Source organism: Lepus europaeus, chromosome 7 (assembly GCF_033115175.1).
Source record: "Lepus europaeus isolate LE1 chromosome 7, mLepTim1.pri, whole genome shotgun sequence".
NCBI lineage: Eukaryota > Metazoa > Chordata > Mammalia > Lagomorpha > Leporidae > Lepus > Lepus europaeus.
Genome location: NC_084833.1, coordinates 1,494,959 through 1,614,050, shown reverse-complemented (window position 1 = coordinate 1,614,050; position 119,092 = coordinate 1,494,959). Strand labels below are relative to the sequence as shown.

Sequence of the window (119,092 nt, the reverse complement as noted above, 5' to 3'; positions counted from 1 at the left end):
GGGTGGGATGGGGCCATCAGTGAGCGGGTGGGATGACGGAGTGATGATGGGTGAGCTGGGGCTGGACAGAGTGGCCAGGCGATCCCAGCGGTTGGATGGTTTGGCCCCCAGTCCAGCCTGAGCTTGTTTTTGGTGTTGGGTTCCTGACTGTCAGGGAGAGTTGAGCAACGCCTGTTGATTTGCCCTGGGGTGGGGGTGCAGCTGGAGTGGGAGTTTCTCCTGGAACAAAGATGCTTGTGCCCCGCTCCTGGCCTGGGGGAGCCTGTGATCCCAGATGTGGCCGGAACCCCGGCCAGGCTCCTGGCCTCACTGGCCTCCCGCCCCGGCCCAGCTCTGGGCTGGTTGTTCTGAAGAGCCTTGCTGCCCGCCCAGAAGGGGGCCCTGGCTGTCTTGGCTCCGGGCCCCTCTGTCCACCCCAGAGACTCCCATCTCCAGGTCCATGGTGGGTGCCTGGGAGAGGGAGTCAGGTGCCCAGGGCAGCTGCTGGCCACAGGAGAAGCTGTGTGCACACTCCACGGAAGGCCTTGCTTGCCCGCCCTCCACCCACGGGTGGTAGTGGTGGTGGTCAGTGCCTGCGGGCTCTCTGGGAAGGCCAGCCACACGGGTGCCATACCCCTTCTGGGTATGGAAGTGTCTGCAGGGCCCCCTCCCTCTAGGGTGGTGACTCACAAAGAACTACAGGGAGTGGGGGTGGGGTCCTGATTCCTCCTGTCTGGACAGTGGGGGGGCACTGCCCAGGGGGACCACGGTGCGGGAGCTCTGTGAGCTGGGCTGGGGGCAGGGTGGAGCAGCAGGCCTGGGCCTGGCCCCACTCAGAGGCAAATCCTAAGACCTCCACGTTCAGGCACGGGGACCGCCAGTGCCGACCCCCATTCCTGAGGGGCCCGGGACGGACCCCTGCCCAGGTCAGCAGGAAGCACAGCTCTGGAGACAAGGAGACCACGCCCAGCAGCAGGTGCTCAGGGAGGCACCGCCCTTCGCCCCCCACCCCCACCCCCGGGCTGTGGGCAGGAAGCCAGGCAGTCTGCCCGCTGGGGCCACAGGTGGTGGGGTAGCGTGGGGGACGCCCAGTGCGAGCAGCTCCCTCTGGCCCGGCCGGATCCCAGGGTGCAGCGGTGGGGCTGGGGCTGGGCCCCTGGGGGCGGAGACAGATCCCCAGCCTCTGCAGCAAAGATGTGAAAATCACCTCTCCACTGTGGGCAGCACTGGCGCCTTCGGGAAGCAAGCCCCAGGGGACTGTCCACGCGTGTGCTTGGGCTCGTGTGGACGTGGGCTTGGACACCACGGTGTGATCCACGGTGGCTGACCCAGGGCCTCCGCTCTGACTTCCCGGTCACTCCTGCTGCTGGCTGGAGGGAGGCCGTGGTCCCCTTTGTGGGGGCAGGGCAGCCTGCGGAACATTCTAGGCCGTGGGGCAGTGGGGCTGTAGTTTCTGTGGCCTGGGGGGCAGACGGGAACTCAGGAGCAGGCCAGCGTGGGCAGCCCCCCAGGCGACGCGGCCACGTGCGCACGCTCAGCAGACAAGGAGCCTGGCTCGCCAGGGAAGGGCGCTGGGTCTGTGTGTGGCCACGAGGACCAGGGCTTGTGGGAGGGCTGGGCCCCCAGCTCCACCTCGCTGTGAGGCTCGGCCCCGCCCATTCATCCCCTCCAAGTCCGGGGGGGCGGCCTCGCGTCCTGGGTGCCTCCCCTGGGGCCCCTTCTCAGGAAGACTCCGTGCCAGACAGGAGGCAGCGTGTGCGCCCCAGAGCAGGCCGGAGCCCCCTGGGCTGGAGCCGCCCCTGCAGGACGCTGTCCCACGGGAGGTTTGTGTGCCTCTCCTGTGGACTCACAGTGAGCAGGACACGGGAGACCCCCAGGCTGGGGGAGGCACTGGCGATGCCGGTGAGGACTGGCGAGTGGGGGGCAGCGGCTGTGAGAGCAGGGCGCGGGCATGGCCTGGGTGCAGGGGGGAGAGCCGCCTGGGACTCCCATTTCCCATGTGGGCGCTGGTTCGAGCCCCGGCTGCTCCACTTCTGATCCAGCTCCCTGCTGAGGAGCCCGGGAGGCAGCAGGTCGCGGCTCAAGTGGTTGGGGCCCGGCACTCACGTAGGAGACCCGGATGGAGCTCCTGGCTCCCAGCCTCGGGCCACACTGTTGCAGGTATTTGGGGATGAACCGGTGGATGGAAGATCCTCTCTGTCTCTCTGTCTCTGTTGCTCTTTCAAGCAGGTACAATAAACAAATAAGTATTACAGAAAAAGCAAACAGGACTTCGGGGCAGGCACCGCTCTGACCCCGGGGATGACAGGTGGGTGCGGTGATGGTGGTGAGTGCGTGGTGGCTGCAGGGCCCGGGCGGTGGAAAGGCCCCAGCTCTGGCAGTGCCTGGCCCTGGTGACCACTGGCCCACATCCTGCTGACCTCCGAGCGCATGAGGGGCCCTTGCTCAGGCCGCCGGAAGCCTGGCTGTGGGCAACTTCCTTCTCTGCAGGGCTGGCCGCTGTCCCCGCGTGGGGGTCACATGAGGCTGGCCTGGGCTGCCGTGGCTACTCAGCGTCCCTTCCTCCGAGGCCGTGGCGTCCGCCTGGCGGGTGCCTGCAGAGCCGCTGTGGAGACCAGAGTGAGGTGGGGGCGGGGTCCTGGCGGAGCAGGTGCGGAGTCACCCGCAGGGGTGGGCACAGCCTCCCCGGGGACGCTCCACTTTGGACATTAGTCTGGGCGTCCTCTGGAGGCCCAGGGGCCGGGCGTGGACGCTGAGTCAGGCGGGGTGGGGCTGCCGCTTGGTGCAGCCCCAGACTGCACCCCCATGGCTTCATGGGCAGGGGCCTGGTGGAGGTACTCCCGTCTCTCCACTGCAGCTCTGGTGCCCGGCAGGTGGGACTGCCAACCTCCGCCGAGAGCCGCCAGAGCCAACGGCAAAACCCCTCTGCCTCCCGCGGTGGCTTCTCGCAGGGAGCCTTAGTGACAGAAACGACAGACATCAGGGCCATGCAGACTCACACCCATCCACAGACCACGCCCACCCCACTCACACCCCATCCAGACCACGCCCACCCACTCACACCCCAAGACCACACCCACCACTCACACCTATCCATGCAGACCACGCCCACCACTCACACCCCAGCCATAGACCACACCCACTGCCACTCACACCCCATCCAGACCACGCCCACCCCACTCACACCATACCTACAGACCACACCCACCACTCACACCTATCCATGCAGACCACGCCCACCCCACTCACACCCCATCCAGACCACGCCCACCCCACTCACACTCCAAGACCACACCCACCACTCACACCTATCCATGCAGACCACGCCCACCACTCACACCCCAGCCATAGACCACACCCACTGCCACTCACACCCCATCCAGACCACGCCTACCCCACTCACACCATACCTACAGACCACGCCCACCACACTCACACCCCATTCAGACCACGCCTACCCACTCACACCCCATTCAGACCACGCCCACCCACTCACACTCCAAGACCACGCCCACCACTCACACCCCAGCCATAGACCACACCCACTGCCACTCACACCCCATCCAGACCACGCCCACCCCACTCACACCATACCTACAGACCACGCCCACCCCACTCACACCCCATCCAGACCACGCCCACCCACTCACACCATACCTACAGACCACGCCCACCACACTCACACCCCAAGACCACACCCACCACTCACACCTATCCATGCAGACCACGCCCACCACTCACACCCCAGCCATAGACCACACCCACTGCCACTCACACCCCATCCAGACCACGCCTACCCCACTCACACCATACCTACAGACCACACCCACCACTCACACCCCATACAGACCACGCCTACCCACTCACACTCCAAGACCATGCCCACCACTCACACCGCAGCCATAGACCACACCCACTGCCACTCACACCCCATCCAGACCACGCCCACCCCACTCACACTCCAGATAGACCACGCCCACCCCACTCACATCTATCCACAGGCCATGCCCACCCCATTGACACCTATCCACAGGCCACGCCCACCCCACTCACACCCATCCAGGGAGAACTGGGCAGCCCCCGCACCTCCCAGGAACAGCCACTAGCTCCCCACCATGCAGCTGCTTCACCCCCCCACCCGTCTCACTGCTGGCCCCGGGGGGGTGGGACCCTGTCCCCGCCCTGGGTGAGGAAATGCCGCCCACCAGGTCCCCTGACCGCTGCTTTGCAGAAGTCAGCAGCCCCGCGGATGGCGGTCAGGGCCCAGATGAGACGCGTTCCCCTTGCCGCGACCTGGGGAGTCCCTGACACGCGGGCGGCCTGTGAGCCACCTCCCCAGCCCCCCCAGCTTCCAGGGCCCAAGCTGGGGAGTCACGGCGAGAGCGGGTGCTGCCCCGTGGGCAGGGGCCTCTGCGCCCACGCGCTCAGCCTGTGGCACGGGACAGCCACGTGTCCCCGTCACCCCCTCCTCCTGCCTCGGGACCCTCAGCTGTGTCTGGTCTCTGCCCACGGCTCCCACACACCCTTCCCGGACCCTCCCGACCACCAAGACTTCCGTTCTTGGCCTGGGCCAAAAATGCCCCAGGAGGTCCATGCCCCCCCACCCCGAACCTGCAGGGCAGAGGTGAGATGGGAAGCTGGGAGGGAGATTGTTCTGGAAGTCCCGGGGGGGTGGTGAGGGAGGTGTCAGGGTGAGACAGAGGGGAAGCCACGCGGCTGGTGGCGAGGGGGAGGATGGTGGCCTATGGGCCCTGGGGGCCACCAGAAAGATGGACCCGAGCCCCACGGAGAGCTCGTCCTGTCCACTCCTGCAATGTAGCCGCTGTGGGGGCCTCTGACCCCCCGAGGCGTGAGGTGTTGACTCAGCTCCTGGGGACAAGTGTCGCAGCCTGTGTCACAGCCCCGGTCACCCAGGACTTTCCCTGTGGTCGGACTGAATCTGCCAGCCAGCAGTCGGTCACCTGCCCTGTCCCTCCCGTGTCCCTCGTCCGTGGTAACAAGAACCAGGAGGTGCCATGGTGGCTGCAGGCTACAAGGGACATCATGTGGAGAGAGGCAGCGCCGTCAGCCCACTTCACAGACGAGAAGACTGAGGCAAGGACAGAGCCCGGGCCACGAGGTGGCCAAGTCAGGATTCACCCTGGGAGTCTGAGCGATGTCTCCCCCACCCCCAGCCAGGCATTCCCGAGGGCGTGGCCTCCACCCAGGACCCCTCACCCCCTGGGTGTCTCCCAGGCTCCTCTGCTGCTCCTTGCTGGGTTGCTCAGACGTGGAGGTCCTTGGGGGCCCAGGCATCCCCAGGGCTCAGCCCTTCCTGCCAGCCAGGACAGAGGGCGGCAGCCCCTGGCCCAAGCCCCCCGGCCTGCTGTTGGGAGGGACCCAGGTGCCGCCCTGGCTCCACTGCCGGCTGCGTGAGGGACGAGGGGTGACCGGCTCCCTTCCTGGCTGCCCTGCCTGCACCCTGTGCCCCACACCAGTCACAGCAGTCAGGGCTGGGGCTCCGGGGGTCCCCAGGATGACCGGCAGCCACCCCCTCGAGCCGCCTGAGAGCTTCCAGCCCGAGGCTGAATGCCACGGCCAAGGGTGGCTGGAGTGTGTCAGGCCGGGGGCAGCCCTCACGGGCCCCACGTCCCCGGAGGACACGCTTGTCCACTCTCACGCCGGCCCCTCCCTGGCTACCACCCGCTGCGTGTCAGTCGTGCGGAGCTGGCCGCGGCCTGAGTGACAGGTTGACAGCCAGGTCTGCTCGGGAGAGCGGGGTAGGCAGAGCTCAGAGCCCGCGGCCGTGGACTCTCCCGGCTCCCGAGGCCTCCCTCCTGGGCTGGTGGCCGGCGTCTGCTCCCCGTGTGCTCCCGAGGTGTCCCTCTGTGTGGTCTCTGTCCTCAGCTCCTGTTGTGACAAGGACACAGCCCGCCCGAGTGGCCTCGTTTCCACAAACCACCTCCCTGTGGGCTTAGGGCCTCCAGGTCCGAGCCTGGGGGCACAGCTCAGCCCCAGGCTCTGCCTGGCCGTCTCCCCTGCCCTGGACCCGGCCCCTCGGCCACGCTGTCCGTGGGCACAGCAACCCGGCCTCTGTGGAACACGGAGATTACGTCTCAAGCCCCATGTCCACGGGGCACCACGGGGCACGATGCTGCCGCGCGGTGCCAAGTCCCCTCCCCCATCCTGCAGACCCCCGAGGTCCCAGCATCCTCAGTGGTGGGACCAGCGTCCTCTGGGGCAGCCCTCACCCTGCCCTGCAGGTGCAAGTCCTCTGCCCGCCCGCCTCTACGGGCCCCATCCCCCGAGCCCCTGGTGCTGCAGGTTCTGCCTCTCAAGCTGCCCCCAGCCAGGGGCCCCCATGCCTGAGGCCCCATGTAGAGGCGGATGCACGCCCGGGGTCTCTGTTGAAGCCCCGACACCATTGTTGCATTGCCTGCTCATGCGCTTCGCACGGTGGTAGAGTTTTCTGTTTTTTTTTTTTTCCTAATGTTTTCTTTGGCATGTAATTGATGGACAAGGAGTCGCACCGTGTGAGGGGCAGTTGGGCGAGTTTGAGACACACAAGGCAGTGAGCAGTGCACACGTGTGTCTGACATGACACCTGTTCTCTCACAGGTCCGAGGCCAGGGTTCCCACTCTGGTCTCACTGGACCCAAGTGGCTCTGCTCCCACCCTACCCCCGGGGGCTCTGACCCCTGCCTTCCACCTCCTGCTGGCCCTCTGGTAAGCCCGGATAATCTGGCCGTGTGATGGTCAGCTGGTCAGAAACCACACTCTGTCTTCAGCCCCAAGGCCGCCTGCCCGCGTGATCTCTCACAGCCACGGGGGCCCGGGATCCGGGGCCCCAGCTCTGCCCGCCGCAGCCGGCCCTGGAGGAACCGACCGTCCATTAGCTGTGGGTGGGACTTGGCTTTGGGGTGGACGTATGCCCGGGTTACCAGGGAACAGCAAGGCCGCCTGTGAACACATGGGCGGGCGCTAAAGAGGTGGGAGGCGCTGGCCCCTGGTTTCCTCTGGGACCGGAGGTGAGGGCTGGAGTTCGTCTCCCTGCCTGCCTGGGATCCCAGCATCCCTGGTTTGAGACGAGGCTCTCCACAGGATCGCCGTGGAAAAGCCATGGACGGGGTGGGTGCTGTGGCCCCGCGGGTTCGGCTGCTGCCTGGGACGGCACAGCCCGTGCCAGAGTGCGGGTTCAAGTCCCGGCTCTGCTCTCCATCCAGCTTCCTGCAAATGTGCCCTGGGAGGCAGCAGGTGACGGCTCAAGTACCCGGGTCGCTGTCACCCACGTGGGAGACCCGGACGAAGCTCCGGCTCCTGGCTTCAGCCTGGTCAGGCCTGGCTGGCACAGGCATTAGCGAGGCACCCAGCAGGACGGAGGATCTCTCTCATGTTCTCACTCTGCCTTTCAAATAAAAGAATAATAAATGAGCCACCCCCGGGCTGGGCCTGCAGGTCCACCCATGGCCCCGCGTGCCTCTGGCCCCTCGCTGGCTGTCCGCGTCCCCTCGGCTTGTCCCAAGCCCGCCTCTCAACGTCTCCCAGCTTCGGTTCTGCGAGGGAACCCATGTCTTCCTCACGAACGGGCAGGTCCCCTTCCTCCTCCTCCTCCTCCCCCCCTTCCTTCCTCCACACAGAACACGCGGTCGGTCAGCACACGCCGAGCGGGCCCCCTGCTGGGGCTGAGCCTGGGGCTCCCCCGCCTGCCGTGGACGGGAGCTGCCGCGTGGGCAGGGTGTTGTTGCTGGCTGCGCCGGGACTGTGTCTGATTTTCCTGCTCGCCGTCGGCCGGGGACCCCAGCTCCAGAGGGGTCCTGGCCGGAGACCCCCGCACCTCAGCAGCGAGACCGGCACCCCCACCCTCTGCAGGGAGCTCTGTGTTGGGGGCTCCTGGGAGCCTGGCAGGCCCAGGCCCCCCCCACCCCCATCGCCCTGATTTAACTCAGCTCCTGAGCAACCTTAATTGCACCTGCGTAATCCCCCTCCCACCTCGTGCAAGGGCGTGCCCAAACATCCCTGGGAAGCGGAATTCCAGGATCTGCCATGGTGCAGAAGTGTTGAGATCCCTGGAGTAAGGCTGAGGGCAAAGGTCAGGCTGCAGGGAGGGGGAGGGGTTATGGCCCTGTCGGCCTCAGCCCAGTCCCGCGTGGTGTTTCCTGGCTCTCAGCTCCAGATGCAGGGGTCGGAGTCCGGGCGAGAGACCCCCGACGTGTCCCCGTCCAGGCCTGTGGCGCGGCTGTTGGGGGCGCTGAGGTCTGGGGCCGCCGTGCCGTGGCGTGCCGAGCTATCTGTGCCAAACTGCACGGCGCGTGCCTGGTGCTGCTCTCTGCCCTGCCTGCAGTGAGCGACGCCAGCCCCGCTCTGTGGACTGGCGCTACGGCGATCGTCTCTGTTGACTGGGTCTCCTTCCACACATTCCCTATTTCATGAAAGGAGTTGGCAGGCCTCTCCTTGTCCGGGGGTCCGCTGCCCGACCATCCCCGCTCTGACCGACAGCCGGCCTCGTGAGCCAGCGGGGACACGGCATCGGAGCAGCCACGCTGAAGTCCACAAGGGCTCCCTCCCAGTGCCGTCCTCCTGTGCGTCCTGGACCCGCCTCTGCTGGACCCCTGCTCCAAGGCCCGGTGCTCCGCCCGGCCCTTCCCCCACAGCAGAGCCTCCCGCTGCTTCCGTGGTCGGGCGGCCCCATCTTTCCGTCGCTCTCCATTGCGGGGAGATGCCCGTCTCTCTGGGGATCGTGAACAAAGCTGCCGCCATCATCCGTGCGGGTTTTCGTGTGAATGGGTAACTCATTCAGCAGAATTGCTACGGCCGTGGTTGGAGAACGTTAAGGGTTTTTTTTTTTTTTTTTTTTAGGGATTTATTTATTTGTTCGAAAGGCAGAGTTACAGAGAGGAGGAGGAGGAGGAGGAGGAGAGAGAGAGAGAGAGAGAGAGCGGTGTCTTCCATCCACTGGTTCACTCCCCAGATGGCTGCGACGGCTGGAGCTGGATTGATCGGAAGCCAGGAACCAGGAGCTTCCTCCGGGTCTCCCATGCAGGTGCAGGGGCTCAAGCACTTGGGCCATCTTCCACTGCTTTCCCAGGCCATAGTAGGGAGCTGGATCGGAAGTGGGGCAGCTGGGACTTGAACCAGCGCCTGTGTGGGATGCTGGCACGGTGGACAGAGGCTTAGCCCTCTACACCCCGGTGCCAGCCGGAACATCAGGATACATAAGACACAGCTGCACCGCTGCCGAGCTGTCTGTGCCGGAGCAGCGGGCGCCAGCTTCGGTGCCGTCACCGCTCTGGACGCGGCCCCATCTGATGGGCGGGGGGCGTCCGTCATTGTCGTAACCTGCAATTTCCGGATGACGCACGGGGAGCCGCTCCTCGCACAGCCGCCGGACACCCGCCGGCCCCTCCTGCTGAGCTGTCTGTTCAGAGCTTCCGCTGTCTTTGAGCCGTTCGCCACTGAAGTGTTGGGTTTAAGGGGTACTGCGGGAGTACTTTGGATGCTAGTGACTTCGGACACGTGTCACCCAAGTTCTCTCCTGGGGCCGGGGCTGTCGCTCAACATTCCTGCAGCCCACGTGATGCTGCCGGGGCCCGGGGCCCAGGACCCAGGCCCGCTCCCCACCCAGCATCCCAGCGGTGTGCCTGGGAGGTGGCAGCTGGCGCCTCGCAACCTGGGTTCCCACCACCCCTGGGGGACACCTGGGTGGAGCTCCTGGCTTTCGGCTCTGGCCTGGCCCCACTCCAGCTTCGCTGGCATCTGGGGAGTGAAGCAGCAAGTGGAAGATCTCTCTCCATCTCTCCTCTCTCTCTGCCTCTCAAGTGAATAATGTAAAACTAAATTGCGTCTGAAATGTAGTGTCTTCAAAAAAGAACTTCGTGGGAAATGCGTGAGAACGGGATGCACAGGGCCCAGAAATGAACAAGGCGTTTTCCGTGAACTTTCTCTCGCCGCCCCCCCAGCCCTGGAAGGTGGGATAATGTCACCGCCTCGGGGCCCAGCGGGGCGATTAAGATGGGCTGGGGCGCGCGTGACTCGGGAGGGCGTGGGCTGCGATCCTGACTGCGATTCCGTCATTGTTGTCTCTGCTCCTCGGGCAGGACCGTCCTCTCCAGGACGAAACCAAACCCGGAAACCAAGGCTCAGCAAGACGGCGGACGCGGGGCCGGGACCCCAGGCAAAGGCCAAGGACGAAGACAGGGCCGGGGCCGCCTGGGGAGAGGCTCCTTCCCTCGCAGGTGACAGCTTCGCACGTGCCAGCCACGCCGGGCACAAGTCCAGAGGGCCTCGGGTGCGCCCGGCTGTGGGCGGTGGCTCCTGCACTAGGGCCCCGGGGCATAGAGTGGCCACCGCCCTGCAGGGCTCCTGAGGCCAGCGAGAGCCGGGCGTGCAGCCTGCAGGCCGGTGCCCCCCGCTATGGTGAAAGGCGGAGCACGGATGACCCTCAGTGTGCGCCAGAGACCAGCGATGGAGGGAGCAGCGGCTGCCACGCAACTCAGCCAGATGGATACGCGCCACGCTCGGTCTGCTCACGGAAAACCGTTCACAGACCAAAGGGGAAACAGGCGGTCATCTCCTGGGGGCAGCCATGGGCGGGCACCACCGTTCAACACCCGGGCCGCGTCTCGGGCCTGGGCTCCCTAAATTGCAAGCATCTGTATCCCGTGAACCCCCTGCAGGAATATATATCATTTACTTATTTGATGGAGTGACAGAGATGGAGACAGCGAGAAGGAGAGAGAAGGAGAGGATCTCCCATTCCCTGGTTCACTCCCCAGATGGCCACAATAGCTGAAACCAGGAACCAGGAGCTCCGTCCAGGTCTCCCATGTGGGTGGCAGGGGCCCAAGTACCTGGCCTGCCACCCGCCACCCGCCAGGCCACGGGCAGGGAGCTGGACGGGAGGTGGCCGCAGGTTGTGGGCGGCCGGTGTCCCACTTGCCCACTTCACCTGGACAAAGCACTTTTTTAAAGGACTTGAAGGATGTGAGAGAGGATTGAAGCCACAAAACGCTGGAGACAGAGACAGCTGGTTTGCAGGGCCCGGGCCCGAGGAGGCGGTGTGGCTTCTGGGAGAAAGCAGATGGAGCTTGGGGTGGGGGAGCAAATCCACATGGGGGCAGCCACAGAGAGGGGCCCCCGATCTGCAGCCCAGCCCCTGGAGCCGGGAGGAAGCAGCCCCGGGGCTCACACAGGGCCCTCGCCCAGGGAGCACGGAGGAGGAGACGGGCAGGCCACCTCGGGGTCCCAGCAGCCCCAGGGCCATCGCTGGGCACCGGGGCTCTGAGCGCTGTGCCTGGAAGGCGCCCGGGGTGATCCAGGCCCACGGAGAAGACAGCATGCATTTCACACAACCTCCCTGGAAGTTGGGCGGGATTTCTCAACTCGCTTCACCAGCCCGGCGTGACCGCCACCATGGCCGAGCCAGACCGGGGCCCCCAGTTATGTCGCTAAGCTTCCGAGAGGTTCCAGTCCTCCAGGCTCTGCTGCCTGGCCCTGTGGGGACAAGAAAGCCATTTATGGGGCTGGCGCTGTGACACAGCGGGTAAAGCTGCCGCCTACAGTGCCGGCATCCTGTAGGGGCACTGGCGTGTCCCAACAGCTCTGCTTCCGAGCCAGCTGCCGGGAGGCACGGAGGCCGGGGTGCAGCAGGGTGCTCCGGGGACAGAGGCGAAGTCTCCCTCCAGGGCTCAGATGACCAGGTCAGCCGACGGGCATGCCCTGAGAAATGCCGGGGGGCTCTCAGCTGAACACAGCCCCACTGCGCCCCCAGGTCCCCCTGGGCTGGACGCAGCCCCACTGCGCCCCCAGGCTCCCCTGGGCTGGACGCAGCCCCACTGTGCTCCCAGGCCCCCCTGAGCTGTTGCACGGCAGCCGGGGGCCCTGGAGTCGCAGGCAGCTCATGGGGACCCAGGCCTCGGTCTCCGGCATCTCAGCCTGCACCTGCGCAGTGTGTGCGTGGAGAACGTGTGGACCCAGGAAGCCGGGCAAGGTGAGAGGAAGAGAGAAACCTGGGTGAGCGGAAGGCTGGGCCAGCACCGGAGCCTCCGTGTGGGTGAGATGCCAGTCATTGCACACCCACCCACGTGTTCAGCACAGCGCCAGCTAAGCCACTCTTGTACAGAAAGAGAGAGAGAGAGAGAGAGAGAGAGAGAGAGAGAGGTCTTCCATCTGCTGGTTCACTCCCCAAATGGCTGCAAAGGCCAGAGCTGTGCCAACCCGAAGCCAGGAGCCAGGAGCTTCTTCCAGGTCTCCCACGCGGGTGCAGGAGCCCAAGCCCTGGGCCATCCTGCACTGCTTTCCCAGGCCACAGCAGAGAGCTGGATCAGAAGAGGAGCAGCCGAGACTAGAACCGGCGCCCATGTGGGATGCCGGCACTGCAAGCCAGGGCGTTAACCCGCTGTGCCACAGCGCCGGCCCTGCCAGGATCAGTTTTGAGAGCAACTTCGGGAGGCAGCCGGCCTGGTTCCCCAACCAGACGCCCACACAGTGCAGCTGAGGCGTCAGAGACCCACGGGTCCACGGGGCTGCGGATCAGGACGGAAGCTTCCAGGAATGGCTGCAGATCAGTGGAGAAAGGGCGGTCCGTGCAGAGGGCACGAGTGACGGCGCCACCGCGACCGGAACCCTCTGTTCTTCAGGCTGCTAGGAGTGAAAGCGCAGGTGAGCAGCTGCCCCGGGCGCAGCACTGCGGCCACGGCTCACCGGAGACACTGAGCAAGCGACGCGCCCGGCCACGCAGCAGGCGAGAGGTGCAAACACGCTTTGCCAAACCCACGCCACGCACGCCCAGTGCCATCGGCGCCGGGAGTCAGCCCACAGCCGTGGCGAGTGCCTGCCACGTGCCCGCGAGAGGGGCTCAAACAAAATCGAGAAGGCGGGCAGGACGCCGCCTGCAACAGCCCCACCTCCGCTCCAGGGGGCACCCCACACCCCCGGGCCCTGCCACCCGCGTGGGGACCCAGACCAAGTTCCAGGCTCCTCGTGGCTTCCGCCTGGCCCAGCCGTGACAGTTGCAGGCGTCCGGGCAGTGACCAGCAAATGGAAGATGTGTCTCCCCACCCACCTCTCTTCACTCTGCTTTTCAAATAAATAAAACCTCAAAAAATACAATGACTTATTGGAAAGAAAGACAGGCAGCATCGTGTGCTCGCCGGAGGCTGCTGCCGAGGCCGAGTGTCGAGCAGTTTGGTGGGTGCCTCCCGGTGAACCGGCGCCCAGATGGGATGCCGTTACTACAGAAGAAAAGCATTTAAAATATCGACACATTCTTTACTACGTTCATTTTTTCTTTTGAAATTTTATTTAAAAGGCAGAGAGAGAGGGGCCAGCACTGTGGTGTAGTGGATAAAGCCGCCACCTGCAGTGCCGGCATCCCAGATGGGCGCCGGTTCGTGTCCCAGCTGCTCCACTTCCAGTCCAGCTCTCTGCTGTGACCTGGGAAAGCAGTGGAAAGTGACCCCAGGCCTTGGGCCCCTGCACCCACATGGGAGACCCAGAGGAAGCTCCTGGCTCCTGGCTTTGGATTGGCGCAGCTCCAGCCATTGCAGCCAATTGGGGAGTGAACCAGCGGATGGAAGACCTCTCTCTTTCTCTCTCTCTCTCTCTTTCTCTGCCTCTCCTCTCTCTGTGAAACTCTTAAATAAATAAATAAACCTTTAAAAAAAAGGCGGGGAGGAGAGAGAGAATCTCCCCTATGCACTACTTCAGTTCCCAGATGCCCCCAATGGCCAGGGCTAGGCCAGGCCGAGGCTGGGAGCCTGGAACTCCGTCTGGTCTCCCAGGTGAGTGGCAGGGACCTGAGGCCTGGAGCCATCCCAGCTGCCCCCCCGGGGTGCGCGCCGGCAGAAAGCTGGCCGGGAAGCAGGGCTGGGACACATGCCAGGCCCCGTGATTGGCCGAGCAGCATCTTCAGCCCTGAGCTCGGCGGCCCCCCAAGTCTGTGCTTCCGACTCCCCACCTCCTGGGCAGCCTGGCCCCAGAGCCCCGGCTCGGAGGCAGCGGGCGGATTTCCCCCTTCATCCCGACAAACTCAGCGTTCCATTGCGGTGAGCTAATGTCCACCCTGAAGGTCAGTGCGCCCCGGCCCCGGCCCCGGCCCTCCCGCCTTCTTCCCCCCCGGACTGCCTAGGACTGCCTTTCTTCCTGAAGGTGACCTGGGCTTCCGCAGCTCGCCGTGGGGGAGGCTGAATTTCACGGGCCCCCGGGCGCCAGCTCCCCAGCTCCTGTGTCTGTGGGGGGCCCTGTTCCCGGGGGAGGCAGCGAGACTCTGGCTGAAGGTCCGCCGCCAGCTCCCTATGCCTGCGGGGGCTGCGGGAGGCGTCCGTGGGTGTCGGGGTCACTGCTTCCTGGCGCTCCCTCCTGGTGGGGGGCAGAGCTGTGGCCACTGCCGGGAACCTGGCAGCCAGGGCCGCGGGGGACACGTGGGCGGCGACACCGCTTCCCGGAGCTGCTGCAGGCTCTTGGCGGCTGCGGGAAGGCCCTGGCCCGGCAGGCACAGGGGCGCACATTGTTCCCGGTTTCCCGATGATTCCAGGAGCGAGAGGGACGGCGGCCTCCTTGCCACGGCCAGCTGCGGCAGGGCGTTCGAAGGTCGGCCTGTCTGGGGTGGAAAGTTCTAGAAGACGGGTCACACAGCGGGAGGCCGTGCACAAGCAGCCTCTTCCACCGAGCACTGTGGAAACAACGAATTAATCAGACACACGGAGCCACACAGACAGACAGACAGACACGCGGCACCCATCTGCTGTCCTCCACAGCCCGGGCCCTGGCTTCAGCCGGAGCCAGGAACGCGACCAGGACTCCCACGTGGGCATGAAGGTCCAAGCCACGTGAGCCACCACTGCCACCCCCCAGGACCCCGTGAGCAGGAAGCTGGAGCCGACGTGGAACCCAGGCGCTCCCGTGTGTGGGCGAGCGTCCTCCCCAGCGTCTTCCCCGCCAGGCCCAACGCCCCCCTTTGTCTGATCCCTGGAGCAGCGGCCCCCTGCTGCCCACTGTCGCCCGGGCGGCTGCGTCGCTCCACAGTCCTGGGCAGTGCCCAGGGCGCCCTGTCCCCACCCCTGCCCGGCACGTGCTGCCGTCCTCCTCGGGGCCCCGGCCCCCCGGTGGAGGCAGCGACTCTCGCCGTGGCCGTGGCCCCGACGGCTCTCGAGGCTGCGCTCTCACCGCTCGCTGTCCCTGGAGTCGCCGGGACGGCTGTGACATCTCCCCGTTTCCCTATCCCGCCGGGTTCTGTTTTCTTAGTGATCGGCGGGAGTCGGCCCTTCACTGTGCACCCCGCCCCTTTGCTCCTTCTTTTTTCTAGAAAAAGGGGTACTTGTTTGAAAGTCAGAGTTCGACAGAGAGTGGGGGAGAGGGAGTGACAGAGAGAGAGAGAGAGAGAGAGAGGTCTTCCATCCTCTTTTCTGCTCCCTAAATGGCCACAATAGCAGGGGCTGGGCCAGGCCAAAACCACGACTCAGGAGCTCCATCCGGGTCTCCCACGCGGGTGCAGGAGCCCAAGCACTTGGACCACCTTCCACTGCTTTCCCAGGCCAGAGCAGAGAGCTGGATGGGAAGAGGATCAGCTGGGACGCGAACCCGCGCCCATCTGGGATGCCGGCACTGCAGGGGGCGGCTTAGCTTGCTGCCCCAGCCCCAGCCCCCGTGTCTTCTGCACGTGTTCCAACCTGCGCCCAGGACTCCTGGCATGCGTGGGAGCAAACGCAGCCTCCTGAGCGTGGACTGTGGCTCTCAGAGCGCAGCTGCCCCTCCCCACTGCCCCCTGCTTCCCAGGGACCAGATCTGTGCAGGCCCCTGCGCCACTGCTGTCCTGCACACGGCCTCTCCTGCCCTCCCGCCGCCCCCTGCCCAGTGACCAGCCCCTTCCAGTCACTGAGCTGGGCCAGTGGAGCGGAAGAGGAAATCAGGGTTCACCCCAAGTTTGACAGAGGCTCCCCCAACCCTGGGAACAAAGCCCCAACGTCCCTTGATCCTTTCGTCCGTGACACAGCGGCTGGCAGGACTTGTGACCGGCTCCACCGCTCTGCAGCTGGAGGCCGTGGGGTCAAAGGCGTGTGCAGGGCCCAGGGGTCTTCCTGGGAGGCAGCAGCTGCCGGGCCCTTTGCCGGGGCTGCAGCGTGGAGTCTCCCTCCCTCTCTCTGTCTCTCTCTCTCTGTCTCTCTGTCTCTCTGTCTCTCTCTGTCTCTCTGTCTCTGTCTCTCTGTCTCTGTCTGTCTCTGTCTCTCTCTGTCTCTCTGTCTCTGTCTCTCTATCTCTCTCTGTCTCTCTCTCTCTCTGTCTTTCTGTCTCTCTCTGTCTCTGTCTCTCTGTCTCTCTCTCGGGCAGAGCCAGGGACCTGAGCAGGTGCTGGTTTTCGCCGCCCCCCCCCCCGCCCAGAGGATGCCTGCGTGCTGGAACGGGGCCTGGAAGCCTTGTGAGGGCCGGCACCGGTGGGCGGTTGTGACAACAGTGGCTCACATAGCTGACGCCTGTGGTCTCGGGCCCCGGGCGCTGCTGGCCCAGCCCCAGGTATGCAGGGGCCGGCTCCTCCCCAGGGCCGGTACACAGCGTCTCCTCCCACGCACCTGGGCCCTGGGCTCCTCTCATTTCCGTTTCCCGTTTCTGTCTACCGGTCAGTGCACGTCTCCGTGACATGCTGCCCGCCCTCTGGGAGCAGGTGTGTGGCGTGGCCGCTGAGGGCCGTCCCTGCAGGGAGCGAACCTTCCTCTTCGGGGAGCCCCAGAGCCCTCACTCCCATGTGGGACGTGAGAAGCCACGGCCACTCTCCGGGCCACAGAGCGCGGAGTGAATGCTGCCTGTGGCCGCGGCTGAGGCACCGTGAAGCCACTGCACCTCCCCGACCCCGGAAGCTGGGCAGGGCCGGGCCTGTGTGGTCTCGGCCGGGAGACCCCAGCTGCCCCTCTGACCGCACATGGTCGGTCCTGTCACGCAGCTCTGCGTGGGTCTGCCCGGGGGAGGGGCTCCCGGGCCCCAACGTCTCTGCTGCAGCCTCAAGAGTCAGGCACCCAGGCCCCTCAGCAGCGCCCCCCGCCCATCACCCCAAGAACAGGAGCCGTGGTGTGCACTGATGGGGGGGTTTCCACGTTTGCACCACCTGACGGCTGCCCCACGGCGTCTGAGCCGGAAGGCTGGTGCTGTGTCCGTCACCTTGATTGACAGATGCTCCGGCCCCACGAGGAGGACTCTGGGATTCCCGCGGGCGCTGGCGTTGGCGTCTTCTCCGAGCCCCGGCTGGCTGTGGGCAGGGTTAGCCAGCCGCCTCCCCGTCCCGGGCTCGGCACCTCTGAGCTGCACGATAAGAGGCAGCCCGTTGTTATCTGCATTTCAGTACAATCGAGAAAACCAGCACCCCTGGAGCAAGCAAATATTTCCTAATCTTGTCCCCCAGAGACCCAGAGGCCCCCAGGCAGCAGCCAGGAGATCCCGGCACCCAGCGTGTGATCCCCGAACTCCCGCCCATGTCCCTGCCGGAGGAGCCGGGGTCCCGGGGCGCAGGGCATCTCAGGGACCAGCCCGGACCCCAGCCCCCTCCCAGAACAAGGAGGCTGCCTTCCCAAACCACACTGTGGCCACTTGGAGGTGCCCAAAGACGTGGCCGCCGGCAGGCGTGACAATCACAACTTGAAGTCTCCCCAGACTGACAGCCTGTGCCAGCCCCTCCCCATGTGAGGCCAAACCTGAGACCCAGGGTCTTGGCAGACCGGATGAAGACCCTCGAGCTGGCTGGGGGCGATTTTCCCGGGGACCTGACTGGACAGCCGGCTCTCTGTACCCCGGGTCTGTGTTCTCCACTGCAAAGCCAGGCACGGACAGCAGTGTCCACCGCTGATTCAGTGCCCAGGCACCTGCAGCAGGTGGAGCCGGGCCAGGAGCCCTCGCCCGCTGCCTCCCCGGTGTGCATCAGCGGGAGGCAGAGCTGGGAGGGACCCCAGGCACTCTGACAAGGGGCGTGGGCATCCCAGCCAAGGACCAAGGCCCCGCCCCAAGCAGCAAGTGACCGAAAGATGTCCAGACCCTCTGAACTCTGACCTCTCGCTGTGGGCTCGGGAGGAGCAAAGCAAAGTCTGCCCTGGGTTCCATGGCCCTGCGGGAGGGAATCCAGACACAGCCCCGACCGAGCTTGGGGCCAAGAGCACAGCCTGGGGACGCGGTGACCTCGGCCGGGCGGAGGGGGCAGCCGAGTGACACCAGGGCTCCCGGCCCCAGTGCAGCAAGGCCACAGGCAGGCTGACTTCGACCTTGGCGGTGACAGTGATTGGGGGGGGGGGACGCTAAGTACACGTCAGAGAGTTTACTCTGTGATCGCAAAACAGCTCACGTGTTGGAAAGCCACCACGTGTCCGTCTTCCCACACCGAGTGTGCACCGTGAGAAAGTGCATCTTTGCTAAAGAATTCTACAGGGTAGTGCCGGGCGGGGCCGGAGCCTGGCCCACATGGGCACACTGCTGCCCGCAACTCCAGCATCCCACATGGGCGCCCGTCCAAGTCCCGGCTGCCCCACTTCCAATCCAGCTCCCAGCTATGGCCTGGGAAAGCAGCAGAGGATGGCCCAAGTGCCTGGGCCCCTGCACCCGCGTGGGAGACCCAGAAGAAGCTCCTGGCTCCTGGCTTCGGGTCGGCCCAGCTCTGGCTGCTGCAGCCATCTGGGGAATGAACCAGGGGATGGAAGATCTCTCTCTCTCTCTCCACCTCTATCTGTAACTCTGCTTTCAAATAAATAAATAAATCTTTTTTTTTTTTTTACAGGCAGAGTTAGTGAGAGAGAGAGACAGAGAGAAAAGTCTTCCTTCTGTTGGTTCACCCCCCAAGTGGCCGCCATAGCCGGCGCTGCCCGATCCGAAGCCAGGAGCCAGGTGCCTCCCCCCGGTTTCCCATGCAGGTGCAGGGCCCAAACACTTGGGCCATCCTCCACTGCCCTCCCGGGCCACAGCAGAGAGCTGGACTGAAAGAGGAACAACCGGGACAGAACCCGGGGTGCCGGCACCGTAGGCAGAGGGAGTGGGTAATGGGCAGTGGGCAGAGGGAGTGGGCAGTGGGCAGAGGGCAGTGGGCAGTGGGCAGTGGGCAGAGGGCCGTGGGCAGAGAGAGTGGGCAGAGGGCAGTGGGCAGAGGACAGTGGGCAGAGGGAGTGGGCAGTGGGCAGTTGGCAGAGGGAGTGGGCAGTGGGCAGTGGGAAGAGGGCAGAGGGAGTGGGCAGTGCGCAGAGGGAGTGGGCAGTGGGCAGAGGGAGTGGGCAGTGGGCAGTGGGCAGAGGGAGTGGGCAGTGGGCAGAGGGAGTGGGCAGTGGGCAGTGCGCAGAGGGAGTGGGCAGTGGGCAGAGGGCAGAGGGAGTGGGCAGTGGGCAGAGGGAGTGGGCAGTGGGCAGTGGGCAGAGGGAGTGGGCAGTGGGCAGAGGGAGTGGGCAGTGGGCAGTGGGCAGAGGGAGTGGGCAGTGGGCAGTGGGCAGTTGGCAGAGGCAGTGGGCAGAGGGCAGAGGGAGTGGGCAGTGGGCAGTGCGCAGAGGGAGTGGGCAGTGGGCAGTTGGCAGAGGGAGTGGGCAGAGGGCAGTGGGCAGTGCGCAGAGGGAGTGGGCAGTGGGCAGAGGGAGTGGGCAGTGGGCAGTGGGCAGTTGGCAGAGGCAGTGGGCAGTGGGCAGAGGGAGTGGGCAGTGGGCAGTGCGCAGAGGGAGTGGGCAGTGGGCAGTGGGCAGTGGGCAGTTGGCAGAGGCAGTGGGCAGAGGGCAGAGGGAGTGGGCAGTGGGCAGTGCGCAGAGGGAGTGGGCAGAGGGAGTGGGCAGTGGGCAGTGGGAAGAGGGCAGAGGGCAGTGGGCAGAGGGAGTGGGCAGTGGGAAGAGGGCAGAGGGCAGTGGGCAGAGGGAGTGGGCAGGGCTGCAGACTCGCTGGGCTGTCACTGCTCTGAGCTGCTGCTGGCGTCGGGTGGGCAGAGGCCAGGAGCTGGTCTGCGTCCTCCAGCCTGGGACTGAGTTATCTAGGGTGGCAGACAGAGCCTCCGTGACCTCAGTAACCTCTACCCCTGCGAGGGGCGGGACTTGCTTCTGACGGGCAGATGACGGCAAAGTGCTGGCTGTCGCAGCTGGGATCACATTCTTGTGCCTGAGACCCCAGCCACATTCACCCCGGCGGCCTGGACGAAGGAAGGGGGCCGGCACGGCGGTGCAGCGGGTTAAGTCACCGCCTGAGACGCCGGCATCCCACATGGGCGCCGGTTCCAGTCCCGGCTGCTCCTCTGCCCAGCCAGCTCCCTGCTGTGGCCTGGGAAAGCATCGGAGGACGGCCCAACTCCTTGGGCCCCTGCACCCACGTGGGAGACCCGGAAGAAGCTCCTGGCTCCTGGCTTCAGCCTGGCCCAGCCCCAGCCATTGTGGCCATCTGGGGCGTGACCGTTGGATGGAAGACCTCTCTCTCTCTCTCTCTCTCTCTCTCCCCCTGCTTCTGCCTCTGCCTCTCCTCTGTAACTCTGCCTTTCAAATAAATACAAGAAAGGAGGTGACCACGTGACTGCCTGTGGTGGGTCCACCTCCCCCGGGACAGTAGGGGGCCTGTTGGGGGACCCCAGCCCCACAGCCACAGGCACTGAATGCTGCCAACAACTAAGCAGGCCCGGAGGCCGGCCCCTCCCCAGCCTGATCCCACGAGGGGGACGCCCAGTGTGTGGCTGTGACTGTGGCACAGACCAGGGACCCACAGCCACCAATGCGTCAGCCCCAGGTGCCAACAGGGCCCAGGGTGGGGACCGGGCCGGGGCCCTGGCTCTCGGGGCAGTGGGCCGCTGGGTGGGTTCCACCATGTGGGTTGGCTCCCAGCTCTGCAGGGCATGGGAGGCTGGGGGGTGTCTGCTCTGGGTCCCCCAGGCTGCTGTGGGACCGGCACCTCACCCCGGTCGTGGGCGGAACCCAGGTCCTTGTGGCTGCCGGGGGCTCCTCTCAGGTGCTTCCGGCGCCCCCTGGACAGCTGGCCCGGTGCCGAACTCCCCTGGGGCTCGGCCATGACTTCACCCAGTCGGCTCTGCTCCCCTCTGCCTGCCGTGCCCTCGACAAAAGGCCTGGGAGAAGTGGCTGTGACGGAGGGGGGTGTGTCCAGCTCACACTTTGTGGGGCGCCAGGGCAGGGTCTGGCATCTGTGAGGAGAGGGTGGGGTCACGTGGTGAGCGGGGAGGCAGAGCCTCCCGCCTCCTGGACGCCTTAACCGGTGAAGCCTCCACCCCCGGGACTCAGGTCCAGGGGCCGACTGGCCAGCAGCAGGCTTTGGTTCTAGGACGTAACACACGCATGGGTGACGCCGCCAATCAAACTGCAGGTACACCGGCGGCTGCTGAGCTGCCGGAAGCGTCACCAGCAGCTGCTAAGACCGGAGCTCCTGGGGCCGGCGCCGTGGCTCACTTGGTTAATCCTCTGCCTGCAGCGCCGGCACCCCCTATGGGCACCGGGTTCTAGTCCCAGTTGCTCCTCTTCCAGTCCAGCTCTCTGCTGTGGCCCGGGAGGGCAGTGGAGGATGGCTCAGGTGCTTGGGCCCTGCACCCACATGGGAGACCAGGAGGAAGCACTGGTCCTGGCTTTGGATCGGCGCAGTGCTGGCTGTAGCAGCCATTTGGGGGGTGAACCAACAGAGGGAAGACCTTTCTCTCTCTCTCTCACTGTCTAACTCTATCTGTAACAAAACAAAACAAAACAAAAAAACGGAGCTCCTGGGGATCCGGGCCATGGAAGGTTCTAGTCGGCCACACTGAAACCCGCTGGCTGGGCCGCCATACCGCAGGGCGAGAGACAGAGTGGACGCCTCCTTTCCCGCTCACGCCGAGACCCGGCCGTGAACCCACCAGGTCTGAGGTCTCAGGAGAGATCTGGCGCCCGGAGGAGCACCTGGCACCTGGCAGGGGCGCCATCCGGGAGCTGCAGGCGTCGGCCACACCTCGCTTCTTCACAATAAAAAACCGGCAAGAATTCAGACAGAGGCTGGGAGAACGCCCGTCCCCTGGTTCACCCAGCAAACGCCCACCAAGCTGGGGGCGACCCAGGACCTCGGCTGAATCTCCCACGCCGGGGTAGGAGCTCCGCGTCTCCAGCGTCACCACCTCCTCCGGGTCTGCCCCAGCCCACGTGGGAAGCCGGCTCCCGGCTGGCATCTTGCCGAACGCCCATCCTCCATCCCGGGACCACCTGTGGGTCAAGAGGGGCTCAGGGCCCCGGCAAGGCAGCGAGTGTGGACTGGAGCTGGCGCCACCGTCTGCGAGAGCCCCTAGGGGGACGCCCGGGCACCCCTGAGCCTTGGGCAGAGCTAATGCTGCGCTCAAGAAGTGTGTGCTAGTGGGTGCCGCGAGGCTCTTTAGAGTCCCCGTCTGTTGCAGCCCCGAGGACAGAGGCGCCGGCAGAGGACGAGGTGGGCGGGTGACCTGTGGGAGGACGGGGCTCCTGGGGGGGCGGGGGGGGCTGGGGTCCAGGTGGGGTCGCCGTGTGCTCTGCGCTTCCCTGTGTGTGAAATTCTGCCCGCGGGGGCACGACCATTCTCTTCCAGTGACGGCCAGGCCAGCTTGCCCAAGGCAGAGGGGACTCACACGGAGACCCCGCAGTTCCCCCCGGACCCCCGCAGATGTCTCGGGTGGATCACAGTAGCCTTGGGACCCCGCCCCTCACTGCTCAGATCCCGGGCTTTCCCCCACCTGCGGGCCTGGCTGGCCGAGCACCTGACTCTCCAAGGCTCCGAACCCAGCCAGGGGCCTCGCTCCTGCCCCCTCTGACCTTGGCACGGCCGATACCCGGAAAACATTTCCTGAGCCTTCAGCAGCAGGTGGACCCCGTGCACTGGCGCTAGCAGCAGCGCCAGGGACGCCCCTCCCAGTGCAGGGGCCGTCACCGGCCTCCCCAGCCGCCCCAGCCACCTCTGTGCTCCTGGAGCCAGGAACCCTTTGCGCCCGCATCTGCTGATGCGCTGGGGGTGGGGCTTTGCTTTCGCGTAGGCCGGGCTGGACCTCAGGGGCTCTCGGCACCTCCCACCGAACCCCCTTTTGTGCAGGGCTGGGGCCCAGGGTGGGCACAGCCGCTGGGAGCCCGCGTGCACTGTCCTGCACTGACCCCTGCAGGGACACGCACTCGACTCCTTCCTGGTCCCCTGGAGCAGCCCGGGGCAGGCCAGCGAGGCTCTCAGGGCTTGGCGGGGGGCTGGCCCGGGGTCAGGGGTGGGGGCGTCTGCATCCCACACCCTGTCCACCCCATTCTGCCAGCATGGAGAGCTTGGCTGTCTGGAGGTTCTTGGCACCGCAGCTCCCTGCCCGGCTGCCCCGCGGGTGTCCAGGGTGTGCCCCAGGGTGTGTCCAGGGTGTGTCCCCGGGGTCCAGGGCCCCTGCAGCTGATGAGGTGGGAGTGTCTTTACCCAGCAAGGTCACAGGCGGAGCAGTGAACGCAGTGGCTTCGGGGGCCCTGTTCCGAGGGCAGAGGCTCTGGGGAGACTGCCTGGTCACGGTCACATGTAGCCCCTGGCCAGCAAAGCCTGTGTGCAGGCTCCCGTGCCCCACTCCTGTGGCCTCGGGCAAATCCTCTGGGCCTATGGTCTCCAGCAACGTCCCCGGACGGTGGCAACGTGGACCCGGACACTGGAGGGAGGGAGGGAGGGAGGGAGGGAGGGAGGGAGGGAGGGAGGGAGGGAGGGAAGGTGGAGGAGCGGATGGGTGGACAGGAGGGTGGGTGGAGGAGTGGGTGGAGGTTGGGTAGAGAGAACTGATGGGTGGGCTCAGAGACCGAGAGGTGACACAGGACACACGCACAGCAGCGGGGACAAGCTCAGAACCTGCCTTCACTCCCCAGCCTCTGCTCTCGGCACTGCCCACCCGGAAATCCATGGTTCTCCTGGCCGCCCTCGGAGGCGGGCACTGTGACCGCCCGCAGTGGTGGAGGGGAGCTGAGGTGCAGAGGGGTCCCCGCCCTGCTCAGAGCCCAGCGGACAGCCCGAGACGCCTCTCCGGGACCCACAGGCCCCTCGAGGCCGGACAGATGTCCAGCTGGGAGAGGCGGCGGTGAGCGACCCAGAAACCCAGGCGCTGTCACAGCGTGTGGAGGCGGGCGGGGGCCCGACAGGCCTACGCAGCTCGCCCTGGCCCCCACACGGTCTCCGACTGGGCAGCTCCGGGGTGGTGCTCGGCGGGACACAACGAGGCCGGCGGGGGTAGCTTGGAGCAACCAGGGCAGGGCTGGCCCCTGGCCGCCAGCGGCAGCCATGCAGGCCGGCAGAGCTGACGGATGTCTCCATGCGGTCACTCCAGGCCTGAGGCAGCAGCAGAGCTCCCCCTGCTGCCACCCACGGGCCTGGGACCCCTCGAGGGCGCCCAGGGCAGGCAGGGGACCATGGCTGGCCTGCATTCTCCCCCTGCCCCGTGCCCTCGCTCGCCTGGGCAGGGCTGGCGCCCTGAGACGGAGGACAGGAACAGGAACAGGGAGTGGAGCCCTTGGCCAGGTCACCCAGGAATGCAAGCAAGGGGCTGCCGGGAGGGGCAGTGTTCCCTCGGGTCAGGGGGGCTCCAGGCCCTTGGGGGGGGCACCCACGCACCAGATGCTCCCAGCCCTGCGCCCGCCTTCCAGGAGCTGCCCTGCCGAGGTGGCGGGGGCCAAGGTGCCTCCGACGCGGGGCGGACAGGCAGTGAGCTGGGTGGGGCTGGGCAGGGGTGCCGGGAAGGGCGGCGGCCAGGCCTCCTCACCCAGCTGGACAAGGCTGGGTTTGGTTCTGGACCAGGCCCTGGCCACTGTGGAACCCCATGTGCTCTGCCTGGAACACAAGGCCGCGGCCAGTGGTCAGGAGCCGGGCTGGAGGCGGCGAGACCCTGGGCTCCAGCCGAGCACGGCCCAAAAGCACCAGGCAGCCGAGCCAGCGCCCGCGGGGGCCCCGGCCTGCCCGAGTCGGCTCACGGGGCTAAGGCACAGCCACTGCGTCTCTGCACACCACTCGGAGCTGGTGGTCTCTGGGGAGCCGGGACCCCTTTCTCCCAGGGCAGGTTCGTGAGGCCGGGGCTGCTGCCAGGGCAGGGGGGATGGGTGGGGGGACTCCACGAGGACACTGGGGCCTCTGCTTTCTGAGAGAGGGAGCGCATGAGTGTGCATGTGTGTGTGTGTGCGTGTGCGTGTGCGTGTGCGTGTGCACGTCCCCGTGTGAGTGTTGCAGGTGAACGTGCCACACCGGTGAGGAGAGGCGCCTGTACCTGCCGCGAGGAGGAGGCCGGGGCACAGCAGGGACTGGGGTGCTGGCACCCTGGGCAGCTGCAGGCTGCCTCCTTCCCCTCTGCCTGCCCCCCCCCGTTCCTCCTGCTGCACCTGCTCCCCACCCCGACTCCACCCCACACCCTGACTCTGCTTTCCCAGCGCTGATACTGGGGCTGACGGGGGCCGGGCTCCCGCTGCCTCCCCCAGCTGCTGGGGTGGCTCTGCGGTGCCTTTGATGCCCTCTGGTCAGGAATGCGGCCGGGGGCACCCTGGCTGGGGCCTGGGGGACGGCCCGAGTCCTCTGCCGTGCCCAGGTCTCCTGGATCCGGCCAGCCTGGCTGGGTGGGAGAGGGTCTCGGGGAGGAGGGCTCCGGGCTCTGACTCCCGGGGCGGGGGCTGGCTCACAAGCAGAGGCTCCTCATGGGGGGCCAGGGGTCCCAGACGGACAGACAGGGTCGGGCCACAGGATGCCTGCTGTACGGAAGGGGGCGCCCGAATGACTGCTGGGGCCGCCGGGGCTGAGCAGGCACAGGCAGAGCCGGGCTGGGCCGGCGGGCAGGAGCAGGGGTCGGGCGGGAGCCAGAGGTCAGGCCGCCTCCAGGCGCGGCCAGCGGTCGGCAGGGGGAGCTTGGAACCCGGCTGATTGCTCCCTGCTTGGCCACCTCTGCCTGGCAGGGCCTGCCCCCACTGACCTCGGGCTGTGCGTGCCCCCAGGGCCAGCTGCTGCCCTGGGGTGAGCCCAGGGAGACTGAGAGGGGGCCAGGGAAGGGGGACACATGCAGGGCTGGCCCCGGAGCAGCTGGGACACAGCTTGGGGTCACTGCCCTGTCCCCTGCAGACCCCTGCCCTGGGGCCCGGACAATTCACCAGCCCCCCCAGGCCTGAGCGGGGGACAGCGGGCCTGTGGGGGCCCGAGCCCAGCGGCTGCAGCCCTGGGCAGATGTGAGTCACCGCCGCCTCCACTGGGGTCCCCACGTGGCGAGGCTGTGCCCCTGGGGCTTTGGCTGGACCGGCCCTTCCAGCCGGGCGTGAGGGCCTGGGCCGCCCACGGGGCCTGCCCATGTCTGAAAGGGCACCTTGTCCGTCTTCCCAGAAGCCCTGGGAGCTGTCTCTGGGCGGCCCCTGACCTGGGGGGGCTTGGGGGTGGGGGGCAGCGGCCCCATGGAGCAGCCAGGCCAGGGAGAGGGAGAGACGGAGACCACCAGAGGGCTCGGAGCAGCCCCTCACCCAGGGTGCCTCACCCAGAGGATGGGGCCGGGGGGGCTGCCCTGACAACCACAGAGCTGGGCTGGCCCCTAACGCACAGCCAGGGAGGGGGCTGTGTGACATCAGGCGGCCCCCGTGGGGGGTGGGGGGCCACACGCGCGTTCCCCTCCATGATCCAGCTCCGCGGGGGGCCTCACCGGATGCTTCCCCCAAGGGAGGGCTCAGCGCCGAGACTCCTGGCCAGGGGTCTGCGGCATCAGAGGTGGCACCCCACAGCCCGCCCCCGCCCAAACTGAGGCCCGGCAGCCAGTGGGTGGGCAGCCGGGGCGGCCCAGGCAGGACGCGGCAGCCGGGGCGGAGGGGTCTGGAACATTCCGCCCACCCTGCGCACTCAGCCACTGCTGCTGGCAGCCCGTCCGGGACGTGCCGCCCACCCCGCCGTGCCCCTGGCGGGCGGACACTGTGTGCTTTGGACAGGCTTCGATCACAGGGTCCCCCTCCCCGCCACGTCTCCCGCCCGCCCCCCACCCGGTTCCCGCGCTGCCTAGCGCCAGGGCCCGGGGTTTGCGTTGGCTCCCTGCCAAACCCCGGAATGTGCTGCTGGCTGCCCGGCAGCCGTTCCGGGAACGGGGCCACAGCGCACAGCCTGTCTCTGAGACATGGGCGGACGGGGTGCAGACGGCCCTGTGCCGCGAGACAAGAATGAATGGGCTCACACACGCGGGCCCAGACACCCCTGAATGGGCTCGGGGCGGCCAAAGACGCACACGGCTCGAGCCTGCCCGCCCGCGGCCCCGACCAGGTGGGCCTGCATGAGGCCCGGGAGGCCCGTGGCAGGGGCACACGTGTCCACGGAACCCCGGCAGCGGGGAGCAGAGCACCCTAATACTCAGGCTCGCCGGGGGAGCCTGCCCCAGGCACCCAGCTGTCCCGTGCTTCTGGACCTGCACAGAGACGGTGGGTCAGGGAGTGCCACGCACCCAGGGTTGTGGGTCAGTGGGTCCCCACGCCCCTCAAGTGCTGCTGAGACTGTGGCGGCTTGGGGCCTCCAGGGAAGGGGCACCGAAGGCCCCATGGTCAGTGACAGGCAGCAGTCGCCCCGGCGCCGTGCGTGGACAGGGCACAGAGAGCCGGCGTGCGGGCGGGAAAGGGCGCCAGTGGCTGTGGCTCCACCGTGCAGCTGCAGTGGAATTTGGAGCTGGAGCCCAGCGGTCAGGGGCTCCCGGGAGAGATGAGCTGAGAGGAGAAGGCTGCCAAGGGCCCCTGTGTGCGAGAGACGAGCTGTCCAGACCCTCAGAGGACAAGGAAGAGAGGCAAGGGACTTGCACTGTGACGCCAGACCCAGATGCTCGGGGGATGGGGGAGCAGCCTGGGACTCTAGAGAATGGGGCGGTGGCCTGTGGGGCTGGCAGCTGAGGTCCTGGTACCTGGGTGTTCTGGAGGGAGGACCCGGACTGCCCAGGTCCCCGGCACATGGGAGCAGGGGCACCCGCACGGGGGGCTCGCTTCAGCAGGCGCCAGGGACCAGGTCCTCGCGGGGCCTTCAGGGAAACGAGAGATCCTCTGTCTGCCTGCAGGAACAGATGCACCTTGGCACACGTGTGCAGAGTCATGTGCTTCCCAGGGCCCAGGACACACGTGTGCAGAGTCCCCACGCTCCCCAGGGCCCAGGACACACGTGTGCAGAGTCCCCATGCTCCCCAGGGCCCAGGACACACGTGTGCAGAGTCCCCACGCTCCCCAGGACCAGGACACACGTGTGCAGAGTCCCCACGCTCCCCAGGCCCCAGGACACACGTGTGCAGAGTCCCCACGCTCCCCAGGCCCCAGGACACACGTGTGCAGAGTCCCCACGCTTCCCAGGGCCCAGGACACACGTGTGCAGAGTCCCCACGCTCCCCAGGCCCCAGGGACCACGTGTGCAGAGTCCCCACGCTCCCCAGGCCCCAGGACACACGTGTGCAGAGTCCCCACGCTCCCCAGGGCCCAGGACACACGTGTGCAGAGTCATGTGCTCCCCAGGGCCCAGGACACATGTGTGCAGGGTCACGTGCTCCCCAGGACCCAGGACACACGTGTGCAGGGTCACATGCTCCCCAGGCCCCACGACACACATGTGCAGAGTCACGTGCTCCCCAGGGCCCAGGACACACGTGTGCAGAGTCCCCACGCTCCCCAGGGCCCAGGACACACGTGTGCAGAGTCATGTGCTCCCCAGGGCCCAGGACACACGTGTGCAGGGTCACGTGCTCCCCAGGCCCCACGACACATGTGTGCAGAGTCCCCACGCTCCCCAGGGCCCAGGACACACGTGTGCAGAGTCCCCACACTCCCCAGGGCCCAGGACACACGTGTGCAGAGTCATGTGCTCCCCAGGCCCCAGGACACATGTGTGCAGGGTCACGTGCTCCCCAGGACCCAGGACACACGTGTGCAGGGTCACATGCTCCCCAGGCCCCACGACACACGTGTGCAGAGTCCCCACGCTCCCCAGGGCCCAGGACACACGTGTGCAGAGTCATGTGCTCCCCAGGCCCCAGGACACACGTGTGCAGAGTCATGTGCTCCCCAGGGCCCAGGACATGCGTGTGCAGAGTCCCCATGCTCCCTAGGGCCCAGGACACACGTGTGAAGAGTCATGTGCTCCCCAGGGCCCAGGACACACGTGTGCAGAGTCCCCACGTTCCCCAGGGCCCAGGACACACGTGTGCAGAGTCCCCACGCTCCCCAGGCCCCACGACACACATGTGCAGAGTCCCCATGCTCCCCAGGGCCCAGGACACACGTGTGCAGAGTCATGTGCTCTCCAGGCCCCAGGACACACGTGTGCAGAGTCATGTGCTCCCCAGGGCCCAGGACACGCGTGTGCAGAGTCCCCACACTCCCCAGGGCCCAGGACACATGTGTGCAGCATCTCCACACTCCCTGGGGGGCCCAGGGCACACGTGAGCTGCCTGTGTTAGGAGCACTGCTGTGGGGGCAGCTGGAGCCAGGAGCAGGACACGGAGCAGAACCACACGGGACAGGGGTTGTGGGCCTGCGGGGTTCCGATGGCTGGGTTACAAGGTGGCTGTTCACATGCACAGTTGAGCCCAGCAGCCGCGACACAGACAGCAAGGATGACCAGAAGCCATGGGACTCTCCAAGGAGTGGGTACAGACCCCAGAAATCAGCCAATGGGCAGAGAGACTCAGATCCCAGAAAACCACATGTGGGGCCCTGAGGCTCCAACTAATGGGGTGCAGGGGGTTCACACCCTGGGTGATGGCTACACCCTGAGTGACAGCACAGCTCACACCCTGAGTGACAGCACAGCTCACACCCTGAGTGATGGCTACACCCTGAGTGACAGCACAGCTCACACCCTGAGAGATAGCACAGCTCACACCTTAGAGACAGCACAGCTCACACCCTGACAGCTCACACCCTGAGTGACAGCACAGCTCACACCCTGAGTGATGGCTACACCCTGAGTGACAGCACAGCTCACACCCTGAGTGACGGCACAGCTCACACCCTGAGAGACAGCACAGCTCACACCCTGAGTGATGGCTACACCCTGAGTGACAGCACAGCTCACACCCTGAGTGACAGCACAGCTCACACCCTGAGTGACAGCACAGCTCACACCCTGAGTGATGGCTACACCCTGAGTGACAGCACAGCTCACACCCTGAGTGACAGCTCACACCCCGAGTGACAGCACAGCTCACACCCTGAGAGACAGCACAGCTCACACCCTGAGTGATGGCTACACTCTGAGTGATGGCTACACTCTGAGTGATGGCTACACCCTGAATGACAGCACAGCTCACACCCTGAGTGATAGCACAGCTCATACCTTAGAGATAGCACAGCTCACACCCTGAGTGACAGCACAGCTCACACCCTGAGAGACAGCACAGCTCACACCTTAGAGACAGCACAGCTCACACCCTGAGTGACAGCACAGCTCACACCTTAGAGACAGCACAGCTCACACCCTGAGTGACAGCACAGCTCACACCTTAGAGACAGCACAGCTCACACCCTGAGTGACAACACAGCTCACACCCTGAGTGACAGCACAGCTCACACCCTGAGAGACAGCTCACACCCTGAGAGACAGCACAGCTCACACCCCGAGTGACAGCTCACACCCTGAGAGACAGCACAGCTCACACCCTGAGAGACAGAACAGCTCACACCCCGAGTGGCAGCTCACACACTGAGAGACAGCACAGCTCACACCCTGAGAGACAGCACAGCTCACACCCTGAGTGATGGCTACACCTTGAGTGACAGCTCACACCCCGAGTGACAGCACAGCTCACACCCTGAGTAATGGCTACACCCTGAGTGACAGCTCACACCCCGAGTGACAGCACAGCTCACACCCTGGCAGCTCACACCCTGAGTGACAGCACAGCTCACACCCCGAGTGACAGCTCACACCCTGAGAGACAGCACAGCTCACACCCTGAGAGACAGCACAGCTCACACCCCGAGTGACAGCTCACACCCTGAGAGACAGCACAGCTCACACCCTGAGAGACAGCACAGCTCACACCCGAATGACAGCTCACACCCTGAGTGACAGCACAGCTCACACCCTGAGTGACAGCACAGCTCACACCCTGAGTGATGGCACAGCTCACACCCTGAGAGACAGCACAGCTCACACCCCGAGTGACAGCTCATACCCTGAGTGACAGCACAGCTCACACCCTGAGTGACAGCTCACACCCTGAGTGACAGCACAGCTCACACCCTGAGAGACAGCACAGCTCACACCCCGAGTGACAGCTCACACCCTGAGAGACAGCACAGCTCACACCCTGAGAGACAGCACAGCTCACACCCGAATGACAGCTCACACCCTGAGTGACAGCACAGCTCACACCCCGAGTGACAGCACAGCTCACACCCTGAGTGACAGCACAGCTCACACCCTGAGTGATGGCACAGCTCACACCCTGAGAGACAGCACAGCTCACACCCCGAGTGACAGCTCATACCCTGAGTGACAGCACAGCTCACACCCCGAGTGACAGCTCACACCCTGAGAGACAGCACAGCTCACACCCTGAGAGACAGCACAGCTCACACCCCGAGTGACAGCTCACACCCTGAGAGACAGCACAGCTCACACCCTGAGAGACAGCACAGCTCACACCCGAGTGACAGCTCACACCCTGAGTGACAGCACAGCTCACACCCCGAGTGACAGCACAGCTCACACCCTGAGTGACAGCTCACACCCTGAGAGACAGCACAGCTCACACCCCGAGTGGCAGCTCACACCCTGAGTGACAGCTCACACCCTGAGTGACAGCACAGCTCACACCCTGAGTGACAGCACAGCTCACACCCCGAGTGACAGCACAGCTCACACCCTGAGTGACAGCTCACACCCTGAGAGACAGCACAGCTCACACCCCGAGTGGCAGCTCACACCCTGAGTGACAGCTCACACCCTGAGTGACAGCACAGCTCACACCCTGAGTGACAGCACAGCTCACACCCTGAGTGATAGTACAGCTCACACCCTGAGTGACAGCACAGCTCATACCCTGAGAGACAGCACAGCTCACACCCGAGTGACAGCACAGCTCACACCCTGAGTGGCAGTTCACACCCTGAGAGACAGCACAGCTCACACCCCGAGTGACAGCTCACACCCTGAGAGACAGCACAGCTCACACCCTGAGAGACAGCACAGCTCACACCCTGAGAGACAGCACAGCTCACACCCCGAGTGGCAGTTCACACCCTGAGAGACAGCACAGCTCACACCCCGAGTGACAGCTCACACCCTGAGAGACAGCACAGCTCACACCCTGAGAGACAGCACAGCTCACACCCTGAGTGACAGCACAGCTCACACCCTGAGAGACAGCACAGCTCACACCCTGAGTGACAGCACAGCTCACACCCTGAGTGACAGCTCACACCCGAGTGACAGCTCACACCCTGAGAGACTGTGTGCAGGGTTGTGAGTGGCAGTGTTCGGGGGCGGGCCCCCTCCCGATGTGCAGGGACCCCTTTGGGTGACTGGGTGGAGGCGGCTGTGACAGGTCAGGTCCAGAGCTGGACACCTGGCCGTGCCATGGTACGACCGGCACAGAGAGCGCACACAGGGACGGATGGGACACTCACAGCCGTGAGGCGGCCAGGCACAGCACAACCACAGGAACCAGGCGCGGCTGCAGGCCGAGGGCCCAGCACAGGCCAAGCTGCCGCACGTCCAGCGGGCGCTCAGCGGCCCTGGCTTGGGGAGCGGCTGTCCAGGAGCTGCCCAGGTGCACCAAGCGCTAGAGGACACCCCCTGCCCCTGGCTCACGGACGTGAGGAGACCCTGCCCAGGCCCCCACCAACTGGGTGCGTTCCCCAGGTATTCTCAGGAGATGGAGAAAGTCCCGGGTGTTCTTCCGGGTGGACACAGCCGCTGGGGCCAGGCAGGGGGTGGCCTGAGCTGGGACGAGGAGGGTGAGGCCCTGGCTGCTGGCCCCTGTCCCTTGGGAGCTGGCGTCAGTGGGGCTCCCAGGGAAGCCACGTGCTCTGAGCCGGGCCTGCCGGGAACACACACAGGGCTGTGTCCCCAGATTTCCAGGGACAGCACGCACACTCCCGGGAGCGGGGCTCACAAGCCCGGAGACCCAGGCCGGCAGGCACGGCTGGGGCCCGCACAGGACTGCTGCCAGCACGTGCCCGCCCTCAGCCCTCTCCCCCTCCAGCCGTGGGGGTCTCCCGGGCGGGGTCAGGACGGGGTCGGCGTGGGCAGTGTGCGCACATGCTGACCCAGCACGCCTGGCTTTTCTGCGCCAGCCCCTCTCGCCGGCCCCCGCCCTGCTGGCCCCGTGTTCCAACCTCAGGCATCCCCCAGGCGACCTCAGGGGAAGCGAGGGGCCAGGAGCCCCGCCAGGGTCTCCGCGAGGCGGTCGGCAGCCAAGCCGCCGGCTCGGGGCCGCGGGGCTGGCCTGGGGCTGCAGTTCTGTTGGTTTTCTCCTTCCTGCCTGGACCCCCCGAGGCGGTGGTGCCACAGAGGCGCCCTCTTCCCCCGGAGGAACAAAGCCCCCACACAGCCTCCGGCAGCTGTGTGCAGAGGCACGCGGCCTCCTGCCCCGCATGGCCGGGAGCAGCAGCCCCTGCTGTGGGCGCCTGGAGCCACTGGGGAGCAGCAGGGGTCCCCACGAGCGTACCTGCGGGGGGCCCCCAAAGTATCCGCAGAATCTGGGTGGCCTCCCCTGGAGGTGGTGAGACAGGTTCTGCCGTTAAGTATTAACCAGCCGGCTGCCAGCAGCAGATAAGCGGGCACCCTGGCCTGGGGGAGGGACCCGCAGTGACCGGCTGGGCAAGAGAGAGGGGCTCGGCTTGGGGGCAGGCCCTGTGGGCCCCCGCGCGGCACAGGCTGCAGCAGGAGCTCCGGGCTCCCTCGCTCATGGGCCGCACGGCTGGGGCTGGGGCGCTGCTCACGGGAAACCAGGAGCCCCAGGGGCTGGGCCAGCCCAGGTGGCCACACGGCCACAGGCAGAGTGGTCCCCAGGAGCCGTGGTGGCCCCTGGAGGAGTATGCCCTGCACCGCCCACGGCAGTCCCGCGGCCACCCTGCCTGCTGCCCACTGTCCCTGGCCCGGTTCCTCGGGTAGCAGCCGCAGGGCGTCTGCCCAGAAAGAGATCCCCCCGCCGCCCCTCCTGCGGGCCAGCCAGACGGACTGTCACCCCCTCGCACACAGCCTGGTGACACTCGGAGGGAGCCCCGGCCCTCGGGAGGGACCTCCTCCCCGGGGACTTGCCCGGCTTCCGGCCATGAGGTGGGGCTGCCCGCAGCCCGGCCTCCCACACCCCCTGCCAGTCACCAGAGTCAGTGCTGTCCCACAGGTGGACTGGCCACAGGGGACCCAGGGCCCGAGAGGACAGCCTGGGGCTGACCGCAGGAGGAGTGGGCATCAGGTGAGGCCTGGGTGGTCACCCCTTTCCAGGGGAGTGGCCCTGGACACCTGTGGGCCAACAAGTCCAGGTAGAAGCGGCAGCTCTGGGGCCCAACCACCCCCTGCCTGGGGGGACCGGGAGGGCTCCCTGGAGGTGATGGGGCTCACACAGGTGTTGAAGGGCAAGCAGAACGGGGTGGGGAGGGACGGGGTGGGCGGGGCTGCCCCCTTCCAGGCTTCTTTTCCTGAGCAAACTGCACTGACTCCCATGGAGGGCTTCGCCCAGCAAGACCGGCTGCCCCCAGCTGCCCCCAGCTGCCCCAGCCAGAGTCCCTGGGATGGGGCAGGGGAGCCAGAAAGCCTCTCGGCACCCGCGTGTGGCCTCTTCGGGGTCTGTTCCACTGGGCTCCCGGGCGTGGGCCCTGCAGGCTGGACACTGCCCCATGGTGGGAGTAGTGGGGCAGACAGCGCCACCTGGTGGCTGCGTGCGGGCCTGAACCTTCACCACCGCAGGGACCTGGTGGTCCTGAGGGACCTGCCCCCCGGGGCTGGCCTTCGCCATTCCTGGGTCATCCAAGGGGGCACCTGTACGAGGCTGGCTCAGGAAGCTGGCCGGGCCTGCGTTGCCGGTTCTCAGACCCCCAGAGCCGAGGTATGTGCACAGGCGTGCCAGGCCGAGCCCGTGCTGACCAACGCCGAGGCTCAGCACAGCAGCGAATCCCCACAGATGCGCGGGCCCAGCCCTGTGTGACCCTCACCGCTCTGCTGCCATGACGGGGCCCTGGCAGCCACGGGAGAGGGGGCTGTGGCGGGCATTAACCCAGACCCTGAGCACAGGGGCAGGCCTGGAAGCTGGCCCCAGCCTGCGCGTCCCTTCCCTGGCCCCACATGCTCCTCGTTCAGGGAGCCCACCAGGCCTGGGCCTCCTCGCCGGCCGCACAGGGGCGCGGGAGCCGGGACCCCTGGGGTGTGGTCTGCAAGTGTTTGGGGCTCTGGGCTCAGCCCCCTCCCCTGGACACTGAGGCCCTGGAAGGCTGGGAGCCGAGCCCGAGGAGGGGAGTGGGTGTCTCTGCCATTGCTTGGGGCCCCTCTCTGCCCCAGCCATTGTGTGTGGGGGGGTCTGGTCCCTCCTGGTGGGGTGGCCTGCCCTGGGCCCCTGAGGCGTCACAGACTCCTGGGGCCAGGCACAGAGGCCACTGGCTGCTGCAGGAGGTGGGCTGAGCGCTGCCCCAGGCCAGGGGTCACCGCGGCCCCCAGCCCCCTGCGAGGAGCTGAGGCCTCTCTGCGGGCCAGGGTCGGCGGGACGGGGCGGGGCAGCCCTGCCAGATTCACTCCCACCCCAGGCCCTGGACAGGTGGGGTGCTGGGAGGGGCCCAGGCGGGCGTGGAGGCGCAGGCGGGCCTGGGCAGCCTGAGTCAGATGCTTAGGAATGTCCCGGCCGCTCCCTGGCCTGCCTGCCCCCACCTTGCCCTGGTCCCCAGGCGCTGCTGGCCCAGCCCCCTGCCGGGAAAACACGCTCAGCCCTCAGCGGGGGGAGCCTGCTCAAACCAGCTCCCACTCCCCTCTGCAGTGGTCGGCTCCCCTCCCCCACGACCCCACCAGCCCCCGACCTCACATCCCAGGTCGTCTGTGCCTGCCCCTACGGGGGCCTAGGGCCCCTGCTAAGCTGAGACATCCCCCTCCCCCAACCCCAGGCAGGGAGGGAGAGGACTTCCTGGAAGGGGTTGGGGGTCACTCTGTGGGGGATTCCGGGGACCGGCTGCATGGCCTGGGCCTGCGTGGCTGGGGCTGGGGCTGGGGGTGCTGGCCAGGGCCGGCCCGTGCCTCCAGGCTGGCACACTCTGGCCAAGGCCAAGCCCCTCCCTCCCCTCGTCCCTGGCCACACAGGCTGCCCGGCAAATGGGGCAGCGGGTCACTCCTCTCTGTGACCTGGCCCCCCTGGCCATTTCCTCCAAGACAGCTGGGTGGGAGGATGGGGCAGCCCACGGAGCCCCCCGGTGCCCCGGCCACAGCTGGCACCACCACGGCGCTGCCGGGGCTCATTCCAGACCTCGTGTCCAGGATCCACTGTGAGTGGCAGGACCCCCAGGGGGAGTGTGGCCGGGCCGGGCCGGGCGGGGCCGGGGGTGGCCGTGGCTGCCCGCAGACGCACCTCGGCCCTCGGTGCTCCCAGGGCCCCGCTGGGCACTCGTGGTCCTCGCTCTCGCTGCGGGAGCCCTCGTCCTCTCCTGCGTCCTCTGTGCCGTGTGCTGCTGCCGCCGCCGCCAGCGCCGCAGGAAGAAGCCGGGCGACAAGGAGGCCGTGGGCCTGGGCAGTGCCCGCAGCAGCACCACCACCCACCCGGTGAGCGGCGGCCCCGGCCTGCTCCATCCAGAGAGGGTGACCGCCAGGGCTGGCCTCGTGGGCGTGGGGCAGCTCGGGCACAGGCCAAGGGCGAGCCCACCCCCCAGGGTGGTCCGAGCGGGGGTGGGGGCGTCAGCCGGTGCCCGGGGTGGGTCTGGCCGGCCTCGCATGGCTGAGCCCTCTGGTGGCCTGGGTGGGAGGCGAGAGCCTGGACCCACAGGGCGGAACCCCTGCCCACCGCAGGTGCAGCCAGAAGTGGACGACCTGGAGTCAGGCCTGCAGCCATGGGGACGCCTGCAGCTCTCCCTGGAGTACGACCCTGCAGCCCAGGAGGTGGGCGCCCGGTGGCGGGGGGCGGGGCCAGCCCCAGGAAGCCCCTCCGCTGAGCCCACCCTGCCGGCTCCCAGCTCAAGGTGGGGCTGAGGCAGGCGGCCGCCCTGAAGGCCGCGGGCACGGTGGACTGCTACGCCCGCACCAGCGTCTCCACGCAGCCCAGACACAGGCACGAGACGAGGGTGCACCACGACACGCCGTGCCCCGTGTTTGATGAAACCTGTCACTTCCACGTGAGTCTGCACCCAGCTGGCCGGGGCCGGGCGGGCAGGCCAGGCCAGCAGCGCCCCGCTCATGGCCCTGCCACCGCCCAGGTCCCCCGGGCCGAGCTGCCCCGCGCCTCCGTGCGGGTGCAGCTTTTCAACTTCCGGCGCTTCTCGGAGCACGAGCCGCTGGGCGAGCTCCTCCTGCCGCTGGGCAATGAGGACCTGCAGCACGTCTTGGAGCGCTGGCACCAGCTGGGCCCGCCGGGCAGCGCCGAGGTGAGGCCCTGACCCACCGGCGCCTGGAGCGGGGCGGGGGAGGCGGGCGGCGGCTCAGCCCGACTGAAGCCCCTCTCTCTCGCCGCCCCAGCCTGAGCAGGTCGGGGAGCTGTGCTGCTCCCTCCGCTACGTGCCCGGCTCGGGCCAGCTGACCGTGGTGGTGCTGGAGGCCCGAGGCCTGAGCCCCGCGCTGGCAGGTGACAGCCAGGCTGCCCCGCCCCCGCCACAGCGGAAGGAGGGCTGGGGTCCCTGCGCGCGGCCCTCAGCCACAGGGCGCCCTCTCGCCCACACAGAGAGCTTCGTGAAGGTCCAGCTCATCCTGAACCGGAAGAAGTGGAAGAGGAGGAAGACCTCGGCCCGGAGCGGCACGGCCGCACCCTATTTCAATGAGGCCTTCTCCTTCCCTGTGCCGCTCAGCCAGGTCCAGGTGGGCCGCACGGGCAGGGGCAGGGCGGGCTGCAGCCTCGCACGGCCCGGCTGACCAGGCTTGCTCGCTGTCTCCTCTGTCTGTCTCTCTCTCGCTCCTCCACGGACCCGCTGCCCTGCTCCGCCCAGAGCGTAGACCTGGTGCTGGCCGTCTGGGCCCGGGGCCCGCAGGCCCGGATGGAGCCGGTGGGCAAGGTGCTGCTGAGTGCCCGGGCCTCCGGCCAGCCGCTGCAGCACTGGGCCGACATGCTGGCCCACGCCCGGCGGCCCGTGGCCCAGTGGCACCGGCTGCAGCCCGCCCGGGAGGTGGACCAGGCCCTGGGCCTACAGCCTCGCCTGCGCCTGCCCGTGCCCCGCTTCTGAGCGCTGTGGGCACTCGGCCGCTCCGCCCTGGGTGGGGACCCCCCACTAAATAAATGCCTTCTCTCCCCTTTGTGTCCTGCTTCTGTCCTGTGGGGACACGGTGGGGGGGGACACACAGCTCTGCCCTCCTCAAGGCTGGGGGAGGGGGCTGCAAGTCCCCCCGGGAGGGGGTAGGGAGGGGAGGGGGCCTGGGTGGCGGCCACGGAGGGAGGGGCGTCCCCTCTGCCTCCTGCGTGTGAGCAGCAGGGGGCAGCAGACATCTTTGCAACGTGCAGGGGCCTTTGGGGGCCCAGCCCCAGCCCGGATGTGCTCCTAATCCCCCAGCATCTGGAAAAGTTCAGCGCCCCCAAACCCGCCCCCTTCAGTGTGCCGCTGAGCCTGCCCCGGGGGCCAAGCGTGGGGCCCCAGCAGGGCGGGGCCTGCCCGGGCAGCCAGGCAGCCTGGAGCCCCTCGGGTCACACAGAGGTTCCCGGGCGGGGTGCCGTTCTGCCCCGTGAAGGGGCCCGCGGGCTGGGCGGGCGCAGGCTGGGAGCCCCCCCCACCACCACCACGCGCGCATCTCCAGGGCGCCCGCTCCGGTCCCGCTCCCCGGCGGCGGGGACACAGGCTCATGCGGCTCCCTGCCTGGGGCTGCTTGGAGGCCCGGGCCTTAGCCTGCAGGAGGGGCGCATGTGGCCAATGTGGGTCCTGCTCCAGGACACAGCAGGGGCCAGTGGGAGGTGGGCCTGGCTGGGGGAGGCTGGGGGGCCGGCAGGAGCACAGTTTCACACCACCTGGCCAAGGCTTCGCGGGGAGCCCCGAGGCCCGCAGGCAGAGCCGGCCGCCGCGGTCCCCGGCCACCGCGGTCCCGGGCCGCTGTCCTCTCGGGCTCCTTGCAAGGATCAGGAAGGCATCTCGACCCTGTCACCGAGCCCTAAATAGAACAACCCGAGTGGCCTCCCCCCCCCCCCCCCCACGCATACCCAAGACTTCTTGGACGGGCTAGCAGCACGCGGCCGGCGGCGGCCTGGGCTGGGCCGTGGGGAGGTCTCTGGGCTCCGTGTGCCCCCATTGGTCTAGGGAAGACGCAGTCTCCTTTCCGAGCAGGGGCCCAGCCCGGGGGAGGGCATTTATAGCCTCCCGGGGGCCCACCAGCCCAACTTGCCACAGCCAGCACGACCTCGCTCCCAGCCCTGGTCCCCGACGTTAGGTGAGGCTGGGCCCGGCTTCGAGGCCCGCGGACAGGGCACTGCCCCGTGAGCGGCCCGCAGGGCTTCCCCGGGGCAGGGGGCCTGGGGCTGGGGGCTGCCGAAGAGCCAGGAGAGCAGAGCAGGGGCAGCTGCCGGGGGAGATGGCGAGGACCAGGCCAAGGGCCTGCACCGACGGCAGGGGACCAGGCCTGCACGCTCAGGACCCCCGGGAGGGCAGTGGATGGGTCCCACGACCCCAGGGCCTGCGCCCGGGGCCACACCGGGGAGGGTCCTCCCGCATGCCAAAGGAGCAGAGTTAAAAATAACCAGAAGTCCGGGCAGCCACCTGCGCTGGCCCGTCCCCCCCGGGGGACAGCTGCAGTGCCTCAGGCCCTGCCCAGGGCATTCTGGGAGCGAGTCCTCGCCCCGGGGTGGGCGGGAGTCCTGAGACATCACCCCTTGGGAGTGGGACTATGAGACCTGCGCCCCCCGGCCCTGCCAGGCCGGCGTTGGGTGGGGCCAGGCCCTGACCCCTCTTTCTGTCCCCACAGGCTCTGAGCTCCAAACCTCAGCATGGGAGAGTAAGTGGTGCCCAGCCCGGGGTCCCCGCTGCCCTGCCTTCCCCTCGCCCTGCGGGGGTCCCGGCCCCCCCAGCAGCTCCCCTGCCCTCCTCAGCCACCGCCCCCTCCCCACCTGCCCCGCCGCACCTGTCACTGCTCCCCCAGCCGCAATCTAACCTCTCTCTCTTCTCCCCTCTTCCTCCTGCACAGTGAAGAGGTGAGTACCTTAGGGACCAGAAGTGTGGAGGCAAGGGCCCGCGCCCCTGTCACCCTCGGGGCTGCTCAGGGGTCAGAGCTGCAGGGCCCTGGAGGCCCAGAGGAGACGCCCAGCACACACACACCCCGCCCCAGCCCCCCCAGCCCCCCCAGCCCCCAGATGCTGATGAAAGAGAGGAAGTGGCTGCTGGGGGCCTCGTGGGGCGGGGGAAGTGCAGACGCGGCCTCCCCGCCGGGAATCACTTCTTCTTTCTGACCTCTGCACCCGGCCTCCCCCTCCCCCAGCCCGGCCCATCCAGCCCAGTGGCACCCACCATGCAGCCCCGTGCCCCTGGAGCAGGGTCCTGGGCAGGAAGGGCGTGGGGTCCCCCAGGCCCGGCTCTGACCTCCGTTCTCCCCTGCAGAAACGCAACAGGGCCATCACGGCCCGGCGGCAGCACCTGAAGGTAGGAGGGGGTCCGGGAGGGGGTGGGGCGGCCCGCGGGGGGGTCTCCGCCAGGACAGAGCTCACCCCCCCCGCCCCCCGCAGAGTGTGATGCTGCAGATCGCGGCCACCGAGCTGGAGAAGGAGGAGGGCCGCCGCGAGGCCGAGAAGCAGAACTACCTGGCCGAGCACTGCCCGCCCCTGAGCCTCCCCGGCTCCATGGCCGAGGTGCAGGTAGGGACCCCAGCGCGGTGGCCTGATGGGCGGGGCTCCCGCTGAGGCCGCCGCCCACCCACGCCCGCCGCCCGCCCCCAGGAGCTTTGCAAGCAGCTGCACGCCAAGATCGACGCAGCCGAGGAGGAGAAGTACGACATGGAGATCAAGGTGCAGAAGAGCAGCAAGGAGGTGAGGACCCGGGCAGGGGGCGGGAGGGGCGTGGGGCGGGGCCGCAGCCGCCCACCTGCGCCCACCTGCGCCCGTCTGCGCCCGCCGGCAGCTGGAGGACATGAACCAGAAGCTGTTCGACCTGCGGGGCAAGTTCAAGAGGCCCCCACTGCGGCGCGTGCGCATGTCGGCCGACGCCATGCTCAAGGCCCTGCTGGGCTCCAAGCACAAGGTGTGCATGGACCTGCGGGCCAACCTGAAGCAGGTGAAGAAGGAGGACACAGAGAAGGTGAGCGCCGCGGGGGCGGGGCGGGGCGGGGCGGGGTGGGCGCTGGCCCGAGCCCTCTCCCACTGCACCTGTCTGCCTGCCCACCCGCCCCCAGGAGCGGGACCTGCGCGACGTGGGCGACTGGAGGAAGAACATCGAGGAGAAGTCCGGCATGGAGGGCCGCAAGAAGATGTTCGAGTCCGAGTCCTAGGCCGCCCGCGCCGGGGCTGGGGAGGGGGCTCCGGGGGTCCCCCCACCTCGTCTCAGTGCTCAATAAAGGAGTCCTGCCCCCATGTCTGCTCTGGTCAGCGTCTGCCCCAGCCCCCTTGCTCGTCTGCAGCCCCCCTCCCCACCTCGCAGGACCCTGCAGAGTGGGGGCTGCTTCCGGGGGTGGGGCGTGGTCCCAGGCTCCCCGTGGACGCCCCCAGCAACACTGCAGGGCCGGGGAGAGGGCACAGGTGTCTGAGCAGGGGTCCCCACGTGAACCCCTCCGGCCCTTCAGGGGTCATCCGAAGGCCCTGCGCTGGGCCGCAGAGACCGCGCCCCTGTGGGAGTCCAGGTGGTGCCCTGGGCAGCTCCGGCCGCCTTGCTCTGGGGGCCCCGTGTTCCTGAGTAGGGGGCCGAGGGGCTGCCCGGTGCCTGCAGCCAGGACTCTCGTCTGGGGCCCTCCCCACCACGCACCAGGGACGTGGAGACCTGGGCCGTCTCAGGGCGTGGCCTCGGAGTGGGGCCGGGGTGGGGGGTTCTCGACCTCTGACCTCAGGTGCTCCCACGCCTGAGACTGGCGGCCACGCCGGGGTGGCTGCACGGCTGGGCGCACTCCTGTCTCATCGCACTCGGCCAGGGCCCCAGGCCCCTGCTGCCGCCCAGCACGTGGTCCCCACAGGGACTGCCTCAGCCCCTCTGTGCGATCACGCAGCTGGTCCCAGCACGGTGGCCGCGCCCAGGGAGGGAAGGCTGTCCGTCGAGTGCCCTGCCTTGCCCACTGGAGCCCCAGGACTGGCCTGGTCAGCCTTGGGCCCCTCCAGGACCTGATACCAGGGCCCCCCAGCCGCCCCCCCCAGAGCAGGGGTCTGCTCTGCCCCTGCTGGCAGCAGAGCCCCCACAGGCCTGGGAGCCCCTGCCCTGAGCCTCCGGGGAGCCCCTCGCTCAGCTGTGATGAGCCAGGGTGGGGGTCCGAGCAGGGTGGGGGTCCGTGCGGGAGCCCCTGCCCTGAGCCTCTGGGGAGCCCCTCGCTCAGCTGTGATGAGCCAGGGTGGGGGTCCGAGCAGGGTGGGGGTCCGTGCGGGAGCCCCTGCCCTGAGCCTCCGGGGAGCCCCTCGCTCAGCTGTGATGAGCCAGGGTGGGGGTCCGTGCGGGAGCCCCTAGGCTGATGTCAGTTTTGGGGAATGAGGGAATGAATGAGGTCCTAGAGGCCCATGCCCATCAAAGCCCGGCCGCCCTGGCTGGTTCACTCCCTGCCTGCCCCTGCCACCACCCCCCCCAGCTGTCGGGAGGACCCAGTCAGCCTGGCTGGTGGCTGCCCTCACTGGCCTGCATTCTAGAAAGATCTCTGGATAACAAGCCGTGAGGGGCACGGCTGGAGGGGGCAGTGAGGCAGGCGCACCGTGGTCCCCTGGCGGGAGAGGCAGGGGTGGAGGCTGGCGGAAGAGCCCAGAGAAGCTGGAGTTTTGAGGGGAGGAGGGCCTTTGCTTTGGGGCTGCTGGGTCTGGGGCCCTGGAAGTCCTGGGGGACACACAGGGAGCTGCGGACAGCTGATTGGGACGTCGTGGGCAGTGAGGCCTGGGTGCACCTGTGGGTGGGACAGAGGGGCTGTGGGTGAGGCCAGGGGCTGGGGAGGAGGCCGCAGCCACAAGGGGCCCCAGGTGACCCTCACTGTGCCCGGGGGGCGGGGGAGGGAGCCCGCAGGACCTTACTCTGGAAATCGAGGCTGCTGGACGCCGGCGAGGGGCGCAGGGGAGCTGGGCAGCAGGTGTGACCTGCGCAGTGTTTCGGGCTATGTGTTCTGGGTGCCTGAGCCCCTTTGACACCCTGGGGGTGGGGACACCTGGGTGCAGGGCTGGGCCTCTGCCACCATCCCCGGCCAGGGCGCCCTGGGCTCCTTGGAGGCGCCAACGCTGCCCAGGCTGGGCGGGAAGTGCACAGGCTGGCCGGAGCGCCCCGTTCCGCCAGAAAGCTGGCAGTGGTCAGAGCAGGGATGAGATAAAGCTAAAGGAGGTCATGGGGACAGAGGCCAGGGGTGTGTCGGGGTGGCGCCTGCAGTATCGGGGTGGTGCCTGCAGGGTCAGGATGTCACCTGAGGTGTCGGGGTGGCGCCTGCAGGGTCGGGGTGGCGCCTGCAGGGTCGGGTGGCACCTGCAGTGTTGGGGTGGCACCTGAGGTGTCGGGTGGCACCTGCAGTGTTGGGTGTCACCTGCAATGTTGGGGTGGTGATGAGGTGTTGGGGTGGTGCCTGCAGTGTCGGGGTGTCACCTGCAGTGTCGGGTGTCACCTGCAGGGTTGGGGTGGTGATGAGGTGTTGGGGTGGCACCTGAGGTGTTGGGGTGTCACCTGTAATGTCGGGTGGCACCTGCAGTGTTGGGGAGAAGAGCTGTGAAGTCCTGGGGAGTGGAGGGAGGAGATGGCAGAGGGAGAGGCCTGGACAGAGAGACGGAGAGAGACACAGAGGCTGAGAGAGGCAGGCGGAGAGCGAGGGACAAAGCAAGCGGTGACCAGTCGGGGGCGGGGACCCCAGCTCCTGGGCTCTTGAAGCTCTTCAGTAACCTGGAGTCCCCCCCGTCCCTGTCACCCCCACCTGCACCTCACCTTCCCTCTCATGGCCAACGACCCTGCCCTGACTCCAAGCCTTGGGCCTGGGGACCGCCTGGCCCATGAAGACAGTGTCCTCCTCCAAGACCCCCACCCCGCCCCACCCTTGCAAAGTCCACCTCGAGGTCCCTCCTACCAACCACCCCTGCCTCCCCTCTCCAGAGCCCATTCCTCCATCCACTCGGGATCCCCTGGCCCCCAGCTGCCCCCAGCAGCACCACCCCCAGGACCATGGCAGGCTGGGCCAGGTGCCCAGGGGGTGCCCGGCCCAGCCCCACCATCTGGGCCTCACCTCCAGCCCCACAAGGCCCCAGAGCCTCACACCCCGTCCCCGTCGCTCAGCCTTGGGGACTCGTGTCCGTCCATCATAGCTCCACGTGCGGGGTCCCTGCCTCCTTGGCTAAGCCTGTTCCCACCTCCGGGTCCCTCTTCCACTGCCTAGATGCCATCACTGTCCTTACTGGCCTGACCACTGTCTAGCTCTCTCTTCCATTCCCCCCACAGCGCCCATCACGTCCCTGGCTGTCACTGTAGCAGGACCCTCCCCAAGGGACCCATGCACCCAAGCCCTGGAGGCCCTGGAGACGCACGGGGCACGCACGACTCTTGGCCTGAGGCCCGGCTGCCCCGGACACCCACCTGGACGACCTGCAGACAGAGCAGGTGCAAAGTGACCCTGATTCCAAACAGAACCACGGTGAGGGACATGACTCAGCCCCAACAGGAGGAACCAGGCTCTGCCCCAGGCCTGGGGGGTGGGAAAGTTGGAGGGGAGACGCCCCTTCCCCAGGCTGGGTCCACCTAGACCCCGTGCCCGCCATGCCCACACCAGGCGGGGCCACAGGGGTGGGTCAGGGCAGGCACAGGCCTCAGTCCGTGACGGGAAGTCTGGAGAATGGAGGTTTGCACGGCCCCTGGCTCTGAGGCCCGCCTCTGCTCAGCCTCTGGGGAGGGCCTGGGGCTGGGGTCGTCCCCCGGGGGGCCAGAGAAGCAGCGGCACGGCAGGCACCTGCTGCTTCCCAGGGCGATTGGCAGTGGAGGAGCCAGGACTTGAACCAGGGGCGTCCTGTCTCTGGGCAGCATGGTAGGGGTGCCAGGCATGGAGAGGGCGAGTCGGAGCCCCGCAGGCCAGGACGGTGCGGGGACGGGCGGTGGCTACAACTTGGCCTCCTGCCTCCAAGGCCTCGGGGCTCCTGAGCCCAGCTCCCAGCCGGTGCACACCCGGGGGCAGGGGTGAGGGCTCGGTGCTGGGCCCCTGCTGCCCGCACGGGAGACCTGGCTGCAGCTCCCGGCTCCTGGTTCTGCCCCACCCGGGACCAGCCGTTGCAGGCATCTGGGGAGAGAAACAGCAGATTGAGCTCCCTCTCTCTCTCTCTCTCTCTCCCTCTCCCCCCATCCCTCCCCCCAGGGCTCTGTGAAGCCGTCTGCACCAGGGGTCGGAGTGAGGACTGGTGAGGTGGGGAAGCCCTGGGTTCACGGTGAGGTTTCGTTTCCAGTCCAGCCCCCCAGGAGGAGCCTCCGCCAGGCCACTTGGAGAGCTTGAGCATGTGTGTGCGTGTGTCTGTATGTGTGTACATGTGTGTGTGTGTGTCTGTGTGCGTATGTCTGTATGTGTGTACATGCGTGTGTCTGTGTGCGTGTACATGTGTGTGTCTGTGTGCGTGTGTGTGTCTGTGTGCGTGTGTCTGTATGTGTGTACATGAGTGTGTATGTGTGTACATGCGTGTGTCTGTGTGCGTGTACATGCGTGTGTCTCTGTGTGTCTGTATGTGTGTACATGTGTGTGTCTGTGTACATGTGTGTGTCTCTGTGTGTACATGCGTGTGTCTGTGTGTACCTGCGTGTGTCTGTGTACATGCGTGTGTCTGTGTGTGTACATGCGTGTGTCTGTGTGCGTGTGTCTGTGTTCTGGTTGTCCGATGATCCTCTATTGAAACATCAGATTTTGTACTTGTTAGAAAATCTGTTCAGAGGGGCCGGCACCGTGGCTCACTTGGTTAATCCTCCGCCTGCAGCACCAGCATCCCATATGGGTGCCGGGTTCTAGTCCTGGCTGCTCCTCTTCCAGGCCAGCTCTCTGCTGTGGCCCGGGAAGGCAGTGGAGGATGGCCCAAGTGCTTGGGCCCTGCACCCGCATGGGAGACCAGGAGGAAGCACTCGGCTCCTGGCTTCAAATAGGTGCAGCGCCGGCTGTAGCGGCCATTTGGGGGGTGAACCAACGGAAGGAAGACCTTTCTCTCTCTCTCTCTCTCTCTCACTGTCTAAGTCTATCTGTCAAAAAAAAAAAAAAGTGTTCAGACACTGCTTCTCTGTTAAATGCCGGAGAGACAGACAGTTCTCCCATGATGCCCTGCAGCCCGAGCGCAGACACAGAGCCAGTCAGGGCGCCACCTCCCAGCGCTGCTGCATCTGGGGTCCGAGCTCCTCTCCTGGGGATTTCAGCGGCCACTGGACACTGCTGTCCTGCAGAGCTGCCCGGTCGCCTCCGCGGGCCCCTCTGTTGCTGGGCTGGGCCAAGGCCCCGTATTTGCATTTCTCTCAGGCCCCTGTAGGCAGCAGGGGGCAGACGGCAGGGACCCCGGCCCCCCACTGCCTCTTGTGCGGAGGGCCCTCCAGTTCCTGGCCAGGAGCTGGGACCTGACCTCACTGCAGGCCAGAGGCGGGGCCCTGAGCAGCCCTCGTCCCCCCAGGGAGGGGAAGGCACAGCCCCAGCACCACCACAGATCACATCTGTACCCCGGCTTTGCTGTCTGTCCCCTCCCATAGCCGCTCAGCACTGCTCACGGACCCGGGTCCCTGTGTGGCCGTCCCAGCAGCCTGGATAGTCCCTCTGTCCCTGCCTCGGAGCCTGGTGGCCCTACCAGCCCAGGGGGCCGAGGGTGAGAGGAAGCGGGTGCAGGGGGAGGGACAGAGAGGAGGTTGACACCCAACAGCTGGGAAGAGCAAGAACGTGGGACTGTGGGGTGCGGGAGGCCTGGGCTGCACTGTGCAGCACCTGCAGCCCACATGGGCACCGGTTCAAGTCCCGGCTGCTCCACTTCCCATCCAGCTCTCTGCTGTGGCCTAGGAAAGCAGTCCTTGGGCCCCTGCACCCGCATGGGAGACCCAGAGGAAGCTCCTGGCTCCTGGCTTCAGCCTGGCCCAGCCCTGACCGGTGCAGCCATCTGGGGAGTGAACCAGCGGATGGAAGACCTTTCTCTCCCTCTCTCTCTGACCTCTTGGTGTGCCTTTCAAACACATCAGTCCATGAATCCCATTATAGAAGACAGTACGTGGGCGGCCCCAGTGAGGCCCAGGCGGGTGCTGGAGGCGGTGGCTGGGAAGTGGGGAGCTCCAGCGAGGAGGCTGAAGCCTGGTGGGGACCCAGCCGGTGGTGCCGGGCAGAATGAGCCGCTGGCCAGCGGGCAGGGCCCCAGGGGGCTCGCGGGGTGCCGGGCCGGGCTGTGGGACGCGGCCCCTCCCATCACCTCTGGCCCTTGCCACTTGCTTCACACTTCCTGGCCCGTGGTTGGGTTTCTCGGGTTGTTTTTTTTTTTCCTTTCCTCTTCTTGCAGCAACAGAATACAACACAACACCCCCAGCCCAGGCCCTAAGAGCTTCCAAACCTCAACCTGCAGCCGGAAGGCGGAAGTGAAACCCAGCTCAGGGGGCCCGGGGCCTCCACCCCAGGAAGCACCTAGAGCCGCCGCTCACAGGCACGCACACCCAGCAGGACCCCGGCCATGGCGCAGGCTCCCAGCGCCCCGGGCTCCGAGGAGCGAGAGGACCTGCTGGAGGAGGAGACGGCTGGGTGAGGGTGCACGGCCGCGGGCGGCGTGCAGGGGAGGGAGCGCGGGGCGTGGGCAGGGTCTTCCCGGGACCCCCTGGTCACCGTGGGAATGGGTGTCTCTTTCGTCTGCCTCTGCTGCCTGGTCCTGCTGGGGGAGCCTGGGCTCCCCCCGTAAGCTTGTGGGTTCCAGGACAAGACAGGGGCACGGACAATGCGGCCTAGGGTGTGGGCCGTGGGCAGGCAGAGGGTGGGGCCAGAGCGCTGGGCCAGAACCCTGGGCACCCACCCTGAGGGGCTGCCCTGCCTCGAGCCACCCCCCCCCCCAGGCCCCCAGCTGCTGCCCTGCCAGTGCCTGTGGCCGCCCAGGTGCTCGGTTGGCTGCTGGCTGGGTGGGGTCGCCCAGGGCTGTAGGTCCCCTCGGGCAGCTGTGCTCCCTGGAGACACCAGCTCCTCACTCAGGCCTGGTGCCCAGAGTCCCTGAGGGGACGGCCATCGGAGCCCAGGCCTCTGACGGAGCTGGGCCCAGCTCAGAGGGAGAGACGCCCATGCGCTACACCTGGAGGCCGGCTCGAGGCCGCCAGGTGGCCGTCTCCGTGGGTGCTGGCCCCACCCCAACACTGCTGGTCAGGGGCCTGTGACAGCCGAGAGGGCAGAGCGTGTGGGGCCAGGGAGGCCAGGGTCAGCTGCGCCCAGCATCCGTGCCGAGCCCCTGACCCGGGGCGCCGGGTGCCGGGAGTGGAGGCAGAGGTACAGCAGTGGTGGGAGCAGCGGGGGCCAAGGGCTGCGTCGGGGCTGCGGAGGCCACGCTGCCTGCCCTTGGGGGGCTCCACGGGGCATGCCCCCCCCCAGGATGGACGGCCTTACTGTGCGAGTGACCGGAGGACGCCCTGGCCGGGCGGGGCGCCAGCAAGGACATGCTCTGGGGCGGAGGGGCGACAGCTGTGTCCCTCACGTCAGCACTGTGCCCGGCGCTGCTCTCTGCTCCTTGCGGCCACCTCATGCCCATAGAAGGGCACAGCAGGAGCGTCCTGGCTGGGCGCCCCTGCCTTGCTCCTCGGCCCCTTCCTTGGCCACCCCCTCCCAGCTGTCGCCCTGGCAGGCACGGCTGGTCCCGGGGTGTCGCCGAGCGGATTGGGTACCTCAGGCTGCACCTGTGCCGGGGCCATTGGAGAGGCCGCAGAGCCGGGGGCGGGGGGGGCGCTGAACACAAGCACAGGGTGGACCAGACGCCCACCTTTCAAACGAAACCGAGACCAGGCTGGGGTGCGGTTTTGCGTCACATGGCGAGGAGGGAACCGGGGACTTTCCTGTCCAGAGAAGTCCCAGTGCCCAGGCACAGGAGATGCAGCCGGGGAGCCCCCACCTGGGAGTCCCCAGGAGGGCCAGGGCTGGGCAGGGTCAGCCTGTGGATGCCATCTCCCCCTCCTGCCCCCCACCGCCTGCGGGAGGCCGGGAAGTCCTGACCACCAGGGTTTTAGGGCACACCCTGCACACGGGGACCAAGGCAGAACTAGACCCCGAAACCAGGGAGCAGACCCCGCCCCTCAGACACTCAGGCCAGGCCTCCGGGGAGGGGCCCTGGCTGCCCTCCCTGCTGGGGCCGCTGAGCGGCCGCCACACCACCACTCTGGGGCGCTCGCTCCCTGCCTGGGTGGCCATCGGCTGGGTCATCGGCATGTCCTTGTCCCTCAGGGCTTGGCAGTGCCCGGAGCCGCTGAGATTGCCCCGCTCCCTGGCCACACGGAAGGGGCCCCTCCCTTCTGTGCTCCTCCTGCCCCTGCATCCCCTGCCCGGCAGGGGTCCTCGTGCTCACTGGGGCGGACCCGGCCCCCGCCTTGCTGAGACCCCAGCCCGTCTCGGTTCTGCGAGGTGGAGCCCTGGTAGACTCCAAGCTTTGCTGCCCACTCCAAATGCCTGTCCAGCCCCCAAGGATGGCCCCCGCCACTGCGATTGGCCCTGTCCTTTCTCGTGGCTTCCCGCCGGCTGGGCAGACCAGCCTGGGCAGGGTCCCCTCCCGGCCACGGCCCCCAGCCCTGGGAGTCACGCGCTCTGCAGGAGGAAGGAGCCGAGGCAGCCGCCGGCCCCAGGACAGAACATCCCAGCTCCCTGAAGCCCGACCCATGGTGCCCCCTGCAGGAAGGGAGCGCTCCGACCCCGGGCAAGTCAGGTGCAGGCCCTGACCCCGGCCCAGGTTCCGGCTACTGAGGGCGGGAGAACTGGGGGCTGAGGCCTGGGCCCTCTCCCCAACCCTACCTGGGAGCTCGTTCGGACCCCAGAGCCCCATGGGCCTCCTCCCCTCATCTCCCCAGGTCCGGGATGGGCGCCCAGAAATTTCCCAGGGGCCCGGGGAGGCTGAGCACGCCCAACAGTGGGCAGCTCCCTGCTGCCCCCCACCCGGACCCCCCTGGGGGAGTGGACGCCCCACCTCGCTCGGGGCCACCACAGGCCTGCACTCCTGTCAAGCTGGATGCCTTCTCCTCCCTAGGCCCTCGCACACATCCTGGGCCACACCAGGGCACTGCTGATGGCCAGGGACCGGGGCGGCGGTGCGGCCTCAGAGTCCCCAGCCCAGCTCGGGGTGGGCGTGGGGTCACAGCCGCAGCGCCCCAGGCACGTCGAGCACCCATTACTGCCCACTGGACGGGGACCTTCTGGGACGAGGGGCCCCACCCCCCAGAGGCCTCAGTTTCCCCAGTGCTCCCTCCCCTGCCACCCGTGGGGTCGGGCTGGGGTGCACACAGGGCGTCCACGGCCAGGCAGCAGTAGAAATGGGGACTTTGCTGGCTGGCGGGACTGCTTCTCCCAAAGCTTTGTAGAACAAAACCTCAGCTTCTCGCCAGCCCTGCCCCACCCCCAGCCCTTGGGCTTCGGGGACCCCTCTTCTCAGGGGCTCCCGTGGGACCACCTAGCGACCAGCAACGCAGCTCCTAGGTGCCCCGAAACAGAAGCGGGCCTCTGTGACGACGCTGGCTGAGCCCTGGGGCGGGGCAGGAGGGTGCCTCTGCAGCCCCCCCAACACGCTCAGGACCCTGAGGGGGGGATTAGGGGGTCGAGGGAATCAACCTCCCAGCCCCGCCCAGCCCAGCGCAGCCCTGCTGGTGCCAGACACAGGCAGATAAGGGGGTGTGGGGGAGCCGAGGGAAGTTGGAGGGGGAGCACCCTGGGCCCTTTCTTGGGGCCTGGCCAGCCCTGTGCCGACGCCGTCCCCTGCCTCCAAGTTTGGAAATGGTGAGTCAGTGGGGGAGGGTGACTTGGACCTGCTGGGTGCCAGGGAAGGGCTGCCCGGGAAGCAGGCGTGGCCTCTGCCCCCTTGGAGCCATCACCTCCCCCAGACGGATAGAGAGGCCTTGGGGAGCTGTGTGTGGGGTGCACACAGGGTCCGCCCTCACACCTGCACAGCTTAACACACACACACCCCCACCTGGTTTCCTTGGCTACTGGGTGCGGAGGGAGGTGCCCTGTGTGGCTCTGTGTGCTGTGCGCACACACAGCCAGGAAGGGCACCTGTGTGTCAAGCCCTGCCTGCTGGGGGCACAATGGGTGCTGCACCCAACCCCCCCCCCCAGAGCCGCAGCTTGCCCAGCTGCTACCCGCACAGGCAGATGGGGACCCCACCCCTTCCCCTGATGGGGAAGAGCACCCCATACCAAACGTGTCTACGCCCCTCTTTCTTGGGTTCGACCTATTCTTTCAATGGTGTGGATTCAGAGGTGAGCCAAGGCTGCCTCCCAAGAACCACACGACAGAAGCAATGGACGTGAGATGGACAAGGGTAGCCTTTCTATTCCAGAAGGGTCTGGAAAAAAGAATTTTTTTTTGACAGGCAGAGTGGACAATGAGAGAGAGACAGAGAGAAAGGTCTTCCTTTGCCGTTGGTTCACCCCCCAATGGCTGCTGCGGCCGGCGCGCTGCGGCCTGCGCACTGCGCTGATCCGAAGCTAGGAGCCAGGTGCTTCTCCTGGTCTCCCATGGGGTGCAGGGCCCAAGCACTTGGGCCATCCTCCACTGCACTCCCGGGCCATAGCAGAGTGCTGGCCTGGAAGAGGGGCAACCGGGACAGAATCTGGCGCCCCGACCGGGACTAGAACCCGGGGTGCCAGCGCCGCAGGCGGAGGATTAGCTTTTCTCCTAACCCCAGCCCCTGCCAAAGTCCAGACTTCACCTCTACCCAGGACCCCGATCCACTCTTCCTTTGTCAAAGGTGCTCGCTTGGGCGGAGGGACACAGGGGACAGAGGAGTGCTCTCAGCATGTGGAGGTTGCCTTCTCTGTAAACGAGACATGACTCTCCATCAGGAACCAGCAAGGCTGCCCGCCTTGCTCTCTGCTGCCCCACACACTCACTCTCACTGCTCACTGTGCCTCTCCCTGGAAAACTGCTAATGTGCGCACATGCGTGGTGGGGTGTGTGTGTCCAGGGCTCATGAATGTGTGGACAGGGACACCTTTCCAGTCCCTGCTCCCTTTCCACTGCGACACCCAGCTCCTGGGCCATGAGGATCGGCTGTCTCCTTAGGCCGTGAGTTTATGAACCACATCTCAGGCATAGAGCAGACATAAAAGGAAAATAAAAGAAGAATTAATGACGGAGGAAAGTATGAGTCAATGGGACAGTAGATAAAAAAGCAGGAAGCAGGAGCAACTGGAAGGATGCATGGATGGATGGAAGGAAGAGAAAGGGAGGGAGGGAGGGAGGGAGGATGGGGGAGTGGATGGATGGATGCATGGATGGATGGAAGGAAGAGAAAGGGAGGGAGGGAGGGAGGAAGGATGGGGGAGTGGATGGATGGATGCATGGATGGATGGAAGGAAGAGAAAGGGAGGGAGGGAGGGAGGAAGGATGGGGGAGTGGATGGATGGATGCATGGATGGATGGAAGGAAGAGAAAGGGAGGGAGGGAGGGAGGAAGGATGGGGGAGTGGATGGATGGATGCATGGATGGATGGAAGGAAGAGAAAGGGAGGGAGGGAGGGAGGGAGGATGGGGGAGTGGATGGATGGATGCATGGATGGATGGACAGGTATTTGGAAGGAAGAGAAGGGGAGGGAAGGAGGAGGGGAGGGTGGATGGGTGGGGGAGTGGGTGGATGGATATTTGAAAGGAAAGAAGGGAAGGGGAGGGGAGGGGAGGGGGAAGGGAGAGAGGAGGGAGGATGAATGCATGGGGGAGTGGATGGATGGATGGGGGGAGTGGGTGGATGGATGGGGGAGTGGGTGGATGGATGGGGGAGTGGGTGGATGGATATTTGAAAGGAAAGAAGGGGAGGAGAGGGGGAAGGGAGAGAGGAGGGGAGGATGAATGCATGGGGGAGTGGATGGATGGATGGGGGGAGTGGGTGGATGGATGGGGGAGTGGGTGGATGGATGGGGGAGTGGGTGGATGGATATTTGAAAGGAAAGAAGGGAAGGGGAGGGGAGGGGGAAGGGAGAGGGGAGAGGAGGAAGAAAGATGGGTGGGTGGGTGGATATTTGGAAGGAAGGAAGGGAAGGGGAGGGGAGGAGATGGGTGCACATTTGGAGGAATGAGTGGAAGGATGGATAGATGTTCGGTTGGATGTTTGTGAATGGATGGGTAAATGGATGGCTGGCTGGGCAGAGGGATGCATGCATGGTGGATGGGTGGGTGGATGGAAGAATAAATGGATGGTTGTATGCAGGGATGAATGTCTGGATGGGTGGGTGGTGAGTGGATGAGTCAGTGGATGGATGGACAGGTGATAGATGGATGGTGTTTGGATAGAAGGATGGGCGGAGGCACGTGTGGAGGTACGGGTGTTGGGAGGGATGCAGGGAAGTTTAGAGGATGGGAGAACAGCTGGGTGGTTGGAGGGATGGATGAACATTGGGTGGACAGATGAGTGACGGGTCAATGGAAGGATGAATGGACAGATGTGTGGATGTAAGGGTTGATGTTGTGGATGTTTGGATGGATGAGTGGGTGGATATGTTAGGATGGATGAATTTTGGATACGTTAATGAATGGACGGATGTTTGCATGCCTGGATGGATGAAGGTATGTATGGATATTGGGGGTATGGATTAATGGACGGATGAATTAATGTTTGGGTAGGTTTATGGATGGATGGACGGATGGACGGATGGATGGATGTTTGGATGGGCAGACAAATGGATGAATGTCTCAATGAGTGGACGAAGGAATGATGGATCGATGTTGGGGTGGATGGTAGGCTGAATGAGTGGATTGATGGGTGTTTTGATAGGTGGATGGATGAATATATGATTGTATGGGTGGATGTATCAATGGATGGATAAATTAAAGAATGGGCGGTGGATGGATAGATGTGTGCGGATGGCTGGCTGGAAGGAAAACAGGACAGAAGGATGTTCTAATGTATGAACAGATGCATAAGTGATGATGGACACAAAGAAAATTTCATGAATGGATCCATGAACAGTGCATGGGTTCATCAGCCAAGGGACACAGGAAGGAACGCGGGACTGGGTGTGTGAATGGGTGAATGGGCGGATAAATAGATAGATGGCAAAATAATACACACTCTCACACACACACCTGTATATATGTACATTTTAATGGAAGCACGGATGGATGAATGTAGATGGGATACTGAAAGTATTTAACAATAGTTATGGTACAGATAGTAACCTATCAAAAAGGGTGGTGACTTTAATCAGTTGAACATATGATTATATTCATATTCTTAAATATTTATTTATTTATTGGAAAGGCAGAGTTACAGAGAGGCAGAGAGAGAGAGAGAGAGAGAGAGAGAGAGAGAGAGAGAGAGAAAGGTCTTCTACCTGCTGGTTCACTCCCCAAATGGACCACAATGGCCAGAGTTGGGCTGATCTAAAGCCAGGAGCCAGGAGCTTCTACCAGGTCTCCCACATGGGCACAGGGATTCAAGCACTTGGGCCATCTTCTACTGCTTTCCCAGGCCATAGTAGAGAGCTGGATCGGAAGTGGAGCAGCCGGGACTCAAACCAGCGCCCATGTGGGATGCCGGCGCTGCAGGTGGCAGCTTTACTCACTACTCACTACACCACAGCACTGGCCCCTATATTCATATATTTAACCACGATTATATTCATATATTCAACTGTGCTGTACCTGTCTGTATATACCAACTGACCGTAAAGCCCCAGATAGATGAAGGAATAGGTATACAAAAAGAGGGATGGATGGATGGATGGATGGATGGACGGAGGGATGGACAGCGGATGGATGGATGGATGGACAGATGGACAGATGGATGGATGGATGGACGGATGGACGGATGGATGGACGGATGGATGGATGGACGGGTGGATGGAAAGATGGATATATGGACGGATGGGTGGATGGACGGACGGACGGATGGATGGATGGACAGACGGACGGATGGATGGATGGATGGACGGACGGACAGATGGACGGATGGATGGATGGATAAACAGATGGACGGATGGATGGACAGGTGGGTGGATGGATGGATGGACAGACGGACGGATGGATGGATGGACGGATGGACAGATGGATGGATGGATGGATGGATGGACGGATGGACGGATGGATGGATGGACGGATGGATGGACGGGTGGATGGACAGATGGATATATGGACGGATGGGTGGATGGACGGACGGACGGATGGATGGATGGACAGACGGACGGATGGATGGATGGATGGACGGACGGACAGATGGACGGATGGATGGATGGACGGATGGACGGATGGATGGACGGATGGATGGATGGACGGGTGGATGGAAAGATGGATATATGGACGGATGGGTGGATGGACGGACGGACGGATGGATGGATGGACAGATGGATATATGGATGGACAGATGGACGGATGGATGGATGGATGGACAGGTGGGTGGATGGATAGATGGATGGAGGGACAGATGGGTGGACGGATGGATATATGGATGGATGGACGGACGGAGGGATGGATGGATATATGGACGGATGGATGGACGGATGGATGGATGGACGGACAGATGGACGGATGGATGGATGGACGGGTGGATGGATGGACGGGTGGATGGACAGATGGATATATGGACGGATGGGTGGATGGATGGATGGACGGACGGATGGACGGATGGATGGATGGACGGATGGATGGATGGACGGGTGGATGGACAGATGGATATATGGACGAATGGGTGGATGGACGGACGGACGGATGGATGGATGGACAGATGGATATATGGATGGACAGACGGACGGATGGATGGATGGATGGACGGACGGATGGACGGATGGATGGATGGACGGATGGATGGATGGACGGATGGATGGATGGACGGGTGGATGGACAGATGGATATATGGACGGATGGGTGGATGGACGGACGGACGGATGGATGGATGGACAGATGGATATATGGATGGACAGATGGACGGATGGATGGATGGATGGACAGGTGGGTGGATGGATAGATGGACGGAGGGACGGATGGGTGGACAGATGGATATATGGATGGATGGACGGACGGAGGGATGGATGGATATATGGATGGATGGATGGACGGATGGACTGATGGATGGATGGACGGATGGATGGATGGACAGGTGGGTGGACGGACGGACGGACGGATGGATAGACGGATGGACGGATGGACGGATGGATGGATGGACGGACGGATGGACGGATGGATGGATGGACGGATGGATGGATGGACGGGTGGATGGACAGATGGATATATGGACGAATGGGTGGATGGACGGACGGACGGATGGATGGATGGACAGATGGATATATGGATGGACAGACGGACGGATGGATGGATGGATGGACGGACGGACAGATGGACGGATGGATGGATGGACGGATGGACAGATGGATGGACGGATGGATGGATGGACGGGTGGATGGACAGATGGATATATGGACGGATGGGTGGATGGACGGACGGACGGATGGATGGATGGACAGATGGATATATGGATGGACAGATGGACGGATGGATGGATGGATGGACAGGTGGGTGGATGGATAGATGGACGGAGGGACGGATGGGTGGACGGATGGATATATGGATGGATGGACGGACGGAGGGATGGATGGATATATGGACGGATGGATGGACGGATGGACTGATGGATGGATGGACAGATGGATGGATGGATGGACAGGTGGGTGGACGGACGGACGGACGGATGGATAGACGGATGGATGGATGGACGGATGGACGGATGGCATAAACAGAGGTGAGATAAATTGGTAATGGGCACACAGGATAAAATATAGATAAGCAGATGCATGGAGTGTGGACAGGGAAATGACTGGACTTATTAACAGAATGATACCAACAGAGGTGGACATATGGCTGCCTAAGATTAACGGCTAGGTGGATAGGTGGGCAGGTGGATGAATGTAACGAGATGGATGGGGAAAAAATCAATGGAATAATGAATCAACAGTGGATGACTTGGTGCCGAATGAACTATTGAGAAAGCAGGTGGGAGAACAGACAACCCGAAACCAGGGGTCTTGCATTGTCATCCCAGCAGGACACTTCCTGCCACTATGCCCAGTCCTCTGCTCTGCTCTGCTCCCCTCTCCCCTCCCTCCCCTCCCCTCCCCCCTCTATTTCTCTAGTTTCTTTCCACGAGGCTTTCTGGACTGTCGTATATAAATTCTCTGTTCCTCCAGAGCACCACACGCCCTTCTCTGGTTCATATGTTCCGCTGTGTCTACCACCATCCGATATATTCCAACAGGTAGCGTTTACTCATTTTTCCTGTTAAGGTTTCAGCATCACAAGAGTAGTGTCTTTATTAGTGCTGAATCCCCAGAACCTTAAAAGTGCCTGGAATTCAACACAGCCAGCTATGGGACTGGTGTACTAGCGGTATCATAAGTAGCAGACTGTGTGGGCGGATGGATGAAAGCAAGGACAGAAGGCTATCTGGAGACAGGGAATATGGCAGCTCACTGGTTGACCAGTAGCTCAGACAGTCAAGTTGGTGGATGAACAGACAGATGAGGGGACTAAGAGGTGATGAGTGGTCATTATGCTCCAAATGATGGATGTCTGGGGCCGGCGCCGTGGCTCACTTGGTTAATCCTCAGCCTGCGGCACCGGCATCCCATAGGGGTGCCAGGTTCTAGTCCCAGTTGCTCCTCTTCCAGTCCAGCTCTCTGCTGTGGCCCAGGAAGGCAGTGGGGAATGGTCCAAGTGTTTGGGCCCCTGAACCCGCACGGGAGACCAGGAGGAAGCATCTGGCTCCTGGCTTTGGATCAGTGCAATGCCGGCCTTAGTGACCATTTAGAGAGTGAACCAATGGAAGGAAGACCTTTCTCTCTGTCTCTCTCTCACCGTCTGTAACTCTACCTCTCAAGTAAATAAATTTAAAAAATGAAAACAAATGATGGATGTTTTAGTGAATGCATCTGACTGTTTCGTACCTACCAAGACGTTTAAATGGGTAGGTAGATGGATGGATTGGTCGATGGGTGGATGCCTACTCAATGAAGAAATGTAGAGATGGACGATCATGGTATGTGCATACATATAAATATATCTAATTTGTGTATGCTTGACTGGAGTGATTGAAAGGAGAGCTTATGTCCTTATAGATGGTTGGATGGATATATGTGTTGAGAAAATGAGAGATTTACAAATGACCCATGGAAAGACAGCTATCTGTCTATAGAGGATGGGTGGGTGGGTGCACGGGTGGACGTGTGTGGATGGAAGGATGGAGAGAGGTGAGTGGTTGACAAGTGAGTGGATGGGCGCATGGACGGGTGGATGGGTGGGGAGAGTGTTTGCATGGGTGGGTGGATGGGTGGATGTACAAATAACAGAGCTGACATAAAGGATCTGCCCTATTGTCCATAAAAGGATGTGTCCTTTGTAGCACCATGGCTCTTGGCTTCTGCATTAGAAGAGCGGCTGCGGCCGCCTCCCACCATCAGCACTTCCCACAGATGGCCATTCTCTAGTGACAGGGAACTCCCACCATCCCAAGGCAGCTGTCGCCCCCGTGGGAAGAGTCTTCCTTCCTCAGAACCAAAACACGCCTTGGCCACATTTCAGAGCCTGGGAGGAGACAGGCGAGTGGAGATGCAGAGGAAGCCCAGGCTGGCTTCCCAGGGAGGGGCCGGGGGCAGCGGGCAGCCCAAGGTCGGCTCAACCTGCTCCTTCTCTGCCCCCCCGCCCTGCCTGTGGACGCTGCCTGAGGGCAGTGGGCACCGCCGAATGCCGTGTCCTTGACGTTCCCGGGCTCGGGGGTGGGGCGATGGCGTGCGACCCAGCCTGGCCCGTGTGTGGGCTGGGGGTCCCGACTTCCCCACTGCCTGAGTCACCGCTGACCCGAGCGATGACCCACGTGGAATTCTCCCGGCACACAGCTCCTTCCCGCCGTGATTCACTCGCACGTTCGAGTGCCTGCCCCTCGGTTACAAACCCACCCTCGGTGGATTCAGCGTTTCCCAGGTGTCTCCGTGGCCCTGCCTGCGGGCCTAGCGAGGGTCCTACTAGCTCAGGATGCCAAAGGGGCCAGTGCCCTGGGACGCGGGGATGCGGGCAGCAGGGGGCTGGCCGGTGCACGTATGGAGGCGTTGGCCCCTGTGGCCACTGGTCGGCAGAACCGGCTCTGGCTCCGGCTCCGTGACCGTGGATGCCAGCGCTGCTGGCCGGCCTCAGTGTCCAGATCCAGGACCCGGGTACAGCGGCGGCGTCTGTCTCTGGGGGTGGCCGTGAGCGTTGGCGAGCGGACCTGGCTGTTGGTGTAAGTAGAACCGCTTGCCCCGGGCCAGCCCGTGGTGACTCCCGTGAACGCGTCAGGTCCCTCCCCGTGTCCAGCCACCAGCCTCAGTGAGTCACGGCGACTGAGCCCAACCAGGGAAACAATGGGCTGGGCTCCCTCTGGGCACTGGCCAGGGGACCGGGCAAGGGGGGCTGGCTGGCGAGGGCACCGGCTCGCTCTGGTGCCCGCTGACCGCATCTCCGAAGCATGGCTCCCGGCGCGCAGGGGAGCTGCCGCGTTCGTGGCCTTGGTGCTCTGAGCGCCATCCGCGGGGCGCCGGGGAGGGCAGTGGCCTCCCCATTTGGGGACCAGAAGGGATTCCTGGGGTGCCCGACTCCCCCTGGAGGTGATAACCAGAGCCCAGGGCTGGGAATAAACAAAGGGAAAATGAGACCCGGGAGGGAGGGGAAGCAGGGAGGAGAGAGGCAGGGAGCGAGGAGGGAGGGGAGAGGAAGGATGCGGGGAGAGCCGGCGCTTGGGCAGGCGAGGGAGACAGGCAGAGACCTGGAGGAGGCAGAGAGGAGCCAGGGGCTGCGGGTCACCGGGCAGAGGGGGGCAGGCAGGTCCAGGGGGGCCGGACCCTAGGAGGAGGCCCACAGGGCCAGGCCGGGCCAGGGCAGAGGGCAGCAGGCCTGGGCACAGGGAGGCCAGGCACCCAGAGCCCATGGACAGGGGACCCGCGAGCGGCCCGAGGGGCGAGGCAGGCGCTGCCCACGGAGGTGCGGTGCGGTGCGGTGGGATGCTGCGGGGGGGGGGGAGGGCTTGCCTCTGACAGCTTTACTAGCCTGGGATGGAGGGGGAGGCCGAGGAGGGCGGGGGAGGGGGCTAGGGGAACGAAAGGGAAGCAGCTGTGGGAGGCACAGGGAGGAGAGCCCCAGAGTCGCAGGACCCTGCAGGACCCGCAGACAGGGCGCGGGGCTGGGGGCGGCGAAGACCCCCTCCCCGGAGGGCAGGGGGCTGAGACGGGGCGGCCGGAAGGTCGCGCAGATAGGCAGGGGCGGGCTGCGGGGGCTCCGGGGAGGGGGCGTCCGAGCCAGGGCCAGAGGCAGGGGCTGGCGGGCCGGGAGCAGAGCGCACAGGCAGCCCGGGAAGGGGGTGCGGGCGGCGGCGCCAGCAGCCAGGAGGCTTTGAAGTGCTCCCAGGGCCGGGGTCAGGCCAGGTCGCGGCGGGCGGCGGCAGGAGCGGCGCGGCGCTGCTGACAAGGAGCGCTAGCAGCCAGGGCCTGCGCGGGCTCCTCAGGTAGGTCCCCGGGGCGCGCAGCGCTGCGCCAGGCCCCTGCGCGCACGTGCGCGCGAGCGCGCGGCGGCCGCACGACGCCCGCGCGCCGCCCCTTCCTCCCCTCCCACCTGCGCGCTCCCCGGGGTCCTGCTGGCCCCCCGGGGCACCAGCCAGCCGCGGCTTTGCTTTGGACCTCCAAGCGCGATCGCCAGCCAGTCCTTGGCACGGCGCGGCTGTGGTCAGCCCAGGGCAGCGTCCTCTCTGAAGTCGTGGCGTGGTGACACCTGCCTGGCAAGCTCAGGGCCAGGGGCGCTGCCCCGAGCGTGGGCCCTGATCGCTTCTCTCCGAGCCGTCTGCAGTGCCCTTCCTCCTCCCCAGCGCTTCCAGGCCCTTAAGGCTCCCCAGTCGGCAGCTTCCTTCAGGTGCCTGCCTTGGCTTCTCCCTGCCTCCTGTGCCAGCCTGGCGTGGGGCGCACCGGCCGGACTCTCAGGGTCTTCATGGTGCTGCAACATAGGAGAGCTGGGGTGTGGGGCAGCCCGGTGCCCCAGCTCCAGCTTGCTGTGCCGACATGGGGAGAGAGCGAGCGAACGAGCTCTGTCCTGCCCCCACCTCCGTGCCGCTCCAGGGTCAGTGCAGAGCCAGGGCTGGAGGTGGACCCTCCTGGCAGGCCCCCTTGCACCCGGGCCCTGGACCCCTGGGGTCGCCTGTTCTTGGGCTTCACTTGGACCTTCCCAGGTGACCGGGAAACCCTACACACACACACACACACACACACACACCTGTGCAGAGGCCTCGTGCCTGCCTCAGGCCCCCAGGACAAGGAGCCCGGCTGGGATGTGTCCCCAGGGGAGCCTCTTGTCCCCCAGGAAGCTCTGTGGCCTGGGAGTTGTGCAGCACCTGGGACCCATCCCTCAGGCCACCTGCACCATTTAAGATGAAGGCCTGGGAGCAGGCGGCAGGACACGCTGGAGAGGCCCGGCCACGAGCATCGTCTGGCCGTGGCTTTGGCCACATGTCCAGTCCTGCCACTGGGCTACTGCCCAGACAAGCGGGGACACTCAGAGACCTGCCTGGTGGAGTGTGGAGCCAAGGACCTGGGCAGGAGGTAGGCGGGGTGAAGGGACTGTCCCTTTAAGCACCCTGGGAACTCCGGCATGGAGGAGGGGGCGGGCAGCAGGGACCCAGCTTTGCTGAGAATGGCAGGGTGGGCACACACCTTGCCCACATGCGCACAGACACGGGCCTTGCTGCTCCTGGGACAGTGACGCCCCCACTGCTGTGGCCGTGGCTCCTGTCTCTGCAGAATCTGTCCCACGGCCCAGCCCAGCAGACAGGCGCCTGTCCCTGAGTGACGGATGAGAAGCCAGGCTCAGAGAGGCTGAGTGACTAATCCATGGCCACACAGCAGAGGGGGGGACCAGCTTTGCCCCAGAACCCTCTCCCCCCCGGGGAAGCCTAAGGGTGCAGGGCTGGCGGGGGGAGGGGGCTGCACAGGCAGGTGCTGTGTCTGCTGTGGCAAGCTGGGGAGGGGTGAGCTGGCACTGGTGGCGGCGGGGTGTCAATTGGATCCAGTTGGAGCTCATTAAAATCCGTGGTTGGGGCCAGCGGGAGAGTGTGTCATCCCCGGCCCGCCCCTTCCTTCCAAGTGTGGTGTCTGCTGGGGGCTCGGCAGCACCCAGACTCCACTTCCTCCAGGCTGCACAGGCTTTAGGCTGGCGACATCCCCCCCCCCCGGCCCCGTGCCAAGCCCTGTCTCCTCCCAGCACCGGGATCCCCATCTTCCCGGCCTCCTGCCCACCCATGTGTGAGCCAGGGCTCTCCCCAGGCCCACCTCAGGCCAGGCCCGTGGGCGGGGGGTGGTCAGGGGGCCTCAGCACGCTGCCCCTCCAGTGGCGGCCCCCACTCCTAGCGGCCTGCCAGGGCAGGGGGTGGGGGAAGCTGGCATCTGCAGGGAGTGGGGGGTATCTCGCAGCCTGACCCAGGGCAGAGAGGCCGGGCCGAGGGTCCACCCTGGCTGGCATCCTCATGGCGCCTTCCAGGCGAGACCTCTTGGGCAGCACGAGCCCCTCTGGGCACCTGACTGCCTGCGGACGCGAGGCACGTGCCGGCCTCCCAGGGAGGAGCAGCCTAGGCTGGGAGGCTCGGGGGACTCTGGTGTGGCCAGTAGGAGCCAGGGCTGGCAGCCTGCTGGCCTGGCCCCGGAGGGGCTGGGGAAACCAGGCCTCCAAACCACACTGTCCAAAGGGGCGTGGCTCCCCCAGCCCCCTCCCCCCAAGACCCGAGATCCCGAGGGTGGGGTGGCCCCCGCCCTGGCAGGGACGGGCGTCTGGCGGGTGGCACTGCCGAGGGCCCGGGTGGTCTGTCGGCCAGAGCCCGTCCTGCCCGGGAGCCCGGCCGAGCAGGCAGCAGGGGGCACGGGGACCGAGTGGTCCAGCCTCCTGGGCAGGGCGTCAGGGCCGGAGCACCGAGGGCTGAGGTCCAGGCTGCAGTCCCAGCTGACGAATCAGAGCTGGGCAGATCGGGAGCAAGCGGCAGCCAGGGTGCCGCGGGCACCTGGGGACTTGCCTGCCGCCCACGGCCCTGCCGGAGCCCCAGGGTGGCACCTGGGCCTCCCAGGACGGCTGGAGGGGCCCGGCCTCACCAGGCACCGTGTCCGGCTCCAGCAGCTCGGCGCTGAGCGCGAAGGCCAGCAGAGCACAGGTGGGCACAGCGGTGGAGCCGGGGTCCGGGAGAAGGCGCTGCGTGGCAGACCTCCGGAGTGGGGTGTGCAGGACGTGTGTCCCCGGGAGGCAGCGTGGCTGCGACCAGCAGGGAGGACCCTTGTGGAGGAGGGGGGGTGCAGGGCTGGGGCTGTGGCCCTCGAGGGAGTAGAGGAGATGGCGAGGCGGCGGGGATGGGAGCAGGGCTGGGCTGGGTGGGAGAGAGGCCACCAGGAAGTGGCCAAGAGACCAACAGGCAGAGACCTGGCCCCGGGCCGGGGGTGGGAGGCTGCCAGGGCTGTCGTCACTGAACGTGGGGGTCTGCACCTCCCGTGTCCCCTCTCAGATGGGGACTACTGGGACGCCAGGCCGGGAAGGGCACCCAAAGGAGTGGAGGTGGCACTACCTGACCCTGCGCCAGGGTTGCGAAGAAAGGGGAGGAAGGAGGCAGAGACCCCAGGAGACCGGAGGCGGCAGCAGGGGCCCTGCCCTGGGTGGCGCTGGGAGGTCTGGCCCTGGCCGGGGGCCCCCAGACTCCCCCAGGGGCCCCAACCTGATCCCCCCGTGCCCCGTTCCCAGGGGTGGGCGGCTGGGAGTCTCGGTGTGCTTGTCCTCGGTGCTGCGGGTCGTGCTGCCACCATCCAGGTGCCGGTGCCATGGTTCACAGGCAGAGGACCAGGCAGGGCCGTGGACCTCAGCTGTGTCGGCCAGACGTCCACCTGGGTCTCCCACAGCCCACGGCGGCTGGCCTTTTCCCCCTCTCGCCAGGCTCAGTGGTGGGCAGGGGTCTCAGGGTGTGGGCAGGGGTCTGCAGCATCAGTTGGGGGAGGGCTGGCCCTGGGCAGAGCCCCAGATCTCTGTTCCGCCGCCAGCTCCCTAGCTCCCCGAAGTGACCGCCCCACTGGGCTCCGAAGGGAGCCACAAAGAGGGGCTGGCGACCGGGCCGGGTACCCGGGGCTCCGCCGGATGCCCAGGAATGGGGGGGTGGGGGGGCATCAGCGGGTGCCGACTGCTCAGAGCCGGAGGCAGGGACATCCCCTTGTGTCTGGGGCCAGGGGCTGTCCGGGCGGCGGCCAGGAGCGGGACAGGCGGTGGGATGCAGGCAGATCTGCCAGGCCCCAGGTGGGCAGCCGGGTCTGAGCCCATGGCTGCACGCAGGGAGGCAGCGCAGGGCCGCGGCCGTGAGCAGGGCTGGCGGGTGTGAGGCGGATCTGGGGACGACCGGCCAGGAAGGAGAGAGCGGAGGATGGCAGAGCCTCGAGCCGGCGCCAGCACCGTCGCGTGTCAGGGCGCGTGCCAAGCCTTGCGTCGGGAGCATGGCCAGGCTCGGTGGAGCAGCTCCGCCGAGGGAGCCACCGGCTCTCCCGGAGTGCTGTCGGTGGCACCCCCAGCCCCGTCGCCCTGCGGCTCGGGGGGGCAGCAACTTGCAGGAGCGGGCTGTGGGGGAGGAGCAGCCAGTGCAGGGCAGCCCTGACCTGCGACCCCGGCCCCCGCCCCGGGCAGGCCGACCTGAGCCGCAGGGGGCAGAGGAGCTGCGGCCCCCGGTGAGGAGGCTGCCACGGAGCATGTCACAAGAGGTAGGGCGGCAGTCTGGGGAGGTGACAGGCTGGTCAGTGGGACAGCAGGCGCAGGGCAGGACGGACGGGGCCAGGCCCCGCCTCTGAGGAGCCCCAGGAAGCCTTGCGCCAACAAGGTTGGGGCGTCTCCATTTTCTGATCAAACGCAGGGTCTTCGAGGGGCTGGGGCCTGGGGCGCTGGGCGCTCCTACGAAGCAGGTTCTGGGGCCTCCACGCATGGGCCCCTGCCCATCCGCAGAGTGGGCGCTAACCCTGGAGAGGGCGGCAGGCAGACGGGCAACACCCGGTGGGGGCTGGGGGGAGTGGGCTTGGGCCTGGAGGAGGTGGGGTATCCTGACCTCGCTCAGGTGGGGCAGGTGGGGGAGGGGGTGTGCTGCCACCCGGGCTGCAGCCGAGGGGCGGGGAGGGGTGCCCTTCCCCTGGGCCCCGGCCTGGACCCGCCCACTGCGACTCCAGGTGCCACACAGCTGGTGCTCAGAGCAGACTTCCTGCTGGGCCCTCCCTCCCTGGGAAGAGGGGCCCCCCTGGGTGGGTGCGTCAGGGCAGGCCGGAACGTTCCCCCGAGGGTGGGCCCCCAGCACCTGGGGAGATCAGGTGCCAGGGAAGGAGGGGGAGGGGCGGCACAGGGCCCTGGCAGGCCGGCCTGGAGCCGTGGAGACGCTGGGATGTCAGCCCCCTCCCCAGTGGAGAGACCCTGGGCACGGCTACACAAACAGGGCAGGCGCTGAGTGGCAAGGGAGCTGGTGGGCGGGGCCCACGGGCCCCTTGCCCTGGGAAGTGCAGGTGGGGTGAGGGGCCCCGTGGTGGGCCACTGGTGATGGAGGCTGTCTGCCTGAGCCAGCAGGGGCGGGAGGTGGGACGGCCGATCCAGCCAGGGACAGGGGAGGGGCCTGGGCAGGGGCGGCCCCTCCCCCGGAGGCCCCTCAGCGGCTGAGCTCTGGGCAGTGGGGCCGGTGGGGGGGGAGTGGACTGCAGGACGTAGCCCTAGAGGGGTCTTGGCTTTGGGGGTTCTGATGGAGGTCCCTCAACGAGACCCCCCACGCACGGCCCCACAGAGGAAGATGGGTGTGTGGGGGGGTCTCTTGTGTTGTGCAGATGGGGCTGGGGGCGAGGAGGGGGTGGGGAGCTTCCTGACCAGGCTGCTGTCCCTCTACCTGGGGGATGACCGCCTGCCCAGGTCACACAGCGCCTCCTCCCCGCGGGATGGGGCGGGGGAGGCTCAGCCTTGGCAGGGCTTCCCTCCCCAGCCAGTTTCTCTTACCCCGGGGCGGGGCTGGGTGTCCTGGAGGCGCAGGCCACCCCCCACCCCTGCAGCAAGCACCGCCCGCCCCCCTGTCTGTGCCCCGTGGCTCTGAGTGAAGCCAGCTGCTGACTGGGCTCAAGTGCCCCCCCTCCTCCGGGGAGCCCTCCCAGATGTGATCCCAAAAGCTGGTCCTGCTCTCTGAGGGTCTCATCTCTTATCCGGCTGGTGAGGGCGGTCGCCTCCTTTCCCAGCTGGATGGAGGCCAAGGCTGGGGTCTCACCACTGGTTACCCCGGGGCCTACTCCCCCCAGAGCCCCGCCCCTGCTTCCCCAGATCGAGCTAGCCCCCCAGGAGGCCCAGGATTTTGGCCTCCACACCCCTCCTCCTGGGTGTGGCCTCATCCTGGTCCCCCCAGGGGCAGTCCCAGACCCCCCCAAGTCTGCCCCAGCCCCATGTGCCGCGTGGCAGCACCTCCTGCATTCAGGCAGGGCTGGGCACCTCCCACAGGTCGGCCGGCGCAGCCCAAGGCCCAGGGGCTGCCTGAGTGTGCAGGAGGCCAGAGGCTGGGGGTGAGGCGATGGGAACTCCCGTTCTTGTGCCCCCCACATGTCTTCCACCCACCAAGGGAGCACCGCTGAGCTGGGGAGGCGCCCTGGGGCTGGGGTGACGCTGGCCAAGGCCACAGCTTCCTTTGTCCCCAGCCCAGCTGCCCTTGGTCACCTCTGAGCCTGACAGGTTGCCACCCTCAGGGTCTCTCCGAGGTCATCCCCCACCCAGGGTAGGCGGCCTCGTGCTGAGCCAACTCCCTGTCCCCTCCCCGAGGGCAGCGGCGCCCAGGCTGGTCCCGGTGTCTCCCCCAAGTCCAAGACCCACACTCTGCCTCTCACACGGCTGGACCCAGGGCAGTGCTGGGCTCCGATGTCCCTGTCCCCGTCCCCCATGGCCAGCCTGTTGGTTCACCTCTGTTCTGCCCTGAGCCCGCTCCGTGCCCCTGGGCCCCACCCCTCCAGCTGCACTGCCTCCCCAGCACAGCCAGGGCTTGCTCCTGACCCGGCGAGGGCCTGCCGGGGTCCCCCGGGCCACAGGGACCCCTCCTCGCACCTCGGCCCCAGCCCCACTTTTCTGGCTCCTCCTTGGGATCTGGGTTCTAGGTCAGCTCTGCCCATGCAGGCAGCTCCCTGGGCAGCGGGGCTGGGGTCTTGTCTGTGGGCATCCAGCCCATCCCCAGGGCTCTGCCCTCCCCCCCCCTCGCCGCTGGCCTGCCCACACGGTGCCCCCGAGGTGCCTCATCAGGGCAGAGCCACACCTGTGGCCCCTCCCTGGGCTGCCCCCTCCCCAGAGATAGGTAGGACTCCTGCCCTGTGCAACCCTGGGGCCTGGTGGCCCCTCTCGGGTGGCGCCCAGAGCCGTGGGGTGCAGCCACTGCCCCCAGCTCCCCACCGGACCCGCGCTCTGCCCTCATGCTGGGAGCGCATGAGGGGCCTCTCCCCTCTGGGAGACACCATCTTTCCTCCCCTGCCCTGGGCCTTACTCAAGGGCTTCGCGAACCCTTGAGGGACGAGTGTCCTCCCCGGCCACGGTGCGCGAGAACCCAAGGGAGGCCGGCACCCCACGGGACTGAGACACGGTGGCTGGTGGGGCCCCGTGCCGCCTGCCACCCCCCCCACACACACACACACACCGCCTTGGAGCTGAGCTGCTGGGGCCATTGCAGAAGCCACCAGTGGGGGGCAGGGTTGGGACGGGACTGAGGGCTGCAGCCCCTTGTGGAGCCCCCTCCCCCGCCCCGCACCGCGGGGGCCAGCCCAGGACGCCCACCCCTTGCCTTGGAGGGCCTGGGGTGCAGGGGGCAGGAGCCGGGCTGGGGTTTGGTGGTGACCCTGCGTGGGAACGGGCCCCAGGGCGGACCCCAGGCCTGTGAGGGCGCCAGGGCACACAGCCCCCAGCCCGGCCCCTCGGGCTGAGCCCGGGGCTGCGCGGAGCCAGAGCAGACACAGGAAATGGCCTAATTGCATTTGCACAGGAACAGCAAATCCCTCACAGCTGCACCGGCCGCGCGGGGCCAGAGCCTGACAGCACCACTGTGCGCGCCAAGGGTCTGGGCCGCTGGCCGGGGGGCGCCTTTCCCAGGCCAGAGGCCCCCACCCCACCCCAAGAGAGCCGCCCCCCTTTCAGTTCCCAGAACGGGGCCCAGCTGTGGAATAGTGAGGGGGTGAGGTCATGGGGAGGGGGCCGCATGACTCACATCCTGGGGCAGGCAGGGAGGGAGGAGGCAGGGACGGGGCCAGAGGCCGCCTGGTCCCCAGGCTGCTAGGTCAGCAGCTGGGGGCCCCACGGGCTGCTGCTCTGCGTGGCATTTGAGGGGGGAGCACCAGGAGACCCTCCGGTCCTGTCCCCCACGTCCTTGGCAGAGGGGCCGCTGAACTGCCCTTGGGGCTGGGAGCTGGGCTGGTTCCCCCAGCAGGGGCAGGCGGCCGGGGGTCTCGGAGGCCGTGCCCCAGGCTGGGGCCGAGTCGGAGGCCCCAGCCCCACAGGGTGGCGTTATAGGAGGGTCCCGACCTGCCGTGAGCCCCTCCCAGGTCCAGATCTGCTCATGCACGCGGCATCTGTGTATGAACACGTGTGTCAGTGTGTGTAAGTGCTGTGTGCACATGTGTGGGGGGTGGGTGTTGCGAGTGTATGTGTGACAGCAAGTCGTGAGTGCGTATGCACGTGTGTGAGAGCATGTAAATTGTGTGTGTGAGGTGTGTACAAGCACGCATGGACACGTGTGAGGAGGCACCGTGAGCCTACGTGCTTCAGCCCGCGTGTGAGCACTTGTGTGAGCGTGTGAGAAATGTGCGCATGTGTCTGTGACGGAACCTGTGTGCACGTGTGTGAACTCACGAGTGACAGCGTGAGCATGTATGAACACACATCAGAGGTGTGTGTGTGCGTGTGTGGGTGCGGGCGTGAACGCACACGGGCGCATGTGGGTGGGTGTGAGTGGGCTGTGCCTGCTCCTGCCCCGTGTGCACATGTGTGCGCTCTGGGCCGGGCTCCGGCTCCCTCGTGGGCTCGCGTGTTGGGTGTGAGCTGGGGTCTCAGTGCTCCCTGCTGCTTACCATGGCCCCTGGGGTACCAAGAGCAGGAGGGAGCCCCCACAGGGAGCCCATGGCCCTCTGGGTACCTGCACACACACGTGTGCACACTCCAGGACTTCTGCAGACTTAGACACGCGTGGGTGCAGACACACAGAGACTCAGTCCGGGGAGCAGAGTGGCCAGGTTGGCCCCTCCGAAGGGGGTCCCTGCGCTTGGTGGGCTGCCGGCACACGTGGGGGCACGGCCCTGCCTGCAGGCCTCAGCTGCAGCCCCAGGAGCCCCCCAGCTCTGCCTCCCCGGCCCCACGGCCCCCAGCCCGGCCGAGGGCTGTACACGCAGGAAGCCCGGCTTCTCCCCGTGCGTGGGGCAGGGCACGAGAACAGGAGGGAGGGTCTGCCGTCCTGGGCCCGGGCTGCAGACTCGGTTGGGGGTAGGGGTGGGGGGGGTGCGGAGGTAGAAGCGGAGGCCCTGCAGCTGGAGCCCCACGTGGCAGCAGTGGGGGAGCCAGCCCTTGGCCTCGGGCCCGTGAGGACGCCTGGTTTTCATCTGTGAGGCTTAGGGGAGACCCGAGAGAGAGAGACAGATCGTGTGTTGCAACACGGCCTGGCCAGGGGGCCGGAGGCCCGGCGGGGAGCCAGCCGCGGGGTCACGCGGCGGACACGGGCCGGAGAGATGGAGACCCCGAGGAGGAGAGACCCTAGCCCTGGGCTCTGGCTCTGGGGGATGGGCACCAGTGGACGAGTTGGGTCAGGTCTCAGGATGGCTGTGCCCAGTTGGGGCTGTTGTCTCGGTCTTCTCATCTCTGAAACGGCCCAGGGAGCGTCCGCGAGGCGCTGAGCTAAGGGTGGGGGTGCTGCACAGGCCCCCGCCCCGGGGCCCTGTGAGTGAGGGGCAAGTGCCTGGTTTTCATCTAAGCTAAGGGTGGGAGTGGCTGCTCCTCTCAGCCCATCTGCCCCCTCCCCACTGGTCGCAACGTCCCCAGCCCAGGCTGCTCGGGCTCGGCTGGCCAAGGTCAGCTCTCCCTGTAATGCCAGCAGCCACACGTCCTCGTGTCCACGGGGTGCGGGGCTTCCTCAGACCTCCATCCGGGTCACCCTGGGACCACCCCCCGGAGCCAGAGGCCGCCTTCCCACCCGTCTCACATGGCCTCTGTTTTGGAGATGGGTAAACTGAGGCCTGGCCACCCGGCCAGGGGCAGGGTTTGTCCTCCGTCCTCGGCACGTGGCCCCAGCAAGCCTGTTGGGGTGCAGGTGGCCCCTTGTGCCGGCTGGGGCCTGACTGTCCCCCTGTGCCCCCAGGCTCACCACTCAGTGGGGTGCAGAGGATGAGGAGGAGCCTGCCTGTGAGCCCCTGCAGCAGCTGCAGGCCCAGGACCACCACACAGCCGGCCAGGCCCCGGAGCAGGAGATCCCGTAAGCCCCCCAGGGCCACGACCCCCACTTCCTGCAGCCCCATGCCTGGGCAGAGAGGGGTCCCAGCAACAGGATGGGACCGAGGGGCCTGAGCCAGCACAGGGCAGCGTGGGGGGGTGTGCTCAGAGATGGTCACCAGCCCTGGGCGACCCTGACCACTGTGTGCTTCCCGGGAGGGGCTGCAGAGCCGTGCGACCACCAGGCCTCGCCCGCCCGCCCCCTGGGCTCTGACTCAGGCTCTGGATGCCGACGTGGTCCCAGCCTGTGCTTGGACGGCCGCTGACCCCAGCTGAGGGGCCCGAGCTCCCCGCTGCCAGTGACTCACGGGCGCCACGTCCAAGTTGGCGGCCACGGGCCGCCGCGTTTCCTCCCTGGGCCCAGGGCCCCGCGGCTGGGCTGGGCTGTTTTTCCAATAATGCTCCCCTCCCCCCAGGCCCCACTCTGCTCCATTTTCTCAAGTCAGCAGCTTGGGGCGGGGCGGGGCGCTGCAGCGGTCACGGCCTCTGCTTGGCCCACGGGCGCCCAGCCTCGGAGCCCTGCACGGCCCCGGCTTGCCCCAAGCCGTGGGGGCACCGAGGAGGCCGGGGCAGCCTTGGGACCCCAGCCAGACTGGGGGTACAGGCGTGTTCTCCCCACACTGCCGGAGAAGGCACAGCCCTGCCTTCAGGGAGCCCCAGATGGATGGGGGAGGCACAACCCTGCTCCTAGGGAGCCCTAGACTGACGGGAGAGGTATAGTCCTACCCTTGGGAAGCCCTAGACTCCTGGAGGAGGCACAGCCTCACCCTCAGGGGTTCCCAGACAGATGGGGGAGGCACAACCCTGCTCCTAGGGAGCCCTAGTCTGATGGGAGAGGTATAGTCCTACCCTTGGGAAGCCCTAGACTCCTGGAGGAGGCACAGCCTCGCCCTCAGGGAGCCCCAGACAGATGGGGGAGGCAAGGCATCGCTCTCAGAGAGGCAGGATGATGGCAGAGGCACAGCCCTGCTCCTAGGCAGCGCTGGACTGAAGGTAGAGGCACAATGGTACTCTTACAGAGACCCAGACTGATGGAGGAGGCACAGCCCTGCCCTCAGGGAGCCCCAGACTAATGGTGGAGGCACAACCCTGCTCCAGGGAGCCCTAGATGGATGGGAGAGGCATAGTCCTACTCTTGGGGAGCCCTAGACTGATGGAGGAGGCACAGGCCTGCTCCAGGGAGCCCTAGACCAACTGAGAATGTGCAGCCATGCCCTCAGGGAGCCCCAGACTGATGGGGGAGGCACAGCTCTGTTCTCAGAGAATCAGGCCAATGGTGGAGGCCCAACACTACTCTTACAGAGACCCAGACTGATGGGGGAGGCACAGCCCTGCCTTCAGGAAGCCTTAGACTGATGGAGGAGGCTCATGTCCACCCTCAGAGAGTCTTGGGCTGATAGGGGAGGCACAGGTCTGTCCTCAGGGGCTCTCCAGTCTTGACAGAGACATGGCCCTGCCCGCGGAGCCGCCTCTGAGGCCGACGAGGTGCCCCACACCGGAGCCCAGGGTCCTGGCGGGGGGCTTGGGCAGTGAGCCCCACGCAGGACCCAGCCGATCTCCCTGCACTTCCAGCCTTGGCCTGAAGCCCCCGCAGGCCCCAGAGCCGGACGAGGACGAGGGCTTCAGCGACTGGGCCCAGAAGCCCGAGCGGCGGCAGCAGTCGTCGGGGAGCTCGGACAGTGGGGACCCTGCTCAGGGCGAGAGCCCGGAGCAGGAGCAGGAGCAGAGCAGGCAAGTGGGGGTGGGCTGGAGTCTGGGCAGGGGCTCCCCTCCTGCGTCTGAGCCGCGGCCTGCACTCCCCCTCCCCAGCCAGCCCCCCAAAACGTCCCCGCGGCCGTGACAGGGGCAGAGGGAGGGAAGGGAGGAAGAGAGCTAGACTGCAGGGCGGCCGGCGAGGGGGCTGCGGGGGGGGCGGTGAGGAAGCCTCATTCCTGGGCTCCCCAGGGCCCCCGGCCACGCCAGCCCGCAGCTGCAGCCCACTTACGTCATGGAGGCCCACAGCCCCCGGCCGCCCGCCCCTTCCTCCCTCGGGGCTGGCTGGACTCCATTCCCACGGAGGGGAGCAGGTATTTCCAGATGTGCAGGCCGCGGGCCGGCAGGGGGACACGCTTTCCAGATGTGTGGACGTGCGTGCTGTCTGAACCTGGCGGCCAGGGTGGGGGAGGGGCCTCACCTTGACACATCCCACACACCCCCCTCTCACGAGAGAGCCGCTCTCCGAGGCCTGTGGGCCACGGGGGCCCTGCTGGGCCTGGGCAGTGGGGGTCGCAGCCTTGCTCTGGCGCGCTGGGCTAGGAGCTCCGGGGCCCCCTTGGCCTGGAGGGGGCCGCAGCCCCTGGCTGATCTGGGGGCCTCCGGGCCTCTCAGAGGCCCCTAAGCCGGCCTGGAGCGCTGGCCAAGTCCTCCCTCTCCACCCTACTAGCAGCTCCACTCCTCTAGAGCCAACGGCTTCTTGGGGCCCGGACCCCAGTTTCCCCTCCTGCCCTCGAGGGGCCCACATGCCCAGCGTTTCTAAGCAGGGCAGCCCCCTGCCCACCCCCACCCCCCAACTCCGAGCTGCCCCCTCCGCCGCCGGCCTCCCCGAGCCCGGAGCCCTGCGCTGCTCCCTAGAGACAGCAGGGGGCACTTTGACACTGCGTGAGCCCGGCTCTCCCGCCTCCGCTCCCCACCCCCAGCCATGCTGGGCCTGCCCATGTGGCTGCCGCTGGCTCCGACCCCGGCCCACCTTGGGCGGGCTGGGCCTGGGTCTTGGCTGGCACAGGCACCAAGAAGCCTGAAATCATGGAAAATGCCAGAAGCCCCAGCTTCCTCTCCATCTCAGTCCCGCTCAGAGGCAGGGCTCCCCGCCCCGAGGCCGGAGGTCTGCCCCTCCCCACACTGCCCTGGCCTCGTCCCCCAGCCCACCTACCCCCTGAACGCCCACAGACCCTCACTCACTCCCACTGAGCCCCGTGCCCCCACAGTGAGCAGGGCCAGCAGCCCGGGCAACAGCACAGCCTGGGGCGGGCCTGGGGGCTGCAGCCTGCCTCTGGGCCTGTGCCCCTTGGTCGGCAGAGAGCTGCCCGGGGAGGTCGGGGCAGTGGCTGCCGTTCGGGAGGGGTGTCCAGCCTCAACACGGAGGCCCAGAGAGGCTGGGGTCCCAGGACCCGGCGGCACTCGGCTGGTCTGATTGCCTCCATTGTAGAGTTGGGAAATCGAGGCTTGGGAAAGGGACCAAGCCATCTCACGGCCCCGTGTGAACTCTGCCTCCCTCTCCACCCACTAGGCCCCTGCAGGACGGTGGCGAAGTGAGTCAAGCCGAGGACCACCTGGAGGGGCTGAGTCTGAGCCAGCAGGGGCCGGGCCCAGGGGACACGCGTCCATGCAACCCAGGGGTGGCGGAGGCTGATGGGGCAGAGGTGACCGCTGTGCCCCGGGCTCTGGGCTCTGCAGCCCCTTCCTGGGGTGGGGGTGGGAGGGTGAGGCCAGAGGCCCCTGAGCAAATCCTTGCCCCGTGATCAGGGGACGCTCCCCTGAGGCCGGGCCCAGGCCAGCCAGGAGCTGGGGCCCAGGGTGGGAAAGTTTCCACTCCCACAGACCCCGGGCAGGGAAGGAGGGCCCCCAGAGGTGGCCCCGGGTCAGCATGGGCTCTCATTGCCGCCACCAGGAGGGTCAGCAGCCCCGGACGCCCAGCCCCTCGCCTGCAGAGGCACCCGACGAGCCGTGCTCACCGCCCCTGAGCCCCACAGGCAAAGTAGGTCAAGTCCAGGGCCTGTTCCCCTGCCCCCTCCCACCTCTGGCCCAGCCCAGCCTGCGAGCGGCCCTGGGAGGACAGGGGCCTGTACTGTGTGCTGCCCGCTGCTCCCCCAGCCCCCACCAGGGCCCAGCTCTCAGGACCCCCCGGGACATGGGAACGGGGAGCGCTGGGGAGTTGGGGCGACGGCCTTGCTCTGGTTCCACCCCCCACGCCTCTGTGCTCCCTCCACCCACAGCTCGTCGACAGGACCGAGTCCCTGAGCCGCTCCGTGGAGAAGAGGTTGGACGGCACTCCAAGCCCAGAGCTCAACCTTCTCCAGAGAGGGGCAGGGGGGCAGTGCGAGGGAGGGCACCTGGGCGGATCCAGGACAGGCTCGGGGCGCACTCGGGGTGCACGGGAGGACTCGGGGGACATGAGGCTTGCCCCTTGCCCCCTCCAGCAGCAGCCCGAGGAAGGCCCAGCCCACCTTGCCCATCGCCAGGATTGACGAGCGGCTGGAGCAGTACACCCAGGCCGTGGAGGTACGCCCGGGGTCCCCTGTGCTGCCCCTCCCCGTCCGCACTCGCGCACGGTCGCTCCACCTAGCAGAGCCTTCCATCTGACCAACCCCGGCCCCCCAGGGTCTCCCCTTCCACCAAACATCCCTCCCACGCCCCTGCAGCCAACCAGTCCCCGTCCCCTCCGTCGGGGCTCGCTCCGTCCAAGCAACACTTCACCCACAAACATCACCCCATCCACGCTGCTCCATCGGCCCAACTCTTGCAGCCCACCTCTGCCCGTGCCCCCGACACAGCCCCAGCCGGCCAGCACCCTCTCGGCCGGGCAACGGCCCTTCATCCTGCTGCCAGGCTCCCTGCCAGCCCAGGCCCCTCCGAGTGGTGCCCTCCGTCCACTCACTGCCCCACACCGACTCATTTCAGCACTGTGCTCCCATCCACTCCCATCAACGCCCACTCCTCCACACAGCCAGTGCCCCTCTATTCAGCCTCCATTGCTATCCAGCCGACACCCCTCACCCCTACCCTCCTCCACCCAGCCGACACCCTCACCCCTACCCTCCTCCACCCAGCCGACACCCTCACCCCTACCCTCCTCCACCCAGCCGACACCCTCACCCCTACCCTCCTCCACCCAGCCGACACCCTCACCCCTACCCTCCTCCACCCAGCCGACACCCTCACCCCTACCCTCCTCCACCCAGCCGACACCCTCACCCCTACCCTCCTCCACCCAGCCGACACCCTCACCCCTACCCTCCTCCACCCAGCCGACACCCCTCACCCCTACCCTCCTCCACCCAGCCGACACCCCTCACCCCTACCCTCCTCCACCCAGCCGACACCCCTCACCCCTACCCTCCTCCACACAGCCGACACCCTCTAGCCATTCAGTGCCCTCATCCAGCCCAGGTTCCTCCAGCCCCGTGCCAGGAGCCTCTGCCTTAGATGCCACGAGTGTGCCCCATAAGTGCAGACAAAGGCAGGAGGCCGTGTGGGGTACTTGGCCTGGCCCCGGCTTGGGAAAGCACCTACGCTGGCTCCCCTGTGTCCCATGGTGGCCTGCCACCAAAGCCACCCAAGCCACCCAGCCCTGTTTTCTCTGCAGACTGCTGGCCGGACCCCCAGGCTAGCCCGCCAGACCTCCATAGAGCTGCCCAGCATGGCCGTGGCCAGCACCAAGAGTCGGTGGGAGACAGGCGAGCTGCAGGCTCAGTCTGCAGCCAAGGCCACCTCCTGCAAGGTAGGGCCCCTGCCGGGGCAGGGCTGGGCCCGGGGGGACGGAGCCTGGGCTCGAGCTGCAAGGGGCGCCCGTGCTACCGCAAGTGTGGGGCCGTCAGGGACGAGGTGAGGGTGGGCAGAGCGCTGGCCAGCTGGGGGGGGGGGCTGGCCTGGCCCTTCTCGTCGGCGGTAGCCTCTTCCCCTGGGGGCTCACGCCCAGCAGGGCGCCCAGCGCCCCGGTGACGGCCCTGTCCTGTGCACCCAGGACATTGTGGCTGGAGACATGAGCAAGAGGACTTTCTGGGAGCAGAAGGAAGGCTCCAAGGCCTCGTCTACACTGAAGGTGGGGTCTGAATGCAGCTGGGGGGGGGCAAGGAGGGGCTGCCCTGTGTGCACCCGGGAGGGCCTCCTGGAGGCGGCGCCACCTTCCGCCGGCCACTCTCACCTTCGCTCTCGGTCCCTCCCCGGCAGAGCACCCCGTCTGGGAAGAGGTACAAGTTCGTGGCGACCGGGCACGGAAAGTACGAGAAGGTGCTGGTGGACGAGGGCTCAGCCCCTTAGGCCGCCCGTCCCCGGTGAGTGCAGGGCCGGGGCATGGCGGGGGTGCACGGGCCCGCTCCGCAGGGTGAGGGGCTGCACAGGGAGCCCTGAGGCCCACAGCCCGACCCCCTCGCCTCACCCCACGCGGATTCCGTCCTTCTCGGCAGGGCCAGCCGCCGCCCCACACAGGGACACCCACAGCTCCCTCGGGGTGTCTGCCCAGTCTCACCCGGGCACCTTAGGGGAGTGGGGGCAGGCACGGAGCCCCCGGAACTTGGCTTCCCCACCAAGATCGCAGGGACCCAGAGTCTCCAAAGGGACAGACCCCGGGCTGGCCCTCCCGCCCCAGCTTGGGCCCCGCCCCGGCTCAGGGCCCCGTGGGGCTCCGCACGTCCCCAGCCCCGTCCCTTGGTGAAGACAGGAAGTGGCGGCCCTGTAGGTCAGCTGTGTTTATTAGTGCCAGGGCCCCAGACCCACAGCCCCCGCTTCCTTCCCCTGCCCGCGGCTGACGGCGTTGCAAAGCTGGGCGTGTTGCACACTGGGGGCTGCTCCCCCAGGCCCTGCTGTGCTCCCAGCCCTGGCACTGAGCAGGCCGAGGCATGGCTGGTCGCCTGCGCCCGCTCCCCTCAGTGGACCCCCACTCTGCCCCTCAGCCTGCAGCCCCCCCGATGCGCCAGAGCTGGGTCTCTAGGGTCAGCCTGCCCACCACTTCCTCCTCATAGCCCTGCTCACGCCCACCCAGGCCTGGGGTCTCCATGCTGCACACCCTGGCCCCGGGATGGGGGGAATCTGACTCCCCACCGCCTGCCAGGCAGCCACGCTGCGGCCACAGGCGACAGCACCTGGGCCTGAGTCCTGCCCTCCAAGGAACAGGAGGCCGATTCCCAGGTTCTGCAGGGCAGCAGAGGCTCGAGCTGGCCCTGCCCTCTGCCCCCAGGAGACCCCTCCCCAAGATGGCCCCCCGTCAGCCCCCACAGACCCTCCACGCAGACCATGCTCTGTCCTTGCAGCCACCTCCTCCTCCAGCCACCATCCTCCTCCTCTCCACCTGGCCCCTCCTCCCCGACCACCGCCTCCCCCTGCAGTGCCCCTCTGTCCACGCCTGATCCTGGGCCCTGGCGGCCATCGCCCCCTCACGGGAGCTTCCAGCCGGTAGCCGTCCGGTTGAAGTTCAGGGGTTGCCGGGGCAGCCCCGGGATGGCGTGGAGCGAGGGAGGGGGTCGGGCCGCCTCCCGCAGCTTCCGGGCGTCAAATCGAGGCCTGCACAGGAAGGGCAGGCGGGAGAGGCCGGACAGGGGCCCCCCGGGGTGGCTGCGGGACTCGGCCACGGACATGCGGTACAGCACCGCGTCCCACATCCGGGAGGCCCGGGAGGCTGGGGGCCGGGGGCCGGCCGGGGCGGGCGCCTCCTGCTGCGGGGGTCCCAGGCTGGGCTCCGGCTCGGGCTCCGGAAACCGGGGCTCCCCCGTCTCTTCCATCAGCTGCTTCTTCAGGCGCGTCCACCCGCTGAGCTGGGGCTTGGGTGCAATCCTGGGGAGAGGGCTCGGTTGGGGGCCCGGAGTGGGCGAGACCCGGGGGGGCATGGACACCCGTGTGGCTTCTGGGGCAGGGCCAGCCCCCGGGGCCTCCTGGGTGTCCACAGCCTCGGGGGCCATAGCCGGGCTGCAAGGTGAGCGGTAGGTGGGGGCTATGGGCACCACAACCCTGCTGCCGCCTTCTCTGGGCACTGTGGCCTGGAAGCTGGACGGCGGCCTTGCTACAGGCGGCTCCTCGGGCTGGGGACTGCCCGCTGGGACCCCCGTGGGCAGCGGACGGATGTGAGCCACTGGAATCAGAGGCTGGGGCCTGGGAGGGCTTGTGTCTTGGTCCCTGCCGTTGGGGCCCCCTCCTGGGGTCATCCTGGGGGGCTCAGGGGTCCCGGTGTGCGGGGACGGGGCCAGCCGCAGGTGCACGTGCGTGACATGGGTTCCTCCCGCGGTGGGGGCTGGCACAGAGGCAAAGCCGATGGGGGCGCGGGCGGGTTCTCGGGCGGGGGCTGCCGGGGTTGCGCTCGGGCTGAGGTGGAAGGAGAACGCGGGCCTGTGCGGGGGTGAGGCGGCTTGCGGGACCACGGGCGTGTGCGGGGCGCGGGGCGCGGCGGGGGCCGGGGCTGCGGTCTCCGGCGGGTCGTGGCTGGCCTCGCTCACGGGGGACAGCGAGGCGCGGAAGGCGGCGGGCGCGGCGGGCGGCCCTGGCGCCGCGGTCCTCCTGCGGGCCGCCCTGCGCAGCAGTTTCTGGAATCGGACATTATCCTTGCCGGGCTTGGGCAGCAGGGGCGGCGGGGGTCCGGGTGGCCCCTGGGCGCCGGCGCCACCCGCCTCCAGGGACACCGACGTGGCCGAGATGAACATGGCGCAGCCTGGATTGGGAGGGACGGAGGGGTCTGGTCAGGGGTGGACCCGAGCCCAGGTGGGAGGCCTGAGCCTGGCTGGCTGCCGGGGGCCGTGGCCGCGGGCAGGAAGAGCCGGCCGCCCGCAGACACGTGAGGGGCGCCGCGCAGTCTCGGGGCCGACCGCAGGCGCGCCTGTCCGAGCGAGCCAGCGGCCAGGGCCGGCGGCCAGGGGGCCTCCGCGGCGGTGCCCGGGCCGGAAGGTGGGAGCCGTTTTTCGCTGAGCTCTGCTGAACGGGACCCCCCCACAGCCCTTCTGGCCAGGGTGGTCCTGGCCAAGCCGCCTGCGTTTCTGGGCGCCACGTGTTTGCAAGGACATTGACAAATGGCGTTGGGGCCGAGCCCGGGGGGTTTGGCTTGGAGAGGAGGGAGGCCCCCCGGCTGCCGCAGAGCAAGCTGTGTGCTGGGGGAAGGGCCCGGAGGAGGCCTCCCCGGGCTGCCTTCCAGCGGGCCTGGCCCCTGGGGTCGGCCAGGCTGGCAGGCAGCAGGGGGCAAGTGGAGGGCAGCCTCCCCCACCCACCGCAGGGCCCCAGACCCGGCCCAGGGAGCAGATCTCCGAGGTGGCGGCTGAGGCTGGGGGTCTGCTCCCGACAGGGGCAAGAGGGTGAGCCAGAGAGGCCAGGGGCGTGCAGGGGGAGCAGGCGGCTGGGGCCCGGCGGCCGGCAGGGCTGGGGCCGGTCCTCAGCCCGGCCTCACGGGCCTGCACCCCCTGCCTGTGTTTCAGGTACCCTGGACTGCAGGTACAGGCGGCTGTGCCCTCCCCCGCCCTAGCTCAGACGGCGCCTCCTGTTGCCAGCGCGGCACAGCCTTGCCCCTCCAACTCGCCTTTTGCTCCCAGGCCTACCCCAGCCTCGCTGCTCTCCCTCTGTGTGACCCAGCAACCCTGACTCTCACAGCCCAGGGCCGAAATAGAGAGCCCTGAGCCCTCGCTAAAGGGACCTCCACCCACCAAGAGGCAAGAGCTCCCTGGGAAGGTGGACGCCGAGTCTGCAGGGAGACCCCGGGGCACCCGCGAGGTGACCCCCAAATCGACAGTGACAACACCTGCGCCAGGTGCTCAGGCCGCCACGTCCCTCCCCCCGCTGCAGCCCCCACCTGTGTCCTGCATAATAAAACGACCCCTGTATCCCCATGCGCTGGCTCCGCCCACACTCACTGCTCCGGGGAGGGGGGGACGGCCAGGCCACCCCGCACCGCCCAGTGCCCGGTGGCCTGCAGGTCCAGGCCCTCTGTCCTGTGCTGAGGCCTCCTGCAGGATCTCAGGGGTGGTCGCCCCAGTCTGGGGCCCGGCCTCCCGCTGGCGTGGCGCAGCCTGCCAGCACCTGAGGCCGCGTGCTCCTGGGAGCTGCACCCCGGTTTGTGCCCCCGATGGCAAGAGCCGCCGTGGGGTCAGCCTCCATCCCAGCACTGCAGACGTCGTCAGTGCAGCTTTGGTGGGTGGACGGGTGGATGCGTGGGTAGGTAGATTCTGTGTGGGTAAATGGATGGACAGACGGACGGACGGACGTGTGTGTGTGTGGATGGGTGGGTGGACGGGTGGATGCGTGGGTAGGTAGATTCTGGATGGGTAAATGGGTGGACAGACGGACGGACGGGCGTGTGTGTGGATGGGTAAATGGATGGACAGACGGACGGACGGGCGTGTGTGTGTGGATGGGTAAATGGATGGACAGACGGACGGACGGACGTGTGTGTGTGGATGGGTGGGTGGACGGGTGGATGCATGGGTAGGTAGATGCTGGATGGGTAAATGGATGGACAGACGGACGGACGGGCGTGTGTGTGTGGATGGGTAAATGGATGGACAGACGGACGGACGGGCGTGTGTGTGTGGATGGGTAAATGGATGGACAGACAGACGGACGGGCGTGTGTGTGTGTGTGTGGATGGGTAAATGGATGGACAGACGGACGGACGGACGTGTGTGTGTGTGGATGGGTAAATGGATGGACAGATGGATGGACGGACGTGTGTGTGTGTGTGTGGATGGGTAAATGGATGGACAGACGGACGGACGGGCGTGTGTGTGTGGATGGGTAAATGGATGGACAGACAGACGGACGGGCGTGTGTGTGTGTGGATGGATGGGTGGACGGGTGGATGCGTGGGTAGGTAGATTCTGGATGGGTAAATGGATGGACAGACGGACGGACGGGCGTGTGTGTGTGTGGATGGGTAAATGGGTTGATGGGTGGATGGATTGGGGTGTGTGGATGGGTGGGTGGATGGATGGATGGGTGGGTGGACGGGTGGGTGGGTGTGTGGTTGGCATGTGGATGGGTGGGTGCGTGAGTGGGTAGATGGACAGGTGAGAGATGAAGACGTGTGAAAAGTTGTGTGATGGAGGCAGAGGGGAAGAAGGGAGGAGGAAGGAGGTGGAGGAAGTGGGAGGGGACATGGTGCGTGTGGGGTGGGAGGCGGGCTCTCTGCCCCTGCTTCCCGCTCGGCGGGGCCCTTTGGGCATGGGGCCCTGGCGTCTGACGTTCTGTGCCACTCAGCGGCTCTCTAGAGGCTTCAGTCACACTCTGCTGCGCAAGTGTGGACAGCGCAGGACGGCCACACCCCCAGAGCCACGGCCACGCGTGTGGGGAGCTGGCGCGGCCCCCAGAGCCACGGCCATGCGTGTGGGGTGTTGGCACTGCTTTCTGCCACGACCCTCCGTTGACAAAGCATCCAGGCCATGGTCTGCCCAGCTGGGGGCTCCCCCACAAGGCTCCTTGTCTTCCTGGCCAACCTGGGTGGCATGGTGGCCAAGGACAGGAGGCAGAGCAGCCACAAGGCCACGGCTGGCGCCAGACACTGAGCGTGGAGTGGTCTCACTGCTGCTGGGCCCGGGTCTGCCCCTCCTGACCATGGCCCGGCCGTGGCCTAGCTCGGGTTTTGGGTGTGGTACCCACCCTGTGGCCACAGGGATGCCCACTCCTACTTCCCAGAGGCTTCCCAGGTCCAGGGGCTCGCGGATCCTCTGCCCAGGCAGCACCTACAATGTCTGCGGATAAAAATCAACGAACCTGCAAGACCCAGGGGGCGTGCGGGCATGGGGGCCGCAGCCCCGTGGCTGGAGTGGCTCAGTGAGCAGTGCTGCGTCAGCGGCTCCTATCCTTGGCCTGGCAGGGCACAAGCCGGGGCGGGGGGGCAGGCTGGGCCCGCTCAGACACTTGGGTCAGCTCGGGGCACCCAGGCAAGACTTGGGGTCCTGTGGGCTCTGGCGCCCCCAGCCCTGTGCCCTGGGGGCAGGAACCCACAGCGAGGGACACGCTGGGGGCCACCCTTGCACTCAGGCCCTTCCCCCTCCTCCTGTCACCTCCCTGCCTCCTGAGCTCAGCTCCGGGTCCACCTCCAGAAGTGTCCTCAGCCCCGACTCTGCCGTAGGGCCAGGCCCAGCGCAGCCCAGCTCCAGGCGGAAGGCAGTCCCCAGCCCAGCTAGCTGGGCCACCCCGTCCCCGGCCTCCACTTCAGTCTCCTGTCACCTTCTGCCCCCGCGGGGCGGTCCCCGCCCTGCCCGCTCCGGGTCAGGTGGGACCGGGGTGAGGTTACCTGTCGAAGGCCTGTCGTGGCCGGTCCCGTGGTGCCCGCTCTATACCGTCCTGCTGCACCTCCGGCCCCGTGCCCCGAGGGAGAGGTCGCCCAGACCCAAAATAAAACCTGCCCGTCCCTCTGACCTCACAGCTCAGCACCTGCCAAGGCCCGGGCCCGTTGAGCGCGCAGCTACCCTCCCCTGCTGGCCAAGCAGCGTCACTGCAGGGCCCCGGTGCCCCCACGGGCGGGCACAGCCCCAGAGACCTCCCGGGCAGTCCCCAGTGCCTGCCCCGACACGGGCACCTGGCCACCTGCTCAAGGTCCTGGTGCTGAGCCTGGGGAGCGGCCTGGGGGTGCTGTTGGCTCCCCAGGACTAGGAGCCAGCTCAGAGCCTTGGCCCAGTGGCTCCACAGAGGACCCTGGGGGGCAGAGAGCCAGTCCATGGTGACCAGGGGCGCGGGTCACCAACCCTCGGCCACCTGAGGACAAAGGCTAGTGCAGGGGGGCCCAGGGCACCAACCTCGGGAGGAGACTTTGCAGAGGGGTGGGGTGGGGCTGCCGGCCTTTGTCAAGGGACACAGGTGCACCCACCTGCCCCAGCCCCGGCTTATTTCTAGCACGGGGGGAGGGGGGGTTCAGGTGAGGCCCTGCAGAGCCTCCCAAGGGGCCTCAAGGAACCTGGGGCCATCCCTCATCCAACACAGGGCCCTCGCCTGCCTCCTGGGCCTCACCAGCCGCAGGCATGGGCCCTGCGGACCCCGACGTGGGTCCTGGATTGGGCGGCTCTCAACCCCATGGCCGTGCCCACCTGCAGGCCTTGGGAGGGCTCCGCTCCCTCCACTCAGGGCCTCGGTTTCCCTGACCCGGGAGCCTGGATGGAGAACAGCCCAGGCTCGGCTGGCACCAAAGAACGTCTGTCCACCCTGAGCGTCCCCCTGCTCCGGGCCCGCCAAGGTCTAGATCCCCACACCGGGCACCCCCAGGCAGACAGCAGAGGCTTGGCCCCGGCCTTGCAGCAGCAGCGGGGAGCAGCAGCTGTGGGGAGCACGGCAGAGCCCGCTGCCCGGCGCCCACCCAAGCCAGCCTCAAAGCAGGGCTCCGACAACACAGGGCTGAGGATGTAGGATCCTCCGTCCCCCGGGGGTCCCCGGGACACAAAGCTGCTCCTCTGACAGAGAGGCGGGGGCCCTGGATGTGATGGAGCTCCCACTGGGCAGACCCTTCGGGTAAAATGTCCGCTCCCGTGGGACACCTCTCAGGAAGGGGGGCCCTGCTCTGGGGGTCCCCAGGGTGACCTGACCCAAGGAGAGCCCTGGGCTCTGTCCCCTGGGCCACCCAGCACCCTCCTCCGCCCCCCACCCCCGCCCCGTCCATCAAGACCAAGTCGGCTGCTAGAGGTAAAAATAGAAGCTGACACTCGGGGGGGGGGGGGGGCCTTGCTGCCTCCCCAGGCCTCCTCCATCTTTTCCTATACTTGGTAAGGGGCCTGCGTGGCACAGCCCCTGCCCCTGCCCACGCCCGGCTACCCCGCTGCTGGCCAATGGGCTGATGGGGAAGATCAGGTGGCCCTATAACATGAGGGCCGGAGGCCCGGGCAGTGCCTGCAGCCCGTCCCACCGACAGGGAGCTCAGACCTTCTCAGATCAACCCGTAGGTGGGTACCGGCGACAGCCGCCCGCCAGGCAGGGGCAGACGGGGCCTCCTGCAGGGGCCAGGCCACCTGGCACTCACGGGGCACTCTGGGGCTCGGGGTTGGCAAAGGGAGGGACGGGGGCCTGAGCCTGAGGGGCTGGCCCCACACCTGTCGCTCTCGCGCCAGACGGCGGTGGGAGGGAGGCCGGCTGGGGCTGAGACTTCCTGAGGGGGCCCCAGCCAGGGACAGCAGGGAGTGGGAGAGACGGAGCGCCCGCGAGGGGAGCTGCCCGGCGCCCCATGGCCTCCCCAGAGGCGCTCCCAGGAGCTGCCAGGGAGCGCGCATAGCTCTGGCCCCTGCGTGGCTGTGTCCTCCAGCACTGCCATTCTCACCTCAACCTCGCTGTGCCCTAGAGGTGGAAGTCAGGGTGCAAGTGGCCAGGCTGCCAGCCGGACAGAGGGAGGAGGGGTGCTGGGTTCCTGTCCCACCTGGCCTGTGGCTGGGGGGAGCAGGTGCTCAGCAGGAACCCCGCCCACCCCCCCACCCTGCTGAGGTCAGCTCCTGGGCACCCTCGCCCACCGGAGGCTGGGGGGAGGTGACTTTGATGGGATGGGGAGATGGCCGAGGGGCGTGGCCAGTGTCCCACAGCAGGCGAGTGGCAGGAGGGAAGGATGGTTTCTGGGCCCAAGGAGCCAGACCTTGCCCTCCAACCCCACCCTGCGAGCAGAGCCTGAAGCTGGACTCCCGCCCAAATGCCAATGCAGGGAACAGCACCCCGGGGCAAGCAGGAGCCTCGATTTCCCTGCTTGGAAAGTGGACCTTGGCACCCTCCCGCTGCGAGGGCCTCTGGGGGCACCTTGCAGGGCCGGAGTGGGGAGGGCTGGGGGCGGGGCACCACCCCACCGTCTTGGGTTTCGGGTGGGGGCATCTTGCTATTTCTGGACATCTCAGCTGCTGCTGGCACCTTATAAATAACCCAGCCCTGGCACCCTCCGGGGGCCGACAGGTGCTACCCCCCACGGGCCCTGCAGCCCCTCACTACGCCCCCCCGCCCCAGAGGGGCCCCTGGATGAGTCAACATGGCAACAGCCAGTGGAGGGACTGGGCGGGACGCAGGGAAGAGCAAGCTGTAACCTCTACGTGGCTTGGTCGTCCTGGGGGCTTGGAGGGCAGCTCCCACTTGAGACCACGCTGGGGTGGGGGGAGTTGTAGAGCCCAGGTTTGCCTGTGGGCTGTGAGACACTGTGACGGAGCTCATCTGGCCAAACCCTGGCCGACATGGCGCAGGCGTGTGGGGCAGCCAGCTGGTCCCGGGCACCGGTGGACCCCGCACCAGCGCCCCCGGATGGGGGACGCCTGCCTGCCCCCACCGGGGGCTTCCTGTAGATGGTGACAAATGTAAGAGCAGCTGTAGGGCCTGGGAGAGCTGGGACTCTGCCGACCCGGTCCCCAGGGCACACATGGGCCCCCCCAAGGGCTCCGGGCTGGGAGCAGCACAGAGAGCTCAGGGTTCAGCCTGCAGGTGTGGTGGAGAAGGGGACAAGAGAACAGAGCCACGCCACGCCCTGTGGCTTTGGAAGAGTGGCCTACAGAGTGGGGACTCCCAGGCAGCCCACTGGAGAGAGGCCCCCAAGAAGCAGGTGTCAGCGTCTGTCAGCAGGGCGCCCCCAGCACCCCCAGCAGCAGGACAGAACCTGGATGGAGCCACCCCTTCCGGCTCCTCCTGGAGCTCCCGGGCCCCCTGCTGCAGGCCGAGGACCAACATGTGGGGTGCAGAGGCCTGATGAGGCCTCCCCGAGAGCACGGGGTGGACCTGCCCAGGGCAGAGTGGACCTGAAGCCCTGCCCGCGGCAGCCCCCTCTAGGGCCTCCCCTCCATCTCCAGGGGAGCAGCTCCTAACCCTCCACCCCGTGGGCCCTGTCTCCACAGCAGCAGCCGGCAGCACCAGCCACCATGTCGGACGAGGAAGTGTGAGTACCCCAGCCAGGGTCCCTCTCCTCCGGCCTCAGCCTCTGCAGAGACCCGAGGACCAGCGTCCACGGCAAGCTGCCTTACCCAGCCTCTCTCTCTCTCTCTCTCTCTCTCTCTCTCTCTCTCTCCCTCTCTCTCTCTCTCCTCTCTCCTGCAGTGAACACGTTGAGGGTGAGTGTGTCCACTACTCCCTCTCTCTCGCTGCACCCTTGGGGAGGGCTTGGTTGTGGACAGCACTTGCCCCCTGGGGACCCCTAGCCTGGCCACGTTTCCAGAAGTGGGCTCCGGGCCCCCTCCCACAACACGCCGCATTCCACCTGCTCGCCCTGCAAACGCGTGGCAGAAGAGACAGAGGGTCAGCTCCGCCTCCCGGCTTCATCGCCCTCCATCACAGCTGGCCAGCCGACCCCTCCCCACTTCCTCCTGCAGCCCGAGGGCCCCGGCAGCCATCCCTGGCCTGCCCAGGGATGGAACTTGCTGGTCCTCGGTCCTCCTCCCGCGGGGGCCGGCCCCGGCTAACATGGCCCCTCTCTTTTGTTCCACCCCAATACAGAGCAGTATGAAGAGGAAGGTAACCCCGGCAGCCGCAGGCCCCTCCCCCTCCCCTCCTAACGGAGCCCCTCCCCTCCCGCTTGGTGGAGGCTGCTCCTCGGGCTGGGCCGTTAGCCGCTGCCTTCCTCACCATTAACCCTTCACCAATGATCATCATCAATCGTTAACGGGATTAACGATTAATGATGCAATCATGAGATTAACGATTCATGACTCGATCGTTAATTAAGTCAGCAGCGCCGTTAACCTCCCCCCCTACTTCCCTGGGCTGCAATGCACTCATCGTGTGTGTCCATGGTGTGTGGGGGGGGCTGGGATTGGCTCACTAAGGTTCTCATTAACACCAAGGGCCTGGGCGTGAGGGTCTCTCTCCCTCCCTGTCCCCCTGCCCCTGTCTCTCTGTCTCTGTGTCTCTGTCTCTGTGTCCCTGTCCCACCGCTGCCCGCTGCTGTGACCCGGGCTAGAAGCTGAGACCCTCCCGGCTGCGGCTCGGTCGTGCCCGGGAGCTCTCCCAGCCCGGGCACCCACTTAAGCCCCGAGCGCCCATGCCTGTCCCAGGGCAGGGCCATCCTCTGAGGAGTGCTGGGTGCTATGTTGTGAAAAGGTTTTGAAAACACTTGGCTGCCCTAACAGCGTGAGCAAAGCACTTTTTTTCTTCCAAAAAGGTAGACAGCAGCAGGTGTCCTCCGAGGCCCCCCCGGGGCGGCCGCCGCTCCCCGGGCCCCAAGAGGCTGAGCTGCCCCCGGCGGGTCCCCGGAGCCCTGGGCCAGGGCCACAAGGCAGCCCTCTGCAGCGGGAGCCTCAGCCAGAGCCTGCGGGTGCCCCACACCTCCGTTGGGGTGGGGGGAGGCCAGGCCCCCACAGGGACACTCGGGTCCCACACCCCAGGCCGCGGCAGGGACCCTCTGGTGGGAGTCCCTGCAGGCCCTCCTGCTCGGGCTGGGGGCCCCTCTGGCCCCTTCTCCAGGGAGACAGGCTCCAAGCCCCCTCCCTAACACCTGTCCTTGTCGCCTCTCTCTCTCTCCCCGCCTCCTCCTGCTGCCGGGCTTCCCCCCTGCTCAGAAGAGGCCCAGGAGGAAGGTAAGTGGGGCCTGCCTGGCCCCAGCCCCGAGCCCACCTCCCCTCACGGCAGCGGCCTCCTCTAACCTCTCCTCTCTCCTCCCGCCCTGCACTTCCCAGCTCCCAGCCCTGCAGAAGTCCATGAGCCAGGTACGAGACACAGGACTTCTGGTCCCCATGTGGGGCCCGGGGCCTGGCTGGAGCCTCGCGGGGTGGGGGCAGGGGGACAGCGAGGCCCAGCCAGCCAAGGGGCCCCCACATGTGGCCCCACGTAACCCACTAACCGTGGCCGATGCTTCACCAGAAAGGGTGTGGGACCCCGGGGCCCGACCACTGCCTGGGGCTATCATCTGCCCAGGTTGCCGTGGGGAGACCGTGGGCCGGGTGTGGGCTGAGCCCTCCTTCCCAGGGTCCCCACGGTGGCGGCCGAACCCTCGGCCAGCCAGGGGCCCCAGGCCAGGTGCCACCCCCGCTGTGGACTGCTTGGGGTGTGGACAGAGCTGCCCTCTGCCCCAGGGGCTCCCAGCTCCTCGGAGGCTGAACAAAGGAAAGGGGTGTGCGCCCAGAGGGACGGCAGGGAGCCGCCGAGGCAGCCTTGCACGGCCCGTGGCGCGGCGGGGCTGGGAAAAGCGGGAGCCCGCACCCCGGCACCCCGGCCCCGGTTACCCCGAGGCAGGAGAGGAACTCGAGTCTCTGTGGACCTCAGGCCTTGGGGATGTGGTGGCTGGGACGGTGGGGGGCGGGGACACCCAGGCTGGTTCTGACCGGATTCTGCTCGCTTCCCGCACACCTCCCACCCCTCCTGGGCTGGAGGGGCACCTGGTTGTTTCCATTAACCTCGGATCCCTCTCCTTTGACCTCTGACCCGCGGTTTGGCCTCTTGTTCCACGGCCCTCCTTAGCCCCCGAAGTTCATGTACCAGGTATGTGACGCGCCTGCCCCGCCACGTGGCACGCATGGCCACGGGGGCGCGTGCAGGAGCCGGGCAAGAAGGAACAAGGGCCGCGTAACCTACTCACAGCCTGGCTCTGCTCGGACCCCGCCCCTCCGCCCTCCCCCCCTTCCCTCCCCCCACTCTCCCCCACTCGGCCTGCTCACTCCTGGTTCTCTCTCCCTCTCTGCCCTCCATGGTGCTGCTCCACAGAGGAAGTCCAGGAAGGTAGGCTCCCCCCCATGGCATGCACCTGTTCCCCCCAACCCCATGAAGCCTCTGGACTGGACACAGAGTGGGATGGTGCAGCCTGGAGCAATGGCCCAGGGCGCCTGGCTGGCACAGGCAGGCTCTGTGCCCCTGGCAGGGAGCAGTCGGAGCTGGGGGCAGCAGGGCCCCTCCCGGGCATCAGCGGGGAGGCAGAAGGAGCAGGATGGGCAACGCTGAGGCCAGGGTATCCGCTGGGACCCTCGGGGTCCGCCACGGTGGGGGTGGGGAGGAGCAGAGGAGGCGAGGGGGGCAGGTGGCCTCTGCCTGCCTCCAGATCAGACCAGAGGAAGGGAACAGAGAGGGTGAGGCTGCAGGGCAGTGCAGGGCCAGGTGGGGAGAGGCAGGAGGGCAGGCTGCGGCCCTGGTGGGGCCGCTGGGGACCCGGAGTGGCCGAGGGCACGCGTGCAAACGCCCAGTGCTGCAGGCCCCAGGGTCCCTCCCCCAGACACACCTGGGCGGGCTGGAGGGGCCCCGGGGCGGGGGTTGCTGGGCAGAGGGAAGGCACCTGCAGAGTCCAGTCAGGGGCCCTGGTGCAGGGCTGTTCTCAGGCCCCTGTGGGCACAGCCGCAGCCCCCGAGGCGGCAAGGGTCCTCCCCACTGGAGGGTGAGAGCATTGTGTGTGCGTGGACAGTGGCCAGCCACAGCCCCGAGCCACAGTCCCGGCCCGGGACCTCCCCAGGGAACCCAGGGCGTGGGCAGCCCCATCCAAAGAAGCGGCACCCGTGGACAGTGGCAGGGTCAGCCCAGGCAGTGCGCAGGCCTGGAGGAGCCATGGAGCCCTGGTCCACAGAGGCCCAGCCGGGCCTCCTCAGGGTCAGAGGGGAGAGCCACCCGAGGCCATGCATTGGGGGAGAGAGGCTGCCTAGGCGTGGCCTCGGCGCTGCCCCCGGAGGGAAGGAGCTTGAAGGCAGGGGTCAGGGTCTTGGGCATTGTCCAGGGCGGAGGCTGGGCCCCGTGTTGCAGGAGGTGGGGGTGGTCTCAGACTCGCTGGGGCACTGCCAGCCAGGGCCCTGGGACCCTGCCATTCACGGCCAGGCCATCCCGGGCGGGGGTCCTCACGGGCACCCAGCTGCTCCCACCCTGTCCCCAGACAGAAGTTGTCCGGCCCCGGCCAGGGGCACTCCTGGGGCCAGGCCTGGGCGCGGGGCAGGGGAGGGGGGCGCCCGCTGCTCTGCTCGCGTGGCCGGACGCTGCCCGCAGCCGCGGCTTTTCTCTCGCACGTGCGCTTGTGCCTCGCGCCACGAAGACGCCCTCGAGGACGTGCGGGAGGAGGACGAGGAAGGTGAGGGCCCGCTGTCCCCGCCGCAGCCGGCCGGCTCTGCCCCCTGCTCTGCGGCCTGGCCTCGCCGCTTCGCCCGCATGCGCCTTGGGCCCCCCCGCCCTCTTCCCTCCCTCATCTTCCCTGTGTTCCTTGCCCCTCTGTGTCTCCACACCAAGCCCCTCTCCTCCGACCCTTGTTTCTTGAGGCCCCGGAGGGAAGGGGTGGGCTCAGCTGAAGAGGCAGGCGGCCCCTCGGGTGGGAACCCAGCAGGCCCCCACCTGCAGCCCCCGCCTGTCTCTCACCTGCTCTCTCTCTCCCCCCTCCCCATGCCGCATCGTTGGGGTCTCCAGAGGAGAAGCCAAGACCCAAGTGAGTACCAGGGTGGTGCAGGGCTGGGGTGCGAGGGGAGCAGCCCAGGTGTACAGGACGGGTGGTGCTGAGGTGGCTCAGAGCACTGACTGAGGAGGCCCAGGGCAAGCCAGGAGGGCTTCCTGCGAGAGGAGGCTACAGCCAAAGCGAGGAGGGGTCCAGCAGGGTGGGAGTCAGCGGGAGGACGGAAGAGACGGGAGCAGGGGAGAGGTCGGTGCTGCTGCCTCTCTGGACCCCGCTCCGTGAGCCCCAGGACTGGTGGTGGGGGTGGGGTCTCCCAGGGCTCTGAGTGTGCAAGTGAACCTGGAAGGAGCTGCCTGGGTAGGGTGGGGGCTCTCGGGGGGCCCCTGAGCCCCTTCTCGAGGGTCTCACAGAGATGGATTTTGGAATGCAGCGTCCCCCGGTGCCGGTTGTGGGAAGGACCTGGGGGCCCCGGCTGGTGCGCCCCAGGGACTCCTGGGAGAGCGGCCGCCGCGTTTGCACTTTGCAGAACGTGGGGCCGGCTCCCAAGATATTTTCTCATTTTAGAAAAATTGTTTGTGTTTTCATTATGAAAATAAAACACCTCATTAAGGGAAATTTGGAAAATACGTGAAAATCAAACGAAGAAAAAACGTTAGAAAGCTCGCCTGTGCGTCTGCGCCCAGGCCGGCAGCCGTGGCGGCGGGGCAAGTGAAGGCCGCCTTTCTGCCTGCTCTTTTTCCATGCATCGGGCTTGGAAAACAGACTTCAACCCTGTGTGGTTTTCAAACACCATGCTGTGTATATGACCTCGAGATCTGCTTTTTTAAAACTTAGCACTATTCATAAGTATTTTTCCATGTTTTCACATAGTCTCCTTAAATATTTTGAATGGCCACATAATATTCCATCAATTGGACAAACCGGCATTTTCCTAACCTCTCCCGGGCTTGCCCTAATATTTTACGATCATAAATAACGCCGAGGGCAAGGCCTCTTCCCTCCGGAGGGCTGTTGCCTTAGGCTGCGTTCCCAGAACTGGAATTACCCGGGCAGAGCGCGCGGCCGCCCTAGGGGCGCGGGGCCCCCACCGCCGGGCTGCCTTCCCCGCGCCTGGCCGGGCCGCCGTGCCACCCCCTGCCCGCCAGGGCCACGGGCGCGCCCGCCGTGGTGGCCGCCGGCCCCGCAGTCCTGCCTCGGCTTTGTCCCTGGGCCGAGCCCCTCGCTCTCGCCCTGCTCTCTCAGGGCTCGGTTTGCACGCGGGCACCGAGTCTTCCCCGGCGTCTGGGGGAAAGCGTGTTTTCTGGTCTGGGCCGCTGGCTTTTTTTTTTTTCCCTCGGACGCGCGATGCTTCCGCAAGCATCCGTTTCTCATTTGCGCGCCCGCCGGCATCTGGTCTCCTCCCTCCCAGGGACCTCCTGTGCTCCCCGGTTTGACCCACGCTGCACCCCGCTCTCTGCCACGGCTTCTTTGTAAGGAACTCTCACTGTCGCCCGGCTCCTGGCCCCATCTGGAATGGATTGGGGTGGGGGCTTGCTTCCTCTTCAAAGCACTTTCCTCCTAGCCACCTCCCCGCCCTCCTCCGGGCCCCCAGAAAAAAAGGCTGGGGAGAGGCTGCCGACGGCTCGGCAGAGCAGCGTGCGTTTCTCGGGCACGGGGCCAGTGCCGCCCCGGCCTGGGAGGCCCCCTCGGCCCACCTGGCCGCTGGTGTTGGGGAAGAAACCAGGGGTGCCCGCCTGGACGGGCCCAGGGTGAGACGGGCCCGGCGATGGCCAGGCCCCCGGGAAAGTAGAACGGCTGAGATCTTGCCAAGGGGCCAGGCTCTCGGGACGCAGGGCTATACATCTGATAAGGGCGAGGTTCAGGCCAAGCGTGAGGGCCCTGGCGCCAGCCTGGGCCTGGGTCAGGCCGGGGCAGGCCAACCTGCTCACCAGCACCCCCACCACCTCTCTCCTGCAGACTCACTGCTCCTAAGATCCCGGAAGGAGAGAAAGTAGACTTCGATGTAAGTTTGCACCCAGATCGACGTGCTGGCCACCCGCAGGCCCCACCCCCAGGCTCCAGGCACGGCCTCAGGAGGCCGCCCCCTCTTAGGAAGGCAGAGCTGGGTGGTCCCGGCTCCAGGCAGCTCTGCCATAATTCATTCCTGGATCAGAGGAAATTCTCCTAAGAATAGACAGCCCCTTCCTTCGCCTCCATCCATCATCTACCCACAGTCCAGGCATTAATCCACCCATCCCTCCAGCCTCCATCCACCCGCCCACAACCCACCCATCCATCGATGCATCCGTCCATCACCCACCCACCCATCCCTCCACCCACCCATCCGTCCCTCCACCCACCCATCCGTCCGTCCACTCATCCAGCTATCAATCGATTCTTTTACAGTCCACAGTCCACCCACCGTGTACTCACCCATGCATCCAGCCAGCCACAGTCCACCCACCGTGTACTCACCCATGCATCCACCCACAGTCCACCCACCCGTGTACACACCCAGCCACCCAGCCACCCACAGCCCACCCACCCGTGTACTCACCCATGCATCCACCCACAGTCCACCCCCCCGTGTACTCACCCATGCATCCAGCCACCCACAGTCCACCCACCGTGTACTCACCCAGCCACCCACAGTCCACCCACCGTGTACTCACCCATGCATCCACCCACAGTCCACCCACCGTGTACTCACCCACAAGCCACCCACAGTCCACCCCCCCGTGTACTCACCCATGCATCCAGCCACAGTCCACCCACCGTGTACTCATCCAGCCACCTCATCCATCCATCCATCTGCCCATGCATTCATTCACAACCCATCCACCCGTCCACCCACCCCCGCCCTTCCATCTCTCTGCTGACACACCCATGTGCCCCTCTCCGGTCTGCCTTCCGCCAGGTCCGTGTGGGGCCTCTGGGGGGACGATGAGGCCAGGGGTGCTGCTGACCTCACGGCTGCACAGGGCCCGGGCTCACCCTGAGTGGCTAGGAGGGCAGCAGCGGGGGCCCGAAGTCCCCCCGCCAGTCTTGGTTTGCAGGCGGCTGCAGGGCCGGGGCTGCTCCGCAGGAGCCCAGGGGGGCGCCCGGCGGGGTGGGGGGTGGGCTGACCGCTCCTGCCCACAGGACATCCAGAAGAAGCGGCAGAACAAGGACCTCATGGAGCTGCAGGCGCTCATCGACAGCCACTTCGAAGCCCGCAAGAAGGAGGAGGAGGAGCTGGTGGCCCTCAAGGAGAGGATCGTGAGTGACAGCCCCATGCTGGGGGGGGGAGTGGGGGGGCTGGGGGGGCGCGGGGCCCAGCTGACCCCTGCGTGGCCTCAGGAGAAGCGCCGGGCCGAGAGAGCCGAGCAGCAGAGGATCCGGGCTGAGAAGGAGCGAGAGCGGCAGAACAGGCTGGCGGTGAGGCGGCCCCCGGGCCCCAGCCCAGAGACGGGGCTCCCCTGCTGCAGGCCCCTGCACGCCAGCCCCCAGAAAGGGCGCCCCTGCCTTCCGCCCAGGCCCTGCTTGGGGCCTCTGGTTAAGGGTCCCTGCCCTGCAATCCCTTCCACCACCACCCCTCAGACCAGGGCCCGGAGCCTCCTTCCAGAAAGTTCTACACCCAGGCAGGTACAGCCCTGAGGGTCTTGGGGCGCGGGGGTCTCCGCAGGAGGAGAAGGCCCGGAGGGAGGAGGAGGATGCTAAGAGGAGGGCCGAGGAGGACCTGAAGAAGAAGAAGGCGCTGTCCTCCATGGGCGCCAACTACAGCAGCTACCTGGCCAAGGTGAGCCGGGCACTCGGGTCCGGGGGCGGCGGCCTCAGGCCTCGCTGGTGCCGCCGGCCCCCCCTGAGACGCGGCCCCGCTGCGGCCCCAACCCGTCCCAGGCCGACCAGAAGAGAGGCAAGAAGCAGACGGCCCGAGAGATGAAGAAGAAAATCCTGGCCGAGAGGCGCAAGCCGCTCAATATCGACCACCTGAGCGACGAGAAGCTGAGGTGCGCGCCCGCGCCGGCCTCCACTGCCCGGCCGCCCCGGCCGCCCCCGGCCGCCCGGCCAGCCCAACGCCCCTCTCCCTTCTCCCCAGGGACAAGGCCAAGGAGCTCTGGGACACCCTGTACCAGCTGGAGACCGACAAATTCGAGTTCGGGGAGAAGCTGAAACGCCAGAAATACGACGTGAGTCCAGGCCCCTCTGGCCCTGGGCTGCTCCAGCCCCGTCCCCCCTGCCAGCCGGGGCCACAGCCCCATCGCCCTCCGGATCTGCCCCTGCGCGGGGCACCTGGGCCTGAGAAGGCCTGGTCAGCTGTTCCCAGCAGCCCACCCCCGCCCGCTGCCGCCAGTTCCTGGGTCCTGGGGGCAGTGAAGGGACACGAGGGTGCGGGCCTGGCAGAGGGTCAGGGGGGTGACACCCACCCACACCTGCGGCTGGGAAGGGGCTGCAGGGCTGGAAGGCAGGTGCAGTCTTGGCGACCCCCGCACGTGGCCACCTGGGGTGGGACGGGGGTCTCCTCACACTCACAGGGCAGGTGCTCAGCCTCTTTAAACAGGGAGTCTCCCAGGACCCCCAGGACGGGGCTGCCCGGTGACCGCCGGCTGGCCCCTGGTCTGTGCCCCGGGTTCATCACCTGCAGCACTTGCAGGAGGGCCACACCTCCGCAGCTGTGCCCTGGCGGGGCTGCCGCCCACCCTCCAGGCCCTCTGCGGGGCCGGCCCAGCGTCCCCTCTGAGTCAGGGACCCCTGCCCCCAGATGCACTCCCAGGGGCCCTGCTGTCCCTGAGCACGGAGGGGCCCAGCCCCGTAACCGTCTTGGTCTTTGTAGATCATGAATGTCCGGGCCAGGGTGGAGATGTTGGCCAAGTTGTAAGTAGCCAGGCCCGTGCCGGGCCGGCTCGCGGTGTGCACTGCATGGCAAAAGCTCAGGTCACCGAGGACGCTGGCGGCGGGGGCCGTGGCCTGCTGGGCCCTTGTCCCCCCCACTCTGTGCCCAGGGGTCCCTTCTGCCTGCTGCGCTGGCCTCCGAGGCCTGAGGCCCTGGGCGGCAGCCAGCGAGGCAGCAGGAGGGAGCCCTGGGACGAGGGGCAGGGGAGCCCCTCCCTGGGGTGGCCCGGATTCGGCGGCCAGCAGGGGGTCCGGGCTGGAAGGAGGGGCCCACCCCAGGCCCCCGCCCCGCGTCCAGGCTGCAAGGTAAGGGCTGGCTCCTGAGCGGCTGTGTGGGAGCGGGGCCGGTACAGAACAGCATCAGTCGGAGCCTCGAGCCCCCGCAAGAGGAGCCAAGAGTCCGAGAGAGAGCGGCCGGCCCTCGGGCCAGCACAGGAGGCTGCGTGGCCGCCGTGAGGACACCACGGGCTCCCGGGCGCATGCCAGGCCTGGCCCCGCCACAGTGAGTCCTGTGTCCTTTGCAGATCACCAACCTTAGGAGCCGCATCGACCAGGCCCAGAAGCAGTGAGTAGACTGGCCCACCCCTGGCTTGCCCGCGGGGCTGGCCGCCGCCTGCCCACCTGCGGCCTGGCCATTCTGGTCCCAGGAGAGGGCCAGTGCGGCCGGCCCTCAGCAGGGCGGTAACAAAGACTAACCACCCCTCCGTCACCACCTCGTGCCCTGGGGCCAGCAGTCTCCTTCCTCACCTGTATGCAGGAGGGCCCAGGCTGGACGAGGGGGCGGGACAGTGGTCCTGTGACAAGGGCGGGAGTCACCACCCCCACCCCCCCACAGCAGGTCCACCCCACGGCTATGCCAGCTGCCGAGGTGCCATGGGCCATCTCTGCCCCAGAGCTCAGTAGCTCCAGGGCTATTTGGGGGTGCTGTGTTCTAGGGGTTCTCTCTCCATTCCCACCCCCAGGGACCAGCTCCCTGGTCACGGTGTCCCCACAGCCCCACCCCGCCCCAGGTCCCTGCTGTGCAGGTCAGGGGTTGGAACAGGTCCCTTGGAGAGTTGTGTGTGTGTGTGTGTGCATGCATGCATGCCTGTGCAAGAACATGTGTAGAAAGGCTTGGCCTCGGCTGCCCAGAGGTCTTGCTGAGCCCCTGTCCATGTCCAGGGCTGACGCTCCCCTACAGCCACCGCCTGGTTCTCGGGCCTGAGCCGCAGACCCGAGCAGGCCAGTGTGGCAGGGAAGGCAGTGGCCACAGCAAGACAGGGCAGGGAGGGGCCCCAGCTCGCTGCACCGGCCCCTGCTCCTAACCACACTAACCATCCAGGTGCGCGCCCACCAGCCCAGGCGCAGGTGAGTCAACGCAGCTTGCACAGGAGCCAGCTATGTGCCAAGGAAGTCGGGCACCGGGCCGGACCCTCGCCGGGAGCACAGCCCGGAGGGGCCCAGGCTGTTAGGGCAGAGGGTCTGTGGGGCTGGGGCTGGAGCCAGGGCTCAACCCGACCCCAACTCTCAAGAACGACTCGCTTCCCACTTACAGCAGCAAGAAGGCTGGCACCACGGCCAAGGGCAAGGTCGGCGGGCGCTGGAAGTGAAGCGGCTGCTGAGACCCCCCCACGGCAGAGACCCTCGCCCCTTCGCACTCCCAGGCCCACGCCCTGGCTCCTGCTGGGGCTCCGTGGTGATCCTGCGGGTGCAGGGGCCACCTCAGTGCCCCCCCTACGTCTCTGTCCCTGCTGTCCCCACCCCCTGGGATCCGCAAATAAAGCTGAGACCCCTTCCACCCGCTGTGTGCTCTGTGGCAAGGGGGCCTGGGCGAGACGGGCGAGGGGACTGGGGGCCACCTGAGTACAGCATCAGGAGACAGCCCAGGACAGGCCGGGGCGCGTCCACCTGCCGGACTGCGTACGTGCACACTGGGCCTTGACGCTCTGCCCGGGGCTCTGCAGGGAGGGGTGAGGGAGACGCCATCAGACAGGTGGGGGCCCTGGGCCAGGGACACAGGCATCATGAGACACAGTTCTGAAGGGCTCCGCTGCCCCTAGGGCCAAGGGCCTGACCTGACCGGGCAGACGCGCGGGGAATGCAAGTCACAGAACAACCCGGAGGCACTGACGGCTCTGGGGAGGAGACCCCGCTCCCCAGGCCGAGAGGCCGAGGTCCCTGCGACAGCGGTGCCCGCCCGTGAACACCCCGACCAGTGCCGTCCCCAGGTGTGGACCCCGCTGAGGGGACGGCGACCCCGGCCCTGAGGACGGCAGAAAGGGGAGGGAGGGGGTCGGGAATGGAGAGCGAGGAGGAATGGCCAGGGCGGCGGGTGGGGTTCTGGCCGGACTGCCCCGGCAGGATTCCTGCTGAGACCGGGCCTGGGTGACCAGATGTCCCCGGGCGCTGAGGGAGGCCGAGGCCCCTAATCAGATGTTTACCAGGAGGCCTGACCGAAACCTGGCCTCACAGGGCATCTGGGTCAGCAGAATCAGAAATTCCAGAGGGGCCAAGCGGACGCACGGGCCCAGTGCAAGTGGTCAGCAAGGGCGGGAAGGACCTGGAGGGGAAGCGAAAGTTTACTAGAAGTCAGATGAGCAAAGCAGAAGGGCGGTGGGGGCGAGGAAGGGCGTCCTCTCCGGGCACCAGCGAGCGGGGCGGGGGCATCCGGCCAGCACGGTCCGTGACCGCGCACACGGCCCTGGACGGAGGAAGGTCGGGGGCTGAGGTCGCGGGAGTGCGCACCTACACGCTGCTCACACGGTTTAAAGGGTGGCTTGAAAGTGGTGCACGTGACCGCCTTCCCCGGTGACCCCCTTCAGACGAACCCGCACCCTGGGCCGCCCGGGAGGCGCCCTAAGGAGGGCAGCAGAGTGTGGGAGCCGCAGCCAGGCGCAGAGAAACCTTGCCCGGCAAATCCGGACCCCAGGGGCCCCAACTCCACAATGGCCGCAACCTGGCAGCCAAAACTAGAGCAAAGGCGGCGGCTTGCTCTGCATTGCAACACTGAGTGACCTGGACCACACTACAAGCAGGCGTGGGCCTCTACCGCGCGTCCAAACCACGGGGCAGGGGCTGGCGCTGGGGCACAGCGAGTTAAGCCGTGGCCTGCAGCGCCAGCACCCACATGGGTGCCGGTTCCAGTCCCGGCTGTACCACTTCCCATCCAGCTCCCTGCTGTGGCCTGGGAAAGCAGTAGAAGATGGTCCAACTCCTTGGGCCCCTGCACCCGCGTGGAGACCCGGAAGAAGCTCCTGGCTCCTGGCTTTGACCAGGCCCAGCTCTGGCTGCTGGGGCCCTTTGGGGAGTGGAGCAGCGGATGGAAAACCTCTCTGTCTCTCTTTGTAACTCCACTTTTCAGATAAATAAATCTTTAAAAACAAAAACCAAGCATGGGACGTCCCAAGTCGTTTGTCGGCGGTGCAGCCTAAGGGGTGGTGATGCCGCAGGAGCCCACGGCTCAGCGGGAGCCTGGCCGTCCCTGGTCAGCACGCAGAGGGCCACCCCTCAGCCCGGCGGCTCCCCTGCTGCGAGCAGATCACTGCTGGTGACTGTGATAACATCAGGGAAACTCCAGACACCCCAGGGCCCCGTGTGGGTGTGGTGTGCTCCTAGGTGGGTTGCATGCGGTTGAGACCCCAGCCCCCAGCCTTGCACACGGTGGGCCGTGCCCGGGGCGGGCGCGATGCGGCAGGAGAGACAGCTGGCGGCTGCTCACGCAAACATCTCTCAGGATCCCACATTTCAAAGGCGCATTGCAGGCCGGGGGCAGGGGTCCCCTGCGAGCCCCCCACCCCCACCCCGGCCCGCGGTCTGTGGGCGGGGGCCCTTCCCGCTGTTCTCTGCCCTTTGAGGTTTATCTCAGCCCAGGCCGTGGCTGCTGGCGAGGGGGAAGGGTCCCTGCTACCAGGCCGCTCTCAGCCCTGGAAAACACAGAACAAAAGCGGAGGAACTGCGGGGAACTATAAACAAGCCCTTCCATTATCAGCGCGGCCCGGGGACCGCCGGCCCCGCAGCCCCGGCCGGGGAAGCAAGCGCGGGCCTGCTTTTGCCATTACCGCGGCCCTCGTCTGGAAGCCCAGGACAATGCAGGGGACGTCAGACGGAAACGAGATGGATAACTTCTACAGAGGAGGGGTCCCCCGCGCGCATTCCTGGGGTCCCGGGGGGGCCGGCGGGAGAGGCTTCAGAAAGAGCGAGGGAGCCCAGGAAGGCAGCCAGAGGCACAAGACATCCTGTAAATCAATGCGTTTTATTATTTCCCACCAACAGCCGGCCAGGAGACAAAGCAGGACTGGGGCGAGGCTGGAGGCCACAAGAGGCCAAGGCGGCCACGGGAACCGGAGGTGTCACCGAGCTCCGGCCTGGGCCTGCTGAGCTAGGGATAAACTGTGATCTCAGCCGGAGCTGTGAGTGACACAAAGAAGACATCGTGCCTGGCAGGGCGGGGCGGGGGCCCTGTGGCCCGGGCGCTGCACGTCTCCTGTGCCGAGAACATTCCAAGCCCTTGCCGCTGGGCCCCTTCTGCGTGGGCCGTGGAGAAAATGACGAACCTGGATGAGGGAGGCAGAGATAAGATTTTAAAAAGGAAAATAAATAAAATAAATAAATAAATAAAGCACACGGTGTGTTCTGGGAGTAGAGAGTTTGACGCTGAACAAAAATCAGTTTTCAATCAAAAAACCCGCGGGGGCTGACTGGGGGAGGAACAGGGGAGAGGATCTTGAATCTGCAGACCAGAGGTCGTAGGCAAGAGGGCTCAGGGGACGCAAAGGACCCCCACTTGCCCGGTCCCCAGGCTCCCGGCGGGCCCTGCATGGGCAGCCCCAGCCCCCACGGTGGCCCAACCTGGAGGCCGGCAGAAGCCAAGACCCCAGCCTGGAGCAAAGTTTCCTCAGCTCCCCCAGCACCCCCAGCCCTGAAGCCCGAGTCTGGGGTCCTGGGCGGCGGTGTTGGGGGTGGGGGAAGCCGAAGAGATGGGACGCGGAGGTCTCTGCACCAAACCCCAAGTCCACTCTGGAGCATTAGGGAGCTCAGTGTGCAAAGAACACTTTTCTGTCAAAAACAAAGCCAGAGAGTGACGGGGGTGCAGGTGTCGGCTCCCCCCGAGCCGCGACCTCACGAGGGAGCCGGGAAGAGGCCGTCCCCTCTCTCCCAGCTGTCAGGGCCGCAGCCGAGGACCAGCAGCGAGACGGCGAGCGGGCACGGCGCTGCCAGTCTGCACGTCCCACCACTGCCCGTCCCCCAAGGGCTTGGGGACACGGCCCAACACGGACGGAGCACGGGCCCGGGCAGTCAGAGCAGTCCTCGTAGGCTGAAAGGGATCACACAGCGGGTGTCTTGGCTGTGCTGGGATTAGATGACAAATCGCTAATGGGGACCACAGAAGGATCCCCGGAAAACCCAAGCACTCGGGATACAAATAGCACACTTTTAAATAAGGCACGAGTGGCCGGCGCTGTGATGGAGTTGGCTATGCCTCTGCCTGTGACTCCAGTGCCCCACGTGGGTGCCGGTTCGAGTCCCGGCTGCCCCACATCCCTCTCCAGCTCTCTGCTGTGGCCCGGGAAGACAGTGGAGGATGGCTCAAGTGCTTGGGCCCTGCACCCGCATGGGAGACCGAGGAAGCTCCTGACTCCTGGCTTCAGAAGGGCCCAGCTCTGACTGTCGCAGCCATTCAGGGAGTGAATCAGTGGGTGGAAGATCTCTGTCTCTCTCTCTCTGTAATTCTGCCCTTCAAATAAATAAATAAATCTTTTTAAAAATATATAAATAAGCCACAAGTCAAAGAAAAGTGAAAAAGGAGACGGGGCAGCATTGTCAATTGAGAGACAGCAGCACGGGCACCGGGGAGCCCCGGGGACCCAGCACCCCCAGAGCCAGGGATCAGAAAGCACACAGGGGAGCCCCTCACCCCAGGGCATCAGAGAGGAGGGGGCTGAACCCAGAGGCCAAGGCGCAGGCACCCTGAAGATCAAGCAGAATCTGGGTGCACAGAAAATAACAGAACACACATTTTTTTTAAAAAAAAAAAAGCCATAACGGGCTGCAGATCCCAGCAAAGCAGGGCAGACGTGAGCAAAGCCAGGAAGCAGGGAGGTGGCACGGCGAATTCCTGAGCCTGCAGAAGGATGGAGGAGCGCCATGCACTGCGAGTCTGACAAGTTAGCGGAAATGGACACTTCTAGAAGCGGTCAGAATCCCACGGGGTCAGCTAAGCTGGATAAGCCCGTGTCTGCCAGGGGTCGAGAGGGCAGCGGCAACTTCCCACGGAGCGAGCTCCAGGCCCACCTGGTTCCCCCTGACACAGCAAACTCCTCAAGCAGCGAGGGGGAGGGGACGCGGCCCGGCCCGGACCCAGAGCACCCTGACACCAGAACCGGAGGCAACACAGCCCAAGTGCAGACCCGGCTCCCTCACAAACACGCGGGCAGAGCTCAGAGCCGCTGGGAGCAGTCAGAGCCCAGGCCGGCAGCACAGGGCCTGGCCGGCACCCTGGCTGCTCGGGCGACGGCAGCGCCGTCACCCAGTGAACCAAGAACAAAGGGAGGCACGGGCGACTCCACACAGAAAAACAACAGTGCGCACCACTGACGAAGGAAGGAAAGTCTTCATCAAGCTAGGGACACGGGGCCCCTCCCGGACCTCGTAAAGGGCCCACGGTGGCGGTGGGAACCCTGCGTTCCCAGGGGCACAGGAAGGAGCCCGGGACGCCTGCTGTCCCCACTCCCACCCGGTGTTGTCCTGGAGGCTGCTGCTCCTGCAATTAGGCTCATAAAGGAGCAACAGGCGGACGGGTAGGAAAGGAAGACGGGGGCTGCTGACGCAGGCAAGCATGGCCATGTCACGCAACGGAACCCATAAAAAAATAAAGGGGGCAGGGGCAGGGGACCCAGAGGTGGGGGCTGCCGCTGGGCGGCTGAGCCACCCAAGGCCAGTACCCTAGCAGGGTCCAAAGCACAGTTCGGCCGCGAGCCCAGCAGACACCATGGGTCCGAGAAGCTGGGTGCGTGGCTGTTGCTAAGCTGTCCGCCCCCCAATCCCTGTGACTGTGCTGAGCCAGCTGCCCGCGCCGCGCCAGACAGAGCTGGAGCCGGGAAGCAGTAAACGGGGTCGGCCCAGGCCTGCCCATCCGAGATAAGGACTTTCCCAGGGCCCTCGGACTGTCCGAGGACATTCCTTTCCGACCTCCACACGCCCTGGGCTCTGCACGTAAGCAGTTTGTTTTCGACATTCTTGAGGACATCAACAATCCACGCAAGATGCTGTGTCCGGAACTCGGCCCCCCCGGCCCGGGCGCCCGCACCCAGCTGCTGACGCCAGCCCCTGACTCCAGGCCCTGAGATCAATCAACGGGGCATCAGGGAGTGCCCATAAATGTCTTCTTTTAAGCCTGAAAGGCTTCCTAGCGCCTCCTCCCCCCCCCACCCCCCTCCCGGAGGCTGCCCGTGAGTCCCCTGCGTCCGCTGTTCCCAAGGACCAGCAGTGTTCATGGAATTCGTCCCTGCTCCCTCCCGAGAGCCCGGCCCTGGGAAAGAAATCGCTGCGGCATTGCCACCCAGGGCCAGAGCTAGGACAGTCAGAACGGGTCGCTGATGGTGCAGAGCAGAACACTGCCTATGCAGACCACTGACTGGTGACAAAATCCCACCCACTGGCCAAGCAAAACCGAAGCCCCAGAACCCAACAAACCCGGGTCCTACCTCACCACGGTTTGCAAAAATGCACCCCTCAAGGGTCCCGGTCTACACATCAAACTTGAGAACCAAGGGGCTTTGTAGCTTGCTCGGGGCAGAACTATTGTAGCCATGACACTGGACACACACAGCCCAGGAAGGGCAAACAGGCGGGGAGACAGGGCCCTGACCGGGAGAAAAACTCTTCGTGTTTGGTCAAGATCTGACGCAGAGCAGCCACGGGCGGCCCGCAAACCTCCACGGCAGGCAACAGATTGGAATCTCGAGCGTCAGCCACGGAGGGTCGCGTCCCGGGCAGCCCTCGGGCCCGCAGGCAAGGCTGAAGCAGGGACTGAGCGCACCACCCGCTGGCCACGTGCAGGCTCACGCAGGCCGGCCGCGAGTGACGTGAGGGCCCGGCAGGGCCTGCGAAAGCCAGGCCCAGCCCTGGCCCCTGGCCCCGGGCAAGCGGCAGGTTGGCCTCTGTCCTACAAAGACTTCTGTGTGAGCGTGTTGCTTTCTGTTTACAGAAGGCAGAGAGACACAGAGAGATCCTCCACCCAATGGTTCACTCCCCACATGCCAGCCACAGCCAGAGCTGGGCCGGGCCGGGCCGAACCTAGGAGCCAGGAGCTTCACCTGGGTCCCCCACATGGGTGGCAGGGGCCCTAGCACTTGAGCCTCCCAGGGTGCGGGTGAGCAGAGTCGGGCCTCGAACCCAGGGATTCCGATGTGAGATGCAGGCGTCCCAAGTGCTGGCCTCACTCCCACCCCAAGCAGAAGCAATGATGGCCGGGTGAAGCGCGGTGTGCCAGAGCTATGCCCCTGAGCAGGACGTCCCGGGACGGGCACCAAGCCCACCGAGGGACACCCACTCCCCTCCAGGAGCGCTGGCTCAAGTCCCGGCTACTCTGCTTCCTGCTAACGCATCCCAGGAGGCAGCAGGTGCTGGCTCCAGTACTTGGGTCCCTGCCACCCGCGTGGGAGTCACAACGGAGCTCCTGGCTCCCAGCTTCACCCTGGCCCAACCCTGGTATTGCGGGCAGTTGGGGAGCAGCAGCTGCCTGTGTCCAAGGGAGATCCCGCAGATGCTCTGTCCCCGTGTCCAGCCTCTGCCACCCCACCAGGCCCGGTGGCTACATGTGCTCAGAGACACGAGGCCCCCAGGCCACCATCATGCTGGGCAGGAGGACGGGACGGCCTCCCTGCCCTGCCCAGCCTGAGTCAGGCGTCCCCTGCCATTCACCCAGCACCAAGCCAGAGGGGTGTCCCCCTGCCCCCTTGGAAGCCTGTGCCAGGTCCAGGCGAGGACACGGAGGCCTGGTGGCATCAGGGCCTGCCTCCCCGAGCCACAAACCTGCAGTGGGCGGGGTCCCTCCTCCCCCTGCCCCCTGCAGTCCCTGCCAGCCAGCAGGGGGCCCAGGGCCCCTCCCTGCCCCGCACCCTGCTGCTCTGCTCCTCACTCTGATGCCGTGAGAGAGGAGGGGGGCCCAGGGGCCTGTGGTGTCCCCGCTGCCCAGGGCCCCGGGACCTGCTGTCCCCCCAGACTTCCAATGCCCCCCCTGCACCCGGGAGTCCTGGTCTTGCTTCACTGTGGAGGACGCTGGCCCGCTGGGTATTGATGGGGTGAATGAATGAATGATTGAATGAATGAATGAGGGCACTGCGAAGCCCCCCGCGTCCGTGACCCTCTAACCCATTCCTCATCCACCAGAAGCATCCTGGCCCTGCAGACCCTGAGCCGTGAGCGCCTGTGCCGGCACTTAGAAACTGCGTGCCTGTTAGGATGGCACAAGGTCATCACGCTGCTGGCCGCTGTCACTCCCGGCCGAAAGCCACGACCACGCCCCTCTGACGGCAGGACCCAGACGTCCTGACCCAGGTGTGGTCCAAGTGAGCTGGAAACTCGGGTCCACACACGGCGTCTGTGGCACTGTGTGCATCACCGTCTGCCTGTGTGGCACCTGGCGGGCCGAGGCCACAAACGGGGGACCCCATTCCCCTTTCTCCCTGGAGCCTCGCCGAGGCAGGGAGGAGGCTTCAGTGCACAGGGCCTGCCCAGCGAGTCCAGCGGTGGGGGCACCCCGTGGGGGTCCCCCCGGGAAGAGGCAAAGCTGTGCCGATGGCGCCCGGGTCACTGGTTGCCACGGGAGGGCTGAGCTGGGGTGTTGGGGCAGTGACGCGGGGACAGACGCTGGGCACCTTGCGGGCACAAGCGCTGAGGCCCGGGGAGGGGTTGGGGAGGGGGCTCTGGAAACTGTTTTCCATCAGCCTCCGATCGTTCCGAGGGAAAAAAATTAAACAAATAAAACGTCTGCTACAGAAACGGAGAGGAAACAAGATCGTCCGCGGTTCAGGCGGATTCAAATCCATCTGGGCTTCCTCTATTTCAGCCGCCAGAGACGGCGGACGGCAGAGTGTGCCGGGGTGGGGGGGGACGAGACCCTGCCCACCTGGGGGCCAGGCCGGTTCCAGTGGGGCCGTCAGAGAAACCAGGCGGCTGAGCCTGCTCCCTCCAGCCCCCAGCCCCCTGTGCACACTCCACCCTGCTCTAGGTACCACCCAGCCTGAGGCCCAAGTTCACACCCGCGGGCTGCAAGGTGGCTCCCTCCTGGGACCCCCACGTCCCTCCCAAGCCCCCCAGCTCTTCTGGGGCCCAGGCCGGGTGAGGCTCAGCCCCCAAGCCATGGACCCAGCCACCCCAGCCGGGTGGGTCTCCTGCTGCCAGCAGCTGCTCCCTCTACAGGATGGACCCCCGGGGGTCCCAGCCATCCTCACGTGCACCCCTAAGGGGGGCACTACAGTCTCAGGGCCCCAGGCCCCTCTGAGCCCGCCCTGGCCTACACAGTGGCCTGGTCTCCCAGCCCTGGTTGCCAGGATCCTTTGGCTCCATGTCCCCAGCCCCATGGCAGACTTCACGGGCGCAATGGGGCTCCCCAGGGGACACGCTGGAGCGTGGGAAAGTCAGGTGCGCCGGGAGCACCCAGCCTCCTCCTGGGCCCTGGCAGCAGTAGAGGCCACCAGGGGCTGCGTGGACAGGCCTGGCGTGTCGGGGGCGGCTGGACGGGCAAGGAGGGGAGGGGGCAAGCAGCCCAGGCCAGGGGAGAGAGGGCATCTGACCCCGGACGCGGCCACCCCTCGGCCACCCTATGCCCACAAGCCCCAGGGTCTCGGGCCAGGGGTGGGCGCTGAGCCGTCCGCAGCCAGGGGGCGCGGCGACCCCGCGTGCGGTAGTGTGTCCAGGGCCCGGAGTGGCCCCGCCGCGCGGGGTGGGCGTGCGAGCGCGGGCCGGGCTGCGGCCTCCGGCGGCCAGGGGGCGCTGTCGGCGCGCGGCTGCGCCGGGCGGGAGCCGCTCCTTCCGCTGCCGGCCCGGAAGCGGTGCGGCTCCATGGCGCGAAACGTGCTGTGAGTGGGGGTCCGCGCGCGGGGGCGGGGCCGGGGAGGCGCGGCCGGGGGCGCCGCCGCGCTGGGGCGCGCACGGCCGGCGGGCGCGTGGCCTCGGCCCCTCCCGGGTCCGGCGGGGCCGCCTGCGAGCCCTGGCGAGGGGCCGGGGCTTCCCGGGGGGCTGGGGGCCCCCCGAGTGGAGAAGGGTCGGAGGGGCCCGTGGCGGGGGGGGCGACCTGGGGACCCCCGCGTGGCTTCCCCCGGCGAGGCCCCTGCAGCCCCTCGCGTGTCGCGGGCCAGGGTGGGAAGTGCGTGAGCCCCTGGGGTGGGGGCCGGAAGTGAGGAGCCATCTGCGGGGTCCCTGGAGGCCTCTGGGGGTGGCCAGGCCGCCTGAGAGCGGGGCGCGCAGGGACGACCCCGGCGGGGCGGGGTGGGCCACACGTGCCGGGCCTCGGGGTCCGAGCGGGCGGGGGGCGGGCCTGCGGTCCACGCCCTCCCCCACCGGCCTGCAGGCCCGCCCCCTCGGCGTTAGATGGAGAGACCCTGCACCCCCTTTCCCGCCGACACGGGGCGGGTCCCCAAACTGTCCACGTGCAGTCACCAGGGGTCCAAGGTCGGCCTGACCTGGGGGGGTGGTGAGACAGGGCCCCTCCCCTACTCAAAGCCTCCCTTGCTTCCCCAGCGCCCACCGCCCAGCCTGCAGCGCAGCCCCAGAGTCCGCGGGGCTGGGGTGGGGGCCAGCCTGCGAAGTTGAGGCCAGGCGGACACGGCCTGTCCAGCGTCCCTGGTCCTAGCTGGGCTGCCCGGCGCAGTCAATTCCCCAGGCTCAGGACGGCCAGCCCGGCCCCTGGGGCCCCCACTCCTGCCTCGTCTTCCCTTTAGAAGCTGGTGGCCTTGGTGGCATCCCCGAGGCTCAGTCTGGCGTCCGTGCCCCCCCAACATGGTGCTGGGTGCTGGCCCAGAACTGGCCGCGTGCAGGGCCAGCTCGGTCCTCAAGGGCCCTGTGCCCCTGACCACCCCACCTGCCTTGCCCAGGCCCCACAGATGCTGCTCCCCGGGCGCCTGCCCTAGCGGCCAGCAGCCTTGGCCTGGGAGGGGACACTGCCTTTGCAACCTGCCCAGCTCAGCCTGCGCTGTGCGAGGGCCCCCCACCCACAAGGGAGCGTGTGCGTGGGGTCCCCGCCCGTCTCCTGGGTCACTGTTGGCCCCGCCTGAGGGCTAGCCCTGGGGGTCCCTGGCCCCCCGGCACCCCCAGGCCCACGCTGGGTTGGGCCGGGCAGATCCGTTGGGTGTGGAGTCCTGATGCTGTGTGTGACTGGGACCCCAATCTGCACAGGTACCCCCTGTACCAGCTGGGGGGCCCCCAGCTCCGCATTTTCCGAACCAACTTCTTCATCCAGCTGGTGCGGCCTGGCACGGCCCAGCCCGAGGACACCGTGCAGTTCCGGATCCCCATGGAGTAAGGCCTGCTCGCAGGGGCACTTCCTGTCCGGAGCCCGGTGCTGCCGGTGGGCGCCCCGGCTTGCTCTGGTCTTGTCTTGAGTTTTCCCCCGGGGCTGGGGCTCGGGAGCCACTGGCAGAACCGCCCGGGACAGCGGCCAGAGCTGCAGGGGCCTCTCAGGTCCTGCGCTCACTGCCAGGCAGCCATGGTGCTGACCCAGGGAGCGTAGGTTAACCCCGGGCACCAGTGCTCGGCTCCAGGATGGGCCGGGCGCCAGGCAGCCAGGGACCCTGGCGAGTGAGAAGCCCTCTGCCACCCCGAGCCTGGATGTGTGGAGGCGACAGCCTGGGGGGCCCAGTGTCCAGCGGGTCAGGCCGCGGGGGGGGCGTGTCCCACTCCAGAGCCCGTTCCCTGCCCGTGCCTCCCAGGATGACCAGGGTGGACCTCAGGAACTACCTGCAGAGCATCTACAAGGTGCCGGTGGCCGCCGTGCGGACGCGGGTGCAGCACGGTGAGTGGCAGGCGCCCGGGCCGAGGCTGGGCAGCAGGGCCCCTCTGTGCCCCCGACACCCCTCTCCCTCCCCTTGCTTGCCCTCTGGCTTTTTTTGAATTTGTGTTATTTTATTTGGAAGGCGGAGAGGGTCTCCCACCCAGTGGTTACGCCCACAAGCCTGCAGCAGCCGGGGCTCTGTCCTGCGTGGGGGCTGCTTGAGCCGGCACTCTGCTTCCCAGGTGTCTTCGGGGCGCACGGGGGTCCCAGGGGCTTCCACGCCGGGCGCCTGCTCCCTTGTCTCCATCTCTGGCCGGTGTCCCCACGGGGCCTCCTGGGCCTGGGCCTGGGCCTGCCCTGTGGGGACTCGAATTCAGGGCCCAACCCCGGAGAAGTCGCCTTGGTTAGTTATTTTAGACACTGGTTTTTTAACAGAGATACTCGTTTTTAACTTCTTTCTTTTCTAAATGCTTTTGAAAAAATTTATTATCTTTTAACAAAGATGCGTCTTTTGGCGGCCCTGGGCCGTGAGGCTGTCACGGGTGGTGGGGGCTGGCGTGGGGGTGCAGGGGGCTCCTGCTGGGAGCTGGGGGTGAGGTCCCCCCCGCACTTCCCCACAGGCTCCAACAGGAAGAGAGACCACAGGAACGTGCGGGTGAAGAAGCCGGACTACAAGGTGGCCTACGTGCAGCTGGTGAGCCGGGGGCCTCGGCCAGGGAGCCAGGGGGCTGCGGCCGGCGCTGCGGGGGCGGGGGCCTCGGGACTTCCTGGCAGCCTGGATGTGCCTGATGGGCCTGGGCTGACAGAAACCAGCGTCCGAGCACCGCCGGCCCCACGTGCCGCGCGAGATGCCGTGGCCCGGCTCCAGGCACCCAAGCTCAGCTGCACATCTTGCGGGCAGACACCACCGCAGAGGGGGACTGGCCCCCCAAGTCCAGACCCGCGGGTGGGGGCTGGGGTGCAGCGCTGGGGGCTCTGGCCTGTGGGGGGGCTGGGGTCCAGCGCTGGGGGCTCTGGCCTGGGGGGCTGGGGTGCAGCGCTGTGCACTGGGGGCTCTGGCCTGTGAGGGGCTGGGGTCCAGCGCTGTGCGCTGGGGGCTCTGGCCAGGGGTGGGGTGGGGTCCAGCGCTGTGCGCTGGGGGCTCTGGCCTGTGGAGGGGGCTGGGGTGCAGCCCTGTGCGCTGGGGAGGGCTGTGGCCTGTGGGGGGCTGGGGTGCAGCCCTGTGCGCTGGGGGCTCTGGCCTGGGGGAGGGCTGGGGTCCAGCACTGTGCACTGGGGGCTGTGGCCTGTGGAGGGGGCTGGGGTGCAGCACTGTGCGCTGGGGGCTCTGGCCTGGGGGTGCTGGGGTCCAGTGCTGGGGGCTCTGGCCTGTGGGGGGGGCTCTGGCCTGGAGGTGGCTGGGGTACAGCCCTGTGCGCTGGGGGCTCTGGCCTGTCGGGGGGCTGGGGTGCAGCGCTGTGCGCTGGGGGCTCTGGCCTGTGGGAGGGCTGGGGTCCAGCGCTGTGCGCTGGGGGCTCTGGCCAGGGGTGGGGTGGGGTCCAGCGCTGTGCACTGGGGGCTCTGGCCTGGGGGAGGGCTGGGGTCCAGCGCTGGGCACTGGGGAAGGCTGTGGCCTGTGGGGGGCTGGGGTGCAGCGCTGTGCGCTGGGGAGGGCTGTGGCCTGTGGGAGGGCTGGGGTCCAGCGCTGTGCGCTGGGGAGGGCTGTGGCCTGTGGAGGGCTGGGGTGCAGCGCTGTGCGCTGGGGGCTCTGGCCAGGGGTGGGGTGGGGTCCAGCGCTGTGCGCTGGGGGCTCTGGCCTGTGGAGGGGGCTGGGGTGCAGCCCTGTGCGCTGGGGAGGGCTGTGGCCTGTGGGGGGCTGGGGTGCAGCGCTGTGCGCTGGGGAGGGCTGTGGCCTGTGGCGGGGGGCTCTGGCCTGGAGGTGGCTGGGGTGCAGCGCTGTGCGCTGGGGGCTCTGGCCAGGGGTGGGGTGGGGTCCAGCGCTGTGCGCTGGGGGCTCTGGCCTGGGGGAGGGCTGGGGTCCAGCGCTGGGCACTGGGGAGGGCTGCGGCCCATTGGCCGGCTCCCCGGGGCCAGATTCTCGCTGCCTCGTGGCCCTCCCCCGCCCGGCCTCGGACTCCTCAGAAGGCAGGCTTTGTCCGGGGACGGTGCGCTCAGCTCCTGCCGAACCAGACGGGTTTTTCTCTCGTCCCTTTTTGCGCCCTCCCGGCCCTGGAGGCGCAGAGCCGGCCCTGCCGTGGGGTCCCTGAGCTCTGCAGAGCCCCCGCCCCCACCCCCGGGAGGCCCCCCTCTGAGGGTCTTGGAACCCAGCGGTGGGGGCGGGGGCGCTTCCTGCCTTCGCTGGCCTCTGGCTGCCCGGGCCGCGAGGTGGCAGTAGCGCTCTTAGGAACGCCCCGCCCGGCCCTGTCCCCTGCAGGCGGGGTGCAGGGGAGTGGGGCGCGGGCACCTTTCCTGACTGACAGGCACGGGCCTGGGGCCTCCGTGCACGCGGGCAGCCAATCCAGGTAGAGGAGGCAGCCTTGTCCTTATAAAGGCGTCTGTGTGCCCGCGGGCAGGCCCATCTGTCTCTGTCGGGCACGCGGTCGGCGGCCCCCGCGCCTCCCCTCAGAGGCGAGCTATGGTTACACGTGGCTTGTCAGTCACCCGAGCCCTCACGTTGTTCCCCGGGGGGCCCAGCGCGCTCCCTCCCTGGGGTGGGCGGGCAGCTGGGAGTCCGCGTGGCCCTGGTGGGCACCGCCCCCGCTTCCAGAAGTGCAGTCTGCGAGATTCCCCCCACCCCGCCCCCACGGGGACCCCCAAGCCCCGCAGGCTCCTGCCCGGGGTAGGGGAGCAGAGTATGGGGGCTCAGCCCCTGCTGCGTGTGGGAGCCGCGGTCCTGACCCTGCCGCCTCCCGTGAGCCGGCACCGGGTCACCCACGTAGCAGCAGGCGCATCGAGTGAGCGGGCCGCGATCCTCGTGCGGCCATGAGGGCTCGTGTGCAGAGCGAGGCGGCCGGCCTGCAGGAAGTCTGCCCCGTTCTCCCCGGGGGGAGCCCCAGGGCCGCCCCGCACCCCCAGCCGCCTGCGTGCTTGCCTTCCACAGTGTCGGTTCTGGGGTTCCCCTCCCAGTCGCCCCGCGCAACGTGGCTCGGCCAGCCTGAGTTCTGGGCCTCCGTGCTCGGGGCCGGGGCCGCCCCACGTCACATCTGGCTCCTGCCCAAACCTGGGGTCTGCGGAGCCAAGTGCATGGTGCCGCTTTTCCTCCTGAGGGTCTTCCCGAGCTGGGGGTCCGGGCGCCCCCAGCGCTGCTGGCAGGTCACAGTGGCACCCCCGAGTCTGCCTGGGGCCCCCGACCCCCACCCCCACCCCCGGGGCGGGATCCCTCCCCGGCCCACATGCTCGGGGGCCCCGGCCGGGACTTGGCCGGCGCTGAGCTCGCAGTGAGAGCTAATTTGCAAAGCCAGCCTTGATTTATAGACTGTGTGCGTGTACGCTGCTCTGTGCGCTCTGTCTGTCATGTGCCAAGTTCCGCACGGGGAGGAGGGCCGCCTTTCATGTGGGTGGAGGCCGCTCGGTGTTTGGATGGAAAGTTCTAGCATGGCACCAGACGCTGTTTGCGTGTTTCCCCGCGCCTCGCTCCTGCCCGAGCCCGGCTGGGCTGCTGGGCTCTGGTGAATGGGCCCTTTGCTGGGCCACTTTAATGAGCCCAGGCCCGGTGCAGATGTGGCTTGACGGAGATAATCCCCTGAAAGGGGGCATTGTCCCCAGGAAGTGGCTTCCCCCTGGATAAAAGCTGCGTGTTGACTTTCCAGGCAGGGACCCTGCCCGGGGACTCTGGCCTCGCCTCCCTCCTGCCGTGAGGGGCCGGGCCGGGGGCCTGAGCCGGAGTCCCCTCGCTCCCTCTCGCAGGCCCACGGACAGCGCTTCACCTTTCCCGACCTGTTCCCTGGGAAGGAGCAGGGCTCCCAGGACAGCCCCGAGGACGCCCGGGACCACCTCCTGCAGGCTGAGCGGCAGCGGCTGAGCGCCGACCCCCGGCGTGGCGGGGTTCCTGGCTGGTTCGGCCTGTGACGGGGACACACACCCCAGGGGCAGCTCAAATAAAAGTCGTACTGGAACCAGGAGGAGTCGGTTTTCTGCCACGCGCGGGCCCAGGCACACGCCGAGCCTGGGAGCCCCCTTCCAGCAGGGGAAGGCGATGCCCTCTGGCCCCAGGCCGGCTGGCGGGAGGGGTCTGAGGAGGGGCCGCAGCATGGAGAGGGTGGGCTGGACAGGGAACTGGGCCCTGGTGTTGGCCGGGCCGGCAGGCCTGGGACGTGCAGCCCACTGCGCACGCACCTTCCGGAGCCTCTGCCCCCGCTTCCTGCCTTGCCCAGGCCCCACGCAGCAGTGCCATCCCCAGGGCCCCACGTACACCTGTCCTTGGCGCCCCGACCCTGGCCAGAGCACGGTGACGCGTCGGGGTCTGTGTGAGGACAGCCCTGGGCAGAGCCGCTCCTGGCAGACCCCAGCAGGCCGTCATCTCTGGTCGACACAGGCTGTGGCCCCCGGCCCTGCCCCGCAGCTGTGAGGTGGCTCTCCGTGCCAGCGTGAGTCTTCAGGGGTGCTGGGCCCAGGCCACGTCCGTTGGGTGTAGCTGGCCTTGCAGGGGCTACCCAGGCATGGCGGGGCCTTCTGATGCAACCATGGTTTGCCCATAGTCCCCGGGAACAGGCGGTGTGGGGTGACTCCAGCGTGCGGACGGCGGGGCCGCAGGGGACACACGGGGGGCTGTGTGTGTCTCCGCGTGTTTGCATGCATCCTGGACTGGGGCCTGGTTTAGAGATCTGGGAGGGAGCAAAGAAACCCAGCTGGGTGTGCAGGACAGACCTTGCACCCCTGGTCCCCGGGGCGGGGGACACATGCCCCAGGACCAGCAGCCTCGGGTTAGGGGTGGAGGTTCTGCTTCAGGGGCTGGCCCTTTCCTCTGTGGGGCAGCCCCCCGGGGGTCTCTCAGAGGAGACAGGAGCCCGCAAGACACCCTGGGCTGGAGGGTGGAGGCTGGGCCAGCTCCCCCTCCACTGTTGACTTAAAGGGAGGGAGGGAGGGTCAGGAAGTGGAGCCGGAGAAATGGAGGCGACTGCTTTCCTTAGAGAAATAATTCATGGGGCCCTGAAGCCCCGGGACCCTCCCCCCCGGCAGCGGGGGGAGGGCCTGCTTCATCCTCTGGGCCTCAGGGGCACTGGGCGGTGCAGCCAAGGTCGCAGTCCATCAGGGCCCCGACAGCCCACTCCTCCTCTGGCTGGCTCTGCCTGGAGACCCCGCCCCTGGCCCAGCCCCCGCCCCAGCCTGTGCTGTACGCGTGGCAGCCCCAACGTCCCCCACACCAGGCCCGCCCTCCCCGCCAGGGCCGGGCGAGGGGAGGGGTGGCAAGCCGCTGCACCCCCAGTCCCGGGTCCAGGCGGCTCCCCCGGGGGTGCAGCAGGCGGCTCCCCCGGGGGTGCAGCGGGCAGCCCCAGCTCGGGGGAGTTCGGACCCGTGTGCCGTGGGGCTGTCTGGGCGGGAGCACTGGGAACAGCCTCAGGAGTAGCCCTTTCATGTCTCCTGCTGACCCCAGAAAGGGGCCGCCTGGGAGCGGGGCCTCAAGAGGGGACCCCGTGGTCCCCCCTGCAAGCACTCAGAGTGGGGGTGAGACAGGAGAGGGGGTGAGTGACAGTGTGGCCACTTGGCTCTCAGGGAGCGACCCCGACCACACCGACACACACAGCACCCCACGACGCCCCTAGAGCTCTGTCCAACCCGGGGCACCCCCTCCAGCTCCCACGGAGCTCTGCTCACAGCGGCACAAAGAAGGCCTGGCCGGGGAGGGAGGGGGCTTGCAGGATGCTGGCTGCTCAGGGACCCTGGAAGCAGGCCCAGTCCCAGCGGCCCCACCAGTCTCGGTTCTCCCATCTCTGACAGCAGCGGCCTGGCCCCCACGGTCCCGGGGGCCCCCCCCGGCGCGGTGGGGGGCCTTTGCCTTCACTCCTACCCCTGCCCCCGGGGGCCGCCTCCTGTTGGGCTGGGGGTCGACTGGTCCTTGGGCAGGGGTCGCCCATTCACTGTGCCAGAGGGAATGTGAGGTGCTGGCAGGGGCCACCCCTCTGCCCCAGGCCTGCCCACGTGCTCCCTGGCCTATGGTGGACATGCTGGACCCCAGCAGCTCCAGCTGAGAGTCGGGGTGCCCTGGGGGAGGGGAACCCTGCTGGCCAGCCACCGTGTTGGACCTGGCTCTCCTTTGTGGCCCTGGCCTCGGAGGCCATGGCCAGGGAACAAGCTGCAGGGGCCCAAGCTTGGAGGGCCTGGGGCCTGGATAGCCTGCTCCCCCACCCCCATGCTGGAGACGGCCCCGCACCTGGGGGACCCCATCTTCTGGCACCCGTGTCCTCTGTGGCCAGCCTCTTACCCTAGCCCCTCCTTCCTCCCGTCCTCCTCCAGGCCTTAAAGCGAAGAAATGAACAAGTGAAGGAATGAATGAGTAAATGAGAATTAGCGAGTGAATGAACTCGTGGATGACCAGTGATCCACCGGCCCCCGCCATGGCTTGGTGGAGGGGAGGCCAGCTGAGTAGCCGCCGCGCGTCTGCCCGGTTGGCCGCTCCTCCCGGACAGGAGGCTAGGGGCAGGTGGCGCTGGGGAGAGGGCCGCGCGCCCCCCGGGTCAGCGGCCGCGGGGCGTGGCTCTCGTGCCGCACAGGACTCCCCTGTAACGTGGGCGGCCCCGTGGCTCAGTGCAGCTCCAGAGTGCAGAATTCTGTCCTTGGCCCCTGTCCCGTGTCTTCCCGGTGGCTGCAGCCCTGGGACACGTGGCCCTTTATGACAAGCTCTCGGGGTTCCCTTTCTAGCGCCGAGGAATATTCCGTGGTGCGGAGGGCCCCACTGGGCCGGTCCCCCTCCGCCCGGGCGCGCCCCAGCTGCCCCCCACTCTGGGCCATGCTGGGCTGCTCCTGCCTGCCGCGGGGAACACAGATGCCAAAAGACGGGGTCCCCCCCAGGTGGGTGGGCAGTCTGCAGCATGACTGGGGTGGGCAGAACAGGCTGTCCTGGGGGCAGCCTGCGTGCCGAGAGAGGAAGGGGTGCTGGCCCGGGCTCGCTCCGTCCCTCGGCTGTCCTCGCCCCGGGGCGCAAATGCCACTCACGGCTCTGCATCGCCACCGGGCACAAACCCACTCCCCACGTGGCCGCCGCCCAGCATCTGTGGCTATGATACCTGCACCATTTTTGCACCAACAGTGGCACAGCCACCGCCTCAGGCCGCGTTCCCTCTCCACCAGCCCCCCTTGCCGTGCCCCAGCTGCACCCCAGGTGAGGGGAACGAGGTGTCCGGGGCTCCTCTGCGCTCGGGAGCTGCACCCTGCGAGGCCCCGGCCTTGGAGGCCAGCGCCTGAGCCCTGTTCAGCATCTGTGTCTGCCGCCCCCACCCTGCCTGAGATCATCCCCACACCAATCCCCCCAGATCACTGCGTTATTTCTTTGTCAATAAGGCTTTTCCCGGTCCAAGGCATCAGCGTGCGGGATGCAGCCACATCTGGCTTTGATTGGCCTCGGGCTCTGCAGACGCTGGGGCCCTGGCTCTGTGACCGCCGGGGATGGCCAGGCCTGGCTGTGCTTTGCTCCCATCCCTGGGCCTCCTCTGCACGTCTGCACTGCCCTGGCTCTGCCTCGCCAGACGCAGGGGCCCCCGGGGGGCTCCCTGGGGCTGCATTGCCTACGTGCACAAGTGAGCGCGCCCGAGACAGAGCCACCCTGCCCCCTCCATCGCCGAGGGACGCAGGCAGTGAAGGGGCTGGGCCCTCCACGGGCACTTCTGGGGTCGCGTGTTCCAGAAGCAAGACCCTGGCGCCTGCAGCTGACCCTTATGCAGGGACAGAGGCGGCCGTGGCGTCCACATCCCTGGGAGGGCAGGGCCAGCAGGTCCCAGCAGGCTCCCCCGTCTTGCTGCCCATGCCACCTGCCTGGCCCTGGCACTGCATCGTGCCCGCCACTGCTCAGGGCTCCCCCAAGAGGGCCCTAGGATGAGGCCTGGTCTGGACCCCTGGCAGGCAAGCCGGGCCTGTCCCTTCTCTGCCCACAGGGCTAGGCAGTGCTGTCTCCCGCTCCAAGTGTGGGTGCCCCCACAGGCCTCGATGGCCAAGCTTCTGTGCGCCGGGGCCCCCGAGCCCCATGTCTGCTAGGTGGGTGTAGGAGTGGGGCCTGGGGAGCGGTGCCACGTACCGGGTAGGAGGAGGCGCTGCCGCTGGCTGCCTGGCCGGGAGGGGGTCCCCTGCACTCTCCTTGCCTGCTGCGCCCCCATCCCTGAGTCCGGTGGGGGCAGGGCAGGGGGTGCTCAGCCCGCATCTCGGTTCCGTTGGCCCCAGCGGCTGGACGGGCCGTGCCCACTTCCTTCTGGGACGGGGCCTCCAGTGAGTCTTATAAAACCCGTGTCAGCCACAAACTGTGATGTCTGATTTGTAGCCCTCCTAAAACCCCATGCCTGCTGCCCGAGGGGGAGGGGCCGGCCATCTCCCACCGGTGTGTGGGTGCACATGTGCGTGTGTGCAGGTGTGAGTGTGCACACATGTGTGCAGGCGTGTGCACATGTCACGTGGTGTCTGCGTGTGTGCGTGCCTGTGCATGTGTGAGTGAATGAGGGGTATCCCTGGGGAAAGGGTCCCCCCACAGGCAGCTCCCCTTCATCTTCATCTCCAGCCGGGCTACAGCCCCGCCCACTTCCTGTGAACCCCAGGGGCTGCCAGTCCCCGTGTGGTGGCCCTCACGGATCTGTTGCCACAGCCACGGTCGGAGGAAGCAGTGGGAAGGGCGGCCTGCCCGGGCAGCGGACTTCCCCAGGGGCCGGGGGCAGTGCAGACCCTGCCCGTGTCCGGCCGTCACCCTGAGGCAGGAAGGGCTGTGGGGTACGGCCTGGGGCTGGAGGTCCAGGGTCCTGGTCTCCACCCTGAGCTTGCAGCCTTGTGAGCATGGAGCCTTGTCTGAGGCTTATCTTTGCTCAGGACATGGAGGCCGTGGTGCTGGGGGCCTGGGGCGGTGGTGGTGGGGGACACAGGAGGCCAGGCCGGCAGGGGGAGCCCTGTGCTCTTGGGGGTGTCAGATCAGGATCCCAGCAGCCATGCCCCCTCTCCTTGGCACTGCTTGGCCTCTCTGTCCCCCACACAGCCACAGCGGGGCAGAGTGTAGCCGGGCGGGGGCACAGGAAGTCCCAGCCCAGAGGAGAGAACCGTGGTTCCTCCGTGGTGGCACCACTACTGGCCCTGTGTGCTGGCCCTGGCCTGGCCAGGAGGTGGCGTGGCCGGCCCGCCCAGGCCCCGAGATGCCAGCGACTTCCCCGTGCCTGTGGGCAGCTGCTGCCACCCCCGTCAGGGCCCAGCTGGGCCCCCGGTGGTGTCTCACTCCCCTCGGGTGCTCACAGTTCACCGGCACCAGGCTCCGGCCCCACGGCCACCTCTCATACAGTCTTGTCCCTGGCGAGGACGATGCAGGGGTGCACGGTGCTGGCCCTGCCCCCTGGGGGTCCTGCTGGGTCCCCTGCTGCCGGCGGGTCAGCGGCCTGCGGGCTCTGGGCCAAGGTCTCCCCGCAGCACGATGGAAAAAGCCGCCGTCCAGGTGTGCACCCTCCTTGCCCTCCCGGGTCCCCACGAGGTCTCCCCCGAGAGCTGCGGGGCCCTGGGTGGCAGTACTGAGCCCAGTCTTGTGGGGGCCCAGAGGATGGGGGTGTGGGGACTCCAGGGAGGACCACCGGCTCTCTGCTAGGAAGCTGGAGGCAGCCGGGACCCCAGCATCAGGGGAGCTGTGCCCCCAGCCCCCAGCCTAGAAGCGGGCAGCGCACGCGGTGTCCCAGGACCTGGGGCGACCTGGTGGCGGTGGGGCCTCACGCGCTCTAGAAGAGAACTCCTAAAAATAACAGGCGGGCTGGCGGCCCCGGAGGAGGCCCGCGGGGTTAGGAGCAGCTGCCGCCTGTCCTCACCTCCCAGAACAACCCCCGGCCTCCCCCAGCTGAATCCGCCAGGCCCCTCGGCGGGCACATAATGGGGAAACTATGTGTTCCGAGCCTCAGAGGGGCTTTGGCGGGACATGGCCACTTGTGCCGGGTGAGGGCAGCCGACAGCTGCCGGGTGGGGGGGGCGCCAGGAGGGGCACCAGGAATGCCTTCATCCGCGACGCCATGGGCCGGAATAGGAGCCGCTGTGTGCAGAGGGCACAGGTGTCCCCGTCACTCAAGCTAGCCCCGGGCACTCAGCAGCTTCTGAACTCAGCCGACCTTGGATTTTCCCGGGGGCTGCTGCCCTGAGGCCCCTGACCCTCAGCTAGAAGCCCCCCCAGCAAGGGGGCTGGGAAGGGGTCGGTGGGCCGGCCTGTCCGTCTCTGCCGGTCGCCCACGTCCCCTCCCTGGGCCGACTTCCTCACCCATTTCTCCCCACCCCGGGGCCCCTCTGAGTGCAGAGGGATCTAGACCAGGGGCCAGCGGGGCCTGGGAGCACCCCAGGGTGTGGAGGGGCACAGCGGGCCGGGAACGAGGGAGACAGGGCTCCAGAGGACCCCAGGACTAGGGTGAACAGGAG

At 67.0% G+C, this 119,092-nt stretch overlaps 5 protein-coding genes across 11 annotated transcripts; 4 read left to right on the top strand and 1 right to left on the bottom strand.

Annotated features, from left to right (window-relative positions):
* The first annotated feature begins 35,738 nt into the window (after positions 1-35,738).
* Positions 35,739-41,507, top strand: LOC133762758 (synaptotagmin-8-like). 2 transcript variants are annotated; one of them, XM_062195654.1, is made up of 13 exons: positions 35,739-36,323; positions 36,428-36,597; positions 36,841-36,930; positions 37,005-37,163; positions 37,245-37,412; positions 37,504-37,609; positions 37,706-37,839; positions 39,922-39,951; positions 40,551-40,592; positions 40,676-40,804; positions 40,886-40,975; positions 41,067-41,243; positions 41,338-41,507. In XM_062195654.1, the coding sequence occupies exons 1-13, from the start codon at positions 36,227-36,229 to the stop codon at positions 41,431-41,433; spliced, it is 1,488 nt and encodes a 495-aa protein (XP_062051638.1). In that variant the 5' UTR covers positions 35,739-36,226; the 3' UTR covers positions 41,434-41,507. The 2 variants fall into 2 exon arrangements, with proteins under 2 accessions (XP_062051638.1, XP_062051639.1); XM_062195655.1 differs by lacking the exons at positions 39,922-39,951; positions 40,551-40,592; positions 40,676-40,804; ... (1 more) ...; positions 41,067-41,243; positions 41,338-41,507 and adding an exon at positions 37,968-38,263 and having other exon boundaries at positions 35,742-36,323.
* Positions 41,508-47,737: 6,230 nt separating this feature from the next.
* Positions 47,738-76,787, top strand: LSP1 (lymphocyte specific protein 1). The gene is made up of 10 exons (XM_062195656.1): positions 47,738-47,820; positions 70,642-70,755; positions 72,345-72,503; positions 74,038-74,170; positions 74,419-74,505; positions 74,744-74,787; positions 74,948-75,029; positions 76,114-76,248; positions 76,492-76,569; positions 76,698-76,787. The coding sequence occupies exons 1-10, from the start codon at positions 47,753-47,755 to the stop codon at positions 76,785-76,787; spliced, it is 990 nt and encodes a 329-aa protein (XP_062051640.1). The 5' UTR covers positions 47,738-47,752.
* TNNT3 (troponin T3, fast skeletal type) lies at positions 76,757-97,344 on the top strand. 6 transcript variants are annotated; one of them, XM_062195657.1, is made up of 18 exons: positions 76,757-76,801; positions 86,276-86,316; positions 86,475-86,488; positions 86,871-86,888; positions 87,932-87,949; positions 88,049-88,078; positions 88,830-88,850; positions 89,073-89,087; positions 90,376-90,411; positions 90,741-90,759; positions 92,680-92,725; positions 93,844-93,960; positions 94,042-94,119; positions 94,367-94,480; positions 94,582-94,691; positions 94,781-94,871; positions 96,099-96,139; positions 97,109-97,344. In XM_062195657.1, the coding sequence occupies exons 2-18, from the start codon at positions 86,300-86,302 to the stop codon at positions 97,161-97,163; spliced, it is 840 nt and encodes a 279-aa protein (XP_062051641.1). In that variant the 5' UTR covers positions 76,757-76,801; positions 86,276-86,299; the 3' UTR covers positions 97,164-97,344. The 6 variants fall into 6 exon arrangements, with proteins under 6 accessions (XP_062051641.1, XP_062051642.1, XP_062051643.1 ...); XM_062195658.1 differs by lacking the exon at positions 90,376-90,411; XM_062195659.1 differs by lacking the exons at positions 88,049-88,078; positions 88,830-88,850.
* PRR33 (proline rich 33) lies at positions 77,860-79,156 on the bottom strand. Its single transcript, XM_062198508.1, has one exon. It carries the CDS (start codon positions 79,154-79,156, stop codon positions 77,900-77,902), a length of 1,257 nt encoding a protein of 418 aa, XP_062054492.1. The 3' UTR covers positions 77,860-77,899.
* A 9,232-nt stretch (positions 97,345-106,576) lies between the features above and the next one.
* On the top strand, positions 106,577-112,642 carry MRPL23 (mitochondrial ribosomal protein L23). Its single transcript, XM_062197710.1, has 5 exons — positions 106,577-106,634; positions 107,950-108,072; positions 108,483-108,565; positions 109,165-109,238; positions 112,430-112,642. The coding sequence occupies exons 1-5, from the start codon at positions 106,618-106,620 to the stop codon at positions 112,589-112,591; spliced, it is 459 nt and encodes a 152-aa protein (XP_062053694.1). The 5' UTR covers positions 106,577-106,617; the 3' UTR covers positions 112,592-112,642.
* Positions 112,643-119,092: the final 6,450 nt, after the last annotated feature.

Coding starts and splice junctions, on each gene's coding strand:
- LSP1 (XM_062195656.1), top strand. CDS start 47,753: ATGGCGCAGGCTCCCAGCGCCCCGGGCTCCGAGGAGCGAGAGGACCTG. Junction 75,030..76,113: donor AGTACACCCAGGCCGTGGAG/GTACGCCCGGGG, acceptor TTTTCTCTGCAG/ACTGCTGGCCGGACCCCCAG. Junction 76,570..76,697: donor AGGCCTCGTCTACACTGAAG/GTGGGGTCTGAA, acceptor CCTCCCCGGCAG/AGCACCCCGTCTGGGAAGAG.
- PRR33 (XM_062198508.1), bottom strand. CDS start 79,156: ATGTTCATCTCGGCCACGTCGGTGTCCCTGGAGGCGGGTGGCGCCGGC.
- MRPL23 (XM_062197710.1), top strand. Junction 108,073..108,482: donor CAGTTCCGGATCCCCATGGA/GTAAGGCCTGCT, acceptor CGTGCCTCCCAG/GATGACCAGGGTGGACCTCA. Junction 108,566..109,164: donor GCGGACGCGGGTGCAGCACG/GTGAGTGGCAGG, acceptor ACTTCCCCACAG/GCTCCAACAGGAAGAGAGAC.
- LOC133762758 (XM_062195654.1), top strand. CDS start 36,227: ATGGGGCAGCCCACGGAGCCCCCCGGTGCCCCGGCCACAGCTGGCACC. Junction 37,164..37,244: donor ATGAAACCTGTCACTTCCAC/GTGAGTCTGCAC, acceptor GCCACCGCCCAG/GTCCCCCGGGCCGAGCTGCC. Junction 37,413..37,503: donor GCCCGCCGGGCAGCGCCGAG/GTGAGGCCCTGA, acceptor TCGCCGCCCCAG/CCTGAGCAGGTCGGGGAGCT.
- TNNT3 (XM_062195657.1), top strand. Junction 88,079..88,829: donor TGCAGAAGTCCATGAGCCAG/GTACGAGACACA, acceptor GGCCCTCCTTAG/CCCCCGAAGTTCATGTACCA. Junction 94,120..94,366: donor AGCGGCAGAACAGGCTGGCG/GTGAGGCGGCCC, acceptor GGGTCTCCGCAG/GAGGAGAAGGCCCGGAGGGA.